A 144,179-nucleotide genomic window follows, 5' to 3' on the forward strand; every position below is an offset into this window, starting at 1 on the left:
GTGGGGCAGGTGTGGCCCATCCCTACACCTCCACCCTGGCAATTCTCAAAACAGTTTTCCTATTCTTGTGGGGGTCCATGTACGTGGTCAATCAATGGGGGCAAGGGTGTTACAAGCATGGCCATCATTGTGTGTGGCTGTGCATGGAACCAAAGTGCAAGGGCACCAAATGGCGCTATGTGCTGAGGTTCTACCTGGCTGAGGTGTTGCGAAAGATTGGTCTGGCCCTGGTGCCGCACAATGTCCCAGTCAGCAGGGCTTTGCCCCATCACCTTCCTGGGAATGGTTTCATAAACAAACACATTTGACCACAAAGCCATCAGCCAGTGGTCAGCAGAGAATTGCTGACACAGAGACTCTAGGCTTGATGGGATACTGTGGGGTGGTCCACGGAGCAGAGCATCCAGAGACATCCAGGAAGTGTTCCAGAGGGCCAAGGACTCACTGCCCAACACCACCCTTCTGGTACATGCCAGGCCAGAGACACCTACCACTCTCACAGTAGATGCTTCCAGCACAGCAGTAGGGGGCGCACTGGAGCAATTCATTGAAGGGCAATGGCAGCCTCTGGCCTTCTTGAGCAGACACCTCTGGCCACACGAACTCATCTACAGCACCTATGGCTGAGAGCAATCGGTGCTGTATCTGGCAGACTGATGCAGGTAACCTGACCTCAGCTTCACCGTGGGGAAAATGTTTCACGGAGATGTACGAAAAACTGTCACAAACACTGTGACACTGGGTTAACAGCAGTGAGAAGGTTTAACACTAATGTACGATAAACTGTGTAAGATATTGTGAAACCAGGTTCACAGTCGGGAGAAGGTTTAATGATAATGAGATAGATACTGAGACAATGGGTTCACAGCAGTGAAAAGGTTTAACTGTGATGTACGATAAACTTTGGCAGACGCAGTGACAAATGGTTCACATTGGGGAGAACGTTTAACTTAATGTACGGTAGATATGGCAGATATTGTGACAACAAGTTCACAGTAGTGAGAAGGTTTAACGGAGATGTACGGTGGACTGTGATGGATACTGTGAAACCAGGTGCACATTAGTGAGACGGTTTAATAGTGAGGTTCAATGAACTGTGGCAGGTACTGTAACACCGGGTTCACAGTATGGAGGAGGTGTAAAGGTGACACGTGATACATTGGTGCAGATACAGAGACACAGATTTAACAGTGGGGAGAAGGTTTAACGCTGATGTATGGTTGACTGAGATAAATACTGTGAAACTGGGTAAGGAGAGGATTTAGCGGTGATATATGGTAGACTGAGGTAGATATTGTGACACCGGGTTCACAGTCGGGAGAAGGTTTATCAGTGATGTAAGATAAACTGGGGCAGATCCTGTGACACCAGGTTCACAGTGGGAAAGAGGTTTAATGGTGATACATGATTCAATGTTGCAGATACAGTGATACCGGTTTCACAGTAGGTAGAAGGTTAATGTACAGTAGAATTAGGCAGATTCTGTGACAGTGGGTTCACATTAGGGAGAAGGTTTAACAGTGATTTTCAGTAGATTGAGGCTGATACTATGACACAGGGTTCACAGTAATGAGAAGGTTTAACAGTGATGTCCGGTAAATGTTGGCAGATACCATGAAAATGAGTTCACCGAAGTGAGGTTTAATATTGATGTACGATTAACTCTGGCTGATACTGTGACACCAGGTTATCAGTTGGGAGAAGGTTTAATGGTGATGTACAGCAGACTGAGGCAGACACAGTTACACCGAGTTCTCAGTGGGGAGAAGGTTTATCAGTGATGTATGATAAACTGTGGCAGAAAATCTGACAACAGGTTTCCAGTGGAGATAAGGTTTATCAGTGATGTATGATAAACTGTGGCAGAAAATCTGACAACAGGTTTCCAGTGGGGATAAGTTTTACGGTGATATAAGATAAACTGTGGCAAATACTGAGACACAAAGTTAACGGAGGTGAGAATGTTTAACAGCACTGTACAGCAGACTGAGGAAGATACTGCTACACTGGGTTCACAGTGGGGAGAAAGTTTAACGGTGATATACGGAGGAATGAGGAAGATACTGTGTGACCGAGTTCACAGCAGTAGTTAGGAGGTTTAACAGAGATGTACAATAAACTACAGCAGATGGTGTGGCATCAGGTCAACAGTGGGGAAAAGGTTTCATGATGATGTATGTTATAATGTGGAAAACACTGTGACAATGGATTCAGAGTTGAGAGATAGATCAATGGTGATGTACGGTAGACTGAGACAGATAATTTGACACCAGGTTCACAGTGGGAAGGAGGTTTAACAGTGATACACGATTCAATGTTGCAGATACAGTGATACCTGTTTCACAGTAGTGAGAATGTTCAATACTGATGTCCAATAAACTGTGTCAGATACTGTGACATCAGTTTCACACTGGGGAGAAGGTTTAATGTTGTTGTCCAGTGGGCTGAGACAGATACTGAAATGCATGTCCTTCAATCCAAAAAGCAGAGTGACAGGTAGATGAGCTTAGAGCCTGGATTGGCACTTGGAATTATGATGTGGGGGCTTATAGTGAGACCTGGTTACGGGAGGGACAGGACTGGCAACTCAATATTCCAGAATACAAATGTTTTAGATGTGATAGAACAGGGGGTAAAAAAGGGGGAGGAGTTGCTCTGCTTGTGAAGGAGGACATTACTGCCGTGAGGTAGCAGGATGGTTTGGAGGGATCGTCCAGTGAGGCAGTTTGGGTGGAATTGAGGGGTGGAGGAGGCATGAGGGCACTAATAGGAGTGTATTATAGACCACCAAATGGGCCAAGAAGATTGGAGGAACAAATTTGTAAGGAGATAGCATATATGTGTAATAAACATAAGGTAGTGATCATGGGAGATTTTAACTTCCCTCACATTGATTGGGATACCCATACAGTAAGAGGGCTGGAAGGGCTAGAGTTTGTCAAATGTGTACAAGATAGTTTTCTTAATCAATACGTAGAGGAACTGACTCAGGACGGTGTAATACTGGATCTCCTGTTAGAGTACGAGATAGGTCAGGTGTCTGAGGTTAATGTTGGAGAACAAATTGAGTCTAGTGATCACAACTCTATTAATTTTAGGGTAGTTTTAGGGAAGAGCAAAGAAGGGCCTAAAGTTGAGGTTCTGGATTGGAGAAAAGCAAATTTCGAAGGAATAAGAATGGATTTGGGGAGTATTGAGTGGGACATGATTTTTTCAGGAAAGGATGTAAATGAAAAATGGAGAATATTCAAAGAAGAAATGTTGAGAGTACAGAGTAGATGTGTCCCAGTGAGGATCAAAGGAAAGGCTGGAAGTCATAGGGAGCCCTTGGTTTTAGAGGAATATTAGAAATTTGGTAAGGAGAAAGAGGGAGGTGTACAAGAGGTATAAACAACAGGGTGATGAGAAATTGAAAGAGGACTACAAGGAGTGTAGAAAAAATCTTAAGAAAGAAATAGGAAAGGCCGAAAAGAGACACAAAGAGGCTTTGGCAGGCAGAGTAAAAATAAATCGAAAGGGTTTCTATAGGTACATTAAAATAGTGAGGGATAGAATTGGACCCCTTTAGATAGGGAGGGTAGGCTATGTGAGAAGTCAGAGGAGAAGGGGGAAATTTTAAATGATTTCTTTTCCTCAGTATTCACTAGGGAAAAAAATATTGTACCAGTTAAAGTAAAGAAAAATAGTGGAGAGGTCATGAATCATATAAGGATAACCGAGGAGGTAGTGATGGCAGTGTTAAAAAAGATAAAGGTGGAGAAATCTCTGGGTCCAGACAAAGTATTCCCAAGGACACTCAGGGAGGCAAGTGTACAGATAGTGGGGCCATTAACAGAGATATTTAGGATGTCACTGGTCATGGGGGTAATGCCAGAGGATTGGAGGGTGGGTGGCTCATGTTGTTCCGCTGTTTAAGAAAGAGTCTAAATGTAAACCTGGAAATTATAGACCCGTGAGTCTGACGTCTGTGTTGGGTAATTTAATGGTAAGTGTTCTGAGGGATGGCATTTACAAATATTTGGAAGAACATGGATTGATAGGGAGTAATCAGCATGGTTTTGTCAGGGGTAGATCATGCTTAACAAACCTTAAAGTGTTTTTCTAGGGGGGGGGTTACAAAAAAGATTGATGAAGGGAAGACTGTGGATGTTGTCTATTTAGACTTTAGTAAAGCTTTTGACAAAGTTTCCCATAGGAGGTTAGGTAAAAAGGTAGAGGCATTAGGTATAAATAAGGAGGTAGTGAAATGGATTCAGCAATGGTTAGATGGGAGGTGTCAGAGAGTAGTGGTAGAAAATTGTTTGTCAAATTGGGGGCCGGTGACTAGTGGAGTTCCTCAGGGATCGGTCCTGGGTCCACTATTGTTTGTTATACATATTAACGATCTGCAAGAAGGGGTGGTGAATTGGATAAGTAAGTTTGCAGATGATACAAAGATTGGTGGTATTGTGGACAGTGAGGAAGATTACCATAGCTTAAAAAGAGATATAGGAAAGCTAGAGGAGTGAGCTGAGAAATGGGTGATGGAATTTAATACCGATAAGTGTGAAGTGTTGCATTTTGGAAAGGCAAATCTAAATAGGTCATATACATTGAATGGTAGACAATTGAGGAGAGCAGAGCAACAAAGGGATTTGGGAGTTGTGGTAAATAGTACCCTCAAAGTTGATACTCGGGTAGATAGAGTGGTGAAGAATGCATTTGGAATGTTGGCCTTCATAAATCGGAGTATTGAATTCAAGAGTTGGGATGTTATGATGAAATTGTACAAAGCATTGGTGAGGCCAAGTTTGGAATACTGTGTGCAGTTTTGGTCACCAAATTATAGGAAGGATTTAAACAAAATAGAGAGAGTGCAGAGAAGGTTCACGAGAATGTTGACAGGATGTCAGGGTTTGAGTTACAGAGAAAGGTTGAGCAGCCTGGGCCTTTTTTCTCTGGAGTGTTGAAGATTGAGGGGGGATTTGATGGAGGTTTTCAAGATTTTAAAAGGGACAGAGTCAACGTGATTAGGCTTTTTCAATTAAGAGTGGGGGATATTCAAACCAGAGTCCATGGTTTGAGTTGAATGGGGAAAATTATATGGGGAATATGAGGGGGAAATTTCTTTACGCAAAGGGTGGTTGGGATGTGGAATAAGCTTTCAGCGGAGGTGGTTTTAAAATTTTTTTATTTATTTTTCATACTATAAACCACATTGATCAAGATACATACATTTTCCTTTTCAAATATATACAGTGTCATTTTCTCCCCCCCCTCCCTCTTCCCTTCCCACCCTCCCTACCTGCCCTCCCATTCATTCAAAGCTCAGAATCCAAGATACATCAAACCCGCCAAACAATGTTGTCACTCAACAAAAACAAACAAAAAATTCCACTGAGTCAGTTCTTTTCATTTTCTTCTCCTTCTGTCATTTTAGGTGGTAGATGTCCCCAGTAGGTTTTCTCTATTATGTTTCATGTATGGCTCCCATATTTGTTCAAATATTGTAATATTATTTCTTAAATTATATGTTATTTTTTCTAATGGAATACATTTATTCATTTCTATATACCATTGTTGTATTCTCAAGTTATCTTCTAATTTCCAGGCTGACATAATACATTTTTTTGCTACGGCTAGGGCTATCCTAACAAATCTTTTTTGTGCACCATCCAAATCAAGTCCAAATTCTTGTTTTTTATGTTACTTAGGAGGAAGATCTGTGGGTTTTTTGGTATATTGCTTTTTGTGATTTTATTTAATATCTGGTTTAGATCTTCCCAAAAATTTTTCACTTTTTCACATGTCCAGATTGCATGAATTGTTGTTCCCATTTCCTTTTTACAGCGAAAACATCTGTCAGATACTGTTGGATCCCATTTATTTAACTTTTGAGGTGTAATGTATAGCCTGTGTATCCAGTTATGTTGTATCACACGTAATCTCGTATTTATTGTATTTCTCATAGTTCCTGAGCATAACTTCAGCGGAGGTGGTTGAAGCAGGGACGTTATTTACATTTAAGGAAAGACTGGATGATGACATGGAGGGGAGAGGATTGGAGGGTATGGACCAGGTGCTGGTCAGTGGAACTAGGAGGGTGGGGATTTGTTCCGGCATGGACTAGTAGGGCCACACTGGCCTGTTCTGTGCTTTATATGGTTGTATAGCAATGAGAGTTTTAACAGTGTTGGATGATAAAATGTGTCAGAAAATGTTTCATGAGGTTCACAGTGGGGGGAAGCTTTATTGGTGATGTACAGTGCATGGAGACAGATGTTATGACACCCAGTTCACAGTGGGGAGGTTTATCAGTGATGTATAATAAACTCTGGCATAAACTGTTATAATGAATTCACAGAGGGGAGAAGTTTTAAGTGTGATGTTCGGGAGACTCAGACGGATACTGTGAAACCAGGTTCACATTAGTGAGAAGGTTTAACAGTCAGGTTCAATTAACTGTGGCAAGTATTGTGACACCAGGTTCACAGTGCGGAAGAGGTTTAAAGGTTGCAGATACAGAGACACAGAGTAAAAAGTGGGGAGAAATTTTAATGGTGATTTTCGAGAGACTGAGGCAGATATTATTTCACTGGGTTCACAGTAGGGAGAAGGTTTAATGGTGATGTATGGTTGGCTGAGGTAGATACTGTGACACCAGGTTCACACTGGAGTGGAGGTTCATCAGAGATGTACAATTAACTGTGGCAGATCATGTAACACCAGGTTCACAGCAATGAGAAAGTTTATCAGTGATGTACAATAAACTGTGGTGGATAATGTGACACCAGGTTCACAGTGGGGAGAATGTTTAACAGTAGATTGAGGCAGGATATCAGACACCAGATCACAGTACTGAGATGGTTTAACGGTGAGGTACAGCAGACTGAGGCAGATACTGTGACACCGGGTTCCCAGCAGCAGTGAGAGGTTTAACATTGATGAACAATATAGCAGATGCTGTGGCACTAGGTTAACAGTGGAGAGAAGTTTTAATGGTGATATACTGTAGACTGATGCAGATACGGTGACACTGGGTTTGTAGTGGGCAGAAGTTTTGTCAGTGATGTTCAATAGAGTAAGGCAGATTCTTTGATGCCAGATGAACAGTTTTGAGAATGTTTAACAGTGTACGATAAATTTTGTCAGATGCCGTGAAACCAGGTTCACAATGGGAAAAGAGTTAATTGAGATATACGGGAGATATACAATAGACTGAGGCAGATACTGTGACGCCGTGTTCACAGTGAGGAGAATGTTTAACGATGATGTATGGTAAATTGAGGTAGATACCATGACTCCAGGTGCACAGTAGGGATAAGTTTTAAAAGTGATGTACGGTAGACTGAGGCAGATACTATGAGATCATGTTCACAGTGGGGCAAGGTTTAACTGTGATGTACGATAAACACTGGCAGAAACTTTGACAAATGGTTCACATTGGGGAGAAGGTTTAATGGTGATGTATGGTAAATTGAGATAGATACTGTGACACCAGGTGCACAATGGGAAATAAGGTATAACAGTGATGTACGGTAGACTGAGGCAAATACTGTGACACTGTGTTCACAGTGGGGAGAAGATTTAATGATGATATACAGTAAATTGAGGTAGATACCATGACTCTAGGTGTACAGCACGGAGAAGGTTTAATGGTGATGTACGATAAACTGTGGTAGGTACAGTAAAACCGGCCTCACAGTGGGGGAAAAGTTTACTGGTGATGTACGAGAAACTGAGGCAAATGCTGTGACAGTGGGGAGAACATTTAACAGTTCTGTATGATAAACTGTGGCAGAGAAAGTGACACTGTTTTCACTGTTGGGAGAATGTTTCATGGTGACGTACGATAGACGTACGCAGATACTCTGACACCAGCTTCACAGGGGGGAGAATTTTTATCGGGGATGTACGGTGGACTGAGATAGATACTGAGACAATGGGTTCACGGGAGTGAAAATGTTTAACATTAATGTACGATAAACTGTGTCATATACTGTGTCACCAGGTTCACCGTGGGGAGAATCTTTAATGAGATGTACAATAAACTCTGGCAGATTCTGTGACGCTGAGTTCACAGTGTGGAGAACGTTTAATGGTGATGTACAGTAGACTGGGACAGAAACTGTGACACCAGGTTCAGGGCAGTGAGAATGTTTAACAGTGATGTATAAAAAAACTCTGGCATATACAGGATCACAGTGGAGAGTATGTTTAATGGTGATATATGGGAGTCTGAGGCAGATACTGTTACAACAGGTTCGCAGTGGAGGGAAAGTCTATGGGTGATGTAAGGTATATTGAGGCGGGTATTGTGACTCCAGGTTCACAGTGGGGAGAAGGTTTAAGTGTCCTGTACGGGAGACTGAGGCAGATACTGTGACACCGTGTTCAAAGTGGGGAGAATGTTTAACATTGATGTAGGATAAATTGTGGCAGATCGGGTGACACCAGTTTCTTAGTTGAGAGAAGGTTTAATGGTGATGTTCGGTAGACTGAGGCATATACTGTGACACTGTGTTCACAGTGGGGAGTTGTGTCAGTGATGTACGATAAACTGTGGTAGATACTGTGGACACCAGGTTCACAGTGGGTTGAAGCTTGAACGGTGATGTATGGAGGTGTGACAAGGATAATGTGACACCGTTTTACATTAGTGAGAAGGTTTAACAGTCAGGTTCAATGAACTGTGGCAGGTACTGTGACACCGGGTTCACAGTGCGAAGGAGGTTTCAAGGTGACACGTGATACATTGTTGCAGATACAGAGACACAGACTTAACAGTGGGGAGATATTTTAATGGTGATTTTCGGGAGATTGAGGCAGATATTATTTCACCGGGTTCACAGTAGGGAGAAGTTTTAACGTGGTGTCTGGTTGACTGAGGTAGATACTGTGACACCAGGTTCACAGTCGGGTGAAGGTTTAACGGTGATGTGCGGTAGAAAGAGGCAGATACTATTACACCAGGTTCACAGGGGGGAGAAAGTTTAACGTTGATGTCCGATAGACAGAGACAGAAACTATGAGACAGGATTCAGATTCGTGAGAAGGTTTAACAGTCAGGTTCAATGAACTGTGGCAGGTACTGTGACACCAGGTTTACAGAACTGAGAAGGTTTAAAAGTGAGGTACATTAAACTGTGGCAGATACTGTGAAACCGGGTTCAGTGTGGGAAGAATGCTGAAGGTGATGTACAGTTAACTTTGACAGATACTGCTGACACCGGAATCAGTGCAGTGAAAAAGTGATGTACAATAAATTCTGGCCTATACTGTGACATCAGGTTCATATTGGGGAGAAGGTTTAATGGTGATATATGGTAGAGGGAGGCAGATACTGTGACACCAGGCTCATTGTATTGTTCATTTATCTTAATTACAACATCTAATTTATATCTCCATTTTTTTGTGGCAACTTCCAAACATTGCATAAACTTCTATTCTAGACAGATTTTGTTCATTTAAATAGGTCACCACAAAAAGCCCAAATCGTTTGGTCTCTTAAGTACACTGCACAAAATTAAATTTTTACTTGGGTTTAGTTCAACGGCACTTCAGTCTGCTTCATTATTTTTTCAGTCCCTCGTTTTGTGTTTTCTGCTATGCCCAGCCGTTTCGCCAAATAGGCATCCAACCTCTGTCTTCTCAGCTTGACCCAACATCTCCTCTGTAAACTTAAGCAAACCAAGGAGATCAAAGATAAAATTTTCACATTTGCATTTTCAAAAACAAAAATGGTGCTGTGATTTGCAGTTTCACATCATAAGTCCACTTGCTAAACTTGCAAGCAACTGCATCGCATCCTACAGCTGGAAAATTGCAAGAGAACTACTTGGTTAAAGCAAAGATTCCACCCAGCCACCCCATTAAAGGTCTCCAAGTTAACAACAGAGAGCAACCTGAAAGTTAAATACAAAGATCTCTATCAGGAAGATTAATGGGCTTTTAAAAAAAAATCATTTCCACTATTGAAAGAAAACTCCTCAGGGAACACCAGGCTCTTGTTGAACAATTTCTGTTGTATTCCTCAAAATGGTTTGAATCTTGATTTCAAGCAGTGTCATTTGGTTAGATTGTTGGTCTAGAACAAACCCTGCCCACACACTCCCTTAAATACCTGCAAAGTCCTGGTTCAGCTCTGCTGCATGCTAAAGCTCTCAGAGCTTTTCTGAAGAGATAGCGGACTTCAGATGCTGGTACGTTGAGTCACAAAAACACTAATGCTTCCCTGAACAACACACCTCTCTCTGAAAACCAACAAAAACCTTCCCGAGTGGTAATCATTCACCTTTTGAGCACCAAAATCTGGTGAACTTGATATATGTTAAATTCTGTGCACAGTATAAGAATGGCCTGCAAACAGTGGACTTGGAGGAATTAGAAGTGAGATTGGACTGTGAACCAAAGAACTTTTCTGAACTTACACACACATTACACACACGTGCACTTTGAATTAGAAGGGGGGTAAGTTAGATAAAGTAAGTTAAAGTAGTAAAATAGTGATAAGTTAAAGTCTTATCTGTTTTCATGTTTAAAGATAATTAAAATCAGCTTTTGTTTAAGTAACCATTTGTCTTGGTGAATATTTATTGCTGCTGGGTTTTGGGATCCTCTGGTCTCGTAACACAGCACCAAGCTTCAGAACAACCCCCATTCTTTAGGTTATAATAATATTCCATTAATGGGTCCCGGCATCTTTTCAAAGTTATTAATTGACTCTTCAATAATTTTTGTAAATATCAACAAGACATAATATCATTTCTCTGTTGTGTCTGTATCGTAGGAGAATTCCCTTTCCGTTCGATCAGAATTAGAGTTTTGGGTGCTGTATTTGAGAAAAGATGTGCTGGTGTTGGAGAAGGTCCAACATTAGTGAGAAGGTTTAACAGTCAGGTTCAATGAACTGTGGCAGGTACTGTGACACCAGGTTTACAGTACTGAGAAGGTTTAAAAGTGATGTACGATAAACTGTGGCAGATACTGTGAAACTGGGTTCAGTGTGGGAAGAATGCTGAAGGTGATGTACAGTTAACTTTGAAAGATACTGCTGACACCGGAATCAGTGCAGTGAAAAAGTTTAACAGTGATGTACAATAAATTCTGGCCTATACTGTGGTGAGTGTATGAGGAACAATTGTCGACTCTTTGACTGTACTAGTTGGAGTACAGAAGGATAAGGGAGACCTCAGAGGCATTTCAAATGCTGGAAGGCTTGGACAGAGTACATATGGCAAAGATGTTTCCCATGGTAGGAGATTCTAGAACAAGGGACATAATTTCAGAATAAAAGGGTGTCAATTTAAAACGGATGTGGAAAAATTGATTTTGTCAGTGGGTCGTGAACCTGTGGAACTGAGGTCATTGGGTGTATTTAAAGCAGAGATTGACAGGTAGTTGATTAGTCAAGGAATCACGGGTAATGGGGAGAGAGCTGGGCAGTGGGGGTGAGTGGAAGAATGGTGGAACAGACTCAATATGCCTACTTTTCCCCTATATCTTGTAATCTATATCCTGCGAAAGACCTAGACAACCCTCCTCTTGTATTCCATTTTCAGAAAACAGTCTGCATCATGAGTTTACGTCACGTGAACCCATTTCTGATTGAATCCCATATTACATGTGACACAAAACAAATTCTGCATTCAGAGGATTGCAGCTTCCTCATTTTAAAAATTGTTATCCAGCAGCTCAAATGAGATTTCTTGCTTCTTTTTGTGAAAGGGGAAAAATTGCCTTTAAAAAGTATAAAATAGGAGAGAGAAAAGCAGAAGAATTTTTATACAAGTGGGAATTGAAATTAATGGTTGGTAATAAAGATACACCATTGTTGAAACATTTGATTAATATATGGAATAAAATAATTGATGAAATTGGTGGAAGTGGATGTACATCACCCAGAATGGCTTTGATTCGAAATCCTCGTCTCTTTTTCAAAGGATCATCAATTTCTGGATAGCTGGTTTCGTAAGAGGATTATAAATGTTGAAGATTGTTATGAAAGGGGTCAATTCATGTTATTTGAGCAACTGAGAAATAAATATCGTATAACTCATTGCAATCTTTTTTGCTATTTCCAACTAATAGCATATTTGAAGGATAAGTTAGAACCAACCATGTTGTACTGAAATAGAAATTCCTTATAAAGAGGAATTGTTAAAAAGTTTACTTCTGTGATGTCCTCTTGATTACAAGTAGGAACTTTTAAATGAGGAGTTCATAAGTCGAGACAAACGTGGGAAATGTATCTGAATATTGTAATTGATTGGCAAATATTGGCAGATCCATACAAGTTTCTCAATGTATGATACCAATTAGTTCAGCATAATTGTTTTTACATCAGTCATGTAGCAGATGTCAGCAAGGATTTTATCTGAAAGCTGCACCTGGAGTCAGGTGACTCAGGCAGTTGGATTTGAAAAGCTCGACAGGAAGCTGATTTGGCAACAGAGATCATTTGATCCAGGGGAGTTGTATTAATTCACTTCAACTCAGCAGTCTGGAACTATTGACCAGAGTTCCACACTGCAGCAGTGAGGAAGGAATTCACAACTCGTTTTTCTTCTACAGTTACTTCTTCCACCAGAGAAATTGAATAGAATAAAATCAGAATTATCAGATCGATGTTTGAAGTGTGGTGAAGATGTAGCAACTTTATTGCATTCAACTTAGCTTTGTCCTAATGTGAGATCTTTTTGGGGAGAATTACAAATTTTTTGGAACAAGTTACAGAGTTGTTTATCCGCAAAATCCAACTCTATTTTTATTAGGAAATATTGAAGGAATAAGGCCCAAATTAAAACTAGTAATATATCAATTGAAATTTGTTAAATTAGCATTAGCAGGGATGTGGAAATGTATTGAACTTACTCGGAAATCAGATAAATTTTTAGGGATGCCAAGATGACATGCAAAATTTCAAAATTGTCTTCCTTTAGAAAAAATTACATATAGCTTGAGAAATATATACTCTATCCTTTTGCAAATTTGGCACATGAATATTCAAATATTAGGCTTCAATTTGTAATAATGCCCTTTCCATCCCTCCAGACATGTGAGATTCTCCTCTAAGATGTAAAATTTTTAATTAGGTGTGTTAGATTTCCTCGCCACCGCGAACTCTGTGGAAATAGAGGACTAGCACAGGGCACAAGAAAACATCAACATCTGAGAAGCAGAGGATTCAATACAGTGACCATGGAAGCAGACCAGTGAGGGGTTCTGCAGCTGAAGGACCCACATAGGTGACAGGCTGTTGGTAAATTGAGGAAAGGAATCTACGCAGGCTGTGGGCTTCTGGACAAAGAAGTCAAGGAACTTACACCACGCTGTGGATTGCTAAATACTGGTTGGAAATTGGCTAAAAGGGTGTCAGGTATCAGACCTGGGATAAGAGTGGGTCCTAATGGGTTCCTAATCATGTCAGAGGTTCAAAAGTGGAGCTCACATTGCCAATGACTTGGATTGGTCTGTGAGCATTGAAAGACAATCCACAGACCATCAGTGACTTGGCCCAGGATTCAGGATGGTGGAGGGGGGGGAGCAGGAGAGTATGAATTTTTTTTGCTTCCTTCTCTGACCGCAAGAGGCATTTCAGGCAACTTCTGTCAATGGCGAATCTGTCTGTCTTACAGCAGGAAATCAAATCAATTTTGTATCATATGATACTTTTTAATTACATGACAGTAAATTGTCTCCTAAAATAGAGAGAGAGGTTCAAGTTTCAAACTATTACAAACTCCACTCACCAGAGCCAACTGGATTATACCTCTTCCCATGTTTTTTTTTGCAAGGACACCATTGATTTTATCACAACTCCTCTGCTGCATCTGTCCTGTGACAGATTATATATTTTATATTGTATGTAAATACGTTTTTGATGGACGGATTGTAGGAGTCATGTAGGTCACAAACAAACACTAACAATTCGCAAAACATCTCTTACTTAAAATGCAAGAGCTTTGCTGAGAGTGAGTCATTCAGGCGCCGAGAGCCTTTGCAAAAACAAAACAAGGAGACTGTTTTGCTAAATAATTTCAAAAGCAGGTGTAAATGGATTATTGTTTTTAAAGCAACAGATAAATGGACTCAGAAGTTTTCTGTTCTAAGAAGGTCATGTGCTTTTGCAAGCAGAGAAGAGTCACCAAATAGGCTTTTTTCTAAAAGATAAAGATGCAAACTGGCATCTTGTTGAAACCCGATTTTGAAGACGGGTTGTGAGTTCTCAGTTCAGCCTGTTGAAAAACCTTGTTCTACATACAAGAGGAAATGGCTGGCTAGAAATGGTGTTTCAACTGAAACAAAAGGAACTCAATGGTGTCCTGCAGAAGAGGTTATTATTTGGAAAACCCTGATAGTGAAAGTTTCTTTGGCAAGTCACCAAAGTGACTGATCAGAGGGAATCAGTTTTGTGTGTCCAATGAACAAGAAATCCCTCTCTGAAACCAACAAGGGCCTTCCTGGAGGGTAAACATTTACTTTTAAGCACCAGATCTTGGTGAAAAGTCATAAATGTTGAATTCTGTGCATAGCATAAGAATTGATAGACACCAGTGAATTTGTAGGAGTGTCAAAGCACTTTATACACTTTAAATACACCTGCATTTAGAATTAGGAGTTACATTAATAGTGATAAGTTTAAGGTTGATTGTTTTTTTGTTTAAAAAAAATAAAAATTTCATTTGTTTAAGTATCCATTTGTCTTGGTGATTTTCTATTGCTGCGAGGTTTTGGGGTCCTCTGGGCCTGTAACAGTCCCAAGATGAGGTCTTCTACTCCAGGACACCCAAAATGTCTTGTTTCTTCAATAAATGCAGATTCCCCCTTACTGAAAAAGCCTGCACCTATATCTCCAATTCTCTTTCTGCCCTTACCCCACCTCCTCTTCGGCACTACAAGGACAGAATCTCACAGGTTTCTCACTTACTACCCAACAGCTGCCACATCTGACACATTATCTTTTAACACTTCCAACTTCAGCACCATCCTCTAACCTGCAACATCTAACCTGCTCCACTCATATCCTCTTTTCACAGGTGCACGTCTTTCTGTGACTCCCTCGACGGCACTACCCTCTCCACCCACCACCACCTGATGCACTCCCCATTGGAACTACAGAAATTGCCAAACTTGTCCCTACATCTCCTCTCACCTCCATCCAAGGCCACAATCAGACCTTCCAGTTGAGGCAGAGTTTCACATGAACCCCATCCATCCTAATTTCCTACATTTGGATGACTCAGTTGACCTCGATATCTGCAAGATCAAATACAGACTGGGTGAACACTCTGCTAAACACCTGGGCTCTGTGGATCTGTGAACACAAATGTTTCTAATTTAAGTCGCCACTCACCTCTGTCTGATTTCACTGTTTCCATCTCTTGATCTATTGCCCATTTCAATATATTTACTCCTTGAAGGCAGAAGACTTGACAGTGGTGTTTTCTCCATATAGTTTACCTTTGAACAACTGGCAAAATTAAGTGGCAGTTGTTGCAGAATGAATGAGGTTATTGTTCAAAATCTGCCTGTGATCGAACGTATTCTTGGACTGAATAGACATCTGGGCCAAATGGCTATTTAAAGACAATCTGTACATGATTGTACATCCTAAAGTACAATGACTACTTCTATCCACTAAAGATTGTTAAAGAGCAAGAATAGTCAATACAATCACATAAAATTCTTATCCACACAGCACACGTATTACTACACCAAACAATCACTCCTCCTTATTGGTCAGGAAGGGCCTACACTTCCCAAGGAGGCTGAGGAGGTCAAGGCCAATGCCTCTCATCCTGAGATTTTACAGGAGCGCAGTTGAGTCTCCTGTCTGGCTACACCTTTGGATGGTCTAGTAGCTGTAAAGCATCAGTCAGGAATGATGCAAAGAGTTGTGAGGATCACTGGGGTGTCCCTTCCTTCTGTAGATGACATTTACTGGGAGTGTTGTTCAAATAGGGCTCAAGGAACAGTAAAAAGACCATTTCCGTGCAGTGTACAGCATCTTTAACCACGTCCATCATCAAAATCAGGACTGCCAGGCTGGGGAATAGCTTCTTCCCACAGGCTGTGAGATGGATGAAAAGTATCCTGTAAGTGCGATAATAACCCCAAATATTTATGTATTTAGCGGCTACTTCGATAGAGCTACTAAAGCAACACACACACACACACACACACACACACCACACACACACCAGGCTAGTCAACACAAGACTGCTTTATTCAGACTTTACAGGCTTCTTTAATTTACTGCATGTCCCGGGCTCCATGGGTCAAGGTGGAACATCATTATGAGTTTGCTGCCAATCCACAGGACCACAGGTTTAAATTAAGCCCTGAGAGTGTCCCACGCCTTTCAGCAGGAGAATCCATAGATCAATGTGCCATTCCTCAGCACACAGCACCACGCGTGGTCAGTCAATTAAATGAATGAGTTCCCAGCTGTCTGTCTTATGAATTCACGCACCTGCCAAAGAACCTTGCCCACTCGGCCCACAAGACAACTGCTACATCCCCCCCCCCCCAGAACCGTCACCAGAAACTAACCCGCTGTCTTGCTGACCATGGATCCGTTATTTTGCTGAAGGCAAAAACGAGTGGCTGGTGGTCTGTGAACACAGTGAAATGCCGACTCTCCAAAACAAATCAGAAGTACCGTGTGCCTTGATACAATGCACGATATTTCATCTCCAATGGCCATCAATGTCGGCTAAAGAATGTGAGATGTTGGCAATGGCCCTCGATGTACTGTTTTGGAGGTATTGAAATTCGGAGAGATAATACCGGGAAATTCATTGAGCAGGACAGCGTAGGCATCTTTGTGCAGGGTCTGGACCCCGAGATGGGAAACTCTCCCTTTGCTGCAGACTAGTGGGTATGTTTGAAAAGTGGTAGCATGAACCAATTTCCTCCAATTCACGTCTACTAGCAAGTCATGGGACTTTAAAAAATTTGCACCCATAATGGGTTGTGCAATGGAAGCCAATACGCAATTCCAATGGAATGTCACACCTCCTATCCCAAACATGACCCGTCATGTGCCAAAGCAGGGAATTATCATCCCATTTGCTGTTTGAAGAGCCAGGTATTGTTATTGATGTGGTTTATATTTCAAAATAGGTTGGGTGGGAGCAAACGGACCTCAGCACTTGTGTCTACAAGAAACGTGTCGTCTTGAAGATAAAATAGGCCCGTTCTTGTACCAGCTGCCGAGGCCAATAATAGAAGCTGGTTTTTCGTTTCCTGCCTTTCTTCTGTAATAGGTACGTGGCAGGACACATTTATGGGCATTTTTCCCACAATGGCGATGGTAAAAACACCATTTTTGCCGCCCGTCAGCGTCTTCATCCTTCTTTGACTGAACTGCTCTTCGAGGGAGGCAGTGTGGGTAAAACTAAAATATAAGAAGGGTGAGGTTATTATTATAAGGGTATATTATAGGCCGCCAAATGGGAAGAGGGAACTAGAAGAGCAAATGTGCAAGGAAGTAGCTGAGATGCCCAATAGGAATAGGCTTGGGGAAAAAGAGACCCCCATTCAAAGTTGTCTCATATCGACCAATTTATTTTTTAAATGTAGATTATAAGATAGTAGCTAATAGACTTGCAAAGTATTTGACACGTTTAATACGTTGATCTAGCAGGTTTCATTAAGAATATATTTTCTTCTGAAAATATTGCTTGACTGTTGACGTTGTTTGAATCAATCAGTGATAGTGGTATTAGATGCGGAAAAAGCCTTTGATCAAGTTGAAAGGTACTTTTTATTTAAAATATTTGAAAGGTTTAAGTTTGGACCTTTTTTACCTTTTTTGGGTTAAAGCCTTGTATAAAAATCCTTTGGCGAGTATGGTGACGAATGGACAAATTTCAGATATGTTTAATTTAACACGCTCCACAAGGCAATGTTGTCCTTTGTCGACATTGGTGATAGAACCGGTAGCCCAGGCTAAAAGATAAAATGATAAAATTAGTGGGATTAAAATAAATGAAGAGGAATGTAAGATTCATTTGTTTGCAGATGATGTACCAATATATTTAACAAATCCTCAGCAATCATTATGACATCTGCAAACCTGTTTGGTACAATATGGAAAAATGTCTGCTTATAAGGTTAATTGGGATAAGAGGTACATATTATCAATTACAGAGGAAGATTATACTGCTGGTAAACAGATTACACAGCTTAGATGGACTAAGAAAATTAAATATTTATGGCTATTGTTTGATGCGTCTTATCAATATTTGTGTACGTTGAACTATGTTTTACTAAAGACAAAAATTAAAGCTGATTTAATTAAATGAAAAGGTCTTCCTCTGACATAAATGACACATGTGAATTGTGTTAAAATGAATATTTTTCCTTGTATTCATATCTTTTTCAATCAATTCTATGTTCACTTCCAAACATATTTTTTTAAAGAGTTATGCAGCAATCAGAATATTTTTATAGAAAAGTATATTGACTAGAGTATTATTGCAAACATTGACAGGAAAATATGCTTTCGAGACTACAATGGTCTCATTTTCAGAATTATTTATTAAACTATTAGTTAATTATCAGTTAAAATTTATTAATATGATGTTAGATGTTAATCAATCTCCTCGCTGGGCTAAAGAGGCATTTGCACAGATTTCTCATTCTATTATACATCAATGTATATTTTGATGGACTCCTCATCCTTTGCATTATTATAATGTGCCAGTATTATGACACTTAAGTGATATTTGGAATAAAAGAAATCAGGAAATAGGAACTGGAGATAAGGTTTCATTATAAATTCCATTATATCAGGATAAATTCATATCCTTCTTGATGAATAATCTCAATATTTAAAGATTTGCCATTTGAAAGGTATTCAAGTGTTTGCAGATTGTTTTGAAGATGGGATATTTCTTTCTTTTGATAGGCTTGAGGAAAATTTGAGGTACCATTAAATTCTTTCTTTGCATATTTTAAAGTATGTGCTCCAGTAGTGAAGAATTTTTGGCAGGAATTGAAGATGCCTAAGTTAACTAAATTTAAAAATGTAATTGTAAATGGGGCAGAAAGGGATTTATTTCAGAAATGTATTCTTTGTTGCAAGAGAAAATGGCTAAACTGGATTTAGATAAATCAAAGATTTAACCTTAAAATTATCTGAGGAAGGATGGACTACTATGTGTGAAGATAGTGTGACTAAATTTGGTGGACTATAATTTTCAACATCAGCTGTATTAAAAGCCGGAAAAGTTAAATAGATATGGATTTAGTCATTCAGATTTGTGTATTCATTGTGGGACTCAAATTGGTACTTTTTTTTTCAATTCTGTCTGGTTGTGTGATAAAGTAAGTCTTTTTGGAGAAAAAAATTAAAGAGTTTAAGGCGGATTTATGAGAGACTACTTTAATGTTAGATCCACTGCTTTTTTTAAATAGTGTATATTACAACTTTAACAATGGGTTTAAGAATGGATAAATCTCAAATTGAATTTATTCGGTTCACATTAGTATTGGCTAGTGAATGTATTGTTATTACGTGGATAAATTATGTGGATTTAAATATGAATCGTTGGCATAAAGAAAGCTTGTATTTGTTTGGAAAAGATAACATAATTTTCATAATAATTTTTTTTATGTGAAGACATGGTCTAAAATTTACAGTCTTTTGCCTCTCTTCCTTCTTAAAGAGTGGAGTAACATTTACAATTTCCCAGTGCAGACTTGGCAGACAAGGATAGATGGACTTTAAACATGAACATGGTGAGTAATTAGTGAAGCTATTCATTCAGATATACTCCTCACAACAAGGTAATTCCAAAACACACAAGTTATAGGGTTCCACATGAGAGGCGAGGCCAATAGCCGCAGTGATCAAGACAAAGCAGAATCATACACACCATTACTACCAAGATTTACATTAGTAACATATCAGAGTCAATGCGATACTTTAAGATGAGTTACAGCACAGTAACAGACCCTTTAGGCCCACAAGCCTGTGCCTCCCAATTCACCTTCAACCACCCCCCCATACTTTTTGAACAGTGGGAAAAATCCAGAGCCCCCCCCACCCAACGATGGAAGTGCTCAAAAGGCTGTTAGCCTGAAATACTTAGCCGTAATTCATGTAGTGCCCAGAGGCTCTGTGAGAACTCAAACCAATGCTGACTCGAACTGAACCCCTCAATCTGTTGTAATAGTGCCCAGAACACCAAAAAATGGAATCCAATGATCCATGAAAGCCCAAACAATTGTCTCTGCAGAGATGCCGATGATAGGAATTCCATCCTGCCACCTGGTTGTCCTGTCCTCAAACGTGATCAGATAAGTACATTGCCGAGATGACGGAAGTGGACCTTCCAAGCCACAAGGTGCACATGCTGGACATGGGAATCCAAAACAACAAATTCCCCCAGCTTGAATTTCATGTGCCTGGAGACTTTCGGGCGTTGATCCAGCAAGTGAGTCCTTGCCCATAATCCAACATTCTGTTTAACATGAAGCCAGGTAAGATGTTCCTTAACCAGTTTGATTGATGCTCTTCTACCAGGAAGAGATAGATTGTGAAGAGAAATCTCCTGCCTCATAGCCGCCCACACAAATGGCATAGTCCTTTCTGTTGGGGAAAAAAAATCACAGACCAACTCTTCACCCAATTCATCCAGGGTCACATCTTGAAGAAGGAGACTAGAGTTGATCTGGTTTCACAGGATGAACCATGGCAGTGAAATCAATGGCAGTAGTTGAATGTAATGTCACACCTGGATAGGGCACCAGCCACAGCATTCGCCTTTACTCAGATGTGTTGTGTGTCCAATGAAAATTGTAGGATGAAGTCCAAGTGCTGAATCTCTCTGGGCAAGTGGAGATGTGTGCTTCTACTTGCAGTATGCAAAAGAGGCTGGTGGTCTGTACAAATGGTCAAAGGATGACCTTCCAATAAAAAGTTGAAATATTGATTTGGAGATTGGGATTCATGAGGGAATTACAAATAAACTTATTTCCAAATTGTATCTTCTACTTCAAGAGGTATCTCCAAATCCAGACTTGAATAAATAAAAAGATGGAAATTGGATTTGACAACTGAAATTGACCCATTTTGCTGGTCTGACATTTGTTGGGACAGTAATTAATGTTTTCAATAGATAAGTTAATTATAAACTTATTCATCGATTATACTTAATGCCACATCAATTAATTTATTCCAAATTTTTCAAATTTATGTTTTAGATGTGGCACAGAAATTGGTACGTTTATAGATTCTCTCTGGTTATGTCTCAAGGTGACATCATTTTGGAAAGATGTGAGCAATTTTTTGGAACAAATTATAATCATGTTTCCCATCAACACCTGAGCTTTTACTTTTGGGAAATGTAAATGATTTAGAAGCCTAATTCAAGTTCTCAAAATACCAATTAAGTATTTTTTAAAGTCACATTTGCAGTGGCCAGGAGTTGAAAAGCAAATCCATGGAAATCTGAATCCCATCTTAAAATTGATTGTGGGGAAATGCAAAATTGTATTCCCTTAGCAAAATTGATGTTTTATATTAGAAATGGTTATGATACATACATCAAAATATGCAAACCATATTTAGATATGTGTTTTGATATCTAATGTTTTCACTTCCCCACCCCACCACCACTTTTCTTTAATCTTAATGGTTGAACCTTATCATGTTGGTTTAATTCTACTATATCAAATTTCCGGCCTTTCCTTTTGGGAGGGAATAGTTATCACAGGAGCTTTGCACCTAGATCTGTATTTTTTTCTTTTATACTTTTTCTCTCTTCTCACTTTTATGTACAGTACAACCATTTATTTTTTATTCTATTTTGATCATTGAACGTATCATTTGGATATGATTCTATTATTATATTGAACTGTATACAAAACTATAAATATATATTTTTTAAAACAGAAACGTTTCACTGCGAGATAGATAGCTAAGAGTTCTTGCCCACATGTACTATACTTTGCCTGAGCCGGTGACCGCTTGGCTGGAAAAAAAGCATCTCCCAAAGATAATGTCTTTTTGAAGCAGACATCATATCCTTTGAGTTGTTCAGCAAGAGGTCATAGAGATGCTGCGACATTCACCAGGGAACAGTAATAAAAATTCCTCATACCTAAAACCATCACAACTGGCCAAATGTAATGGGGGAGGAAATTCTCAATTTCATGCACTTTCCATTCATCCGGCAAAATACCATGTGGCATAACTCGAGCTCCCAAAAATACAAGATCAGAAACACCAGAAACACTTTCCTGGGATTGATCACGATGCCACATTCCTCAAGCCTCGGAAACAATGAGATAAGGTGGCTCTTGTGCTCCTCTTCATCCACACTTACAACCAGAATCTCCTCGATCAACACAAGCACCAAAAAAACCCAAGGCCAGTGAGTTCATGGTCCATGAACCACTGGAATGTCTGAGCTGCATTCCATAGACCGAATGGTATTCTCAGAAATTCAAACATGCCGAACGGAACCATCACTGCTGTCTTCGTGACATCCGAAGACTCAAATGGAATCTAATAGTAAGCACTTTCTAGATCTATTTTGGCAAATGCACATTTGCCAAGGAGGTTTGCTGAGAAGACTTCTAAATTTGGAATATTGTTTCAGTCAGGCACGGTGGAATTGTTCAGGGGACGATCATCTCTGCAAGGCCGCCAATCCCTAGTATTTTTCAGAACCATATGCAACCGTGAAGCCCAGCAGCTGTCAGATCTGTGGGCTACGCCCAACTCTTGCCAATCCAATCTTGCAATTTTAAGATAATCTGGGGGTTTTACGAGCCTGCGTCTCAGACCCTGCCTTTATATGGTGGCTTATTGCATGTCCGTACACTATTACAATGGGATCACGAATCACTTGAGCAAGGCTCGGAAAGGGCAGGAGTCAGGTTGAAGGCTTGTCAGGCAGCAGATGGCATTGGAAGGACAACAAATGCAGCTCACTTGCATTCGAGAGCTGCAGTCCACACAACGTTTTTTCAAATACATCACTGAAAGATGTGACAAGAAATCCACTCCCAAAATGGAATTTGCCACATTTACAACTGAAAACACACCCAAAATGATTGCAAGACTGATATGAAATGTGAGTGACCTCTGGCCATGTATGATTAAGAGAATTATTTGTAGCTGAAAGAACACATGACATATTAGAAAGTCCATGTTCTTCAGGGGTTGGTGGGACCGGCACTGATCCAAAGTGACAGACAGGTTTGGAATTTTACAGAGATATGCCAAACTAATAACCTACTCTAACAACTGCCGAGTATTTTTCCATTTTCCCAGTTGCCTTCAATAATCTCTCTCAAATGAGAACAAGCTTCCAAGACAAAGGAACAGAACCAGGCCACCAAGCCCATTGAGTCTGCTCCGTAAACACTAAGCTACTCGACACTCCTTCCAATTTCTAGACTTTTCCATATATCCCTTCATGCTCTCACTACGAGATACTTGTCTATTTCTTGTTTAAATACTCCCAGTGAACTGTCTTCCACTGCTGTAACAGGCAGTGAGTTCCACAGATCCATGACCCTCTGGTTAAAGAAGTTACTCCCAATCTCTATTTTATATGGATAACCTCTCATTTTCTTGTCCTCGATTCACCTACCAAGGGAAACATCTTACCCGCATCCACCCTATCTAAACCTTTCAAAATACAAAATGCCTCCTTGAGATTTCTTCTTTAATTTCCTGTACTCCAATGAATACAACCCAAGAGCTGTCACACACTCCTCGTACGTTATCCTTTGCATTCTGGGAATCATCCTAGTCATTCTCCTCTGCACCCTCTCCAACAACATCACATCCTTTCTCAGATAGGGGGCCCAAAACTGCACCTGGTACTCAAAATGAGCTCTCACCAGTGCCCCATAGACCCTCATCAACACCTCTTTACTCTTGTACACTATTTCTCTTGATATGAATGCCAACATAGCATTCGCTTTCTTCATGACCAATTACACCAGGTCATTGACTTTTAGGTTTCCTTGCACAAGGACAGCCAGGTCCCTTTGCACATCCAAGATCTGAATTTTCATCCCATCCAAATAGTATGCTTCCTGTTTATTTCCACTGCCAAAATGTACAACTGTACATTTCTCGGTGTTAAATCTCATCTGCCATCATTTTGCCCAGTTTCCTAATCTGTTTATACCCTTCTGCATCTTTACGGTTTCTACACTTCCCACTCTGTCCCCTATCTTGGTGACCTCCGCAAATTTGGCCACAAAACCATTTAAACCACAATCTAAATCATTAATTTCTTTTTCCTTGGAATATATCTATCCTGCATTCCTTTTATTACGGCCACATGCCATTCCAGAATCGATCATTACTGAACCTGAACATGTTTATTGTGATGAACATCTTCTAATAAATGTTCTGGGTTTAATCTTTTAAAATCTTGTTGTGGTTCCTCTTCATCCCCTCTTTGGAAGCTGAATTCACAAAATTTTCCAAATATTTTTTCAGCAATAATTCTGTGGTACAGAGGATTACTCATCTTTCCTAGAGGTTAAAAGTTCCATTTTGATTTTCTTGTCTCAACTGAACATTGTACAAGGTGAAGGCTGATTAAAATGGATTCAGTGATGATGGCCTTCAAACTTTGCATTATTGCTGTGGCTACACATCTTGAATGATAAAATGGTGTTTCTACTGGGAATTAACTCATGGAAATGTTCTAAATACATTCATTGGAGTTAGGCTTCTGTGACAAGTTTACTGCCCATCGGCAACTATCCTTGAAAAGAGATGAATCATCACCCAACAGAGCAGCCCAGGAATAGGCCATTTGGTGAACAATATCTGTGGTGACCATGATGCTCATTTAAATTAATCCCATCTGTCAGCACATGGTCCAAACACATCACCCATTCCCTCTTGTTCATGTGCCCAACCAAATGCCTCTTAAATCGTGGTGATTTCACCATTATCTTGGCAGCGTGTGCCAAACCCCCAACGCACTGTGCAAAACCCTGTCTCACTTCTCTCCTTTTCCTCTCTCATGTTCAATATAGGTATTGTAGTATTTTTACATCTCCCACAGGGGTGGGGGAAGAAGAAATCTACCTTCTCCAGGACTAAAATAATTGGATAAATTTCAACCAGGTCATCTCTCAGCCTCAAATACTCCAAATTTGTCCAACCTCTCCTTAGACCCAATGCTCTAAACCAAGCAACCCCCTGATAAACTCCTTTTGTCATGCAGCAACTAGAAATGCAGAAAACACTCGAAATGTGGCCTAACCACATTTATACTTCATGCCCTGCTCAATGAAGAATACTTTCTTTAACACCCTCCACTTGTGTTGCCTCTTTCAAGGAGCTCGCGCTTGGACCCCAAGATCCCTCTTTGCAACAGTATGACAAGTTCTCTCAAAGTGCAAGACACTTGTCCAGATTAAACTTCATCTGCCATTTCTCTGCCCACATTTATAAGTCATCTGGTTTGGAAGAGAGAATACAAGGGGAACTGGGTGAATCAACAGGAGTGAGAGTGAAACCTGGGGAGGGGAAGGGTGGTGGGCAGGGGTGGTGGGAAGGGTGGTGACCTAGGACAGGGAGGAATGTGTGGAGAGAGATTAGCAAACCAGAATGACAGGATGAAAGCAGTCCCTGGTAAAAGCAGAAAGGGGGAGGGGAAGATGTGACTCCAGCGTGTCGTAGGTGGCAGAAATGATAAAGTGACTGGGGATTGCATGTGGTAATTAGGAGTCCGTAATTATTTGAAAGATATTACTGCAAAATATATCAACAATGAGTAGGAAAGTAGCTTCAGTCTATTCTCCCTCTCAGAAAGAATTAGTTATAAACAAAACAATCTTTCAGCACAGCCAGGGGCAAAAGGGCTCTTAATTTAGTCTTACAATCAACAGACTTTGAAGTTACCCACCGTAAATGACTCAAAATTCAATTCTCAATTCACTGGTGGAAGTATAAGAGCCAGTGGCTTGCCTAATCAGATTAGCCTTATTCTGAGCATCCATATCGACTTCCACGCCATCAAATGCAACCCCAGTTGTTGATCCCCAATATTTTCTATCCTTACCCACTTTGCGACCACACCTACCTGAAACTGGAACAAACAACAACTAATTTTTCCATGTATAAATCATATGCAAAATAATTTACCCACATTTTCACATCACTGTAGCCACTGAGAGATAACTTCTGCCCATCAGGAAACTGCACCAGCCACTACAGGGTGCTATTTACCTTGGTGTTACTGACTCTTTTCCAGTGTTACTTTCAATCATAATGACATACTCAACATGCACAATATTTCTTTTCTTACTGACCAGAACTATAAAGCATTGAGTAAAAATGAGAAAAGCTCAAGTCAACCAGGAGATACAAACTCCTGACCGCAATGTTGAGGTGCACATTTGCTACATTATTGAAGTCTCACACAGCTTACAACAGATATTCAAAGTCAAGCAATAACAGAAATAACAGAATATTACAGCACGGTACAAGCCCTTTGGCCCACGATGTTGTGTTGATCTAGATATTCCTAACAAAAGAATAATACACTGTAGCAGCTACTATGGTAGATGCTACTTCTTTTCTTTTGCTTGGCTTTGCGGACGAAGATTTATGGAGGGGGTAAAAAGTCCACGTCAGCTGCAGGCTCGTTTGTGGCTGACAAGTCCGATGCGGGACAGGCAGACACGGTTGCAGCGGCTGCAGGGGAAAATTGGTTGGTTGGGGTTGGGTGTTAGGTTTTTCCTCCTTTGCCTTTTGTCAGTGAGATGGGCTCTGCGGTCTTCTTCAAAGGAGGTTGCTGCCCGTCAAACTGTGAGGCGCCAAGATGCACGGTTTGAGGCGATATCAGCCCACTGGCGGTGGTCAATGTGGCAGGCACCAAGAGATTTCTTTAGGCAGTCCTTGTACCTTTTCTTTGGTGCTCCTCTGTCACGGTGGCCAGTGGAGAGCTCGCCATATAACACGATCTTGGGAAGGTCCCAAGAAGGTAGATGCTACTAAATAAAGGCAAACACATACAAAGGTAGTCAACTCAATACTGCTTTATTGCAGACATACACAGACCTTTTGTTCCCTGCCTGTAAATTAGCTCGTTAGTGAATACCTTCCGGTCCACAGGATCAGCAGGTTAAGGCTACGAGCCATGAGTGCCCCACGCCTTTAGGCAGGGGCCTTCATCTGATCCACTCACTGTACTTTGCCTCCCAGCACTGTTAGCCCACGATGTGTGAGATAAATCTGTGCACTGACGGTGGCAGTTCGTAATACCGTACTGTGCGCCCGCTTCAACCCTGTTTTTCTTTCACCCATGTATGCCTGTCGAAGAGTCTCTTAAATGCTCTTTATGTTATTGTAATGGATAAATATATTTGGAGAAGTTGGTAATATTTGGGATTTTGGTAAGATTGAGTGTAGGTTACATAAATACACACACACATTTTAAAACAGATCTTATTTGAAAGACTGAAGAAATATTGAAGATCTCTGGAGAATGTTATTCACATTCACAAGTAGGTGTTTATCGAACTGATGTCATAAAATGAATGACCATTGTTTGGAAATGGAGCCGGATGACTTAAAGTACCTTTCTGCGGGGTGCTTTGAGGAAAATCACTCCTGGGTTTTGTTTATATAGCAGCTTGAGCAGAAGAAATTAGTTCTGTTGTGAGCAATGAACTCTGTGGTAGCGAGAAGAAAGAAGTTACCATCTGGAAAACCCTGACGGGGCAAGTTTCATCAGCGAGACATTGAGGTGAATAATGGTGGTACCTCAGTTTTGGAAATCCTGGAACAACAAATCTCTCTCTAAAAACCCTACAAGAACCGTCCTGATTGGTAAACATTTACCTTTCAAGCACCAAAACCTGGTGAAGTTTGTACATGTTCAATTCTGTGCACAGCAGAAGATTTCCATGCATCCAGAGAACTTGGAAGAAGGAGAAGTGAGATTGAAATGTGAACCAAAGAACTTTTCTTAAATTTATACACATTACAAACATGTGCACTAAGAATTAGAAGGGGGTTAATTTGGGTTAGTTAAGTATAGAGTTAAATTAAAATTTCATTCTATTTTCATGTTTAAATTTGATTAAAAATAACTTGTTTTAAAAACCACTTGTCTGGGTGAATGTCTATTGCTACTGGTTTTGGGATCCTTTGGGCTCGAAACAATATCTGCTTGGGTAATGACATTGGGCCTGTTTAAAATAGGAAATGGCTTCTACCAGCAGGAGTTTCTATTTGAGGGAAATATTGATAGGTGGCTGGTCACATACGTTTCCCAAAAATTAATACCCTCTCCCTCCCTAAACCACATTCAGCCCCATGACATCTTTCTACGTTGCATTACTGGGACCACCAAGGACCTGATCCATTTCCCATCTCTCCTTGCAATGCCAATATGGCAGCTGCCATTAAGAACTGACAAATCACATTTTAATTCAGCAAGCAAGATGAAAATCATCCTGACGTCCTGCTTAAAAACAAGGGTCAACAAACCTTCCTAATTTTGTCACTTCATTTTTATTTGGATTCCCATGGGGCATTAGTAAAAAATGTCCCATCCATTGGCTCACCAAATTATGAGTAAAATCATGATCCCTGTTCATGAAAACCCATAACATTCAATGTTACACAGATAATCTAGGAAGAATTCTGTAATAAAGTTGAATGAAACATTGAAAGAATTTCCCCCTTATAAACGCTGAGATTATGGTGCGCCAAGAGACCAGGTGAGCAAAAAGAGGTCAAATCACTGCCACACTCGGATAGTCCAAGATGGCACGGACTCCCCTTCACTGATGAGAAGGAGCCCACTCCTAGCACCATGTATGGGCTGAGGAGCCCTACACTTCCACGTAGCGGCAGCCAGCTGGAGAGTGACAACACGACACAATGACATAAAGCTGGAAGTCGGGAAGTACGTCACCAGAAGTGGGTGGGCCAGCGAGCACACATGGGGAGTTTAAAACAGTATGTGGTAGCACTTCCACAGCGGATGCTACAAGGTGATAACTTCTTACTTGCTGCAACCAAACAGGTCTGCAAGATACACCAACCTAAATAGAAAACATGACCAGAAATTCAAGAGATCATAAATTCAAAAGGATTGGTGAAATATAACCATATAACTATTTACAGAGCGGAAACAGGCCATGTTGGCCTTTCGAGTCCGCACTTGTTCACTGATTTTGTGCACCCTCTTCAGGCATTGGTCCTGGTAGATCTTCATTCAATAACGATGGACGAATTCCTTCTTCAGCTCCCTGAGCAGCGCTCTCTCTTACTCTGTATTGTTAACACCAAAGTCCCTATATTTTTCAAGGCATTCGGACGTAACTGAGAAACATGACATTTTAGACACATGGTACGTCAGGATCAGAAGGGTTGGAGCATTATTGTTCAGGTGACACAACTTTAAAAAATAACATCTAACTTTATGAAGAATGTGATGCTACAACAGGAAAAAGGAATGGAATCAGACACATTCTATGAGCATTGGGAAGCAAAGAACATTGGATTGGTTTTCCATCCCTTCCTAAGCGACTCAATGACCCCGACAGGTCCTCCCCGACCTGCGACCGTAGTACCACATCGGGGGAGGGTGGGTCCACGATGGTCGCAAGTCAAGGTTTTGACCGCGTGCGAGGAGATCTGAAGTCTTAGAGCCTATTTTTAAAATCAAATGATTTGACAAATGAGAACAGAGACACAGGACACGTCAAACCCAAAATGTGTGGATTGACTTTGTGACTCAGTGTCTGGGGGTCCATGGGCTGGGGGCAGCCATCTTAATTTCAGTGCACATGCGCGAGTCCTCGGTTGGTCCTTGCGCAAAAGGTTCACTCATTGGCCGTCCGTTGGCACATGCGTATCAGCCGCACATGGTCGAACTGAACACCAAGTCGCGAACCCACCACGCATGCGCCAATCTCCTTCTTACCCCCTTGCCCACCCCCTCCCTCTGGGCAGCTCCCAGACTCGCCCTGTCGGCACCATCAGGCCCTGCACCGACGCCTCGGCTCTGGGGCCTGGCGGGCTGCAGGACCGTGTGGCTGAGGAAGGTCCCGACGCCGCCACTAACTTCTTCCATTTTGCGCTCGCGGCGACGCGACAGACTCCGATCAGGCGATGCTGCCGCCAACGTCCCGCCTCCTCACAGCAAGAGCCAATCAACCCGCGAACCCGCCCATCAATCCAACCTGACTCAGCGTCCAATCCAATAGCAGCCTCACTGAATCAACCCATTGGCTCGCACAATTGATGCAACCAATCAGCGAGCGAGCGAACACACAGACGCACCCAATCAGCATCGCAAGACAGAAAGCAGAGCCAGAGGAAGGAGCAGCAAACCATTTGGCCCATCAACTTACAACTACCCCAACAACTCAATCAAATCCTTGGGAAACACGGGATCACTTTGTCCTGGCTCCAAGATTCCTCTGATCTCAAGGAATACATTGTACCCCAACTGCAAGGGAGACTATTTATTATCAATCTTTTCCTTCATATTTATTACCACTTACAATTTAATGCCTGTTACTTTTTTCAAAGTATCTGCATCTAAGTTTGATTCATATTATCCCGCTACGAATGGATATGGCAATAAACTCATCACAAGTCCATGGATCCCAATTTCAAATGAACCTTCAACAGGGAAGAGAATTCCAATGATATTACATTTTCATTGAAGACATTTCTTCAAGTCCAAGCAGCCGATCGGTTATTGGGAAATTGTGACACTTGGTGTTCGGCTTCTTTGCATTATCCTCTCTCGATCCAAGCTACCGTGTCCTCTCATAATGTTGTCAGGTCATCTCCCTCGTTCCCAACGACAAAGAGATCCATATTCAAACTTTCCTCCTATCACCCGCTTAAAACAAACCAGAAACAAGTCTGACGATCTTTGCTGCACTTCTCACGCTTTAGGTAAGGAAACCATACATGTGACTCCCGATGTAAATGAGGAAGACCATTTGATGTTTAATTGGAGCATGCGCGCTACTGTGAAGGGTGGAAAGAAGGACACACACTCAAGAAATCAAAGTCAAAGACTCCTTTATTACACTGGCAGCTCTACTTCTATTCTCTCCCCGCTACTGTCAACTAGAGTGTTGTCACATCCGTGTCGGCCTCCAATTGGTCAGTGTTCCCATCCTTGTTGATTCCTGCTGTGTGGGTTCGCCCCTGGGACGAACGTTGTTGGTCCCCATTGACTCTGCGTGGTCACCACATTCATCGGCCATCTTGTGTACAGGGTGGCATCCCAGTTAACATGATCCCCCACCACCCCAGAACCAGTGATTGGAGCACTGTTCGCTGCTTTTGGTCACCTATATCTGCATTGTTGGGGCTGAGTGGAGACCAGTTTGCTAATGTCCAGATGTGGTGGCTTGAGGTGTTCAATGGTGAAAGTCTTCACAGTTACCGTGAAGTGTGGAATGAACGATACACACCCAAGAAGTCAAAGTCGAAGAATGGTTTGTTGAACAGGAATCTCTTGTATACCCTCCCGCTGCTGACGACAGGACTTAAGAGACGGCAGCACTGGCCTAGGATTGGTGGGTGTTCCCGCCATTGCTCATTGCTTCCCGCTGTGCAGGATGTCACCTGGGATGAAGTTTGTTGGTTCCCGCGTGATCTTCGCAGTCACCGGGTTCGTCAGGCATCTTGTGTATTGGGTTGCGTCCCGGTTAGCGGGAGGCAACAACCATATATTATGGAAGAATGTGGAGCCCATATTTACAAAGGGTGGGTGTGAATATTCCCTTTCTCCTTTAGGCCTCAGTTTATGAAAAGGGACAATAAAGTAATCAATGCTCCCGTTGGTGGTCCCTTGTACTCATTTTTCTTCTTTTCCTTTTAGCAAGGGGATGGAGGGGGCAATGGGGGTGGTCTATGGGGAGATTTCTTTCTTCTTTCTTTTAACTATGCCACATGTATTTGTATTTGATTTGTTTCATTATTAAGTATGTGAATTCTTTGGAACCAGACTGTTGGAACACCTTTTCCAATTTCCAAATTTGTTTCCAGCTCTTCTATTTCTGACATGTATTTCTTCTTCATCCCTTTTGTATGTGATATTGTTTGTCCCCATAATATACAAAACTAGTGGGCGAGGAGGCACAGTTTGACTTCCAGAATAACTTTATCTGGTCACTAATATCCTTGCCAAAATCTGGTTTTTGAAGATGGGTGGGGTTCAAAGGCCATCTCTGTGAATTAGTTGTTTTTTTTCTGGCATCAAGATAGACAGGGTCAAAGGTTCAAGATAAGTATTCGCACGAATGTTCTCCGAATTTGCTGTGTTGATAACAAAGAAAGGCCAATCCGAGTCGAGGAATAATGGGGGGATTGGCCTCCACACATCTATATCAAATTTCAATCTTTCAGAAAAGCCAAGGTAGTTTTGGCTGCTTTTATTTGGGATATTGTCGAGGTTGACTTGTCCAGAACAGGATCCAGCAAAAACTAAAGTCACCCCTCCAAGTATATTTTGTCGTTCCCCCGATACCCTGAGAAAAATATCCTGAATAAAGAATCATCACTGTTAGGTGGAGGGAAATTTAAAAGTATCCAGGATTCTGAGTAAATCTGACCATCAACTAATACATCTCAGCCTTGTGGATCAATCATCGTCTCTCAAAGTGTTGTTATTGATCGCCCTAGCCTTGGAGTGAAAGAATGACGATGATGCCTGTCCTACCGATTCTTTCCTCAGTTTCTTATGCTCCTGTGTGGGAAGATGGATTTCTTATAGAAAGGCAATATCAATTTGCAGGTTTTTTTTCTGTAGGGTGAACTGGCCACTGACTTCACCAGCAGGCCTCGAAGTGACCCCGCCATTTTCATCACCATGAGACACCTCGATCTATTCTGGAGGTTTCCATTTCTATTCCTTACCGTGTTTGCTTTCAGATTTACTTTTTATGTCATTCTGCTGATCCAAGTTCTTTCCTTCTTTATTTGTAAGTATTTGGACTCCTTTTTCTTGGCAGCCAGCCCCAAGAATAGTTTTCTCCACAGATGTTGGAATTTGCTCAATAGCTGAATCTAGTTGCTTCGACTTTGGTCTGTGGTCCATACTGCAGCTGTCTGACCATAAGTGGGGTTGAGGGTGTTTAAAAGATGTAAAATGTATGTGTTTGGAGAGCCCCTGGGCCAGCGTCCGTCTCACTTCACTACATCATGTGACCCTCACGAGGAGATTTTGATGAAGGTTTGCTTGGATGGGAATTTGTGGAGGTACACCACCGGCCTACTGCAGGGGGAATCTTCTGTACCTGTAAGGGGACTGGACAACACCTGGCCGGCTGTCAATCAGTCGGCCTGAATGGATCAAGCCCCACCCAATCGGGTGTCAATTACCCTATGGGATATAAGCCTGCGCCAGCTTCCCAAAGCTCACTCAGAGTTACTACAGCTACAGCCAGCCTGGCTCTGTGGAAGTCTTTGTGATTTAAAGCTTGTTGTGCAGTCTTGTGTGTGTCTGATTCTGGCTAACAGCGCACCACAATTTAATCCACAAAATTTTCCCATGGCTGCCATGGAAAAACTCCTGAGTGCAGGGAGCCTTGAAGTCGTCCCAGAAGCCCAGACATGCTTCGAGATCTGGCAGCACGCGGTCAAGGCAATCATGGAGGCACACACAGGCGGCATCCTGGACTCAGATCGGAAGAGGCTGGACCTACTCCGGTCAAAGCTGGGTCCCCATGACTTCCAGGCACCAAAGGCTGCTCCACGTACAAGAGCACAATGGACACTCTCAAGAACTTGTACAAGCCCCCCATGAATGCGGTCTGTGCAAGATACCTCCTCAGCTCCCAAGCCCAGCAACCCAGGGAGATGGCTGAGTCTTACCTGGGACACATGCGAGAATTTGCCTGACCGTGTCTGATTGAACCCAGGGAAGGCTGATCCGGGACCCCTTCGTCTGAGGGCTACACTCAAGGGCCATCCAGCAGAAGCCGCTGGAAGATAATATCTACACCCTAACTAAGACAGTGGAAGTGGTCCGAACCCTGGAAACCTCAGCCCTGCACCTCGAAGCCTTTGATTCCAGGTTCCCCCAGGCTCCCTCATGGCCTTCTCACACTACAGCTGCAGCCCTAAACCGAGCTGGGGAGGAGAATGTCGCTGCGGCAGGTGCTCTTAAAACCAGCCGGCAGCTCAGCGGCCCTCTATGACCTCCCTGCTACAACTTCTGCCTTCCCTGACTACAAAGGTGCAGCATCCGGCTACGCCAGCGACGATTGCCATGTGTGCCCTGAGCACCTGGACCAGACCCCGCCCCTGACAGTGCCGCTCGGCGACAACTACAGCGACGTCATTTCCAGCTCATGGTGTGACGTCACTTCTGGCTGATGTAATGGCGTCGATGCCACCATCTGCAATGACGTCACTTCTCCCGGCACAATGAACATGAGTGGGGAAGGAGGACAGCCACACAGCGGGCCCCCACGTGCTGACACCAGATTGGGTCAGGCAGTGGATGACACGGAGGGCTCCCGACAATGATGAGAATGACGTAGTCAACACAGGTGATTACCAGGCCGCTCTGCCGATGCTCTCCATGCCTGTGTCCACCATCGGCTGTCGCACGCTGCATCCTTCAGCCCAGGACGACGCCATCTGGGCGTACATCCCCATCTCCAGGCAGCTATGGGGTGCGCAGGACCTCCTTGACCACCAGGGGCCGCTTCAGCCCTGGGGGACGAACATATTTATTTATGAATATTTTCAAAAATATACTTAATAAATGTTTCAATATCATAATATATGAAACTTTTTCTTACAAACAATAAACAAAAGCCAAATGGTCCCTCCCTCCCTCCCTCCTTCCAAACAAATGAATCCGCTCACCATCAAAGTTTATATATCTTTAAAATATATAGTATCCAATTGGGGAAACCATGCTTAAATAAATTTAATAGTTGCATTTATTGTCCTTTTTCTTTTTTGGGCCCCAATGTGGTCCAGGTCTGGCTGCCAGATCTTTACAAAAGTGTCATATTTGTTCTTTACGTTAGATGTGATGTTTCCATGTGTTTCCAGCTGTCCATTTCTGCCGTCCATTCTGCGATAAGTAGAGGGGAGTCCGACATCCAAGTGATCGCACCACTTTTTTTTGCTCCAGCCAATGCTATTTTTATCAATGAGATTGTATATTTGTTCAATTTGTTGCTGACATCCATAACATTACCTAGTAGATAGCACTCTGGGCTGCCTGTGAAAGCCACTCCTGTTATCCCGATTAATTTTTCGGTGATGTCTTGCCAAAATGGCCTCACCTTCACCCACGTCCATGTGGCCCGTCAAAAGGTTCCTGTCTCAGTCCCACATCTTTTTTTGTTTATCATTTACATCAATTCAAGCGTTAACTCAATAAAGAGAATATCATATAACAACAGAATACAAAATGATCCAAAACCTTTGGTCTATTTTCTCCCCACACCCTCCCTCCTCCTCCCCAAAGAATAATACAGTAGGTATTATTCCCAGAGTTATTTGATTTTCTAGCTAATAATTCTTAACCATGAACTAAAAAGAGTGGGTGATGTGGAGGATGTGGATGGACTTTTATTCTCCATATCCATGTACCGTTCCCGATCTGATTCCTTCAACCAGAAGTCTTTTTTTTAACGTGACACCGTTTTGCATTTCATTGTCCCATCCCTCGTTACAAAACTCTCTGCTCTCCACGTTAGTGCTGCACATTGCTTCACTGCTATGTTTGATGTTTATCTAACTTCAGTTTTGTATCTGCTTCATATATATGACCAAGCACAAATATTCTCACGTCCTTTTGTATTTTAATCTTCATAATTTGTCCTTATAATTTACTGAAATCCTTCCAAAATTCTTCCACTTTTACACAGCTCCAAACCGAATGGAAAAAAAAGTCTCGATCACCTGATTACATTGAAAACATTTCTCGGAATAATTGGAGATAAGTCCATTTAATTTATATGGAGTATAGCAGAATTGATGTGGAGATTTTTATTTTTATATCTGGCATTAATCATATTTGTAACTCCCTTGACACAATCTTGACCCTATTCTTGAATTTGTATATTTCAATCTGCTTTCTACCTTTGTTTCAATTTATATAAATCCTTTTCCCCATATTATATTTGATGTCTAGAAAAACTCCTTCCCACATCTGAAACACATTTCTGATGTTTAGGTCATTTCTCTGGGGTAAGATAAAATTGGTGTAAAATATTAGACTGAACCAGTCCATATCCTGCTTTTCTAATTGATGTCGTGCTGTCCTTACTCCAATCTGACCAGCTTCTTTCTGAAATCGTCAAATCCAAGTCCGACTCCCATCTTTTTCCTGTGAACTCTGCTATCCTGGTTTTAAATTTTCTCTCTGGAGAGCATCGTACATTTCATTGATAAATTTGGGTGTATTCCCTATCCAGACTCTTTGTTCCATTTAACTAATTTTAGGTGGGGTCAATGTTGGTCCCCATCTTTCTCTTAAGAACAATCTAAGCGGGAGAAAATAGAAGAAGGTCCCATTGGCCACTCCAAATTTGTGTTTAATTGTTTGAAGAATTTCTTCCGTGTTGCAATCTTCAAAATATCTTATACCTCTGTCATAACACAAATTTAATATTCTATTGCCTTTGTTCATATTTTGACACATTGGTACTTTTCTTGAGATCCCTACCTTTTTTCCCTACATTAATTTCTTGCCATATTCTGAACGGATATATCTGTCTTTTTTTCTCGTGATTTGATTCTCCATTTATTGATAAAATACTTTGCTTCCCTCCTCCATTGTTGTCAGGTTCATGTGGGTCCCACAGGTTGAGAACCAGACCAAAGCAAAGGTACAAAGCACACATTTATTTCCGGGATGGAAGCAGGACAAACCTCAACACACACAGTACGCAGGGGGTAAATATACACTTCCAATAACAAGGGAAAAACTGACAGAGACTGGGGGAAATTACATGAACGTACACATTCAACAGTCAGGATCAAGGTTATACTACGAACCCCCACTCCTTGACTGGTACAGACACGGCTCTTGCTACCTGACCTCGAGTCTCACCCCAACCCAGTGTGGAAGGTGCTACTTATGAGCGACGAGGACTCGAAAGAGGCCGACCAAAGGGGCACATGGTCCTTATAAATTCTGGGGGCAGTACTGGGAGGGCCAGTCACTCAGGGCAGGCTGGGCCCCATTGGCTGCTGTGGTCAATGGCTCAAAGCTAAGTGCAGGGGCTCAGCAGGGGCCAGTCGAGGTGATACACCTGGGCCATTTGGGTGAAGGTCAAGGCTGAGTCTGAGTCTGGCCGGGCTGCCTGCATTGCAGCTCCTGGTGATTTAGGTGGGCCAATTGGGTGAAGGTGAGGCGTGAGTCTGGCCGGGCTGCCTGCACTGAAGCTCCTGGTGATTTAGGTGGGCCAATTGGGTAAAGGTCAGGGTTAAGTCTGGCTGGACTGCCTGCACTGCAGCTCCTGGTGATTTAGGTAGGCCAAATGCAAGGGTCACCTGGGTGACCTTGATTGGCAGGTAGTGTGTCCTCTGAACATGAGTGCAGCAGCGCCACCTGGTGATGGACACTGCCTCTCCATAACACACACACATGTGAAGGCATAAATGCGCACACACAAACACACACACAATCATACAGATGTATACATGCATACACGCATACACACTCACCCACTCCTGCACACACTCACACACAGGCATGCAGATTGATGTACACACACACACGAGTGCATGCACACATATACCTTCATACAAACATGCACACACACATTCATGTGCACACACAAATGAACAGATACACACACAGGCGTGCAGTCACACACACATGCACCTACGCCTCCATCCTCATGAACTCGTGCACAAACACATGTACACATGCACATGCACTCACACATGGTCTCACAGACTCTCACACACAATTGCATAAATCAAGATGAAAGTGGGAAAATGTTTTAGGCAGAAAAATAGATCAAAATGATTGGAAAATGTTACGTAAAGATAATCCCACGACTGCGGAGATCGGGCCGGCACAACGTGCAGAAATAAACAGTGGCATAGAATCATAGAAGATAGGAGCAGGAGTAGGTCATTCGGCCCTTCGAGCCTGCTCCGCCATTCAACGAGATCATGGCTGATCTTAAAGTTCAGTACCCCGTCCCCGCCTTCTCTCCGTAACCTTTAATACCCTTATACTGAAGAAATAGATCTAACTCCCTCTTAAATATATTTAATGAACCTGCCTCTACTGCCCTCTGTGGCAATGAATTCCACAGATTCACCACCCTCTGGGTAAAGAAATTCCTCCTCATCTCGGTCCTAAATGGTTTGCCTATTATCCTCAAACCATGGCCCCGGGTTCTGGACTCCACCACCATTGGAAACATCCCATCTGCATCCATTCTGTCCAGTCCTGCCAGAATTTTATATGTCTCTATGAGATCCCCTCTCAATCTTCTAAACTCCAGCGAGTACAATCCCAATTTGCGCAATCTTTCCTCACAAGTCATTCCTGCCATTCCAGGTATCAGCCTGGTGAATCGCCTCTGCACTCCCTCTATTGCAAGAACATCCTTCCTTAGATAAGGTGACCAAAACTGCACACAATACTCCAGGTGTGGTCTCACCAAGGCCCTGTACAGCTGCAGTAAGGTATCCTTGTTCCTGTACTCAAACCCTCTTGATATGAAGGCCAACATACCATTTGCCTTTTTAACCGCCTGCTGTATCTGCATGCTCGCCTTCAAAGACTGGTGTACAAGTACCCCTAGGTCTCTCTGCACTTCCCCATCTCTTAATCTATTGCAATTCAAATAGTAATCTGCCCTCCGGTTTGTATTACCAAAGTAGATAACCTCACATTTATCCACATTGTCGTGCATTTGCCATGTATCTGCCCAGTCCCTCAATTTATCAAAATCACACTGGAGCTTCCTGACCCCCTCTTCCATCCACACAACCCCTCCTAGCTTAGTTTCATCTGCAAATTTGGAGATATTACATCCAATCCCCTCATCCAGATCATTAATGTAAATTGTGAACAGCTGGGGTCCCAGTACAGATCCCTGTGGCACCCCACTGGTCACCGCCTGCCACTCAGAAAACTCACTAACATGATCCCCAGGATCGCAAACCAGCGTGGTTGGAGGCTCGGGCAGTACAAGACACGCAGCCCTAGAATGGGGCTGGCCAGACTGCCCATTACCAAAGCAAGATCAGGTTGGGGAAGAAGGCAAGAATGCAAGAATATTCCCATGGGCGGGAATCCCATTTACGTTAATCATGCGGCTGATTTCAGCCAATCAAACCAACGGCGAGAATTCCAACTGTATAAAAGGAGCCTTTCCAGCCACAGTAAAGTCAGAGTGTGTGGGTTTGTTCATAGTAGACTCTACAATCACCTTCGTGAGTTGGGCCTTACAATCAACCTGGCCAAATGCCAGTTCAGACTGAGCAAGATTGACTTCCTGGGTCACAGGATTACCAAAGACGGGGCCACACCACTACCTAGCAAGGTGGAGGCCATCCGCAAATTCCCGAGCCCCAGAACGACCAGAGGACTACAGGAGTTTGTGGGGATGGTCAAGTTTTCTCACAGGTTAATCGCTGCAGCTGTTCGAGTGATGTGCCCAATTTTCACCCTGGCAAAGGACTTGACCTGGGATGACTCCACACGAGTATTTGTGGAAACTGCGCTCCAGTCTACCCAGGCCAAACGCACCCACAGCCCTCACAGTCGATGCCTCAGGAACAGCGATTGGTGAAGTTCTGGAGCAGCAGAAAGGAGAAACTTGGCTTCCGCTAGCTTTCTTCAGCAAGCATCTGCAGCCCTCAGGATTTCGACAGAGAGCTACTGGCGCTGTACTTAGCCATCTGCCACTTCCGGTACTTTCTCAAGGGAAGGGCTTTCACGGACCTCAAGCCACTGACATTCACCCTGGCTAAGATCTCCGATCCCTGGTCGGTACCCCGATGGAGACACTTGTTTTACATCTCGGAGTACACCACTGATGTGACACATCTCAGGAAAAGACAACATGGTCACGGACGCCTTGTCAAAGCAGAGTATCTACTGTCTGGCTAATGGACTGGACTTCGTGACACTGGAGAAGGCACAGGAGCAAGACGACGAGATCCCTCAGTACGGTCCGCCGTCACGGGGCTCCAGCTTCAGGACATCCCAGAAGATACAGGTAACACTGACCTCCTGTGTGATGTGGCCGCCAGACAGGTTTGACCCATCGTCCCAAAGGCATGGAGGTGACAAGTTGTCAACTCCATCCACGGGCTGGTGCAGCTATCAATCAGGACTACGGTCTTGCTAAAGACCAGGAAGTCAGTGTGGCATGGATTGTGGAAACAAGCCAGTGGGTGGGCCAAGATGTGCACGCAGTCCCAAACAGACAAGATACAGCAACACACCAAGGTCCTCCCACAGACTTTCAAGTCAATGGAAGGAAGGTTTGACCACATCCACGTGGACATAGTGGTGCCTTCACCAATCTCACAGGCTTTCCACTGCCTGTTCATGGTGGTTGACCGTTTCACCCGGTGGCCAGAAACAATCCCCTGGCTGACACATCCACTAGGTCCTACTCCAAAGCACTCCTCTAGTCCTGGGTACCAAGGTTTGAACTACCACACCACATAACCTCTGACATAGGAGCACAATTCACCCCCAGCCTGTGGAGTGATGATGCCAACCAGTGGGGCATTCAGCTACACCACATGATAGCATACCACTCGCTGTCCAACGGGATGGTGGAGCACTTCCACAGGCACCTCAAGGTTTCCCTTAGGACCAGACTCAAGGACTCCAACTGAGTGGACAAACTTCTGTGGGGTCTGCTAAGCATTCATACAGCACTGCAGAAGAAGACCTCCATACACCCTCCACCGAGCTCGTCAACGGAGCACCACTCATGGTCCCTGGGTATTTTGTCCCACTGTCCAGAAGACAACAGGAGGATACAATCACCTTCCTGGATAGCCTGTGTGCACAGGTCAGTTACCTGGCTCCGATCCCACCCTCCAGACACAGGCAAGCCAACTTCAACATCTCCAAAGTCCGTAAAGACTGTGAGTCCATGTTCGTGCACAGAGGGCCAATACAGAAGCCTTATGAAGACCCCTTCCAAATCATCCCAAACAACAGAGCCATCTTCGAATTAGACATTGGTGGCAAACCATAGGTTTCCACCACAGACAGGCTCAAGCTGACACACGCGAACCCGACACAACCTGTGGAGATGCCAGCACCTCGTCACAGAGGCAGATCTCCAAAGGCATTGAGGACTGCATCCACGGACACTAGAAACTGTAGCAATGTTTCTTAGGGGGCGGGGTGGGTCATGAACCGCCACCACGGAAATCAGGCTGGCACAACGCACAGTAACAAACAGCGGCATAACTCATTAACTTGACACCCGTATCACGAACCAGCGTGGTTGGAAGCTGGGGCAGTACAAGTCAGGCAGCCCTAAAATGGGGCTGGCCAGGCTGCCCAGCTAACAGAGCAACACCAGGCTGGGGAAGAAGGGGATTCGTATGGAAGAATTTTCCCGTGGGCATGAATCCTGCTTATGTTATTCATGCGGCTGATGTCAGCCAATCAATCTAACGGCGGGAACTCCAACTGTATAAAATGCACCTTTCCAGCCTCTAAAAAGGCAGAGCTTCAACTCCCAGGGCTACAACGCAAATTATTAATGTTACCTACAGATTTGTACAAAATCATTGTTTGCATCAACTCTCTTTAATGCCTCAAAAATTAAAAAGATTTAATATCTTCAGAATTATGTCTCAGATGTGATAAAGAGATAGGTTCTTTTTGTCATTTGACTTGTCTGTGTCTTAAGGTTCAACCATTTGGGATATAAATTAAAGTATTTTTGGAGGAAATATATTAAGGTTAAACTTCCATTGGATCCAATGTTAATTTTGATGGGAAATATAGAGATGAAAATGAAGGTTTACAATGTCTCAAACTGAATTTTAACGATCAACTTCAGGTGTTTGAAGGAAATGTGCAGCCATGATTCGGAGATGGGGGATGGATTTGGGGATTCAGAGCTGGGATCTCGAAATGAGATCTTGTATTCCTCTGGAAAAATAACATAATTTACATGATAAATATCACTTTGGTTTGGAAAATATGGAGCCATATATACAAGAGGTTGGTTGGAAAACTGAAGCTCTCAATGGCTCATCCTGGTGGAGATTCGCGGTTTCATGACAATTGGTTCGAATTTATATTTCTCTTTGATAAGCTCCTTTTCCTTTTTTTTCTTTTTGGTCGACTTGTGAGGGAAGAGGTGATGGGTAGGAAGGAGTTGTGGGGTAATGGAGAGGGAGGGGGTAATGGGTAGGGAGGTGTTGGTGGGCAGGGAGGGGGTGGTGCGTAGGGAGGGTTGTTGGGGAGGGAGGGGTGATGGGGAGGGAGGTGGTGATGGGTAGGGAGGGGTGATGGGGAGGCAGAGTTGGTGGGTCAGAAAGGGTGATGTGAGGGAGGGGTGATGTTGACCCCCAAGTCCGAGGTGCTTTGGTGCTCTTCGAGCAGTGGATGAACTGCTTCAGTAACTTCCTCGATGCTGCTGCTGAGGTGGTCAACGTCGACAAGAAGAAGTTAAAAATCCTCAGGCACGAGTCGGCCAGTGGGCCTTCCTGACAATCCAAGGCAGTGCGACTCACAACGAGGCAATGTCTGAGCTACAGCTGCTGTACAAGACTAAAGTGAACGTGGCATACCCCCGTTACGTGCTGACGTCCAGAAAGCAACAGCCTGGTGAATCCACTGGAGTTTGTCTGGTCCCTGGTCACACAAGGAAAAGACTGGGGAAACTCATGACCACTATATCCCTGACCCAATGCGTGGAAGAACTGATTTGAGACACCTACGTGTGGGATTTGAGGTCAGATTATATCTGGCAACGACTCCTCGAGGAGGACTGGCTCCCACTCAAAAGGCTCAATCAGAACCTTAGACTCAGCCCAGCGCCATACGGTGTCGATCGCGGGCAGAAAGGAACCATCTCCGTATGTTCCACCACAAGGGCCTTCCGCATGGGACTATGCATCAGGCGCTACCGACCTGACTACGGCTGCAATCACGCTGTCAGCATCGTTGAGATGCAACTTCTGTGAGCAGTCCAAGCATTTGTGATGCCTCTGCCCCACAAGGGTGAGCTACATGTTCAGTCTATGGGAAGAGGGGCCATTACCAGAAAGTCTGCAGGTCTCAACTACAGTCCGGGAGCAGTGCGGCGTGCATTCCTGAGGAACTTCTGGCGCTGACCGCATGCGCGATAAGGGGAGCGCCATGTTGTTGGCCATCACTCCCAACCTCGGCACCTCCGCCTACCACCCTGACAACATCACTTCCGACCAGCACTACTCCATTTCCGTCTTCTTCTTCATCGAACATTGCGTGGTCAACATGGGGGTCACCATCTTGGGAAGGCCTCCCTGCTGATGACATCGATGAAGGGATGTCTATCCTGCATCAGTCACCCTGAATCAAGCCAGTCCTCACGCGATCTCAAACTCCATGATGTGGATCAAGTTGAATGGGCACAAAACAAATGGTCTTTTCAATAGCGGCAGCACGGAAAGCTTCGTGTACCCTGACATGGTCCAGAGACTTTCCCTACCAGTCCGACCCATGACCAGGATGGTTTCAATGGTTGCAAGGGACCAACAGACCAGTATCTGGGGGTATTGTGTAGCATCACTTATGGTGGTGGTGTGGGGGGGGGGGGGGGAGTGTTATAACAATTTCATATTGTTAATTTGGCCTCGCCTCAGCGCACGGATCCTTCTGGGCCTTGACTTTCAGAATCAGTTCTGGAGTGTGATGATGGCATTCAGGAGACCCTAAGTATCGCTGACCATCCACAGCCATCAGTGCCCGACACTGCCTTGTGGTCCTAGCACGCAGCCACCGGCACCGTCCTGCGGACTCAGTACCCAGTCTCCGGCACCATACTACAACCACACCATGCTACGGGTGCTGCCCTCCATCACAGTTCGTGAACCTCACCCTGGATTGTAAAACAATGGCCACCTAGAGTAGATGCTATAGCTTGGAAGACATGTAGTTCATCCGGGCTGAGGTTAAATGACTCCTGGCAGAGAGGATCATAGCCCCTAGCACCAGTTCCTGGAGGACACAGGTCCTCGTGGTCAGAGGTGCGGTCAAGCCCTGGATGGTAATTGATTATATTCAGACCATCAACCATTTCACCCAGTTGCATGCGTTCCCGCTTCCCCGTATCATCGACTTGGTCAATTAAGTTGTTTAGTACAGCATTTTTTCGACAGTGACCTCAAGTTAGCCTACCATCAACTCCCCCTCTGTCCAGCTGATCAAATATATACAGGCTTTAAGCAGACGGAAAGCTCTTTCACTTCCTGCGGGTGTGTCTCGGGGTTACTAACGGTGCTTCTACCTTTCAGAGAGTGATGGAATAGATGGTGGAGGACAGACAGCGACGTTCCCCTACCTTGACAATGTCACCATCTGCAGCCATGACCAGCAGGACCACGACGCGAATCTCGCAAAGTTCATGCATATGGCCAAGTCCTTCAAATGCGTGTTCAACACGCAGCGCCTGGCCCTTCTTGGATGTATCATGGTACATAGTGTCATTGCCCCCAACCCAGACCGCATACAACCCCTCATGGAGTTCCCTGTCTCAAACTCCCTGAAGTCGTTTAAGGGGTGCCCAGAGCTATTTTCATATTATGCTCAATAAGCTTCGCCGATAAGGCCCACCCCCTAATTCATACAAACACCTTCCCATTGTCGGCGGATGCCCAGGCTACTTTTGACCAAATTAAGGGAGACATCACAAATGCCACGATGCATGCCGTGGATGAATCTGTCCCCTTTCAAGTGGAGAGCGATGCCTCCGATGTCGCACTGGCTGTCATGTTAAACCAAACAGGCAGTCCGATTATCTCGCACCCTGCACAGTCCCGAACTCCCGAACTCTGGTACTCCTCTGTCAAGAAGGAGTCTCAAGCGATCGTTGAAGTGGTGGCCACTGGTGACACTAACTGGCCGGTAAAAGATTTACTTGTTGACTGACCAGAGGGCAGTGGCCTTCATTTTCAGTGCCAAACAACAGGGTAAAATCAAGATTGACAAGATTCTGAGGTGAAGGATAGAATTGTCCACCTACATCTATGACATCTTGTACCAGCCGGGTAAGCTCAATGTCCCCTCGGATGCCCTAGCCCGAGAGACGTGCGCCAGCATGCATCTCGACCATCTCCAGATCCTCCATGACCACCTATGTCACCCCGGAGTCATGAGGTTGTATCATTTCATTAAAACGTGAAACCTCCTGTACTCCGTTGAGGATGACTGGTCCATGACCAGACACTGACAAATGTGCGCCATGTGTAAACCTCAGTTCTACCGACCAGAAAAGGCACACCTCATCAAGACCGCCCGCCCTTTCAAATGACTCAGTATCGATTTCAAGGGCCCCCTCCTGACCACAAATAGGAACGCCTATATCCTGACGGTGGCGGACAATTTCTCCAGGTTCCACTTTGCAACCCCCTGCCCAGATACGACCTCAGCTATGGTCATCAAGGCCCTGAGCAGTACCTTCTCTCTTTTTGGGTGCCCTGACTACATCCATAGTGACCGAGGGACCTCGTTCATGAGTGAGGAAATGCAACAGTACTTTTTTGGCCTGAGGCACAGCCACCAGCAGGATCACCAGCTTTAACCCCAGAGGTAATGGCCAGGTGGAAAGGGAGAACAGCACCGTCTGGATGGCAATGGCCCTGGCCCTCAGATCTAAAGATTTGCCAGTATCCCGCTTGGTAGGACGTCTTGCCCAAAGCCCTCCATGCCATCTGGTCTTTACTATGCACCGCTAATATGACAACCCTGCATTAACACCTCTTTGCTTTTCCTAGATCACCGAATGGTTCCTCCATCCCTCCCTGGCTGACCACCCCAGAGCCGGTTCTGCTTCGGAAGCACGTCAGGGGACATAAGACGGACCCACTGGTTGAAGCGGTGCACCTCATCCATGCAAACCCTCAATACGTCTTGTGGGGGGGAGAGACCAGCAGCGTGAGTCGGGTAGGGGGGGGTGCGTGGGAGGATACCGGCAGTGTGAATCAGGTGGGGGGGGAGAGACAGCAGCATGAGTGCCAGGCAAGGAGGGAGGGGAGAAGACTGGCAGCGAGTCGCATATTAAAAGTAAAAGAGCCACATGTGGCTCACGAGCCGCTGATCGGCCACCTCTGCTCTAGCTGTTGGTGGTGGGAGGGGAGTGCTTTTCCCGCCCCTGGTTTGCTGGGTTTTGTCCTGCTGCTGTTGTGTTATAGCTGTTACTATGGTTGTGGTGTCACCCCCGCTTGTGGATTATGTTCTGGTGGGTTCCATTTTTATTAAAGGTGGGTGAATGTAGTGATATGATTGTATGTGCTGGCTGCCCCTCTCTACGGGTGTCCTTCTAACTTGGCTCCTCCCTTAGTCCTGCCCATGTGACCCCAGCCATAAAGGTCGAGTCCCCTCTCCTTCCCGCTCCTTCCTAGCCTTGGACCCGGGCCAGCAGTCTCTAGTACAATAAAGCCTATCATTCCCCTCAGTCTTTGTCCGAGTCATATTGGGGATAATGAGAGCGCCCAACAATGATCTATTTAAAAGACTGGAAAGAATGGGAACTTGTGACAAAGCATCTGACCAAATAAGGATAAGACTAAATAAAGAGTTTGGGGTCACAAAATCAGGGAATGGGAGAAGTAAACAAGGGCGGGCTTTAAGACAAGGAGAGGAACAGCATTTGAGAGGTTAAATGAACAGTTCCTCAGTTAAATGACCAATTCAATTAAGAAAGGAGTGGTTTATGAACACAAAGAAATGCATAAAAATGAAAGTAAATATATCAGTGAATGTGCCTTGTCTGAAGGACACCCGCTCTTGCAAGAACGTTGAATAAAAGGTTCTATCACTTCACCCACTGACTCTGTGAAATGATTTCTTCACTTAGCTGGGTTTCTCACAGGAATCAGTTACAATTTAATTCTGTTTTCTTCTTCAAATATAATTAACAACTACTTTTCTTGAAGTAACCCTGTGCTGTGGTGCCTATCTATTGCTGCTGGGTTTTGGGGTCCTCTGGACTCCGTAACAATATGTACTGGAATGGAGTAATTCATGTTCTATTCTGTGATTTTAGATGAAATATTAAGAAAGAGAGAAAGTGTTGGGCCTGGACGAGAAGGGCCAGGCTGCCTGTTGCAGAGCTGGAATTGTGAGATGGTTCTAGGAATCATCTTTGAATATCTGTACCATGTCCAAAGTCTGGTAACTCGTCATGTAGAACTGTAAAGTCAGGCAGCTTTTACACCTTAAAAGGAGATTTTCTTTGTGGGGGGGGGGCGTTTCCTCAACTTATAATCATATAAATTATAACAGATCAACATCAGGCAGCTTTTACACCTGAAAAGGAGATTTTCTTTGGGGGGGGGGGTTTCCTCAACTTATAATCATATAAATTATAATAGATCAACATCAGGCAGCTTTTACACCTTAAAAGGAGATTTTCTTTGGGGGGGGATGTTTCCTCAACTTATAATCATATAAATTATAATAGATCAACATCAGGCAACTTTTACACCTTAAAAGGAGATTTTCTTTGGGTTTTAATTGGCTGGTTTCAGTGACATCACAATCGCCATTTACTCTATAAACATCGTGCAGTGGGCAAGTTGTCAGACTACTTCACGACTCTTGGATATCCTGACGACTTAGCTGAACACATATCACGATGCCGCAAAGAATTACACCGATTTACTTCCCATCACATTGGACCATTCATCGAATGAGTACGATCTCAGAGGAACAAGATTTCACCATCTTCCTACAAGATGAGGGAAGTTCAGGTCACTGTCACCCCAGAGAACATCCCATTCGAATTGCGTGGGAGGAGGATCTGCCTCGAAGACCATGGCAGATCCTCCTTAGAAAGATCCTGAACCGGGTGGCAGTGGCCTGCAGAATGTGCTGCGGTCACTCATAGACCATTCCCTGACCGAAAAACATCCTCGTGCACCAGTCAGTTGCTTAACTGACAACATCAACATTACGCTGCCCATCATCTCTGCATCGAAAGTGGATAATAGGTCTAAAATGTTAATAAATTATGGAAGGTTCACTTTCAAAAAACCGAGAGTGCAAGTGTCCTATCTGCTTTTACCTTGAGGTCTGGCAGTTCATGCCCTCTGCATATGAAGTGAATGTGCTGGGTAGAAGAGTTAAGATGTTATTATAACTGTATTCTGAAAGATAGAGCAGACTTTTAAATGATTGCTGTGAATGACTAAGAAATGGGTATTGGGACACTCACACAGACAGGTCAGCTACAACTCACAACATTCCAGACAACTCTCCATTCTCACCTCTTCCCTAAAGCCAGCTCCTGGTCCTCTGCACAATAACACGAGGACCTGCTGTTACACAAACCAGCTGTCAGACGCAGCCCATTCATAAACGGCTTCCCGCCCACAAACAGCTGACGGTGCGACAAGCTTGTCAAAGAGAATGTGGAAACATCATAAGCCTGCAGACCGAGCAAGGGCCCTGATGGCTTGGCTTTAGTGTCTGGAATTCAACTAACCCCGTTCCAAATCATGAAGACTCTCCTCCCCTCCCCGACTCGCGCTGCCAGTCTCCCCCGTTGGAACCAAGGGGTTAAGTAATCATGGAAAATATGCCTATGTACTATTCATTATATATTCATTATCCATTACTATGTAACAATTTACTATTTACTTCAATTATACTGTTTAAGGGAAATATTAATGCAATTAAGTAACAGCCACAGTATGTAGAAAAGTTGGCTGATTATTCTTCTTTTCTTTGGCTTGGCTTCGCGGACGAAGATTTATGGAGGGGGTAAAAAGTCCACGTCAGCTGCAGGCTCGTTTGTGGCTGACAAGTCCGATGCGGGACAGGCAGACACGATTGCAGCGGTTGCAGGGGAAAATTGGTTGGTTGGGGTTGGGTGTTGGGTTTTTCCTCCTTTGCCTTTTGTCAGTGAGGTGGGCTCTGCGGTCTTCTTCAAAGGAGGTTGCTGCCCGCCAAACTGTGAGGCGCCAAGATGCACGGTTTGAGGCGTTATCAGCCCACTGGCTGATTATAGTATGTGTAGAATTTGCTGCCTCCAAATACAAAGAGAGAAAATACTTTCATCCCCAAAGTTACACTGCTCATTGTAAAGCACACATGGGAGTAAGAGGATAGCAGATAGGAGAAGTTAGACAGGATGAGGTTGGAGGAACCATAGGGACAGTGATTTATTCTGAAACAGGCCAGTGACAGGAAGATAAGTGTATTGCAAGGATAAGCGATAAGACTACCATGACTGAGAATGTCAGAGACAAATAAAATGGATAAACCAATTTAGTAGGAATGATGTCATAAGGGTACACGGGAGGTGTTGATTAGAACAGAAGACTATGGCCAGCCGAGAACAAAGAAATAATTAGAAATATCTGGGGTATGAATTGACTTCTGATCAAAACAACAGGATGTTCTGGCCTTGGGGATTAAGATAGGAGGTCCACATCATCGATAATTGCAGAGCAGGAAATTGCTTGAGATAAATCTTATGCAAGGAGTCTATCAAAGAAAGCCAACTCTTGGTCAATGTAACAATGTTGATGTATATAAACAGAAGAGACTGGACAGTAGGTGTGAGTCTTGGGGAATAGCTCACCGAGAAGGTGATTTAAGAAACAAATGACTGAATCAGAGCTCTGTTAAGTTTTATTCTTGTACTATGTAATAAACTGATTGTGAAACCGAATACCTTCTCCTATCACTTCATTCAACGAGCACGCTGGACTCAGACGACACAGACCAAATTGAGGGTAGGGTAAGGCCAGAGTCCGACACAAACTAAACCATCCTGTCCCTCAATAGCTACCCGAGTGTTACCCTGGGCAGGTGTCACTATTTCCCCTTTTACAGGAGGGCCACTACCTGGTGATGCCACCCATGCCTTTTGTCCGACATTCTCTAGCTCGGGAATGGGATCAATGACTGTTTTTCCACTGGAATAGGCTGTATATTTTTAACCTACTCTAATTTTACCAGATTCTCCCAAATATATATTCCATGACAATGGGGTTAAGGGCGTAACCAATGTGGCCTTCATCGTGTGAGGTTGCATCAGACTGAGCATGGAAACTAAGTACAAGGGCACCGAGTGCCGCTATGAACCAAGGATCTACCTGTCTCAGGTGTTCTGAAAGATTGGTGCAATGTTCCAGTCAGCTAGACTTTGCCACATCATCTTCGTGGAAATGTTTTCATAGACAAACATTTATGACCACAAAGCCATCAGGTAGTCGTCAGCACGGAATTCCTGCTGACACAGAGAGACCAGGACTTGATGGATAATGTGGGGTGGTCCTCTGAGCAGAGAATCCAGAGACAGACATCCAGACCTCCCTCTGGTTAAGGAGAGTGAGGCCATCATGGACAAGGAGTGTGGCCTGAAGGACCAGGTCAAGGAACTTGAGCTGCAGCTCGATGATCTTACTCTGGTTAGGGAGAATGAGGCTATTGTAGACAATAGCTACAGGCAGATGGTCGCACAGGGGCTCACGGGATGAGGGTCAGTGGGTTACCGTTAGGAGGAGGAAAGGGAGGGGTCAGATTCATGTGCAAGCACCCAAGTCTGTAATCTTCAGAAATCAGTACTCCACCTTGAATACTGAGGAAGGGGATAGTCAGACTATGGTGGGCAGAGGTGTGGTGTCAAACTCTGTAGGGAAAAAAGGAAATGGGCGATAGTGATACGGTGAGGGTTGGTAGGATAAGGAAAGAGACAAGTTTAAATAATTTGAGGGAGGAAAAGCAGGAAGTGTTAAACAGATGTTGCAGTGAAAATTGTTAGAATGGTAGAGAGGAGGATATGCAGAAGGTAGGATATAGGAGATACCTGAGTTATATTTATTTTAATGCGAGGTGCGTAGTAAGGAAGCTGGATGAGCTAAAGGAGTGGATTGACATGTGGCATTATGATATTGTGGCCATTAGCGAGATATGGTTGAAAGAAGGTTGTGACTGGCAGTTGAATGTTCCAGGATTTTGCTGCTTTAGGTGTGACAGAGTTGGTGGATTAAGAGGGGGAGGTGTGGCATTACATGTCAGGGAGGATATTACAGCAGTGCTGAGGCAAGACAGACTGGAGGGCTCGTCAAGAGAGGCAGTGTGGGTAGAGCTGAAAAATAAGAAGGGTGAAGTTACTATTATGGGGTATATTATAGGCCTCCAAATGGGGAAAGGGAACGAGGAGAGCAAATGTGCAAATAGGTGAGATATGCAAGTGAAATAGGGTGGTGTTGGTTTGGGATTTCAATTTTCCAGACATCGATTGGGAAATGTAGTCAGTAAAAGGGCAGGATGGCTTAGTATTTATGCATTGTGTTCAGGATTGCTTTTTGCAGCAATATGTTGTGACGCCAACTAGAGTGGAAGCAGTGTTCGATCTGTTGTTTGGGAATGCAATGGGGCAGGTGACAGAGGTGAGCGTTAGGGCGAACCAGATCCAATGATCATGGGTCCATTAGTTTTAGCTTAATGATGGAAAGGAATAGGTCGGGTCCGAGGTTGAAGGTCTTCGAGTGGGGGAAGGCCAGCTTTGGAGAAATGAGAAGGGATTTGCAGAGAGTTGTGTGGGCTGAACTTTTTCCTGGAAAGGATGTAGAGAAAATTTGGGGGACATTTAGTGGTGAGATTTTGAGAGTACAGGATCTTTATGTTCCAGTCAGGCCAAAGGGGAAGAGTAAAGGTTCGAGGGAGCCATGGTTTCCTGGTGAAATTAAGAGGTTGGTTCGGGACAAGAGGGAGACCTACACCAAATATAAAAAACAAGGGATTGAGGAGATAGGTAAAAAGGGATGAGGTGTCCATAGCCAATCAGGCAAAGGTGAATCCTCAGGGTTTTTTCAGATATGTGAACAGTAAAAGGAGGGTTAAACATAGAATAGGTCGACTGGATGATGGGACCAGTGAACTATGTCAGGAACCGTATGAGATGGAGAAATATTGAACAATTTGTTCTCATCTGTATTCACGAGGGAAGCAGACATTGGGCTCTACAAGATAAGAGAGGCAAAGGGGTTAGTTATGGAAAGAATATGGATTAGTAAAGTGAGAGTTTTGGAGCTTCTTGGGTCAGTTAAGGTGGATAAGTCTCCTGGTGCTGATGGGATTTTTCGCAGGACTTTAAGGGAGGTGAGGGAACAAATAGTGGGGGCATTGACAGTGATTTTTCAAAGATCACTGGAGGAGGGTGTGGTGCCACGGGATTGGAGGGTTGCAAATGTAGTTCTGTTGTTCAAAAAAGGCAGTAGGTGTAGGCCAAGTAATTATCGGCCAGTAATTTTGACTTCGGTGGTGGGGAAGGTTATGGAGGGTATTCTTCAAGATAGGATGTACAAATATCTGGATAGGCAGAGATTTATTGGGGCACCCAGCATGGGTTAGTGAAGGGAGAATCATGTTTGATGAATCTTGTTGAGTTTTTTGAAGAGGTGAGGAGAAAAGTAGATGAAGGTAGGACGGTTGACGAGATCTATTTAAATTTTAGTAAAGGCTTTTGATAAGGTACTGCATGTAACGTTAGTTAGGAAGGTTCATCACTAGGGATTAATAGATAGTAAGATGGGTTCAGAGGTTGCTGGGAGATAGACAGCAGACAGTCATGGTGGACAACTGTCTGTTAGGATGGAAGCCTGTGACAAGTGGTGTGCCTCAGGGATCGGTGTTGGATACCCTGTTCTTTATCATTTATATTCATGATTTGGTTCAGGGGGTGGTTAACAGGGTAAGCAAATATGCAGACGATACAAAAATTGGGGAAGTGGTGGATGGTGAGGAAGGTTTTCTTGGATTACAGGATTTGGTTTGTTTAGAAAAGTGGACTGATGGAATTTAATGTTGACAAGTGTGAGGTGCTGCATTCCGGAAAAAATAATCAAAATATGACCTATGCAGTTAAGGGGAGGGTGACGAGGAATGAGGAGGAACAGAGGGATCTTGGAGTTATGGTACAGAGTTCACTGAAGGTGGATTCCCATGTAGACAGGGTGGTTAAGAAGGCATATGGTCTGCTGGCCTTCATAAATCATAGCATAGAGTGTAGGAGCTGGAAGGTGATGCTGCAGCTCTTTAAGGCATTGGTGAGGCCAGGTTTTGAGTTTTGTGCTCAGTTCTAGTTTCCAAATTATACGAAGGATATAGATAAGGTGGAGATGGTGCAGAGAAGATTTACAAGAATGTTGCCTGGCTTACAGCATCTGGATGAGAGGGAGAGATTAAGGAGACTGGGACTTTATTCATTGGAATGTCGATGACTGAGAGGGGACTTGATGGAGGTATTTAAAATTATGAAAGGAATAGATAGACTAGACATAAACAAAATCATTCCTCCGAGGGCAGGGAAGTTTGGAACAAGAGGCCATGAGTTAAGGGTAAGAGGGCAAAACGTTAGGAGAAATATTAGAGGATGCTTCTTCATTCAGGGAGTGGTGGCAGAATGAAATGTTCTTCCGAATGAGATAGTTGCAGCAGGGTCCCTTCTGTCATTTAAGAGATGGTTGGATGTGTGCATGGAGGTGAGGGGGTTGGAGGAATATTGGCGGAGAGTGGGAGGATTGAGCTAGTGGATTTGTTCTCGTGAACCGGTGATAACTCGAAAGGCTGACATGGCCTGTTTCCGCTCTGTAAATGGTTATGTGGTTACATGGTGACACAGTTTTGCATTTCAATGTCCCGTCCCTTGTTACAAAACTCTCTGCTCTCCACGTTAGTGCTGCACATTTCTTCACTGCTGCTATGGCTGTTTGAAATTTTTCCAAATTCATTTTTGTATCTGCTTCATAAATATGATTCGTATTTTTATCTTCAGAATTTGTCCTAATAATATACTGAAATCCTTCCCAAATTCTTCCACTTTTACACAGGTCCAAACCGAATGGAAAAAAAAAGTTCCGATCACCTGATTACATTGAAAACATTTCTCGGAATAATTGGAGATAAGTCCATTTAATTTATATGGAGTATAACAGAATTGATGTAGACAATTGTAATTTTATAACTGACATAAATCATATTTGTAACATTCTTGACACAATCTTGACCCTATTTCTTCTTGAATTTGTATATTTCAATCTTCTTTCCACCTTTGTTTTGATTTATATAAATTCTTTTCCCCATATTATACTTGTTGTCTATAAAATCTCCTTCCCAAAAATTGAATATTCTATTCCCTCTGTTCATAGGCAATAACACATATTTACACACTGGTGCTTTTCTTGAGATCCCTACCTTTTTTCCCTAAACATACATTAATTTCTTGCCACATTCTGATCAGATCTATCTGTTTTTTTTCTAGTAATTTGACTCTCCATTTACTGATAAAATACTTTGCTTCCCCTCCTCCATTGTTGTCGGGTTCGTGTGGGTCACAAAGGTTAAGAATCAGACAAAAGCGAAGGTACAAAGCACACTTTTATTTTGGGGATGGAAACAGGACAACAGGGTCGATGTGTCAAGAAAACCTCCACACACAGAATACGCAGGGAGTAAATGTACACTTCTAATTAGGAGGGAGAAACCATCAGAGCCTGGGGGAAATTACATGAACGCACACATTCAACATTCAGGATCAAGGTGATACTGTGAGCTCCCACCCCTTGACCGGTATGGACATGGCTCTTCCTAGCTGACCTCGAGACTCACCCCAACCCAGTGTGAAAGGTGCTACTTACTAGCCATGAGGGAGTCGAAAGAGAAAGAAGAAAGGGGGACATGGTCCTTTAAAGTTCTGCGGGCCGTGCTGGGAGGGCCAATCTCTCGGGGCAGGCTGGGCCCCGTTGACTGCTGTGGCCAATGCTCGAAGCCAAGTGCAAGGGCTCAGCAGGGGTCAGTTGAGATAATTCACCTGGGCCAATTGGGTGAAGGTCAGGCGTGAGTCTGGCCAGGATGCCTGGACAGCAGTTCCTGGTGATTTACGTGGGCCAATCGCAAGGGTCACCTTGATGGCTTGGAGTGAGTCTTTGGCCTTGATTGGCAGGTAATGTGTCCACTGAACTGGAGCACAGCAGCGCCTCCAGGTGGTGGATACTGCCTCTCCATTGACAATCCACCCCTTCGGAAGACATGCTGATTGCCAATAAAGTGCGACAGGTAATAAGAAGATTTAATGGGGCAATGCAAGGGTGCATATAAATTGACAATCACATCATGGAATAACTATAGCAATGATAACAAAAATAAGTGCAATCCCCCAGTGAATGATAGTCACCCAAATGCCCCTCATGGAGCCAAATGGCCCCCAGGATCCCCATGAGGTGGTGATGCTGGTCCCTGGATTTTTGAATTTTGGCCATTGAGTCCCGAATGTGGTCAGTCAGGTGGGTGATGTTAAAGGATTCCTTGGGAATGTAGGTGCAGCACTCCTGGCCAATGACAGCACAGCCGCCAGCAGGTAGTCCAGGGCTATCTGATTTGGCATTTCCACCATAACTCTCTCCTTCAGCTCCACAACTGTCCAGGTCAGGGTGTCCTGTGTATGGTGCAGGGACACTGCTGTCTCGTTGGCCAACATCTCTAGGAGGGTGGTCATCTGGGTCACTTCGTTGGAGAGCCATGCGGTGCCATATCTGAGGAAGGCGATCATCCAGAATAATTCGCCTGCAGTAAGGGCACGTTGCAGTGGTCGCTAAAAGGCTGGGTGCTCCCATAGGTCATCAAGAGAGTGGATGTAGGGCACCTTGAATGTGGGGAAATGGCAGCCCTACCAGGTGGCAGTAAGCTAGGAGTAGATATGGTGGCCACCTACCCAGTGGGTCCCATTTATGGTCCAGGGGCCCCCCACCTTGCTGACACCAACAGAGGTGGTGATGCGGAGGCCGGTTACATTGTGTGCTAGCCGTCACAGCTGCCGTCTGGGAGGGTGGAGGTGTGTCTTTGGGGGAGTCTTAACCAACACTTCTTTGGTCTATGGAGGAGCTGTGGGATGATGCAGAGTGTCGGGACTTGAGTGGTGGTCCAATTTTAGGCAGGCAAATACTGGTTCCTGAAGCATCCACCCCATCGGGAGTCAGTGGAAGGAATAGTGTTGAGTTAACCCAAACCCACTGAAGCAAAGAGTCTCGGTAGGCAGTTCATCTGAGAGTCGTCTAGTTGGTTGGGGTTGAGTGGTAATGCTTGATTGGTGTGTGCTGGAGTTTGGACACAGACCCTGCAGTCTGAACTATTCGTGGTGGTGATGAAATCATAGGTAATGCAGAGGAACGTGATCACCGATCTGACATTGCCAATGGTTGCCGCTAGCAGCAAGGGTAGAAGCAGTGCTTGCATGTCCTGTGGGGTTGAAAAAAAATTCATTGTCCCTTTGTGAGATGGTGGGTGTGGAGACAGGAGAGTTTGCTTTAGCCCAGAATTGCGAACTACTGGGAATATCCTGGACTGAACGTGACAATCTCCCCCAACTCTCCCCAATACCTCACTCTCAGGGGTTTTTGGGGGCTCTGGTTCCATGGATGGGAGTGTTGAATGTGGTGAGATATGGGGTTGTCTCCTTGGCTGGTGGGGCGTGGGTTAAAGTGATCCACAGCCTGTTGCAGCACCGTCAGCTCCACCCCCCACCGACCCACCTTGATGTGTGCGAGTGGGTCAGAGTGCAGATGCTCTCTGTGAACTGGCCTTTCATCCTTTCAACCAACCAGGATGCCTGGGGGTGATAGGGGATGTGGAGCAGCCAGGATATCCCCACCTCAGCAGCCCAGTCTTGGGCTTTAGACCCCGAAAAGTGTGAGCCAGGATTGAATCGCTCCTCCAACAGGATTCCGTAAATGGAGGACAGGGGCTGTAATCCTTTAATGGTGTTATTCTGGTCGGCTTTCTCACAGGAAGTCGAGCACGTCGATTTTGGACTGATTCAGGGTGAGGGCGACCCTGAACTGTTCTGTCCATCATCATGTGCTGTAAACCCCTAGATGGCTGCTTTTGCGGTGAGCCCAGGCAGCCAGTGCCCCATTGTCAGTGTCTGGTGGGGAGGTGGAGTCAGTGCATCTTTGAGCAACTTTGGCCAAGGCCACATTGTGCGCAGCCTCCTCTATGGTGTTGCAGGTCTGGATGTCTACGTGGTGAACTGTGATCTCTCTGTGGGGGCTTGGTCCCAGAGCAACTGCCCGTGGTGCTGTCCCCAAAGGGGGCATCGTGGATTTCTCACCCTGTCTCATGCCATTGGGCCATACAGACCACCATGCCATTGGCCACTGCCCATGAATCGGGGTGGATGTTAATGGGCCCAGTGGTGTCCTGAAGTGTGAATGCCATTGCTGCCAGTTCAGCAAGTTGGCTGGAGCCCCCCTCTCCCTCTTTGATGATGACGTTCCCCATGGTAGAGTAGAGAGCCGCTGCCTTCCGGTATTGATTACCCCCTTTCCAGCGGCTCGAGCTGCCTGTGATCCAGGCTTGTATCTGGCTGTGTGGGCTCACTGCAAAATCAGCCACCGATGGGCTGACAGCACATGACAATGGGCAGAACAGTTCAGGGTCGCCCTCACCCGGAATCAGTTCAAAACCAACGTGCTTGACTTCCCCATCTGTCAGCAGGTAAAGTCAAGAGGAAGGCCAACAGGGCCTCCGGGACAAATTTGCTGTGGCATGGGAGCTGGTCGTGTATGGCAGATCAATGATATTGGACTCCTCCCTCACCAAGATTAAAAAAATACCTAGTATATCCTGACCATGGTGAATACGTATTCTGCTGCACTGGTGGCAGTGTCCTGTGAGAAAGCCAACCACAATAACACCATTAAAGGATTACAGCCCCTGTCCTCCATTTACGGAATCCTGTCGGAGGTGCCGATCCAATCCGGGCTCACACTTTTCGGGGTCTAAAGCCCAAGAATGGGCTGCTGAGGTGGAGATATCCTGGCTGCTCCACATCCCCTATCTCCCCCAGGCATCCGGGTCAGTTGAAAGGATGAAAGGCCAGTTCACGGAGAGCATCTGCACTCTGACCCCCTTGCACACATCAAAGTGAGGGGGGGTGGCTGACGGAGCTGCAACAGGCTGTGAATCACTTTAACACACGCCCCACCGGCCAAGGAGACATCCGCATATCTCACCACCTTTAACACTCACATCCCCGGAAACAGATCCCCCCAAATCCCCCGAGACTGAAGACTTGGGGAGAGTATGGGTACAACAGCCATGAAGTCCACCCCAAAAGGGGGGAGATTGTTGCTTTCAGTGCTGGAGATTCCCAGTGGTTCGCAATTCTGGGCCTAACCAACCTCTCCTGTCTCCACACCCACCATCTCACAAAGGGACAATGAGTTTTTTTTTCCACCCCACAGGAACATGCAATGCCTGCTTCTACCCTTGCTGCTAGCGGCAACCATTTGCAATGTCAGATTGCTGATCACGTTCCTCTCCATAACCTATGATTTCACCACCACCACGAACAGATCGGACTGCTGGATCTGTGTCCAAACTCCAGCACACACCAAACAAGCATTACCACTCACCCCCAACCAACTGGACGACTCTCAGATGAACTGCCTACCGAGACTCTTTGCTCCAGTGGGTTTGGGTTAACTGTATGGGGTGGACCTAATGGCAGCTCACCACCCCTGGTATCTCTGCTTAACACTATCCCTTCCACCGACTCCCAATGGGGTGGATGCTTCAGGAACTGGTATTTTTCTGCCTAAAAGTGGACCACCACTCGAGTCCCGACACTCTGCATCATCCCACAACTCATCCATAGACCAAAGAAGTGTTGGTGCAGACTCCCCCACAGACACACCTCCACCCTCCCAGTCGGCAACAGTGACGACCGGCACAGAGGGTACCCGGGCTCCGCACTCCATTGGTGTCACCAAGCTGGGGGGCCCCTGGACCTTGAATGGCACCCACTGGGAAGGTGGCCACCGTGCCTACTCCTGGCTTCCTGTCACCTGGTAGGGCTGCCATTTCTCCACATTCGTGGTGGCCTACATCTACTCTTTTGATGACATAGGGGAGCACCCAGCCTTTGGTGACCACTGCAACAAGAGAGCTTTTACTGCAGGCGAATGGTTCTGGATGATCGCCTTCCCCAGATATGGCACTGCATGGCTCTCCAATGAAGTGACCCAGATGACCACCCTCCTGGAGATGTTGGCCAATGAGACAGCAGTGTTCCTGCACCATACAAAGGACACCCTGACCTGGACAGTTGTGGAGCTGGAGAAGAGACCTATGGTGACAATGCCAAATCGGATGGCCCTGGACTACCTGCTGGTGGCTGTACTGTCATTGGCCAGGAGGGCTGCACCTACATTCCCAAGGAATCCTCTAACATCACCCATCGGGCTGACCACATTCGGGACTCATTGGCCAAAATTCAAAAATCCAGGGACCAGATCCACAAGCATCACCACCTCATGGGGACCCTGGGGGCCATATGGCTCCACGGGTGGCATTTGGGTGACTATCATTCACTTGGGGACTGCAATTATTTTTGTTATCATTGCTATAGTTATTCCATGATGAGATGGACAATTTACATGCACATCGGCATATAATAAGACCTTCTTATTACCTGTCGCACTTTATTGGCAAGCAGTGTGTCTTCCGAAGGGGTGGATTGTCATGGAGTGGCAGTGTCCACCACCTGGTGGCGCTGCTTTGCTCCAGTTTGGTGGATACATTACCTGCCAATCAAGGTCAAAGACTCACTCCAAGCCATCAAGGTGACCCTTGCGATTGGTCCACCTAAATCACCAGGAGCTGCAGTCCAGGCAGCCCGGCTAGACTCAACCATGACCTTCACCCAACTGGCCAAACTCAATCACCAGGAGCTGCAGTCCAGACATCCATGCCAGACTCACACCTGACCTTCACCCAATTGGCCCATGTGAATCACCTCGACTGACCCCTGCCAAGCCCCTGCACTTGGCTTCGAGCATTGGCCACAGCATTCAATGGGGCCCAGCCTTCCCTGAGTGATTTGCCCTCCCAGCATGGCCCGCAGAACTATAAAGGACCATGTCCCCCTTTGTTCTGCCTCTTTTAACTCCTCGTGGCTAGTAGGTAGCACCTTCCACACTGGGTTGGGGTGAGTCTCGAGGTTAAGTAGGGGAGGGAACTCACAATATCACCTTGATCCTGAATGTTGAATGTGTACATTCATGTAATTTCCCCCAGGCTCCCTGCGTACTCTGTGTGTAGAAGTTTGCCTAACATATCGACCCTGTTGTCCTGTTTCCATCCCCAAAATAAAAGTGTGCTTTGTACCTCCGCTTTGGTCTGGTTCTTAAACTGTGGGACCCACATGGACCCGACAACAATGGAGGAGGGGAAGCAAAGTATTTTGTCAATAAATGGAGAGTCAAATCACAAGAAAAAAAGACAGATAGATCTGATCAGAACGTGGCAAGAAATTAATGTATGTTTAGGGAAAATTGTAGGGATCTCAAGAAAAGTACCAGTGTGTCAAAATATGAACAGAGGCAATAGAATATTAAATTTGTGTTATGACAGAGTATAAGATATTTTGAAGACTGCTACATGGAAGAAATTCTTCAAACAATTAAGCACAAATACGGAGTGGCTAGTGGGACCTTCTTCTATTTTCTCCCACTTAGATCATTCTTAAGAGAAAGATAGGGACCAACGTTGACCCCACCTAAAATTAGTGAAATGGAACAAAGAGTCTGGATGGGGAAAACACCTAAATTTATCAATGAAAATTCAAAACCAGGATAGCAGAGGTCAGGAGAAAGATGGGAGTCGGACTTGGATGTGACAATTTCAGAAAGAAGCTGGTCAGATTGGTGTAAGGACAGCACAACATCAATTAGAAAAGCAGGATATGGACTGGTTCAGTCTAATATTTTACACCAATTCTATCTTACCCCAGAAAAATCACCTAAGTATCAGAAATGTGTTTCAGATGTGGGAAGGAGATTTTATAAACATCAAATATAATATGGGGGAAAGGATTAATATAAATCGAAACAAAGGTGGAAGGAAGATTGAAATATAAAAATTCAAGAAGAAATAGGGTCAAGATTGTGTCAAGAGTGTTACAAATATGATTAATGCCAGATATAAAATACAATTCTCCACATCAATTCTGCTATACTTCATATAAATTAAATGGACTTATCTCCAATTATTCCGAGAAATGTTTTCAATGTAATCAGGTGATCGGGACTTTTTTTTCCATTTTGGTTTGGACCTGTGTAAAAGTGGAAGATGTTTGGAAGGATTACAATATATTATTAGGACAAATTATGAAGATAAAAATACAAAAGGACGCGAGAATATATGTGCTTGGTCATATTTATGAAGCAGATACAAAACTGAAGTTGGAAAAATATCAAATAAACTTTCTGAGTCCAGCCATAGCAGCAGTGAAGAAATGTGCAACACTAACGTGGAGAGCAGAGAGTTTTGTAACGAGGGATGGGACATTGAAATGCAAAACTGTGTCACCATATAACCATTGACAGAGCGGAAACAGGCCATGTCAGCTTTTCGAGTCCACACCGGTTCACCAGAACAAATCCACTAGCTCAATCCTCCCACTCTCCGCCAATATCCCTCCAACCCCCTCACCTCCATGTACACATCCAACCTTCTCTTAAATGACAGAAGGGACCCTGCTGCAACTATCTCATTCGGAAGAACATTCCATTCAGCAACCAGAATCTGAGTGAAGAAGCATCCTCTAATACTTCTCCTAAAGTTTTGCCTTCTTACCCTTAACTCATGGCCTCTTGTTCCAACCTTCCCTTTTTCTCAGGGGAATGATTTTGTTTATGTCTATTCTATCTATTCCTTTCATAATTTTAAATAGCTCCATCAAGTCGCCTCTCAGTCGTCGACATTCCAATGAATAAAGTCCCAGTCTCCTTAATCTCTCCCTGTAATCCAGATGCTGTAAGCTAGGCAACATCCTTGTAAATCTTCTCTGCACCCTCTCCAGCTTATCTATATCCTTCCTATAGTTTGGAGACTAGAATTGAGCACAGTACTCCAAACCTGGCCTCACCAATGCCTTAAACAGCTGCAGAATGTCCTCCCAGCTCCTACACTCTTCACTATGGTTTATGAAGGACAGCTGACCATATGCCTTCTTAACCACCCTGTCTACATGGGAATCCACCTTCAGTGAACTCGGTACCATAACTCCAAGATCCCTCTGTTCCTCTCCATTCCTCGACACCCTCCCCTTAACTGTATTTGTCCTATTTTGAATATTTTTTTCTGGAATGCAGCACCTCACACTTGTCAACGTTAAATTCCATCTGTCAACTTTTCCAAACAAACCAAATCCTATAATCCAAGAGAACCTTCCTCACCATCCACCACTCCCCCTATTTTCGTATCATCTGCATATTTGCTTTCCCAATGAAGCACCTCCTCAACAAAATCATGAATATAAATGATAAACAGGGAACCCAACACTGATCCCTGAGCCACCCCGCTAGTCACAGGCTTCCATCCTAACAGATAGTTGTCCACCATGACTCGCTGCTTTCCATCTCCCAGCCACCTCTGAACCTATCTCACTATCTATTAATCCCTAGCGACTGAACCTTCCTAACTAACCTTACATGCAGTACCTTATCAAAAGCTTTACTAAAATTTAAATAGATCTCGTCAACCGCCCTACCTTCATCCACTTTTCTTATCACCTCTTTAAAACATCAACAAGATTCATCAAACATGATTTTCCCTTCACTAACCCATGCTGGGTGTCCCCAATCAATCCCTGCCTATCCAGATATTTGTACATACTATCTCGAAGTATACCATCTATAATCTTCCCCACTCGGAAGTCAAACTTACTGGCCGATAATTACTTGGCCTACACCTACTGCCTTTTTTGAACAACAGAACTACATTTGCAACCCTCCAATCCCGCGGCACCACACCCTCCTCCAGTGATCTTTGATAAATCATGTCAGTGGCCCAACTATTTGTTCCCTGACCTCCCTTAAAGTCCTGCGAAAAGTCCCATCAGGACCATGAGACATCCACCTTAATTGACCCTAGAAGCTCCAAAACTCTCGCTTTACTAATCCTTATCCTTTCCATAATTAAGCCCTTTGCCTCTCTGATCTTGTATAGCCCAATGTCCGTTTCCCTCGTGAATACAGACGAGAAAAATTTGTTCAATATTTCTCCCATCTCATACGGTTCCTGAAATAGTTCACTAGTCCCATCATCCAGTGGACCTATTCTATGTTTAACCCTCCTTTTACTGTTCCCATATCTGAAAAACCCTGAGGATTCACCTTCACCTTATTAGCTATGGACACCTCATCCCTTCTTTTTGCCTTTCTAATTTCCATCTGAAGGTTCTTCCTGCAATCTAAGTAATGACCAGACATCTCCTTAATCCCTTGTTTTTTTATATTTGGTAATAGGCTTCCCTCTTTTCCCAAACCAACTTCTTAATTTCATCAAAAAACAATGGCTCCCTCGAACCTTTAGTCTTCCCCTTTGGCCTGACTGGAACATAAAGATCCTGTACTCTCAAAATCTCACCACTAAATGCCCCCCAAATTTTCTCTACATCCTCTCCAGGAAAAAGTTCAGCCCACACAACTCTCTGCAAATCCCTCCACATTTCTCCAAATCTGGCCTTCCTCCACTCGAAGAACTTCAACCTCGGACCCGACCTATTCCTTTCCATCATTAAGATAAAACTAATGGACCCATGATCACTGGATCCGAAGTTCTCGCTAATGCTCACCTCTGTCACCTGCCCCATTGCATTCCCAAACAACAGATCGAACACTGCTCCCCCTCTAGTTGGCGTCTCAACATATTGCTGCAAAAAGCAATCCTGAACACAATGCATAAATACTAAGCTATCCTGCCCTTTTACTGACTGCGTTTCCCAATTGATGTTTGGAAAATTGAAATCCCCAACCAACACCACCCTATTTCACTTGCATATCTCACCTATTTCCTTGCACATTTACTCTCCTTGTTCACTTTCCCCATTTGGAGACCTATAATATACCAAAATAGTAACCTCAACCTTCTTGTTTTTCAGCTCTACCCACACTGCTTCTCTTGACGAGCCCTCCAGTCTATCTTGCCTCAGCACTGCTGTAATATCCTCCCTGACATGTAATGCCACACCTCCCCCTCTTGAACCACCAACTCTTGTCACATCTCAAGCAGCGAAATCGTGGAACATTCAACTGCCAGTCACAACCATCTTTCAACCACGTCTCGCTAATGGCCACAACATCATAATGCCACATGTCAATCCACTCCTTTAGCTCATCCAGCTTCTTTACTACACTCCTCACATTAAAATAAATACAACTCAGGGATCTCCTACATCCTACCTTCTGCAAATCCTCCTCTCTACCATTCTCACAATTTTCACTGCAACATCTGTTTACGACTTCCTGTTTTTCCGCCCTCAAATTATTTAAACTTGTCTCTTTCCTTATCCTACTAACCCTCACCGTATCACTATCGCCCTTTTCCTTTTATCCCTACAGAGTTTGACACCACACCTCTGCCCATCATAGTCTGACTATCCCCCTCCGCAGTATTCAAGGTGGAGTACTGATTTCTGAAGATTACAGACTCGGGTGCTTGGACATGAACCTGATGCCTCCCTTTCCTCCTCCTAACGGTAACCCACTGCACCTCGTCCCATGGGCCCATGTGCGACTATCTGCCTGTAGCTCTCGTCTATGATAGCCTCTTTCTACCTAACCAGAGTAAGGTCATCGAGCTGCAGCTCAAGTTCCTTGAGCTGGTCCTTCAGGCCACACTCCTTGTCCGTGATGGCCTCACTCTCGCTAACCAGAGGGAGGACTAGATATCTGTCTCTGGATTCTCTGCTCAGGGGACCACCCTGCAGTATTCATCAAGTCCTGGCCTCTCTGTGTCAGCAGGAATTCTGTGCTGACCACTATCTGATGGCTTTGTTGTCAAAAATTTTGTCTATGAAAACTTTTCCACAAAGGTAATGTGCCAAAGTCCAGCTGACTGGGACATTGCGCCAATCCTTCAGAACACCTGAGACAGGGAGATCCTTGGTTCATAGAGGCACTTTGTGCCCTTGTACTTAGTTTCCATACTCAGCCTGATGCAGCCTCACACGATGAGGGCCACATTGGTTACACCCTTAACCCCATTGTAATGGAATATATATTTGGGAGAATCTGGTAAAATTAGAGTAGGTTAAATACATACACACATTTTAAAACAGATCTTATTTGAAATACTGAAGAATTCATATTCAGTTACATCACAGAAACGATGGAGAATGCTATGCACATTTCACAAGTAGCTGCTAATTGAAATGAGGTCATGAAATAACTAGACCATTGTTTTGGTTTGGAGACAGGCTGGCTGGTTGAATATCTACAAAATGCCGACAGAAAGGTCACCCCAGGGTTTTGTTTAGCTAAGACAACAGCTTGACCAAGAAGGATAACTTCTGTTGTTTGCTGAAGAGGTGGGTGGGGGGGGGGGGTTTGCAAGTGAGAGAGTCACAAGGGCTTTCTAGTAGTCTCAATTGGAGTGAGAGAGAGAGAGAGAAAGGGCTGAAACAAGCTTTCTCATCCAGAGTGTGTGTGGCACTGAAAGCAGCTAAACAGTGCAAGCCAGGAGAAGATTGTATGAACCAGAGTGGCAGATGGCTGGAAGCGCTATCTGTCTGATGTTTCTCTCAGAATAAGTGGAACAGGAAGGAACACAGTGCTAGCATGAAAGAAAGAGGTTATTATCTGGAGAACCCTGATGGGCCAAGTTTTATCAGCGACACATTGAGCTGACTAATGGTGGTAGCTCAGTTGTGGAAATCCTGGAACAACAAATCTCTCTCTGCAAAGCCTACAGAACTTTCCTGAGTGGCAAAGCCTGATGAACTTTATACATGTTCAATTCCTTACACAGTATCAGAATTGCCTACAACTAGTGAACTTGGAAGAATGAGAAGTGAGATTGAACTGTGAACCAAATAACTTTTCTTAAATGTACACACACATCATACACATGCGCTTAGATTAGAAGGCGATTAAGGTTAGTTAAGTTAATAGAGATAAGTTAAAGTTTGATTCTGTTTTAATATTAAAAGATAAATAAAACAACTTATTTTTAAATAACGACTTGTCTTGGTGAATGTCTATTGCTGCTGGGTTTTGGGGTCCTTTGGGCTCATAACACCATAGTCTGGTGACGTACATGGACCTCCTTCCCACTCCATCCATTTTGGACCCCCACATGAAGAGGGAAACTGCTCTGGTAATAGCCAGGGCAGAGGTGTGTGGGATGGGCCACGCCTGCATCACACGCAGCAGTACCGAGAGCACCTTGCACCTGATGACCAGGTTCTTCCCCATTACTGCTAAGGAATGTCATTCCCACAGACCCAATTTCTGGTGAACCTTTACAATCGGCTCTGACCAATTCTTGTTGCATGCCTCGGCCTCTCCAAGCCAGTTCCCCGACACCTTCAGGTAGTCAGATCTGACTGTGAAGAGGACAGCGGACTGATTTACCAAAGTGCATTCCTCGCTTTTGTTCCAGTTTACCCTGGAACATAGCATTGTATACTTCTGGGCCCAGCCACTTCCAGACTTGTGTACAACTCAGCCGGTCTTCCAGAACTGGGGGTCTCTGTGCTGGTCCCTGTCTCCTGGAGCTGGGGGACTCTACACTGCTCCCTGTCTCCTGATATTGGTGCTTTGTTCTCTACCAGTCCCACAACACAACCCTGACCCCTTTACGGAATGTAGAGGTACAGAAGGATCAGTGAAAATATGGGTAGTTTTGCCAGGGTGGGGTCCATCCAGGAGCCTGATAACAGCAGGGAACCCGTGGAAGGGGATGGAGGGCATTCGATGGTGCACCAGCAGGACACTGCTGAGGGTGCGGATTCCCTCGGGCTCTCGAGGGTAGAAGGCGCAGGTTATTCCAATGGTTTAGGTGAGGTCGACCGTTTACATCCTGTACCACACGGATTGCAGGCTCTTCAATCTGAGGCACCTGCAAGCTCACTCCAAGACACAAGAGGAATTTGTCCGTGAACTACTCTTTGCAGATGATGCCCCTTTTGTTTCCCATTCAGAGCCAGCTCTCCAGTGCATGATGTCCTGTTTTGCGGAAACTGCCAAAATGTTTGGCCTGGAAGTCCAGCCTGAAGAAAACTGAGGTCCTCCATCAGCCAGCTCCCCACCATGACTACCAGCCCCACCACATCTCCATCGGGCACACAAAACTCAAAACGGTCAACCAGTTTACCTATCTCGGCTGCACCATTTCATCTGATGCAAGGATCGACAAAGAGACAGACAACAGACTCGCCAAGGCAAATAGCGCCTTTGGAAGACAACACAAAAGAGTCTGGAAAAACAACCACTTGAAGAAACACACAAAGATCGGTGAGTACAGAGCCGTTGTCATTACCACGCTCCTGTTCGGCTCCGAATCATGGGTCCTCTACCGGCATCACCTACGGCTCCTAGAATGCTTCCATCAGCGCTGTCTCCGCATCATCCTCAACATTCATTGGAATGACTTCATTACCAACATCGAAGTACTCGAGCTGGCAGAGTCCGCAAGCATTGAATCCATGCTGCCGAAGACCCAACTGTGCTGGAATGGACACATCTCCAGAATGGAGGACCATCGTCTTCCCAAGATCGTGTTCTATGGTGAGCTCTCCACTGGTCACCGAGACAGAGGTGCACCAAAGAAGAGGTACAAGGACTGCCTAAAGAAATCTCTTGGTGCCTGACACATTGACCACCACCAGTGAGCTGATAGCGCCTCCAACCGTGCATCTTCGCACGTCACAGTTCGGCGGGCAGCAACCTCCTTTGAAGAAGACCGCAGAGCCCACCTCACTGACAAAAGACAAAGGAGGAAAAACCCAACACCCAACCCCAACCCCAACCAACCAATTTTCCCTTGCAACCGCTGCAACCGTGCCTGCCTGTCCCGCATCAGACTTGTCAGTCACCAATGAGCCTGCAGCAGACGTGGACATATCCCTCCATAAATCTTCGTCCACGAAGCCAAGCCAAAGAGAGAGGTGAGGCCAGGGTCCAAATTAGAGCAGGCGCAGGTCATCAAAGGTGAACATAACAGGTGCCTGGAACTGTGATGAGGATACTAAGGGCTGGTAGAGGTAGGTAAGGAGGGGGTAGTTGTGTTCCGATGAGGGATTGATGAGGGAGAGGCCACATGGATGGGACTTCGAGACAAGGAGCCTCTGATTGTCCAGGGATGGGGCCTGTAAATATACCCGCAGACATCCAGCACATAGCATCTTTGACCCAGTACCATCAGGAAGGAGATATGGAGGAACAAAATCAGGCTGACAGGCAGGGAAATAACTTCTTCCCACAGGACGTGAGATTGACAATGTAATGTGAGTTGAATGGGTCTGTGGAATGAAAAGGTTGAGAGGGATGTGGACTGTTTCCAAGCAGCTTGGCCAGCAGAAAAGAAGGGCCGAAAGGACTGTTTCGGAGTTGTCTATCTGGATCACACTTTTGAGTTGAATCCTTAATAAAATTCATGACAGGCTGGACTATCATTTTAGATGGAGATTTTAGATTGACACATGCAGCACGGGAACAGGCCCTTTCAGCCTATGAGCCACAACCACTCAATTACACCAATGACCTACAACCCCCAGTACATTTTAAATGGTGGAAGGACCAGGAGCACCTGGTGGAAACCCACGCAGACACAGGAATAATGTACAACTCCCCAGTGACAGTGTCAAATTCAAACTCGGCTTGCTGGCCTCTTGACAGCATTGTTCTAACCGTGGCACTAACCTCACCACTCTCAATGATTCCCAGGATTCTTCCTCCTACTTTCCATGAGTTGTGATTGCTTCCAATACCAGTGCCCTTGTTTCCCTAATGCTCTGACCCCTGCCCAGTGACTCTGTCCCCAATGCCTCTCCCTGGCCGGATGATCACCACTCTCTTTCCCAGGTCTCACCCAAATTTTAATACCCCAATTCCACTCACCCACAGGGCCAAGGGTAACGAGGAGGGGGAAGCTCCTGGCTGTGGTCACAAAGCTCGTTGAAGGACAATGGAAGCAGGAGTCCTGGAGCAAGAGGTGAAGGGCAGAGTTTACTGTAGCAACCAGCTGAACTGGGCTACATTCTCCAGGGTCGGGGGAGAGAGAGGACTGGCTCAGATGGGACAGATATCCCTGTGCCAAGGGTCAGGGGATTCCCCAGCTTGGTGAAGGTATGGGACGCTGCCACCGGGAAGGAGATGGAACACTGCCCTCCCCACATCTCCACTGTCTGGGGGTCCCAGGAGCAGCTCAGATTCCAAGGCCTATAGGTGGGGAAGGGGGATGGGTGATCGATTGGAGAGGATCCCAGTGAGAGAAAGGGTTTGGTGGGAGGACAGACCTGATGGAGGATGGGCTAATTGGGGTGGGGTTTGGGGATGGGGACTTTGGGCTGCGCATGTTGGGGGACAGGGGCTTGTTAAAGGCCCTGGTGGGAGGCAGGAGCTCTGGGGATGGTCCAAGAAATGGGCAGAGCATTGGGGAAGGGCCCAGAGGGGGACAGAGGCTTTGGGGATGGGATCGGTGGGGGAGAGGGTCTTTGTTGACAGGCCCGCTGGTGAACAGGGTTTTGGAGATGATCTCAACAGGGGAGGGGGTTGGGGACAGGCCTGGTGGGAAATGGGGGCTTTGGGGATGGTCCTGGTGGGTGACAGGGGATAGTATTGGGGATGGACCCAGAGGACGGAGACCACCCTTGGAGCTCTGCTTCACCATCGGGTCACTTACATTGGCCCACGGACGTGCTTTGATCTGTGGGAACTTGAATTCGGTGCACTTGGGGTTCATCTCCCGGATCTGCACCCTGGTTGAGGTCCCCAACACCTGTTGGAACAGAAACCACCTTTACTACTGGCTCGAGGTGAGGGGAGCAGGAGGGTGACAATGGGAGGGGATGCAGTGTATGTGTACCAGGTCAGGGACATGGGACGAGCCCTAGAACTGGGGTGGTGGTGAAGGCTGAAACCTTAGGAGCATTTAAGAGGCTCTGAGTCACGTGGATGAAAGAAGAACGGAGGGTTATAAGGGAGGGAGGGGTTAGTTATTTTTATTTTGGTAGGAATACATCGGTCGGCACAACATCGAGGGCTGAAGTGCTTGTACTGTGCTCTCGTGTTCTATGTTAAACCTGTTGGTCTTTCAGCAAGTGGAGATGTCAGGGCGGCAACGCTGTCGACTGGCACATTCCAGGCTGCAGGAGTCATGCGGAGGGATGGACAGTGGGTTGGCGCAGCCAACACGAAGGCACTATGGGGATGGATCATAATCCTCCCATTACCAGGCACTGAGAGGCTGAGACCAAGGGGAACTCCTCTAACAGCAGAGGGGGACAGTAACCACACGGTATCAAAGTGGTGGCAATGAAGGTAAACAGAGACGTATACAGCAATGTGCAGTGAAGGGAATATCTGGATACAACAGGAGGAGGAGAAAAGACTTGCAATGGTCTTCCTCTTTGTAAATAATTTGTAAATAAAGTCAATTTTGTGGGGGGGTGGGGCGGGCAAGAGAAAAGCCTTACTCAGTCAACTTTGCTTCATGAGATACATTCTCCGATCCAGGACATCTCTTCTGCACCCACTCCAAAGTACAAGGTCAAATTTATTACCATTGGATAGCACAAGTACGACCTGAGAAATAGGGTTTCTGGGGTAAACACATGCCAACACACAACCAAGCCCTCACACCAACAGACAAATGATACATGTGCAGCACGTCCAGAAAAATTACTTGATATTGTTGAATAAGTAGCAGAGTCGAGGAGTATTTGTATGAGCAGCTCATCAACTATTGTTCCACATTTTCCCTGCCCAGAGGGAGAAGTTGTTCTTGGGCCTGGAGGTACTGGCTCTGAAATTCCCAGATCTCTTTCCCGACGGGAATAGCTGGATGATGCTGTTGGCCGGGTGAAGGGGTCCTCGATGATTTAGTCAATGATCGTAGTGGATCACATTGATATTTGGGGTGGTGGGGGGCAGGAGTGTATCCCCAGTGTTGCTCTTGGCCACTTTAGGTCCTGTGGATTGACCTCTGATATTTTTTTTAAATATAATTTATAAATTAAATCCACAAACATTTCACAATTAATAATAACACAAATCAAACGCAAATACGTGTCATAGTTAAAAGAAAGAATAAAGAAATCCCCCCATAAACCACCCCATTCCCCTCCATCACTTTGCTAAAAGAAAAAGAAAAATGAGGACAAGGGACCCCCAAACAGGAGCACCGATTACTTCAACATGTCTTTTCATAAACTGAGGCCTTAAGGAGAAAGGGAATGTCAGAGCCTCATTTAAATATTTAAACACACCCTTTGTAAATATGGGGTCCATCTGCTTCTAGAATATATGGTTATAGTGGCCTGCGACCGGGACGAAACCCATTACACAAGATGGCTTATGAACGCGGTGACTGAACAGACCCTGTGAGAACCAACAAACTTCATCCCAGGTGACATCCTGCACGGCGGGAAGCAATGAGCAATGGCAGGAACACCCACTACTTTGAGGCCGGTGCTGCAGTCTCGAAAGACCTGTCGTCAGCAGCGGGAGAGTATATAAGCAGAGCTGCCAGTTCAACAAACCCATCTTCGACTTCTTGGGTGTGTATCGTTCATTCCACACTTCACGGTTAAATATGCTGGATATTGGTGCGAAGCAAGAGACTTTCAACATCGACCACCTCAAGCCAGCACATCTGGACATTATCAAACTGGTCTCAAGTCAGCCCCCACGACGCAGATATAGACAACCGAAAGCAGCGAACAGCGCTCCAATCACTACTTCTGGGGAGGTGGGGGTTCATGCTAACTGGGATGCCACCCTGTACACAAGATGGTTGACGAACTTGGTGACCGCACAGAGTCCACGGGGACCAACAACTTTTGTCGCAGAGGAAAAACCGCACTGCAGGAATCAACAAAGGTGGGAGCACTGACCAATTGGAGGCCGGCACGACTGTGACATCACTCCAGCAACAGCAGTGGGGAGAGAATTGAAGTAGAGCTGCCAGTGTAATAAAGCAATCTTTAACTTTGATTTCTTGAGTTTGTGTCCTTCTTTCCACCCTTCACAGTAGCGCGCAAGCTCCAATTTCACATCGAATGGTCTTGTTCATCTTACATCAGGAGTCATGTGTACAGTTTCCTTATCTGAAGCGTGAGAAGTGCACAAAGATCGTCAGACTTGTTTCTGGGGTGTTTTAAGCAGGTGATAGGAGGAAAGTTTGAATATGGATCTCTTGGTCGTTGGAAAAAAGGAAAATGACCTTACAACATTATGAGAGGACACAGCAGCACGGATCGAGAGAGGATTGTTATATAGAGAATTTAGGTTAAAATGACTTAAGTTAAAATGTGATGATTAATCATAAAAAGGGAAGCCAGAACGGACAGGGAGCTTACTAGCAGCCAAGGACACAAGGTTCAGCTGGATATGTTTTTTTAAACATATCTTTTCATGGTCATAGTGAGAGACATGCTGGAGACAAAAGATTGATAAGAAGGGTGAGAAACAGAATTTAGTGTATGTAGAGTTCGCAGCGTACGTAACGAACGTGATAATTAAAAATGCAGTTATACTTAGAATGCTTTTGCAATACTAACCAATTAAAACAGTATTAATAAGAAGGGGAAGGGCAAACAATAAGGGCATAAAAATCAATGCACTGTATGTATCGGGGCTTAACTGGTGAGAAGCCAGTTGAGTCCAACTCTGCAGACTTGTAAATAATGCTTGTCGTGTCATCAGTTTTAAAGAGACTCATGTGTGAGAAGTTTTATTTCTGACAAATGGGCTTCGTCCGGGATCTACACTCCGGCCGTGAGGGGAGGCGAGAAGAGGGACATCGGAGGCGGTGCACCCCGCTGAGTTCAGCGGCTCCTAGTCCCTTGCTCGTCGCTTCGGGCGGCTTGAGCGAGTGGTATCCGGACAAGGTGACACGACAAGATGGAGAGGAGAAGGGTGACGGTTCAATCCCCGGGAAGACACCGGTAAGTGACGACTTACGATTGTGGTGTGGGGATTGGGTAACAGGTGTAACGGGATACACCTGTTTGGAAAAAAAACCTAACGTAATAGATCAGGTATAGAGCTTTTGTCGTGGCGTGAGGACCCTGTTGTGGGACTCTAGGATAGACCCCAGGGAAACCTCGGCGGTAACCGAAGGAGGGTCAGCACCTCCGACGAAGTGCCGAGAAGAGAGGGGTCAACCCCAGGGAAACCTCAGCGGTAACCGAAGGAGGGACAGTACCTCCGACGAGGCGTCTGAGAAGAAGGGAGTAGGGTCCAGAACGAGAGGGTCCTCAGCAACGATAAACAGATCTAGGTGGGAAAATGGGAGGATCAAAATCTAAGGGCTCGTCTGAAAATTCAGGACAATTCCTGGGAGTTCCCCTTGACAGCCCTTTGGGGAGAATGTTTGAAAATTGGGATAGTAAAAGATATCGAGACAAAAACAAGAAAAAGATGGTCCAATATTGTCTCCTTTGGTCGAAACAACCTATTAAAGGTTCCTCGATCTGGTGGCCGAAATTTGGATCTGATGAGGATTGGGTTAGACGAGCATTAAACATATATGTAAATTCGAGACCAAAGGTGAATCAAGAAGAGTCAGCGTATGCATTTTGTTGGGTTCCCTGGCCAGGATCCTTAACAAAATGTTTTAAATTGAGGGTAGCGGGAGAAAAAAAGTGGGAACCTCTGGACAACCTTCCCCCTCCTTACATTCCCCCGGTGCCTACTGCGCCCGAGGAAAGCTCATTACCGGAGGGGAAAGGTGATGAATCTGATTGCCCAGAAAGGGGCCGGGAAAAAAAGGATGAATTAAGGGAGTCGGACCCTAAACTTCCACTGGTAAACCGACCCTGGACAAGATCCCAGACTGGTCCAGGACCATCAAAGTTTTCAATAAGCCTAAATCCCCTGAGGGAAGTTCCTATGGGAGGACCGGGAGGGGGAACGGGATATGTGAATGTTCCCCTAACTAGTACAGAGGTGCGGGGATTTAAGAAAGAAATGAAAAAGTTATTGGAAGATCCTATAGGACTGGCTGAACAGCTCGACCAATTCCTGGGACCAAACACATACACGTGGGAAGAGATGCAGGCAATAATGGGAACATTATTCTCACCCCAGGAGAGGCAGATGATTCGACGGGCTGCCCTCCTCATGTGGGAATATGAACAACCTGGGGACCCCAGACCCCATGAACAAAAATATCCCTTAAATGAACCCAGGTGGGACAAACGAACACCCGAGTGATTGGCAAGTATGAGACAATATAGAGAGTGGACAATTAAAGGGATACGGGAGGCTGTGCCAAAGGGTCACAATTTCACCAAGGCATTTGGGAACCACCAGGGGAAAGATGAGTCCCCTACTGATTTTTTGGAGAGGGTGAGAAAGAATGTCCAACAGTATGCGGGCTTGGACCCTAGTACACCAATGGGTGAACAGCTTATTCGAATTGAATTTGTTTCCAAATCATGGCAGGACATTAGAAAGAAACTAGAAAAGGAGGAGGACTGGAGCGAAAAACCCCTAAGTGACCTGTTAAAAAAGGCGCAAAAAGTATATGTGCAGAGAGAAGAAGATCAAAAGAGGGCGACAAAGGTTATGGTACAGACTATCCGACAGATGAATGCCGAATCCAGAGGGGAAAGAAAACAAAACCTTCCTCTAAACAATCCAAGATATCCAAGAGAGGGAAGACCCCGGAGGTTCGTTAAGTGCTATTACTGCAATGAGGAAGGACACTTTAAGAGGGAATGCCCCCGATACAAGAGGGAATTGCGTGCCCTCGAACTTATGGAAGAAGATTAGGGGGGGTCAGGGGTTCCAAATGTTAGGGACCAAGTATAAGAGGGAACCCCTGGTAAAACTAAAAATTGGTCCCAAGGGAGAAGAGGTGGTCTTTATGGTGGACACAGGAGCGGAACGAAGTAGTGTAATAACTGTGCCAATCGGAACTGAGCCTGTAAAAAGTAATTTGACAATTTCTGGGATAGAAGGGGCTCCCAGAATGGTATCAATAATTCCCCAAGTAACAGTGAAACTGGAAGAAAGAGAAGGGGTACAAGACCTCTTGTTGTTACCGTCGGCTGGATTTAACCTCCTAGGAAGGGACTTACAGGCTCTCCTAGGTTTGGGTGCTCTCCCTGTGGATGGAGAAGTGCGAGTCCACCTCTGTGCTCTAAAGGAAGAGGATGAACGGCAGATTGACGAGAGAGTCTGGTATAAGGAGGGAAATCGAGGAGGTCTGGACATCCCACCTTTACATGTCACATTAATACCAGGTCATCAGCTGGTAAGGAAACGTCAGTATCCTATTTCTTTGGAAGGGAGAAAAGGGCTACAGCCGGTAATTGAGACTCTAATACGAGACGGACTATTAGAAGAATGCATGTCACCTTATAACACCCCTATACTCCCAGTGAAAAGTCAGATGGATCCTATCGCCTAGTTCAGGATCTAAGAAGTTTGAATGCTATTGTTCAGACCCGCCACCCAGTGGTGCCTAATCCCTATACTATTATGAGTCGGATTCCCCCAGACCATGAGTGGTTTAGTGTTATCGACTTGAAGGATGCCTTCTGGACGTGTCCATTAGAAGAGGAAAGTAGAGATATGTTTGCGTTTGAATGGGAAAATCCATGGACAGGCAGACGGAGACAGCTTCGGTGGACTGTATTGCCCCAAGGGTTCACTGAATCTCCAAACCTGTTTGGACAAATGCTAGAACAAATCCTGGTGGACTATCCACAATCTGATGATTCCCAACTAATGCAGTATGTGGACGATTTACTATTATCAGGACCCAAGGAACAAGAAATGAGGGGAGATACAATTAGACTCTTGAATTATCTGGGGAAAAAGGGTCTACGGGTGTCCAGGAACAAGTTACAGTTCGTTGAGAGAACTGTGGTATATCTGGGACACCAGATAAGTAAAGGACAGAAACGGATTACCCCTGAACAGATTGCGGGAATCACTAGAATGCCGTTACCCCGTAATAAGAAGGAAATAAGACAATTCCTGGGACTCTTAGGTTACTGTAGGTTATGGATAGAGGACTACTCAGCTTTGGTGAAGTTTATGTATGAAAAATTGACAAATGAAAATGAATATCCATTGAAATGGACCCAGGAGGAGGAGGGATGGTTCGAGGACTTGAAGCATCGCCTGACATGAGCCCCAGTACTCACTCTGCCCTCTTTAAAACAGCCCTTCCAGCTATTTGTCACTCATAACCAAGGAACAGCTGTGGGAGTTTTAACACAGGAAAAAGGCGGTCAGCGACACCCAGTGGCTTTCCTTTCCAAAATGATGGACCCAGTGTCTCGCGGATGGCCGACGTGTATCCAGGGAGTAGCGGCTGCTGCTCTGTTGGTAGAGGAAGTACGTAAACATACTTTTGGAGGAAAGATGACTGTGTACACCTCCCATTCTGTGAGTGTTTTATTAACACAAACTGCCCATCGATGGCTGACTGATTCTCGCATATTAAAGTATGAAACCATTTTAATGGTCGGAGAAGATCTACAGTTTGCAAAGATTAATAGCTGCAACCCAGCTCAGTTTTTATACGGCAGTGAAACAGAGAGAGAGGTGGAGCACGACTGTGTCGAGTTGACAGATCTTCAGACCAAGACCCGAGAAGACCTTTGCGATACTCCGCTGGGAGAAGGATATGAATTCTACATTGACGGCTCCGCTAGATGTGTTGACGGAATGAGAAGAAGTGGGTATGCTATAATAGAAGGAAATACTTGGAAAGTAGTAGGATCCACGAGACTACCTGGAAGCTGGTCAGCACAATCCTGTGAACTATATGCCTTGCAGAGAGCCCTCAGAATACTGGAAAAGAAAATTGGAACGATTTACACTGATTCCAAATACGCATACGGGGTAGTGCATACCTTTGGTAAGATCTGGAAGGAGCGTGGTCTAATTACATCAAGAGGAAAGGAATTGGCACACGAACAGATGATTACTCTGACTTTAGAAGCCTTGACATTACCCCAGGAAATAGCAGTGGTCTACATACCAAGCCATCAAAGGGGAGATACCCCGACAGCAATTGGAAACAGACTGGCTAATGAAGAAGCCAAAAGGGCAGCCATGCAACAAGAAGTCCGTTTGCTGACCTTAATCCCAATAAGACAAGGCATAAAGAAGGCTCCCATTTTCACTGCTAAGGAAGAAAAGGACATGGCTCAGCTGGGCGCAAGCCAGCTGCCTGATGGAACATGGAAGACACCAGATGGAAGAATGGTTCTAAATAAAGAAATAACTCGCAATATTTTAAAACACCTGCATCATCAGAGCCACTGGGGCACCCAAGCCTTATGTGACACAGTGCTTCGAGAATATGTGTGTAAGGGAATCTACACCTTGGCCCAACAGGAGGTGCAGAATTGTCACCTATGCACAAAAATTAATAAGAAGGTAATGAGGACAGGGACCATGGGAGGTCAACCATTAGCCATACGCCCTTTTCAACGTATCCAGATCGACTTCACAGAGTTACCTCAAGTCCAAAGATGGAAGTATCTGTTGGTGATAATAGATCACTTTACCCGATGGGTGGAAGCCTTCCCAACAATAAATGCTACAGCCTCTACAATAGCTCGCCTCCTCCTAGAACAGATAATCCCCAGATATGGTATAATGGATTCTATAGACTCAGACAGGGGTCCACATTTTTCTTCAAAAATCCAGCAATTGATTTGTAATGCATTACAGGTCTCTTGGAAATTGCATACCCCTTGGCATCCACAAAGCTCAGGGAGGGTTGAACGTATGAATGGAACCCTAAAAATGCAATTGACAAAATTAATGGTGGAAACTAAAATGCCTTGGATAAAGTGTCTGCCCCTGGCTTTATTGAGAATTCGTACTGCCCCACGAAAAGATGTAGGATTGTCCCCTTATGAAATGATGTTTGGGCTTCCCTTCTGGAGTACAGTTGAGGGGTGTCCCACCTTGGGGGAAGGGGATATATTTGTTAGGAACTATTTACAGGCACTGTCACGCTCTCTTACAGATTTACGAAAGAGAGGACTATTGGCACAAACACCGCCTCTAGACTTTTCTTTACACAAAGTGGAACCAGGAGATTGGATCCTCATCAAGACCTGGAAAACTGAAAAATTCCAGCCCCAGTGGGAAGGTCCATACCAAGTTCTCTTAACTACAGAGGCTGCAGCACGAACAAGAGAGAAGGGGTGGACGCACGCATCCAGATTTAAGGGACCTGTAGAGGCGCCTCAGGACCCTGATACGAACTCAGATTGGACTTGTGTTCCTGGAGAAAAACCTCTTACCTTGCGATTTCGCAGAAAGACTTGATTCACAATGTTATTGTTATGTTCTTTGATTTTTCTTAGTTTGCCTATGTCTTTATCAGGTGTGAAATGTAAGAAATGCAGAGACACAGTGGTCCTGTTTCAGGACCACATTTGGGGAAGAAAGGAGGGTAATTTTATTTCCCATACCTCAGTTCCTGAGAAATGCTGGGCAGAATATACCACCCAACATCCATATACCCCTTGTGTGGAAAAAGAAGGAAATAATATGGGTCATTATATACAGATTCCTAATACCACTCCTTTCCCTCTTAACAGTTGGAAGGGTGACTCAGGCCCACCATGCCCTGATGGACTCTGGTTTTGCATACACCAGCGTACTATTCCAATGAAAAGTTCCACTCCACACTCGAAAGTGCCTGCCCCTTTAAGACAGCCGGACTTAGTTCGAGTCCATCCAAATAACCATGAAAGTTTCGGTCATGCAGTTGGGGGAGATAACCTTTTTGTAGATCTTGCAACTAAAATTGCAGGAACTTTTAATGTAACCAATTGTTGGGTCTGCGGGGGTCCACGGATGTCAGAGCAATGGCCTTGGTGGGTGGAGTCCCTCAATTCATTGACCATGATTTCCCGAATATGGACAACTAACCGAACGAGATCAAGAGAAACTTGGTCTCTCTCTAACGTCCCCTCTGGTTTTTATTGTCTCTCACGAACCGGCAAATACCCAGTAGGAAAAAGTCCCTGCAAGGCTGTATGGATTCGCATTTCGCCTGGTATTTTCACTTGGTTTCCTAAACCCCTGACTTGGTTCTTATCCACTGTTTTTAAAACTAATTGCCTACCCCTGTCTAATAGCAGTATTCAGTTTTGGAATTGTACCAGTTCCACCATCACAGGACCATACCAGTCAAACCCTGTTCTTAAAAGAGTTTGGGAAAGGGGGTATGGAGTATCCCCAAATGGATTATTCTGGGTATGTGGTAATAAAGCTTATACTCGTCTTCCCTCACAGTGGAGTGGAACTTGTTTCCTAGGAATAATCCTCCCAGAATTTTTCCTCCTACCCCACGATCACGGTCATAAATTAGGAGTGAAGGTTTTTGATACATTACACCGTCAGCCCCGCTCTAGCACGGTACATTTGGGACAATGGGGAGATGATTGGCCTCCAGAACGCATAATTCAATATTATGGTCCCGCTACATGGGCTCAAGATGGATCCTGGGGTTATCGTACTCCTATTTATATGTTAAATCGCATTATTCGCTTGCAAGCAGTCCTTGAAATTGTTACAAATCAAACAGCTCTAGCCCTGCAATTACTTGCATCCCAGCAAGGTCAAATGCGCTCTGCTATGTATCAGAACCGTCTGGCCCTAGACTATCTCCTAGCCACAGAAGGAGGTGTATGTGGAAAGCTTAATTTGACTAACTGCTGCTTACAGATTGATGATAATGGCCAAGCCATTCGAAAAATCGCTGATAATATTCGTACTTTGTCCCATGTACCGGTTCAAACCTCACATCCTTTTGCAAAATTAAATTAGATAGACAAATGGTTTGGAGGAACCTGGTGGCGTACCTTATTGTGGGTCATCGGAGGTATTTTATTCCTCCTACTTGTTTTGCCCTGTATTATTCCCTGTCTACGCAGCCTGGTGATTTCCATGGTCCAACAGGCTATGCAACCAGGGGGACTGGGAGACCCCGTTAGAATTTTACTTCAACACGAGATTAATTTATCATGAAACGTTTCTCTTCCCCGAGTTAAAATCCCCATTCATATATATATAATACACACATTTTAAAGAGAGAAAGGGGTGGATTGTTATATATAGAGAATTTAGGTTAAAATGGCTTAAGTTAAAATGTGATGATTAATCATAAAAAGGGAAGCCAGAACGGACAGGGAGCTTACTAGCGGCCAAGGACAAAAGGTTCAGCTGGATATGTTTTTTTTACACATATCTTTTCATGGTCATAGTGAGAGACATGCAGGAGACAAAAGATTGATAAGAAGGGTGAGAAACAGAATTTAGTGTATGTAGAGTTCGCAGCGTACGTAACGAACGTGATAATTAAAAATGCAGTTATACTTAGAATGCTTTTGCAATACTAACCAATTAAAACAGTATTAATAAGAAGGGGAAGGGCAAACAATAAGGGTATAAAAATCAATGCACTGTATGTATCGGGGCTTAACTGGTGAGAAGCCAGTTGAGTCCAACTCTGCAGACTTGTAAATAAAGCTTGTCGTGTCATCAGTTTTAAAGAGACTCATGTGTGAGAAGTTTTATTTCTGACAGTACGTTGAGTTAAAAACACCGTAATACTTCCCTGAACAACACACCTCTCTCCGAAAACCAACAAGAACCTTCCTGAGTGGTAATCATTTACCTTTCGAGCACCAAAGCCTGGTGAACTTTATATATGTTCAATTATGTGCACAGTATATGAATGGACTGCAACAAGTGGACTTGGAGGAATGAGAAGTGAGATTGGACTGTGAACCAAAGAACTTTTCTGAACTTACACACACATTACACACATGTGCACTTAGAATTAGAAGGGGGGTAAGTTAAGTAAATTAAGTTAAAGTATTAAAATAGTGATAAGTTAAAGTGTAAATCGTGTTCATGTTTAAAGATAATTAATATCAGCTTTTGTTTTAGTCACCATTTGTCTTGGTGAATATCTATTGCTGCTGTGTTTTGGGATCCTCTGGTCTCGTAACACAGCAACTTCAGGTTATGATAATAGTCCAAAAAAGGGACCCGGCATCTTTTGAAAATTATTAATTGACTCTTCAATAATTTTTTGTAAATATCAACAAAACATAATATAATTTAACTGTTGTGTTTGTGTCGTTGGAGAAGTGCCTTTCCATTCAATCAGAATTAGAGTTTTGGGTGCCGCATTTGAGAAAAGATGTGCTGGTGTTGGAGAAGGCCAGAGATGATTTACTGGAATGATATCAGGAATGAAAGGGTTAGTGTATGAGGAACAATTGTCGACTCTTCGACTGTACTAGTTGGAGTACAGAAGGATAAGGGGGACCTCAGAGGCATTTCAAATGCTGGAAGGCCTGGACAATTAAAAACAACATTTGTTAAAGTATCCCTTTGTCTTGGTGATTTCCTATTGCTGCTAGGATTTGGGGTCCTCTGGGCCTGTAACAGTCCCAAGATGAGGTCTTCTACTCCAGGACACCCAAAATGTCTTATTTCTTCAATAAATGCAGTTTTCTCCATACTGTCTTTGATAAAGTCTGCACCCGTATCTCCAATTCTCTTTCTGCCCTTACCCCACCTCCTCTCCAGCCGAACAAGGACAGAATCCCTCAGGTTTCTCACTTACCACCCATCAGCTGCCACATCTGACTCGTTAACCTTGAACACTTCCAACTTCAGCACCATCCTCTAACCTGCTCCACTCAGATCCTCTTTTCACAGGGGCACATCTTTCTGTGACTCCCTCGACGGCACTTTCCTCTCCACCCACCACCACCTGATGCACTTCCCATTGAAACCGCAGAAATTGCCAAACTTGTCCCTTCCTATCCTCTCACCTCCATCCAAGGCCACAATCAGACCTTCCAGTTGAGGCAGTGTTTCACATGCACCCCATCCAACTTAATCTCCTACATATGGTTGACTCAGTTGACCTCGATATCAGCAAGTCCAAATAGAGACTGGGTGGCCATTTTGCTGAACACATGCGCTCTGTGGATCTAAACTTGAGCCTCCTGTGGCCTACCATATCAATTCTCGAACCCTTCCAACAACATTTCTGTTGGCCCCATCCTTCACCAAGGTGAGGGTAAACAATCTTAAAGAAAACACATTATATTCCTCCTGGGCAGCCTTAAACTCTATAGCATGAACACGAATGTTTCTAATTTAAGCAGCCACTCACCTCTGTCTGATTTCACTGTCTCCATCTCTTGATCTACTGTCCATTTGAATATAATTACTCCTTTAAGGTAGAAGAGTCGACATGGTGTTTTTCCTATATAGCTTGCCATTGAACAACTGGCAAAATTAAGCGGCAGTTGTTGCAGAATGAATGGTGTTATTGTTCAAAATCTGCCTGTGATCGAAAGTATTCTTGGACTGAATAGACATCTGGGCCAAATGGCTATTTAATGATAATCTGTACATGATTGTACATCCTAAAGTACAATGACTACTTCTATCCACTAAAGATTGTTAAAGAGCAAGAATAGACAATACAATCACGTAAAATTCCCATCCATACAGCACACGTATTAATACACAAAACAATCACACTTCCTTATTGGTCAGGAAGTGCCTACACTTCCAAAGGAGACTGAGGAGGTCAAGGCCAACGGCTCTCATCCTGAAATTTCACAGGAGCGCAGTTGATTCTCCTGTCTGGCTGCATCATTGGATGGTCTAGTAGCTGTAAAACATCAGACAGGAATGATGCAAAGAGTTGTGAGGATCACTGGGGTCTCCTTTTCTTCTGACGATGACATTACTGGGAGTGTTGTTCAAATAGGGCTCAAGGAATTGTACAAAGACCATTTCCATGCAGTGCTCAGCATCTTTAACCACGTCCATCATCAAAATCAGGACTGCCAGGCTGGGGAATAGTTTCTTCCCACAGGGTGTGAGATGGATGAAAAGTATCTTGTAAGTGGGATAATCATCCAAAATATTTATATATGTAGCGGCTACTTTGATAGAGCTACTAAAGGAACACACATACACCAGGTTAGTCAACAAAAGACTGCTTTATACAAACTATACAGGCTTATTTTATTTACAGCTTGTCCCGGGCTCCATGGGTCAAGGTGGAACATTATTATGAGTTTGCTGCCGATCCACGGGACCACAGGTTTAAATTAAGCCCTGTGAATGTTCCGCACCTTCCGGCAAGAGAATCCACAGATCAGCGTTCCATTCTTTGGCACGCAGCACCACGCGAGGGTTGTCAATTAAATGGATGAGTACCCAGCTCTTTGCCTTATGATTTCACGCACCCGCCAAAGAACCTTGCCCACTCAGCCCACTAGACAGCTGCTACACCAACCCCCCCCACCCCCACCCAGAACCCGTCGCCAGAAACTGAAACACCAGCTGCATGCACCTGAGGTGGACCCCCTCGCCGTCTGGGCTTGGGGCACTGAAGAGGTGAAGCGGGATCCACATGGGCAGGCTTGAGTCTGTCCACATTAAACAGCTGTGAATGCCCACCAATGTCCAAAGTATAAAGAACCCCATCTATCTTCACCACGTGGAAAGGACCCTCATACAGTCATTGTAACGGAACTCCTGGGATAAAAACAAAATCAATATCCAGGAGTGGTGGGGGAACATTTTGCTTAGAGGATCCAAGCCAGTGGTTAGGAAAAGGTTTGCTGATCGCGACACCATGTCGAAGCTGCTGAAGGATGTTCAGATCAGAGTTGGTTGTGAAATGAAAGTCCCATGAAACTGTAAGGACCGTACCATAAACCATCTCTTCGGACAATGCAGACCTATCTTCCTTTGGAGCCGTGCACACTCCCAATAGAACCCAGGGCAACTCATCAACCTAATTGAGACCGGTGAGTTGGGCCTTAAGTGCGGACTTCAGTTGCCGGTGGAAACATCCACAAAGCCGTTGGACCGTGGGTGAATTCTGTTCCGCGGTCTGAAGAAATGTGGGTCGGGAAACCAAATCTAGCCATCCAATTGAAGATGAATGCTCTGGCGTTTGTCTCAGTGTCACTGGATGGCAAAGGGACGGCCACTGGCCAGCGTGTGAAACATTCTACGTCTGTTAGAATGTATCTCATGTTTTGAGATACTGGCAATGGTCCAAGCAGGTCCACATGCATGTGTTCCAACTGCCTGCGTACCGATGGGAAAGGTTGAAGAGGTGCCTTAATGTGGCACTGAATTTTGGCAGTCTGGCAGGAGGTACATGTTCAAACCCATTGAGCGACACATTTTTTCAGTCCATGTCATACATATTTATTTGACATGAGCTTGACAGATGTTCTGATGCATGGATGAGACAAGCTGTGTATCTGGTCAAAAAGACGTTGCCTCCAAGATGGTGGAATCACTGGTCGAGTGTAGCCCAAAAACATGTCACGAAGTAAGGTTGGCCACCCAGTTGTGCTGCCCCCTGCTGTATGTCCAGGTTAGTAATGGCCGTACTGTATGCCTGAACATCGGGGTCCATTGTCTAGACACTGGCTAATTCCAGAATATCAATGTCACCCTGAATATGATATACAGTCAATCTGGACAGAATATTCGGGATCCCATTGTTTTTACCAGAAATATAGCGCACGTCCGTGGTAAATTCTGAAATATATGATAGTGACCCTGCTGTTTTGCCGGCCATGGATCCGTTATTTTGCTGAAGGCAAAAACGAGCGTCTGGTGGTCTATGAACACAGTGAAATGCCGACCCTCCAAAACAAATCAGAAGTGCCATGTGGCTTGATACAATGCACGATATTTCATCTCCAATGGCCAAAGATGTCAGGAAAAGAACATGAGGAGTTGGCAATGGCCATCGACGTACTACTCAAGAACCACACCCAGGGCCGTACTCGAGGCATCAGGACTAAATGTCAAGGAAGTGTCGGGGTTAGGATGGGGGAGCATTGCTGCGTTGATTAAAGCATCTTTGGCATTGCAAACTCAACCTCTGCCTCTGTTCTCCAGGGATCATCCCTGTGCTTTGTGGTGAGGATCGGAAACCATGGTCGAAGAATGTCAGTAGCTGCTGGAATGAATCGGTGAAGAAGTTTTTCATGCCCAAGAATTTCTGCAGGCCCTGAACCGTGGTAGGTGTTGGAAAAGCACAGACTGCCTCTACCTTGATGGTTAAGGGAAATACACCATTGACCATGATCTTGTGTCCCAGGAAGTCGATGGTGGACTTGCCAAATTGTTATTTGCTATGGTTGATGGAATTCCTGCAGCCATTGGAACAGACAGCCTAAATGCAGTTGGTTATATCCTGTTCAGTTTGACTGGCTTTGAGGACGTCATCCAAGTAGATGGAAGTGAACTCTGCCCAAAGCATCTATAAGATGCTAGAAAGTTTGAGTGGCATTCTTCAGCCCAAATGGTATCTTTAAGAAATTCAAAAAGCCCAAAAGGGGTAACAATGTCATCCTTATAGACCAGGATCTGACTGTATCCCTTGACAAGATCAACTTTGGAGAAAACATGGAAAATGTGCAGATGGGCAGAAAAATGTTGCATATGAGGGAGAGGGTATCTGTTGGGTGTAGTTAATGAGCCTACAGTAATTGCCGCAGGGTCTCAATCCATCTGTTTTTTTGGGTACCGTGTGGAACGGTGATGCCCAAGGACTGTTGAAGCACTGAATGATGCCTAATATCTCCCTTGCAGTAAACTCTGCCCTTGCCTGCCGCAGTGAATCAGTTGGAAGATGATGAGCCCTGGCGTAAATCGGCAGGTCTGAAGTGTCTATGTAATGGGACACACCTTGGTCTGTTTTGGAGGTGTTGAAATTAGGAGATAATGGTGGGAAATTCATTGAGCAGGACAGCATACGCATCTTTGTGCGGGGTATGCATCCCGAGGTAGGAAATTCTCCCTTTGCTGCATACCAGTGGGTATGTTTTCAAAGTGGTGGAATGACCAATTTCCTCCACTTCACGTCTACTGGCAAATCATGGGACCTTAAAAAATTTGCACCCAAAATGACCTGTGCAACGGAAGACAATACACAATTCCGACGGAATGTCACACCTCCTTTCCCAATCGTGACCCGTCCTTTGCTAAAGCAGGGAATTGTAGCCCCATTTGCTGCTTGAAGAGCCAAGTGTTGTTATTTATGTTTTTTTTTCAAAATAGGTTGGTTGGATATTTGCACTTACTAGCGTCGTCTTGAAGATACAATAGGCCAGTCGGTACTTGTGCCAGATGCCGAGGCCCCAACTGGCAGCCGTTCTTTTCATTTCCTGCCTTTTTTCTAATAGATAAATGGCGGGACACATCTATGTGCTTTTTTCCCCATTGGCGATGGTAAAAACACCATTCTCACCGCCTGTCAGTGCATTCATCCTTTTTTAACTGAACTGCAGATATAGGAGGCTTGTAGGACACAGGAGATGGATCTACTGATCAAAGCGGCTGTTTGTGAGCAGATGATTGCATTGCAGTATGATCGAGCCTGTCAGCCTCCCACGCTACATCATGGGGATGGCAGAAATCCATGTTAACGATTGGTATTGCGACACGACCTGGGAGTTTGGACAGGAATAGAGTCTCAAAAAGTAAACAATGAGAATGGCCATCTGCTAATACGAGCATCTCATTCATTAGATCAGATGCATCCCTGTCACCCAGGCCCTCCATATTTAAAAGCTCATGTCTAGTCAATTCCAGGAGAAATAGGCAGAACCTGGTTTAACTGCAGCCGTGGTGGCAGCTGCTGCAGTCGTTGTGTCCATGATCACTGGAGATTCAAGCTTCGGCTGAATTTTGCATTCGGGGCTCACCATTTCTGGCGGCAACTTCGGTACAGCTACTAAAGTCATATACATACCCATGTTAGTCAACACAAGACTGCTTTATTCAAACTTTACAGACTTCTTTTATATACCACATTACTTGTCAGGGAAGATATTACAGCGGTGCTCAGGCAAGAGACTGGAGGTCTCATCGAGGGAGGCAGTGTGGGTAAAACTAAAAAATAAGAAGGGTGAGGTTACTATTATAGGGGTACATTATAGTCTGGGAAATGGGAAGGGAGAATTAGAAGAGCAAATGTGCAAGGAATTAGCTGAGATCTGCAGTAGGAATAGGGTGGTGTTGTTTGGGGATTTCAATTTTCCTAACATCGATTGGGAAACACAGTCAGTGAGAGGGCAGGATGGCTTAGAGTTTATACAATGTGTTCAGGACTGCTTTTTGCAGCAGTATGTGGAGATGCCCACTACAGGGGGTGCAATGTTCGATCTGTGGTTAGGGAATGAAATGGGATGGTTAACTGGGTAAGCAAATATGCAGATGATATGAAAATAGGGGGAGTGGTGGTGGTGAGGAAGGTTTTCTTAGATTACAGGATTTGGTTTGTTTGGAAAAGTGGACTGAAAGATGGCAGAAGGAATTTAATGTCGACAAGTGTGAGGTGCTGCATTCCAGAAAAAATAACCAAACTAAGACATATGCAGTTAAGGGGAGGGCATCGAGGAATGCAGAGGAACAGAGGGATCTTGGAGTTACGGTACAGAGTTCCTTGAAGGTGGATTGCCAGGTAGACAGGGTGGTTATGGCATATATCATAGCATAAAGTACAGCTGGAAAATGATGCTGCGACTGTTGAAGGCATTGGTGAGGCCAGGTTTGGAGTATTGTGTTCAGTTCTGGACTCATTTGTCAAAGGAAGGATATAGATAGATGGAGAGAGTGCAGAGAAGATTTACAAAAATGTTTCTTGGCTTACAACAGCTAGAATCCAGAGAAAGATAAAGGAGGGCTCATCGAGGGAGGCAGTGTGGGTAAAATGAAAAAATAAGAAGGATGAGGGTATATTATAGGCTGCCAAATGAGACATGGTGAGACATTATTAAGAGTTTGCTATCGATCCATGGAACCAGCAGGTTTAAATTAAGCCCTGTGAATGTCCTGTACCTACCCGTAGAAGACACCACAGATCAACGTGCTGTTCCTCGGCATGCAGCACCGTGCACGTGTGGTCCATTAAATGGGTGAGTGCCCAGTGGTCTGTTTTATGGTATTGCGCGACGTCGGAGAACTGCGTCACCAACGGTTCACAACGTGGGCTGTGTGCCCGCTTGGCCCTCTACATATATTTATTTAGTTGATTCATTTGGTCATTACGTGCTGCATATTGTGTGCTTTTGTGCAGGCACCATGGTAGTTTTGTCGGGTTGTAGATGTACGACCCAGTGCATCACTCCATGGATTCACAGAATATAACAGCACCGATACAGGCCCTTCAGCTTTTCTAGTCTGTGCCAAACTCTTATTCTGCCTTGTCCCACTGACCAGCAACCAGTCCATCACCCTCCATCTCCCTCGTATCCCTGAACTTGTCCAAACTCTTCATTGCTAACATTGAGCTCACATTTCCTCATGCAGCTGGCAGCTTGTTCCACTTTCCCACCACCTTGTGTGGAGAAGCTCCCCCTCATGTTTCCACTAAACTTTTCCCCTTTCATCCTTCGCCCATGTATTAAGGACTTTTCCAAGAGGCAGTCTCAAGAAAACAACCTCTATCCTCAAGGACCCTCACCACCCAGACCAGGCGTACTTCACACTGTGATCACCAGGGAAACAGGTCCAGGAGCATGAAGACGAACACCCAATGGTACAAACACAGCTTCTCCCCCTCTGCCATCAGATTTTTGAATGGACAAGGAACCACAGTCACTCCCTCACTTACTCTTCATTTTGCACAAATGGATTTCTTTTTTTAAAATGTAATTTAGATCAATATTTGCACCTGTATTATTGCCACAATATGACAAATTTTCTGACATGTTCATCACAATAAATTTTTAATTCTGAACACTGCACGTACATCAGAAAACAATCATAGCTCAAAAAACATTTCAAAAGATGAATTAACTATTTCCATGCACCCTCCCCTTTTATGTCTATTTTTCTAAATCCACTCCATGATCTAGACTTCTCCACTTAAACCCAACCCACATTTCTTCTCCCATTCAAAGTACTCAGTAATACACCAAGAAAGTAAAATAAAATCTCAATGCTGGAAATACTCAGCAGGTCATCTACTGGAAAAATAATCGGAGTTAAAACCTTCAGGTCGATAACCTTTCACTGGGATTCAGAAAGATGATCAAACAAACCTGATTCTCTTTGCTGAGAAAAAGAAGAGGGGAAATAACAAACTGAATACGTGGGATGAAAAGCCCAAGCTGCAGAAATGGCAGTGGTGCTGGATGAGTGGAGTCGACTCATTGATCACCACATCTGTCTGGATGGAGGGGTAAAGGATAAACAAGACAAACATGATGCCGTCACTGTGAGGAACAATACCACAGCTGCAGAGAATCTGAAATGAAGGAATGGTGAAAATACTTGTTTTTGGATCAATGTGACAAAATTTGACCTGACAAAAGAAAACAAAATTGTTTTGCCCTGCCATTACTCTCTAGATCAGGGGTGTCAAACTCAAATTCACAGAAGGCCAAAATTAAAAACTTGGACTAAGTCGAGGGCCGAACTAAATATTTATTGAAAATTTTCAACAACATCTGTATGTTTTCTCTTCTTTCAACATATGTAATGCTGTGTCCATTTTGGCCTGCATCAGGACTCAGCATTTCCTGCTCACTCCTCAGGCTCGAGGCCTCTATTCACCCTCGACCCATCATCTCTCTATCTGACCAGTCCTTTACCCGACCTCTACTCACCCCTCACTCCACTCGCTCTGCCTCTACCTACCCCATCCTATACACGCCCCTCTACTGCCTCTCCCCTCAACCTGTTCCTCCCTCTACCCGTCTCTCACCCTCTAATCACCCCTCCCCTACTCGCCCTGCCCCTTCCCTTTTACCTCTTCCCTATCCACCCCTCCTTCTACTCATCCCTCCCTCTAACTGCCCCTCGCACCACCATAACTTCCCCTGCCCATTACTCCTCACCTACACCCTCTGCCTACCCCTGCTTACCCACCCACTCAGGCCCAGTGCGCTGCCGATCAGCTTTTGCGGACAGCCACCATCTCTCTCTTCATGTGCAGGGCCAAACCAGCTGTCCCTGGGGTCCGCGCGGGTGCAAGCGCTGAAGGCCGTGGCGACTGGGAGAAGTGCGCTTGTGCTGTGGAAGTGTTGTCCGGTGCCAGTCGCGCGGGGCTCGCGCTTCCCAGGGGCCATACGCAGCCTGCCATGCCCGTCGCGCCGACAGGAAATCACAGGCGCTCGCCAATCCGCCGCACCGCTCGACAGGTGGGAGAAGTGACTGGTTGTGCGGGGAGCGTTCCAACCGGCTTGCCGGCTGATGACATCGACAGACTTCTCGTGTTACAATTTCTCGTGTTACAATGGGGAAGGATGTGCAATGAAGGGGGAGGATGGTGGGGGTGACATTACCAAAAAACAGCATCGGTGGGCCACCTCTAATACATTTTTGAAATGATCTTGCGGACCAAATATAATTATATCGCGGGCCACATTTGGCCCGCTTGCCAGAGTTTGACATGTGTGCTCTAGATCAAGGGCACAATAAAATAGTCCAGAAGCCAACATTATGAAATTGAACAGAGAAGTTATACCAATCGGCAGCAAGAGATAAAACACAGTTACATGATTCCATGAAAGTGGTGTCACAGGACGACAGGGTTCTAAAGACAGCTTTTGTCATCTTGGCCTTCATTAATTAACATATTGAAAATAGGAATTGGGAAGTTATGGTGAGGTTGGATAAGTAGATGGTCAGGCCAAATTTGGAGTATTGTGTGGAGTTCTGGTCACCTAGCTACAGGGAGAGTATTAGTAAGATTGAAAGAGTGCAGAGAACATTTACTAGGATGCTGCCAGGTCTTCAGGAGTTGAGCTACAGGGAAAGGTTGAACAGGTTGGGACTTTATTCCTTGGAGTGTTGAAAAATGAGTAAGAGATTGCTTAAAGTGGAATATGAATGGGAATAAAGGCTGAGAAAGACTGCAGTGGACCCAATTGTGAAGGAAATATTTTGCCTGAGAAAAATTGTCACTGGCCCATTTCCTCTGGAGTTATGAAACCACGCACAGAACAAGTCAATGAGGTACACTTAAAACAGTGGTTTTCAAACTTTCTTTCCACTCACCTCCCACTTTAAGTAATCCCTTACTAACAGAGCACTTCTGGCATAAGGATTAAGTAGAATATGATCCGGGGGGTGGGGGTGGGGTGGAGGAGGAGTTTGAAAATCACTGCTCTAGATGAAAAGGTTTCTGCATCTCAGTTTTAAACAGACATCCTTTTATTCTGAGGTTGTTCCCACTGATCCTAAACTCTCCCACGACTGGCAACATCCTCTCTATCCAGCCCTTTCACTATTCATCAGATTTCAATGAGGTCCTGTCTCATTGTTCTAAACTCGGGCGAGTCCAGGCCCAGAACCATCAAATGCTCCTCAAACATTATTCCTCTCATCACCAGGATCATTCTTGTAAACCACCTGTGGGCCATCACATCCTCTCTTAGAAATGGGGCCTAAAATTGCTCACAACACTTATTAGATCAGGACAACCAGAAGGTGGTTACGGGAGGGGAAGCCAGCTGCAGGACTGCCTCGAGTCCCTGGATTGGATCGTGTTCAAGAACTCACCTGAGAAACTGAATCACTGTACCAGGAACATAGCGAACTTTATCAAATCAGCTGTGGACAAGGGTGTCCCCACCAAATTGTTCAGGGAGTTTTCTCAACCAGAAATCCTGGATGAACAACAATATCCAGAAATTGCTGAGAGCCAAATCACAGTTTGGAGATACAGATACACAAGGAGCCAATACGAACCATGGAAAGCCATCTCGCAGGTAGTGGAGATTCAGCATGAGAATGGAAACAACAAAGGATACCCATCAGCTGTGACAGGGGCGTAAATGTCATAAAGTGCTGCAAAAACAAATCTGGTGCAGTGGGAGATGGCAAAGCCTCACTCCACATGAACTCAATGCCTTCTACACCTGATATGACCACTAGTACAGGGAAGAACCATCGCAAATGCCCCCTCCCCCCCTACATCCCTTGATGATCTGCTGCTATCAGTAACCGAAATGACAACATGGGCTGCCTTCAGGAGAGTGAATCAAAGGAAAGGATCAAGCCTGGATGGAGAACCCAGCAGAGGACTGATAACCTGTGTTGACCAACTGGCCATGGATATCTTCAACATCTCACTCCGACAGGGAGTGGCACCCACCTGTTTCAAATAGGCATCAAACATACCAGTTCCAAAGAGTGGGGTAATCTGCCTAAATGATGATTGACGAGTGACACTCACATCCAGTGATAGGGTGGATTGAGGGGCTGGTGTTGAAGTACATCATCTCCTGTCCAAAGGGCGACATGGATCAATTCCAATTTGGTTAATGCAGTACCAGACCTATGGCAGATGCCATCTTCACTGGCTCTGCCAAAACCCTGAAACACCCAGATGACAAAGGTGAATCCATCAGAATGCTCTTTATTGACTAGAGTCTGGCATTCCATACCATCCTCCCATCAAAGCTGATGAGGAAACTCCAAAGTCCTGGGACTCCATAACATACTGTGCAATTGGATCCAGAATTTCTTCACCTCCAGTCCCCAATTAGTGTGGATTTGCCCTCCTCCCCCCCCTGCACTCCTCCCCCCCGCCCTCCTCCCCCCCTGCCCACCTCCCCCCCCCTGCCCTCCCCTCCCCCTCCCCTTCCCTCCCCTCCCCTCCTTGCCCAGCCTCCCCCTCACCCTACAACTCCCCCTTCACCCTCCCCCTTACCCCTGCCTGGCCCCGCCCCTGCCCCTCCCCTCCTTGACTTGCCCCGCCCCTCCCCTCCTTGACTTGCCCCGCCCCTCCCCTCCTTGACTTGCCCCGCCCCCTCCGGGCTCCCGCCCCTCCCCTCCCCCTCCCTCTCCCTCATTCCCCTCCCCTCCCCGCCCCCTGCACCAACGCCTCGACTCCACCCAAACACTCCGCCGGTACCGGCCACTCCCGAGTGGGTCCCGGCGGGCTGCGGGTCGCCCGCTTTCCCTGGACCGCGTGGCTGAGGAAGGTCCCGGCGCTGCCGCCAACTTCTTCCCTTTAGGCCCGCGGCGACGCGACGGACCCCGAGCAGACGACGCCGCCGCCAATGTCCCGCCTCCTCACAGCAAGAGCCAATCAGCTCGCGAAACAGCCCATCAATCCAACCCGACTTCAGCATCCAATCCAATAGCGGCCTCACTGAATCAACCCATTGGCTCGCGCAACTGAAGCAACCAATCAGCGAGCGGGCGAGCGAACACACAGGAGAACCCAATCAGCATCGCAAGACAGAAAACAAAGGCAGTGGAAGGAGCAGGAGACCTTTCGGCCCTTCCACTTACAACTACCCCAACAACTCAATCAAATCCTTGGGAAACACAGGATCACTTTGTCTTGGCTCCAGGATTCCTCTGATCTCAAGAAATACATTGTACCCCAACTGCAAGGGAGACCATTTATTATCAAACTTTCCTTTATATTTATTACCGCTTCCAATTTAATGGAGGACACAAGTGGTTGTGTCAGCCAGCTGGACCGCCTCGGGGAACCTCATGGAGCAGGCAATCATGGTGAGAAGGTAACTCATCCCGCGGGAGGCCAGTAGTGACCCTACAATGTCATTGTAGATGTGGCTGAACCTATGTGGTGCTGGCTCGAATGTCTGGCATGGTGCCTTCACGTATGTCTGTATTTTGATCATCTGGCAGAGTGTGCAGGCCTTGGCCCACTGACAACCTGTTTCTGGAGGCTCAGCAAGACCAACCGATTGACCACCATTTTGACAGTACTGATGGCCGGGTGCGTCAGATTGTGCACCTCATCATAAAACTGCCACCTCAATGCTGTCGGCACGATGAGGTGGGGTTTGCCATTGAAATGTCGCAGAGGACCGTCTACTTACCAGGATCGATGTTAACATCGTCTAGCCTGAGCCTGGACATTGCTGTCTTGCTTGCAAGGATCTCAGGGTCATCCTGCTGTCCCCTGCCGAGGGCTAAGTAGTCTATTCACTGGGACAGGGCCTGGACAGACTTGATTGCGGGGATGGGGCAATGCGTCACCCACGATGTGTTGAATGTCTGTAGTGAACTCAGACTCATATGAGAGGAGTCGCTGCTGCTTGGCCGACCACAGGTCTAACACTTTATGGAAGGCAAAAAATAATGGCTTCTGGTCCATGAAGACACTGAATTGTCTACCTTCCAAAAATACCTTAAGTGCCTGACTGCCAGGTACAGCACCAATTGTTCTCAGTCAAAGACGCTGTATTTGAGTTCAGGTGGCCAGAGGTGTCTGCTAAAGAAGGACAGGGGCTGCCATTCCCCTTTGATGAATTACTCCAGTGCATCCCCTACTGCTGTGCAGGAAGCATCTACTGTGAGAGTGGTGGGTGTCTCTGGCCTGGCGTGTACCACAAGGGTTGTGTTGGCCAGTGCGTCCTTGGCCTTCTGGACGCCTCCAAATCCTATTGTCCCAGGTAATGTCTTTACCTTTCTCCGCATGATGAGGGCCACGGGGAGGCGTGGCAAGATGGCGTAAGGATCAGACGTGCCTTCCAGTCCTCTCCTGACTCTATCTTAATGTTTTGTCTAGAAATGCCCGTTAAAATTCTTTAAAAGTTTAGATAACTTCAGTGCTGTTAATTTAACTTATGATGGTAAAATTGGTGGAAAAGAGCAAAAAAAAAACGACAACAGATTATCAAAAAACTACATTTTCCAAAAGTTCAAGTTTTGGAGCCTACCTACAGGAAAGACATCGAGACTCAGCCTGAAATGGATCCCAGGAGAAAGGTACAGCTTTCGGATGTTGAGTTCAATATTACATCGGTAGAGCCCTCTAAAGAGGATGCCAAACAGCCTTTAGAACAAAGAGTTACTCAGGTTCGCACATGTGCAGTAGCATCTGACGGCAATGTTATGAATGAACCACTTGTAGTAACATCAGTTGAAGTACCGGCTGGGGAAAGGCATTTGTCAACTGTAGCGGTGGCACTGCAAACTGCACCTTTTGAGATAAAAGAACCTATACAACTTGATGGACTGGAGAAAACCCCGGCCAGCGTCCTCCAGTCATTGCTGGAGAGGCTGTGGCAGGGGTTTCCACACGCAGCTATACTACAAGGAAGACAACCAGAATGAAGGAAGCAAAAGAAGACCCTTTGGTTATGCAGAAGAAGCAGGAATCTGTTGAGCCAGAATCTCTTCCAATTGAAAAGATTCTTGTGAATCTTGAATCTAAATTATCTTATACAATGCAGGGATTATCCAAGATTATGACTGAACTTGGTACTAGGTTTAATACTCTGTGGTGAAAATACATTCTCAACAGATGGCTGAGTTTGGAGCTTTTAAGCTTGAAGTGAGAGATAAATTTAATTCGTGTGAAGAAGATATATACGAAATACGAGATCATGTTTCAGATGTGACCAAAATGGTCAAAGACTTACAAACTCAAAATAAAGATTTGGTGAAAAAGATTGATTATTTGGAAAACCAATCCAGACGGAACAATATAAAGATTATTGGTTTGCCGGAAGGAATGGAGGGACCAGACCCAAGAAAATGTTTTACTGAATGGATTCCGCAGGTGCTGGGTCAAGACATTTCCCGGAAGATATAATACTGGAACGTGCTCACAGAGCCTTGCGTAGAAGACCTATTTCATGTCAAAGTCCAAGACCTGTTTTGGTTCGTTGGTTGAATTATTACGACAGAGAAATAATTTTACGAGTGGCTATTAGAAATGCACAAGAGAAAATCACCCTTGATGATTCAAAATAATCGAGTTTTCTTCTATGCAGATTTGAGTCAAGAAGTTATGTTCCAATGACGGGAATTCAATTCTGCTAAAGAGTTGTTGTGGAAGAAAGGTTATAAGGCAACCTTTAGATATCCAGCTGTTTTGAAGGTTTTTCAAGATGGTTGCCAACCAAAGTTCTTTGATTCTCCAAAGGAAGCTACAGCATTTGCTCAAGAGCTGCCAATTACTCGGTTTCAACAGAGACGTAGTCGCCGCGATCTCTAAGGAGACGAGAGATGGAAGAAAAGAGCCGTGCTCCAAGAAGGAATGGTTGTAATGGTGACTCGGCAGTTGGAGCTGATTAAAAGAAGAGTTGTTCTTTTTTTTTAATTTTTTTTTAAAAAAGGAATATTAAATAATGATGATGTTAGTTTAAGATGAAGTGAGAGTTGGGGGAGAGAACTGGATGGGCACTATTTCCTGAAAGTCATCTGCTACGTGTGAGTTATCTCACACCCATTTTTTTTGGGAGTTACCGAATTGCGTGGTTTAGACGGGAGGGGGTATTTTTAACCTCCTACCTGTTATTTTTCCTTTTTTTGTATTATTAGATTAAAGAGTTAAGGGTTTTCTTTTGTGTTTATAAAAAAAAGCATAAGAAAGTATTTGATTGTTTAAAAAACTAAAAATTCATGTGGTTTTTTTTGTAAAGTTTATTCAGTAGATCAGGAATATTTGAAATTTAAATGTGAATGGGATGGATAAGTTTTTTTTAAATATTTTTTCTTTAACTTTAAGGTGAAAGGAGTGGTAATTCTGGTGCATATTATTTTGCTATTTTAGTTATAGAACGAAGGGAATAATGGTGAAAGTTATAAATTGAATTGTACAATTCTTAATGAGGCTTGAATTTTGTTTGTGGCTTATGCTCTATTTGTTGAAGATATAGATTTCGTTGTAGATGTATTTTTATTATTTGGATATCTGAATTTTAACGTAATGTTTGGGGATATTTAAATGTGGTATTGGAGCTTTTATTGGGTAATTATTCAAGGTTAAAAGGGAAAAATGGTGGAAGAGTACCAAATTTGAATTGTACAATGTTTAATGAGGTTGGAATTTTGTTTTAAGATGGCAGTTTATGTGACTAATATGATGTTAGATGTGAAGTTAGTTGATATTTGGTGAAGGTTTATCTCTATACAGAAAGTTTTATTTTTCATCTTTTTTTTTCTCATGCTACAATTTTTTTTAAAGAATTGATTATTGTTTAAGAATTTTTGATAGACAATGTTACTAATTTTACTAATTTTTTATATTAAGTTTGTTAATTATATGTTTCATCTTAACTCTGTTAAATATATGCATTTAAGTTTGATTTAAATATGTTTTTTAAGTCTGATATCTTAGTATTAATTACTTTTCTTTTTGTTAGTATTTTAATCGGTTATGTTTTTGGTTTTTTTTGTAAGTGGGTTTTTTTCTCACATATATTATTAACTTTATTAATTCTTCACTCTTTATATTGGGGGGAAGGGGGGGTTGGACTAATTTGAGTTGGGTTATTAATGTGTAATAATTATTGGGGAGGGTATACTTTATTTAGATTACTGATACTGTATTGTAATTTTATTATTTTGTTCTTAATTTTTTAAATGTAATTCTATATGTTATTCATGTTATAAAATCTTAAATAAAGTTTAAAAACAAAAAAATGATGTCGGCCACTACCGGTATGAATCGGTGATAAAAATTAATCGTACCAGTGAATTCTTGCAGCCCCTTCATTATGTGGGGTTTGAGGAAGCACTTAACAAACTCTACCTTTTCAAGCAGGGTTTAGTTCCGTGCCTGTTGATTTGACCCCCAAGGAAGTCGAACGTTTCCAACCTGAACTAGCACTTAGCAAGGTCTATATAGTAAGTCCAAATTCCCGCAGCCAGGCGCACAGTCACATTAGATGGTCTCTGTTTAGCTTCATTGCCACCACTTTGACATATTGTGGTTACTGCCACCCTCTGCTGTTGGAGAATATCCTCCTTGGTCTCAGCCCCTCAATGTAACTAAGAACCCCTAAAATGCCCCTAATGTTTTGGCCTTCATCACTACTCCTGGCAAGGCATTCTTGACACCCACAACTCTGGGTAAAAGAAAATACCCCTGATATCTCCCCTAAATCTTCCTCCCTTTGCTTTAGACAGATGTCTTCTAGTGTTTGCTACTCCCATCTGGGTTTCAGGCAAACTGAAGGGCATCTTTCACTGAGTTTCTGGTTTTCCAGCAGTTCTGGATGTCTGTCTCTGGATGCTCTGCTTCGTGGACCACCCCGCAGTATCCCATCTAGTCCTAGAGTCTCTGTGTCAGACATTCTCTGCTGACCACTGCCTGATGGCTTTGTGGTCAAATGTGTTTGTCTATGAAACCGTTCCCAGGAAGGTAAAGGGGCAAAGTCTTGCTGACTGGAACATTGTGCAGCACCAGGGCCAGGCCAATCTTTCGCAACACCTAAGCCAGGTAGAACCTCAGCACATAGCAGCATTTGGTGCCCTTGCACTTTGGTTGCAAGCACAGCCACACACAATTATGGCCATGCTGGTTACACCCTTGTCCCCATTGATTGACGATGTACACTGTCCTTCTCCAGACTCTATCCATTTTGGACCCCCACATGAATAGGAAATTTGTTTTGGGAATTGACAGGGTGGTGGTGTGGGGATGGGCTAAACCTGGCCCACGTGCAGCAGGACCGAAAGTTCCTTGCACATTGCACCTGATAATCAGGTTTTACCCGAATGACAGAGATGGGTATCTCTGTGGTTCTCCCTGTCTCCTGGACCTGGGGGTCTTTGTACTGCTCCCCATCTCCTTAAGTTGGTGCTTTGTTCTCCACCACCCCCACAAGAAATCCAAGACCCCTGGATGGAGGGCAGAGGCGCAGAGAGATCAGTGAGAACATGGGTAGTTTCAACAGGGTGGGGTCCATCCAGGCGCCTGATAACAGGAGGAACCAAGTGGGAAGGAGGATGCAGGGCATTCGATAGCAGGACATTGCGAGAGAGTGGATTCCTCGAACTCTTGAGGGGAGAAGGCGCTGGTCGATCCAGCGGTTTAGGTGGGGCACGGTATAGACATGGCAGCTGACTGGAATTGTCAGCGGGTTACTGAGACCTGGGAAAGGAAAGGAAGGAGGGTGCAGTAGTGTTCTGAGAGTGCTGAGGGAGAGGCAACATGGGTGCCACCTCAAAGCTCTGTAAATAGACACATAGATATTGACATAGACATAGACACATAGACATTGACTTCAGACATGACCTATCCCTTTCCATAAGCAGGATGTCAGGATAACCTTCATGTTACTTGCTGAATTAAAATGTGATTTGTCAGTTCTTAATGGCAGCTGCCATATTGGCATTGCAAGGAGAGATGGGAAATGGGTCAGGTCCTTGGTGTTCCCAGTAATGCAACGTAGAAAGATGTCACAGGGCTGAATGTGGTTTAGGGAGGGAGAGGGTATTAATTTTTAGGAAACGTATGTGGCCAGCCACCTATCAATATTTTTTTTATCAAATAGAAATTCCTGCTGGTAGAAGCCATTTCCTACTTTGAACAGGCCCAATATCATTATCCAAACAGATATTGTTAAGAGCCCAAAGGATCCCAAAACCCAGCAGCAAGAGACATTCACCAAGACAAGTGGTTTTTTTAAACAGAAGTTATTTTTAATCAAATTTAATCATGAAAATAGAATCAAACTTTAACTTAACTCTATACTTAACAAATCCCAATTAACCCCCTTTTAATTCTAAGTGCACATGTTTGTAATGTGTTTAAATTTAAGAAAAGTTCTTTGGTTCACAGTTCAATCTCACTTCTCCTTCTTCCAAGTTCTCTGGATGCAGGCAATTCTGCTGTGCACAGAATGGAATGTGTATACATTTCACCAGGATTTGGTGCTCAAAAGGTAAATGTTTACCGCTCAGGATAGTTCTTGTAGGGTTTTTCGAGAGAGATTTGTTGTTCCAGGATTTCCACAACTGAGGTACCACCATTAGTCACCTCAGTGTCTCACTGATGAACCTTGCCCCGTTAGGGTTTTCCAGATGGTAACGTCTTTCTGCAAGCTACTACAGAGTTCCATTACTCTTATTCCAAACAACAGGAATTCTTTCTTCTGCTTAACCTAGTGGTAGATAAACAAAACCGAGAAGTGACTTTCCTGGAAGCAGCCTGAAGAAAGGTACTTGAAGCCATCCTGGCTCCATTTCCAGACAATGGTCATTCATTTTATGACATCAGTTCGATTAACACCTACTTATGAATGTGCATAACATTCTCCAGAGATCTTCAATATTTCTTCAGTCTTTCAAATAAGATGTTTTAAAATGTATGTGTGTGTATGTATGCAACCTACTCTAAATCTTACCAAAATCCCTAATATTACCAAATTCTTCAAATATATTTATCTATTACAATATCATGTAAGGACCATTTAAGAGACTCTTAGACAGGCATACATAGGTGAAATAAAAACAGGGTTGTAGCGGAAGCACAGCGCGATATTACAAACTACCACCATCAGTTCACAGACTTACCTGACACGTCGCGGGCTAACAGTGCTGGGCACCAAAGTACAGTGAGTGGATCAGATGAAGCCCCTGCCTAAAGGCACGGGGCACTAATGGCTCCTAGCTTTAACCTGCTGGTCCTGTGGACCGGAAGGTGTTCACTAATATTCTTATTGACAGGCAGGGAATAAAAGGTCTGTGTATGTCTGCAATAAACCAGTCTTGAGTTGACGACCTTTGTATGTGTTTGCCTTTATTTAGTAGCATCTACCGCAGTAGCCGCTACAGGGTATTATTTTTTTGTTAGAAATATCAAGATCAACACAACATCGTGGGCCAAAGAGCTTGTACCGTGCTGTAATATTCTGTTATTGCTTGATTTTGAATATCTGTTGTAAGTATCACATTTGTGGCCCAAAATGTGAAGTTAATAAAACATCAAAAACAAGTTTTATCAGGTAAACTTCTCAGTGTCTTTATCTTCCTGTTTCATTTGTTCTCCTGTTTGTGCTCTTATCTCCCTCTCATACCACGTGACGTCCGGTACATCTCATACATATTCATTATCATGACATCCCTCCTTTAATCAGAAATAAACTTTACCTTCACTTACCAATATCCCTCGGAAACATACAAACATCGTAACTAATGGTAATACTATAACTCAACTACATAAAATTTACTTCCTACAGCACTCATACATGCACTTTATGATATAAGATTAAAATACTGTCCCAAAGTTCTAATTAAAACTATGGCACAAAGTCTTCGTATCGTTTGGGCACTTTCCGGTTTCGTTTCGGCCTGCCTGCGATATTGTCGTCGCTTCTCGGTTGTTCACTCTCAGCGTCGGAAATACTGCTCGCCACGGCTTCGGGTGTTTCTGGTGCTCTAGTCACTTCATCAGGAGTGCTGGTAACTGCCTCTGGAACATCATCAGGTCTCTCAGTTTCAGCATCTCGTATTGGCCTTTCAACCTCTTCGCTCGATGTATCTTTGGACTGGTACATTTTTACACCTGATACATTTCTCTTATACTGGACTCCAGTCGGAGAATTGACTATCACCATACTGCCACTTCTGGATACGACAGTATTGGGTTGATGGTAATAAGGTGTGTCTAGTTTACCACCAGTTTCATGCCTCACTAGAACATTATCTCCTGGCATGATGTCTGAGTACTTGGCTCCACGTTTCGAATCTGTGTACAGCTTTGCTGCACCGTTCTTTTCAGCATCGTGGTCCCTCATCTCCTGGTCATCTCGGATTTCCTTTATTTCTGGCAATTTTGTGCGGATTTTTCTCCCAAAAAATGCTTCTGCAGGACTTTTTCCAGTGGTTGCATGAGGCGTTGCTCGATAGACAGCCACATAAGATAGCAATGCTTCTCGCCAATTTTGTCCTTCTGCGTGTGCAATCCTCAATCGTTTTTCAATCGACTGATTTTGTCTCTCTACTTCTCCGTTGGCTTGTGGCCATTTCGGAGTTACTTTATGATGGTGGATACCTGTGGTCCTCATGTATTCCGCAAATGTCTCTGAAATGAATTGTGGACTATTGTCTGAGTATAATGTAACAGGTAATTCTTTGTGCTGTGCACACGTGGGTTCGGATCCCATCCTCGTCGCCAATGTCACATTTGTGGCCCGAAATGTGAAGTTAATAAAACATCAAACACAAGTTTTATCAGGTAAACTGACAGTAAGCTCTGTGAGACTTCAGTAATGTAGCAAATTTGCACAACAACATTGCAGTCAGAAGTTTATATCTCCTGGTTGACTTGATATTTTCACATTTTTACACAATGCTTTCTAGGTCTGGTCAGTAAGAAAAGAAATATTGTTTATGTCTGAAAGTAACACTGTAACAGAGTCATTAATACCAAGGTAAATATCACCCTTTAGTGGCTGGTGAAGTTTCCTGATGGGCACAAGTTATCCCTCAGTGGCTACAGTGATGTGAAAATGTGGGTAAATTATTTTGTATATGATTTATACATGTTAAAATTAGCTGTTTTTTGTTCCAATTTCAGGTAGGTGTGGTTGCAAAGTGGGTAAGGATAGAAAATACTTGGGGATCAAAAACTGGGGCTTGTATTTGATGGTGTGAAAGTCAAAATGGAAACTCAGAATAAGGCTAATCTGATTAAGCAAGCCACTGGCTCTCATACATCCACCAGAAGTGAATCTAGAATTGAATTATGAGTCTTTTATGGTGGGTATCTTCAAAGTCTGTTGATTGCAAGACTAAATTAAGAGCCCTTTTGCCCCTGGCTGTGCTGAAAGATTGTTTTTTTTATCAACTAAATCTTTCTGAGAGGGAGAATAGAGTGAAGCTGCTTTCCTACTCATTGGTGATGAATCTTACAGTAAGATCTTTCAAATAATTACAGATTCCTAATTCCTCCCAGTCCTCGGGCATTTTCTCCTGCAATCTACATCAGTTACCACCATCCAGGGATTCTCATGCAGGGTAATGTTTCACAATCACCTCCTCCAACCATGTCCTTGCACTCTGTGGCAGGAAACCAATGCAGAGTAAATGACAGATTGGCTGAGTGCCTCCACTTGGATCACAATGGCCATCTTGGCTCATGGTCGCAAGCTGTTTTAAGTTCCATTCCATTCCCACTCTGACCTTTGTCTTCTGCCTCCTCCATTGTCTGGGTGAGGTCAATTCCAGAGGAACCATCTCTTATTGCATTTTTGAATCGATGGTATGAATATGGAATTTTCCAAGTTCATGTAACCTGCCCACACCCCCCCCCCATATTTTTATCTCTCTCCTGTTAATTCATGTATAGGCTGAGGAGCCCTACACTTCCGCGTAGCGGCAGCCGGCTGGAGAGTGACTCCACGACACAATGACGTAAAGCTGGAAGTCGGGGAGTACGTCACCAGAAGTGGGTGGGCCAGCGAGCACACATGGGGAATTTAAAACAGTATGTGGTAGCGCTGCCACAGCGGATGCTACAAGGCGATAACTTCTTACTTGCTGCAACTAAACAGGTCTGCAAGATACACCAACCTACATAGAAAACATGACCAGAATCCCAGAGATCATAAATTCAAAAGGATTAGTGAAATCTTTACTCTGTATTATTAACACCAAAGTCCCTACATTTTTAAGGCATTCGGACAAGTAACTGAGAAACATTGCATTTTAAACACATGGTACGTCAGGATCAGAAGAATTGGAGCATTATTGTTCAAGTGACACTACTTTAAAAAATAACATCTAACTTGATGAAGAATGTGATACAACAACAGGAAAAACAGATAGAATCAGACTCATTCTATGAGCATTGGGAAGCAAAGAAAAATGGATTTGTGAGAAGTGGCTTCATGTTCACAAAATATGCTCGAGACAAAAGTTGAGAACAAAGAACATTTATTTACATTTACAACATTGCAAGGTTGGATACTCTCCCCCTACCTCGGGAAAGTACACCGAGGGCGGGAAGCTTCTTTGTTTTTATACATTTTTCAATTCACCTCCCCTTACATTGTGCCTACATTTATCCTTCTTGGATTGGTTTGGCACTTTTCCCTATTTGCCTGACTCTTGACTGAGTCCGACTTTCTCCTATCCCGTACTCACACCTCCTTTCCCCACCCCCTATTAAACAAGCTCTTTGTGTGTGTATGTGCATATTTCTTAAATTCCTCTGTTATCTTGTTTACTCTGTTCTGCTGTTTTTAATTAAAATAATAACTATTTCTAAACTCCTTCAGATTTGTTTTCCATCCCTTCCTAAGCGACCCAATGACCGCCGACAGGTCCTCCCCGACTTGCGACCGGAGTGGAGTCCAAAGGTCCCACAAAGTCGCGTCGGGGGAAGGTGTCCACGATGGACGCAAGTCGGGATTTTGACCGCGTGCGAGGAGCCCTGAAGCCTTAGAGCCTATTTTTAAAATCAAATGATTTGACAAACGAGAACAGAGACACAGGACACGAAAGACCCAAAATGTGCGGATTGACTTTGTGACTCAGGGTCCATTGGATGGGGGCAGCCATCTTAATTTCTGTGCGCATGCGCCAATCGGCGCTTGCGCAAAAGGTTCGATTCGTGGCCCTCAATCGGCACATCCGTATCTGCAACATATGCGCGAACTCACCACGCATGCACCAAACAGACTTGCCAATCTCCTGCCCCCGCCCCCTCCCGCTGCAAGTAACCCCGCGGCCTCCAGCCTCGCCCTGTCGGCGGCATCAGACCTCGTACCGACGACTCGGCTCCACCCAAACACCTCGCCGGTACCGGCTACTCCCGGGTGGGGCCCGGCGGGCTGCGGGTCGCCCGCTTTCCCTGGACCGCGCGGCTGAGGAAGGTCCCGGCGCCGCCGCCAACTTCTTCCCTTTAGGCCCGTGGCGACGGACCCTGAGCAGACTACGCCGCCGCCAACGTCCCGCCTCCCCACAGCACGAGCCAATCAGCCCGCGAATCCGCCTATCAATCCAACCCGACTTCAGCGTCCAATCAAATAGCGGCCTCACCGAATCAGCCCATTGGCTCGCGCAACTGAAGCAACCAATCAGCGAGCGAGCGAACACTCAGGCGCACCCAATCAGCATCGCAAGACAGAAGACAGGCAGTCGAAGGAGCAGGAGACCCTTCGGCCCTTCCATTACCAACTACCCCAACAACTCAATCAAATCCTTAGATTTCATCTGATCACTTTGTCCTGGCTCCAGGATTCCTCTGATCTCAAGAAATACATTGTACCCCAACTACTAGGGAGACTATTTATTCTAATCTTTCCTTCAAATTTATTACTGCTTCCAATTTAATGTCTGTTACTTTTTTCAAAGTATCTGCATCTAAGTTAAATGCATATTCTTCTTTGGTTTGGGTTCGCGGACGAAGATTTATGGAGGGGTAATGTCCACCTCAGCTGCAGGCTCGTTTGTGGCTGACAAGTCCGATGCGGGACAGGCATATGATCCCTCTACAAATGTGTACGGCAATAAACTCATCACGAATCCATGGATCCCAATTTCAAATTAACCTTCAATACGGGGAGAATTCCAAGGATATTTCATTTTCATTGAAGACATTTCTTTTTTTTTTAAACTTTATTTAAAATTTTATGACATGAATAAAATAAAAATTCTTGTTCTTTCTTTGACTTGGCTTCGCGGACGAAGATTTATGGAGGGGGTAAATGTCCACATCAGCTGCAGGCTCATTTGTGGCAGACAAGTCCGATGCAGGACAGGCAGACACGGTTAAAGAAATAATAAAAAATAAGAGAATAAAAATTAGAATACTACATCATTAAACTACACAAATTAACCCCCCCCCCAATAATTATAACACAACATTAATCTTCTCATTTAAAATTAGTCCAACCCTCCCCCCAAAATAAAGAGTGAAGAATTAATTAACAATGTTGTAAATAAAATAGAAAAAATCCCACTTACAAAAAAAGGATAAAACTTAACAACAAAAAAAATTGCTAACAAAAAAATATCAATACTGAAATAATACCCTTAAACATATATTTAAATCAAACATAATATATGTATTTAACAAATGAAATCCACTTTTAAACTTAGTTCAAATATTAAAATCATATATCAACCACATATCTGTTATACAAAAAAAATCATAATTAATAATACATAAATACAGAATTTCCATTAATACCAAGTTTCCTTTAAAATTCAACGAGAGAACAAAAACATCCCTTAGAAAAACAATCAGATAAACTTTTTATTCCCTTCCCCTCCCCTTATATAAAAAAAGAAAAAAGAGAAAAAAGTTCAAACTCTTATAAAATTCTCCATATTCTTCATTTATAACATCTTCAAAATTCTCTATCGAAATTAACTTAATTTTATTAAACTCTTCTCCCTCAATGTATTTGTACTTGGTTTTCTTCTTTTTCTTCTTATCACCTTTCCCCTCATCTTCCTCTTCATCTAATTCAACATCCTCAATTTTTGACTTATTATCTTCTGTGACATTATCCTCTTAAAAAAGAGAGAAAAAAGAAAAAAAAAACCCAAAAAAAAGAGAAAAAAAAGGAGAGGAAAAAAAACCTCCTAATTCCCTCTCAATTACAATCAGAAAACAAAAAGAGTTTAAAAAAAAATAAAAAAAACCTTCACTTCTTAACCCAAAAATGAAAAAGAAAAAAAAAAAACAGGTCGGAGGTCACGACTACCTCCTCCTGTTTAAACCGCCCAAAGCGGTAACTCCCCCAAAATATTGGGTGTGAGATAACTCACAGGTAGCTGATGACTTCTGGAAACTAGTGCCCACCCAGTTCCCTCTCCCAACTCCCATTTCATTAAACTATCATCATTATTTAAACTATTTAAACTCTTCTAAAAAAAAAAGATAAAAGATTTATTTTTTTAAATCAACGTTACCACTTCGGTCACCATTGCTTCCATTTCTTTTAAAAATCTGGATCCCACCTTACATCTCTACTCTCTTTGGAGACCTTGAAGGACTACATCGTTCCTGAAACTGCATGATTGGTAGAGACTGAGCAAAGTCCATAACCTCTTTAGGATTGTCAAAGAACTTTGGCTAATTTCCATCCTAAAAAATCTTACAAATATTCTTGTGTCCTTTTGTATTTTTATCTTCATAATTTGTCCTAATAATATACTGAAATCTTTCCAAAATTCTTCCACTTTCACACAGGTCCAAACCGAATGGAAAAAAGTCCCAATCACCTGATTACATTGAAAACATTTCTCGGAATAATTGGAGATAAGTCCATTTAATTTACATGGAGTATAGCAAAATTGATGTAGACAATTGTACTTTTATAACTGGCATAAATCATATTTGTAACACTCTTGAAACAATCTTTACCCTATTTCTTCCTGAATTTGTATATTTCAATCTTTTTTCCAACTTTGTTTCGATTTATATAAATCCTTTTCCCCATATTAGATTTGATGTCTATAAAATCTCCTTCCCACAAATTTAATATTCCTTTGCCTCTGTTCATAGGAAATAACACATTTTTACACACCGGTGCTTTTCTTGAGATTCCTACGTTTTTTCCCCTAAACATACATTAATTTCTTGCCAACTTCTGATTGGAATTAACTGCCTTTTTTTCTTGTGATTTGACTCTCCATTTATTGATAAAATACTTAGCTTTCCCTCCTCCATTGTTGTCGGGTTCGTGTGGGTCCCACAGGTTAAGAACCAGACCAAAGCGGAGGTACAAAGCATACTTTTAGTTTGGGGATGGAAACAGGACAATAGGGTCGATATGTTTGGCAAACCTCTACACACAGAGTACGCAGGGAGTAAATATACACTTCTAATTAGGAGAGAGAAACAGACAGAGACTGGGGGAAATTACATGAACGTATACATTCAACATTCAGGATCCAGGTGATACTGTGAGCTCCCACCCCTTGACCAGTATGGACAAGGCTCTTCCTAGCTGACCTCGAGACTCTCCCCAACCCAGTGTGGAAGATGCTCCTTACCAGCCACGATGAGTCGAAAGAGGCAGAACAAAGGGGGACATGGTCCTTTATAGTTCTGGGGGCCATGCTGGGAGGGCCTATTACTCGGGGAAGCTGGGCCCCATTGACTGCTGTGGCCAATGCTCGAAGCTAAGTGCAGGGGCTCAGCAGGGATCAGTCAGGGTGATCACCTGGGCCAATTGGGTGAAGGTCAGGGCTGAGTGTGGCCGGGCTGCCTGGACTGCAGTTCCTGGGGATTTAGGTGGGCCAATCGCAAGGTTCACCTTGATGGCTTGGAGTGAGTCTTTGACCTTGATTGGCAGGTAGTATGTCCACCGAACAGGAGCACAGCAGCGCCACCAGGTGGTGGACAATGCCTCTCCATGACAATCCACCCCTTCGGAAGACATGCTGCTTGCCAATAAAGTGCGACAGGTAATAAGAAGGTCTAACGGGGTTGAATTTTGGCCACTGAGTCAATGTGGTCAGTCAGGTGGGTGATGTTAGAGGATTCCTTGGGAATGTAGCTGCAGCCCTCCTGGCCAATGACAGCACAGCCACCAGCAGGTAGTCCAGGGCCATCCAATTTGGCATTGCCACTATACATCTCTCCTTCAGCTCCACAGCTGTCCAGGTCAGGGTGTCCTTTGTATGGTGCAGGGACACTGCCGTCTCGTAGGGTGGTCATCTTCCTTGAAGAGGCTTATCTGGGGAAGGCGTTCATCCAGAACCATTCACCTGAAGTAAAGGCCCTCTTGTTGTGGTGGTCACCAAAGTCTGCGTGCTCCCCTAGGTCATCAAGAGAGTGGATGTAGGGCACCTCGAATGTGGGGAAATGGCAGCCCTACCAGGTGGCAGGAAGCCAGGGGTAGGCACTGTGACCGCCTACCCAGTGGGTGCCATTCAAAGTCCAGTGGCCCCCCCCCCCCAGCTTAGTGACACCAATGGAGGTGGTGAGTGCGGTGCCCGGGTACCCTCTGTGCCGGCTGTCACTGTTGCCGACTGGGAGGGTGGAGTTGTGTCTGTGGGGGAGTCTGCACCAACACTTCTTAGGTCTATGATGAGTTGTGGGATGATGCGGAGTGTCAGGACTCGAGTGGTGGTCCAATTTTAGCCAGAGAAATACCAGTTCCTGAAGCATCCACACCATTGGGAGTCAGTGGAAGGGATAGTGTTCAGCAGAGATGCCAGGGGTGGTGGCTGCCATTAGGCCCACCCCATACAGTTAACCCAAACCCACTGGAGCAAAGAGTCTCGGTAGGCAGTTCATCTGAGAGTCGTCCAGTTGGATGGGGGTGAGTGGTAATGCTTGATTGGTGTGTGCTGGAGTTTGGACACAGATCCAGCAGTCCGATCTGTTCGTGGTGGTGGCGAAATCATAGGTAATGCAGAGGAACGTGATCACCGATCTGACATTGCCAATGGTTGCCGCTAGCAGCAAGGGTAGAAGCAGGGCTTGCATGTTCCTGTGGGGTTGGAAAAAAAAACTAATTGTCCCTTTGTGAGATGGTGGGTGTGGAGACAGAAGAGTTTGGTTTGGCCCAGAATTGCGAACCATTCGGTATCTCCTGGACTGAACGCGATAATCTCCCACTTTTGTGCTGGACTTCGTGGCTGTTGTACCCATACTCTCCCCAAGTCCTCAGTCTCGGGGGTTTTGGGAGGGCTCTCAATCCGGGGATGGGGAGTGTTAGAAGTGGTGAGATATGGGGGTGTCTCCTTGGCCGGTGAGGCGCGAGTTAAAGTGATCCACAGCCTGTTGCAGCACGGTCAGCACCCCCCCCCCCACCCCACCTTGATGTCAGAGTGCTGTGTGTAGAGCAGCCAGGAGATCCCCACCTCAGCAGTCCAGTCTTGGGCTTTAGACCCTGGAAAGTGTGAGCCCTGATTGGATCGCACCTCCCAGGGGATTCCATAAATGGAGGAGAGGGGCAGTAATCCAATAATGGAGGGGCTGTAATCCAATAATGGTGTTATTCTGATCTGCTTTCTCACAGGACACTGCCACCAGTGCACCAGAATATGTATTTACCATGGTCAGGATATACTGATTTTTTTAATCGGCGTGGGAGCGGTCCGATATCATGAATCAGCCATACAGGACCTGCTACCATGCCACAGCCAATGTGTCCCGGAGGCACCGTTGGCCATCCCCTTGACTTTACCTGCGACAGATGGGGCAGTTGAGCACGTCGGTTTTGGACTGATCCTGGGTGAGGGCAATCCTGAACTGTTCTGTCAATTGTCATGTGCTGTCAGCCCCAGGTGGCTACTTTTGCAGTATGCCCAGGTGGCCAGAGCCCCATTGTCAGTGTCTGGTGGGGAGGTGGAGGTAGTGCATCTTTGGGCAACTTGATCCACGGCCGCGTTGTCCGCTGCCTCCTCTGTGGTGTTGCGGGTGTGGGTGTCTACGTGGTGAACTGTGATCTCCTTGTGGGGGTTTGGTCCCAGAGCAACTGCCCATGGTGCTGTCCCCAAAGGGGGCATCCGTGGATTTCTCACCCCGTCTCATGCCATTGGGCCATACAGACCACCATGCCATTGGCCACTGTCCATGAATCGGGGTGGATGTTAATGGGCCCAGTCGTGTCCTGAAGTGTGAATGCCACTACTGCCAGCTCAGCAAGCTGGCTGGAGCCCCCCTCTCCCTCTTTGGTGATGACGTTCCCCATGGTAGAGTAGAGAGCCGCTGCCTTCCAGTATTGTTTACCCCCTTTCCAGCAGCTCGAGCCGCCTGTGACCCAGGCTTGTGTCCATTGTTGGGGGTCGAGGGAATCAAAGGGGCATGGGGAGGGTGGGATTTCGGCTAGTTCTGGAGCCGGCTCCTGGGTTTGTTGGAAGGACATGACCTGTTCATGGAGGTGGCTGACCCCTTCTGGGCTGGGCTCAGTGCAGTCCACAATGTGGGTGAAGGTCAGGCCTGAGTCTGGCCAGGCTGCCTGGACTGTAGTTCCTGGTGATTTAGGTAGGCCAATTGGGTGAAAGTCAGGGCTGAGTCTGGCTAGCTCCTGGTGATTTAGGTGGGCCAATCGCAAGGTTCAACTTGATGGCTTGGGGTGACCTGGATTGGCAGGTAGTGAGTGGGTCCTCCTAACATGAGTGTTGGATGCTACCTCTTCATTACACACACACACACGTGAATGCATAAACGTGCACATATAAACACTCACAGAATCACACAGATGTACACACGCATACACACTCACCCACTCCTGCACACAAGCAGATTTATGCACCCACATACACGCATTCATGTGCACACACAAATGAATAGATGCACACACACGCGTGCAGACACACAAACACACACACACACACACAGACAAACACACACAAGTACACATGCACACTCATATGCATGTCCGCCTGCCACCTCATGAACTCGTGCACAGACACGTACGCATGCACATGCGTACACATGGTGTGACACATGGTCTCACAGACTCTCACACACAATTGCATAAATCAAGATGAAAGTGGGAAAATGTTTTGGGCAGAAAAATAGATCAAAATGATTGGAAAATGCTACATAAAGATAATCACACAACAGTGGAGATCAGGCCAACACAACGCGCGGTAATAAACTTTTGAGATTTCACCAGACTTGCCAATTTCTACCAGTTGCATCACCTTCTGGTACGGAGCTGCCAATATACAGGACAGGAAAAGGCGACATAGAGTTGTGAACTCAGCCAGCACCAGCATGGGCATTTGTCCCCTGTCCATCGAGGACATCTACAAGAGGCGGTGTCTCAAGAAACAAGCCACTATCCTCAAGGACCCCCACCCCAGCCCATGCCATCTTCTCACTGCTACCATTGGGATGGAGGTACAGAAGCCTGATGAACACCCAACAGCACAAGGACAGCTTCTTCCCCTCTGCCCACAAGAGCCCGATAGCTGTTTCATGAACACTGTTCTTGAAGCTTGGGGTGGGGGGAGAGGGTGTCAGGCAGAAGGTTTGTGCACTAAGACCATCGGCAACCTTGAGGCATGGCCTTGAGACCCTCGCTCTGCCAGTGCTGTCAGGCGTGGGGTCGGCCTTGGTTGGAGCATGCTGGGAGCAGCAACGTGCATGCTGGGAGCAGTGCCAGGCATTCTAAGAGCAACAAAGTGCCGACTGTGATGGCTATTTTTGTGAGAACAGCCTTCTACTCAAAACAGAGATGCTGCATGAGGGAGAGTTGACTGTTGAAGAGGTTTGTCAGTTGTCACCTCAGTGGCTGGCATATTCAAAGTGTTTTATTCTGTGTAACAAGGCAATAAACTGATAACATCTATGAAGAAGGCGACAGTATTGTGAGCCTGCATCATTTCAAAGCCTCTGGTTCCTGCTGGCTGCCTTGCCGACTCCTGATACATATTTTTACAGGATGCAACTTCATCCACATCAATTCCCGATCCCTCGAGGTTGCCCTTGCAGGTTGATAGGGTTGTTCAGAAGGCTTATGGTATTCTGGCCTTCATTAGTTGGGGATTGAGCTCAAGAGCTGAGAGGTCACGTTACAGCTCGAGGAAACTCTGGTTAGACCACAATTAGAATATTGTCTTTAGTTCTGGTTTCTCATTACTGGAAGCTTTGGAGAGGGTAAATGTAAATGTTCCACTATCATCATGTAACATTACATTTAGAATATAACATACATGAAATTCTTTAACTTTTTTTCTACCGGAAGGCAGACAGAGTGTTTCCCCTTTCTCCAGTGCCCCTCAGAATCCTACAGCACCGGGTGTCCCTAGGCGGTCTCCCCTCCAAGTCCTGACCAGTCCTGAGCCTGCTTTGCTTCCAAGATCAGGCAATCTCAGGCGTATTCAGGCTATTAGGGTGCAGAAAAGATTTATGAGGAGGTTGCCTGAAATGAAAAATGAGGCAAGCTTAACAGAGCTAGGGCTTTTCTCTTTGGAGTGAAGAAGGAAAGGAGGTGACAATAAAGACTTACAAGATTATGAGGGCATTGGTAGGACGGACAGGCGGCAACATTTTCCTGCAGTGAGAGGAGCAAATACCAGAAGACAGAGAGTTGTTAATGAGACTCTTTCTCAGAAAGGATGTGATGTTGTTGGAGATGGTGCAGAGATTTACTACTATGATTCCTGGAATGCAGGGGCTGGCGTATGGGGAACATTTGGCTCCTCATGGGTTGTATTCATTGGGGTATAGGAGAATCTCATAGAGATATTTTGAATTTTAAATGATTTTGACAGAGTGAATGCAGATTAGATGTTTCCCTTGATAGATGAATCGAGGACAAAGGTCATAGTCTTAAAATTAGAAATTATTCAATCAGAGAGGAGGAAGAACTTCTTTAGTCAGAGGGTCATGGATCTGTGGAACTCACAGTCGCACAAGGCAGTGGAGGCCAGATCACGAGGAGAATTTAAAAAGGAAATAGATAAGTATCTCATTAGTAAGGGTATCAAGGGACCTGGGGAAAAGGCTGGAAATTTGAATAAGGTGTGAGCATTGTTCAGCTGAGTGTAGAGTCATGGAACAGACTCAATGGGCCTAGTGACCTGCTTCTGTCCCTTTACCTTGTGATCAGATTTCCGAAAGTTCGATGAACCTTAGACACGACCTCGTATTCTCTTCTTTTGAAAATGTAATTTATAGCAATATTTGCACCTGTGATACTGCTGCGGAACAAAAAATTCTGTGAAATTTTCCTGATAATAAATTTGGATCCAGATTCTGCATTGTTCCAAAACAAGGTCTAATTAATAGAGTAGAGATATATCCTCCATTTGTGTCTCCTGACCTAGTGTTAATGTGAGGGGTGGTGGGGGGATATCAGTCACTTTGGACTAATTTAGGAAGATTTATTTTCGAGATTTGCAGTATAGAGATGATTACTAAGTTACAAGTGATGAAGCTCCTCCTGTCAGGGAAGGGATACAGAAGGATTTCAGCCAGATCCCACCAGCTGAGGAGCTGCTTCTTCCCACAGTCAGTGAGAAGAGCTGCTGAACAACGGATGAATTGTTGAAACAACTCCCCATGACTCGACGATTTGAGAAGAATATTTATTTTTAATAAATGTATTTCAGACATGCATTAAGGTGTAACGGGTTTGCATAGAGTGTAGAAAAAGACGTCTAAAAGAATTGTTTTCCAGGATTTTGCTACGTAGGTTCTATGTCGATGTGTCGTTGTTTTGTATGTGTCTTGTGTCTGATGTGTGTCTGCATGTTTCTGCATCAAGAACCAGAGGACACTGTTTCATCAGGTTGTACTTGTGCAATCAGATGATAAATAAACTAATTTTCTTCGCTGAGTGTTGTGAATTTATATTGAAGGGCAGTGGATATCCTTTCCTGAGGATGTTTCACCCGGTCACCTCATTCTAGGAATGAGGTGGAAGCTATGGAGAGGGTGCAGAGGAGATTCACCAGGATGTGGCCTGAATTGGAAAATAAGTCTTATAAGGCAAGGTTAGCAGAGGTAGGGCTTTTCTCTGGACACCAAAGGAGGATGAGAGGTGACTTAATAGAGGTCCACTAGATGATGAGAGGGACAGATAGAGTGGACAGCCAGCATATTTTTCCTGGGGCGAGAATACCAGAGGACTTCTAAACAAGGTGAGAGGAGGAAGGTTTTGGCATAGAAGGGTGAGTGGAGACTTAATAGCAGACTACAAGATTATGAGAGGCATAGATAAGGTGGAGAGCCAGCACCTGTTTCCAAAGGCAGGAATAGCAAGGACCAGAGGACATGTGTACAAAGTGAAGGGAAGGAAGTTTATGGGAGACATCAGGGGTAGGTTATTTTTACACAGAGATTTGTGGGTTCCTGGAATGATTTGCTAGGGATAGTGGTGGAGGGTGAAACATTAGGGGCATTTAAGAGGCTCTTAGACAGGCACAGGGATGGAAGAAAAATAGAGGGTTATTGGATAAGGGGAATTTAGGTTTTTTTAAAAAAAAAATGGGTCGGCACAACATTCAGGGCTCCCTGTGTTGAACAAGCAGTTTGTAAATGCAGCCGTTTACCTCAATATTCATGGTGGACTTTGCTTATTGGTGTATGCTACGCTGATCTAGAATGATGGATGCCAGTGTAAGTTTGTTGTCTGTCTCAGTTGTTATTCTATGTGTATGTCGGCAACTTCCAAAATGGGAATGGAGGGGGCGATGGGGGTGGTCTATGGGGGGATTTTTTTCTTCTTTCTTTTAACGATGCCAGATGTATTTGTATTTGATTTGTTTCATTATTAAGTGTGTGAATTCTATGGAACCAAACTGTGGAACACCTTTTCCAATTTCCAAATTTGTTTCCAGCTCTTCTATTTCTGACATGTATTTCTTCTTCATCCCTTTTGTATGTGATATTGTTTGTCCCCATAATATACAAAACAAGTGGGCGAGGAGGCACAGTTTGACTCGCAGAATAACTTTATCTGGTCACTAATATCCTTCCCAAAATCTGGTTTTTGAAGATGGGTGGGGTTCAAAGGCCATCTGTGTGAATTAGTTGTTTTTTTTTCTGGCATCAAGATAGACAGGGTCAAAGGTTCAAGATAAGTATTCGGACGAATGTTCTCCGAATTTGCTGTGTTGATAACAAAGAAAGGCCAATCCGAGTCGAGGAATAATGGGGGGATTGGCCTCCACACATCTATCAAATTTCAATCTTTCAGAAAATCCAAGGTAGTTTTGGCTGCTTTTATTCGGGATATTGTCGAGGTTGACTTGTCCAGAACAGGATCCAGCAAAAACTAAAGTCACCCCTCCAAGTATATTTTGTCGTTCCCCCGATACCCTGAGAAAAATATCCTGAATAAAGAATCATCACTGTTAGGGTGGAGGGAAATTTAAAAGTATCCAGGATTCTGAGTAAATCTGACCATCAACTAATACATCTCAGCCTTGTGGATCAATCATCGTCTCTCAAAGTGTTGTTATTGATCGCCCTGGCCTTGGAGTGAAAGAATGACGATGATGCCTGACCTACCGATTCTTTCCTCAGTTTCTTATGCTCCTGTGTGGGAAGATGGATTTCTTATAGAAAGGCAATATCAATTTGCAGGTTTTTTTCCTGTCAGATGGACTGGCCACTGACTTCACCAGCAGGCCTCGAAGTGACCCCGCCATTTTCATCACCGTGAGACACCTCGATCTGTTCTGGAGGTTTCCATTTCTATTCCTTACCGTGTTTGCTTGCAGATTTACTTTTTATGTCATTCTGCTGATCCAAGTTCTTTCCCTCATTATTTTAAAGTATTTGGACTCCTTTTTCTTGGCAGCCAGCCCCGGGAATAGTTTTCTCCACATATGTTGGAATTTGCTCAATAGCTGAATCTAGTTGCTTCGACTTTGGTCTCTGGTCCATACTGCAGCTGTCTGACCAAAAGTGGGGTGGAGGGTGTTTAAAAGATGTAAAATGTATGTATTTGGAGAGCCCCTGGGCCAGTGTCCGTCTCACTTCACTACATCATGTGACCCTCATGAGGAGATTTTGATGAAGGTTTGCTTGGATGGTACATCACCGGCCTACTGCAGGGGGAAACCTCTGTACCTGCAGGAGGGTAAGGGGACTGGATAACACCTGGCTGGCTGTCAATCAGTCGGCCTGAATGGATCAAGCCCCACCCAATCGGGTGTCAATCACCCTATGGGATATAAGCCTGCGCCAGCCTCCCAAAGCTCACTCAGAGTTACTACAGCTACAGCCAGCCTGGCTCTGTGGAAGTCTTTGTGACTTAAAGCTTGTTGTACAGTCTTGTGTGTGTCTGATTCTGGCTAACAGCGCACCACAATTTCATCCACAAAATTTTCCCATGGCTGCCGTGGAAAAACTCCTGAGTGCAGGGAGCCTTGAAGTCGTCCCAGAAGCCCAGACATGCTTCGAGATCTGGCAGCACGCGGTCGAGGCAATCATCGAGGCACACGCAGGCGGCATCCTGGACTCAAATCGGAAGAGGCTGGACCTACTCCGGTCAAAGCTGGGTCCCCATGACTTCCAGGCACCAAAGGCTGCCCCACGTACAAGAGCACAATGGACACTCTCAAGAAATTGTACAAGCACCCCACGAATGTGGTCTGTGCAAGATACCTCCTCAGCTCCCAAGCCCAGCAACCCAGGGAGATGGCTGAGTCTTACCTGGGACACATGCGAGAGTTGGCCTGACTGTGTCTGGCTGAACCCGGGGAAGGCTGATCCGGGACCCATTTATCTGAGGGCTACACTCGAGGGCCATCCAGCAGAAGCTGCTGGAAGATAATATCTACACCCTAACTAAGACAGTGGAAGTGGTCCGAACCCTGGAAACCTCAGCCCTGCACATCGAAGCATTCGATTCCAGGTTCCCCCAGGCTCCCTCATGGCCTTCTCACACTGCAGCTGCAGCCCTAGACCGAGCTGGGGAGGAGAATGTCGCTGCGGCAGGTGTCTCTCAAAACCAGCCAACAGCTCAGCGGCCCTCTATGACCTCCCTGCTACAACTTCTGCCTTCCCTGACTACAAAGGTGCAGCATCCGGCTCCGCCAGCGACGATTGCCGTGTGTGCCCTGAGCACCTGGACCAGCCCCCGCCCCAGACAGTGACGCTTGGCGACAACTACAGCGATGTCATTTCAAGCTCATGGTGTGACGTCACTTCTGGCTGATGTAATGACGTCGATGCCACCATCTGCAATGACGTCACTTCTCCCGGCACAATGAACATGAGTGGGGAAGGAGGACAGCCACACAGTGGGCCCCCACGTGCTGATGCCAGATTGGGTCAGGCAGTGGACGACACGGAGGGCTCCTGACAATGATGAGAATGACGTAGTCAACACAGGTGATTACCAGGCCGCTCTGCCGATGCTCTCCATGCCTCTGTCTGCCATCGGCTGCCGCACGCTGCATCCTTCAGCCAAGGACAACGCCATCTGGGCGTACATCCCCATCTCCAGGCAGCTATGGGGCGCGCAGGACCTCCTTGACCACCAGGAGCCGCTTCAGCCCTGGGGAACAAACATATTTATTTATGAATATTTTCAAAAATATACTTATTAAATGTTTCAATATCATAATATATGAAACTTTTTCTTACAAACAATAAACAAAAGCCAAAAGATCCCTCCCTCCCTCCCTTCTTCCAAACAAATGAATCCGCTCACCATCAAAGTTTATATATCTTTAAAATATATAGTATCCAATTGGGGAAACCATGCTTAAATAAATATAATAGTTACATTTATTGTCCTTTTTCTTTTTTATGTCTATATCTGGGCCCCAATGTGGTCCAGGTCTGGCTGCCAGATCTTTACAAAAGTGTCATATTTGTTCTTTACGTTAGATGTGACTTTTTCCATGGGTTTACAGCTGTCCATTTCTGCCATCCGTTCTGCGATAAGTTGAGGGGAGTCCGACGTCCAAGTGATCGCACCACTTTTTTTTGCTCCAGCCAATGCTATTTTTATCAATGAGATTGTATATTTGTTAAATTTTTTGCTGACGTCCATAACATTACCTAGTAGATAGCACTCTGGGCTGCCCGTGAAAGCCATTCCTATTATTCTGGTTAATTATTCGGTGATGTCTTGCCAAAATGGCCTCACCTTCACCCATGACCACGTGACCCATCAAAAGGTTCCTGTCTCAGTCCCAAATCTTTTTTTGTTTATCATTTACATCAATACAAGCATTAACTCAATTAAGAGAATATCTTATAACAACAGAATACAAAATGATCCAAAACCTTTGGTCTATTTTCTCCCCACCCCCTCCCTCTTCCTCCCTAAAGAAAGAGAAAGAGAAAACACCTCAATCTATACAGTAGGTATTATTCCCAGAGTTATTTGATTTTCTAGCTAATAATTATTAACCATGAACTAAGAAGAGTGGGTGATGTGGAGGATGTGGATGGAGTTTTATTCTCCATATCCATGTACCGTTCCCGATCTGATTCCTTCAACCAGAAGTCATTTTTTTTCTAATGTGACACCGTTTTCCATTTCAATGTCCCATCCCTCGTTACAAAACTCTCTGCTCTCCACGTTAGTGCACATTTCTTCACTGCTGCTATTGCTAGACTCAGAAAGTTTGTTTGATATTTATCTAACTTCAGTTTTGTATCTGCTTCATATATGTGACCAAGCACAAATATTCTCACGTCCTTTTGTATTTTAATCTTCATAATTTGTCCTTATAATTTACTGAAATCCTTCCAAAATTCTTCCACTTTTACAAAGGTCCAAACCGAATGGAAAAAAAAAGTCCCGATCACCTGATTACATTGAAAACATTTCTCGGAATAATTGGAGATAAGTCCATTTAATTTATATGGACTATAGCAGAATTGATGTGGAGATTTTTATTTTTATATCTGGCATTAATCATATTTGTAACTCTCTTGACACAATCTTGACCCTATTCTTGAATTTGTATGTTTCAATCTTCTTTCCACCTTTGTTTTAATTTATATAAATCATTTTCCTCATATTATATTTGATGTCTAGAAAACATCCTTCCCACATCTGAAACACATTTCTGATATTTAGGTCATTTCTCTAGGGTAAGATAAAATTGGTGTAAAATATTAGACTGAACCAGTCCATATCCTGCTTTTCTAATTGATGTCGTGCTGTCCTTACACCAATCTGACCAGCTTCTTTCTGAAATCGTCAAATCCAAGTCCGACTCCCATCTTTTTCCTGTGAACTCTGCTATCCTGGTTTTGAATTTTCTCTCAGGAGAGCATCGTACATTTCATTGATAAATTTGGGTGTATTCCCTATCCAGACTCTTTGTTCCATTTCACTAATTTTAGGTGGGGTCAATGTTGGTCCCCATCTTTCTATTAAGAACAATCTAAGCGAGAGGAAATAGAAGGTCCCATTGGCCACTCCAAATTTGTGTTTAATTGTTTGAAGAATTTCTTCCGTGTAGCAATCTTCAAAATATCTTATACCTCTGTCATAACCCAAATTTAATATTCTATTGCATTTGGTCATATTTTGACACACTGGTACTTTTCTTGAGATCCCTACCTTTTTTCACTACATTAATTTCTTGCCATGTTCTGATTGGATATATCTGTCTTTTTTTTTCTCATGATTTGATTCTCCATTTATTGATAAAATACTTTGCTTCCCTCCTCCATTGTTGTCAGGTTCGTGTGAGTCCCACAGGTTAAGAACCAGACCAAAGCAAAGGTACAAAGCACACATTTATTTCGGGGATGGAAACGGGACAAACCTCAACACGCACAGTACGCAGGGGGTAAATATACACTTCCAATAACAAGGGAGAAACCAACAGAGACTGGGGGAAATTACATGAACGTAAACATTCAACAGTTAGGATCAAGGTTATACTACAATCCCCCACCCCTTGACCAGTACAGACACGGCTCCAGCTACCTGACCTTGAGACTCACCCCAACCCAGTGAGGAAGGTGCTACTTTTGAGCGACGAGGAGTCGAAAGAGGCCGACCAAAGGGGCACATGGTCCTTATTAATTCTCGGGGCAGTACTGGGAGGGCCAGTCACTCAGGGCAGGCTGGGCCCCGTTGGCTGCTGTGGCCAATGGCTCAAAGCTAAGTGCAGGGGCTCAGCAGGGGTCAGTCGAAGTGATTCACCTGGGCCATTTGGGTGAATGTCAGGGCTGAGTCTGAGTCTGGGCGGGCTGCCTGGACTGCAGCTCCTGGTGATTTAGGTGGGCCAATTGGGTGAAGGTCAGGCGTGAGTCTGGCCGGGCTGCCTGGACTGCAGCTCCTGGTGATTTAGTTGGGCCAGTTGGGTGAAGGTCAGGGCTGAGTGGCTGGGCTGCCTGCACTGCAGCTCCTGCTGATTTAGGTGGGCCAATTGGGTGAAGGTGAGGTGTGAGTCTGGCCGGGCTGCCTGGACTGCAGCTCCTGGTGATTTAGTTGGGCCAGTTGGGTGAAGGTCAGGGCTGAGTGGCTGGGCTGCCTGCACTGCAGCTCCTGCTGATTTAGGTGGGCCAATTGGGTGAAGGTGAGGCGTGAGTCTGGCTGGGCTGCCTGGACTGCAGCTCCTGGTGATTTAGTTGGGCCAATTGGGTGAAGGTGAGGCGTGAGTCTGGCCGAGTTGCATGGACTGCAGCTCCTGGTGATTTTGGTGGGCCAATTGGGTGAAGGTGAGGCGTGAGTCTGGCCGGGCTGCCTGCATTGCAGCTCCTAGTGATTTAGGTGGGCCAATTGGGTGAAGGTCAGGGCTGCGTCTGGCTGGGCTGGCTGGAGTGCAGCTCCTGGTGATTTAGGTAGGCCAATTGCAAGGGTCACCTTGATGGCTTTGGGGTGACCTTGATTGGCAGGTAGTGTGTCCTCTGAATATGAGTGCAGCAGCGCCACCTGGTGTTGGACGCTGCCTCTCCATAACACACACACATGTGAATGCATAAATGCGCACACACAAACACACACACAATCATACAGATGTACACATGCATACATGCATACACACTCACCCACTCCTGCACACACTCACACACAGGCATGCAGACTTATGTACACACACACGAGTGCATGCACACATATACCCGCATACAAACATGCAGACACACATTCATGTGCACATACAAATGAACAGATACACACACACAAGCGTGCAGACACACACACATGCACCTACGCCTCCATCCTCATGAACTCATGCACAAAAACATGTACGCATGTGTCTTGGGTAAACTTATACCTCTCATTTTGTTCATTTTAGATTGGTCACAGTGTTTGAGCTACCGAAAGAAAATAGACACACACACCGAGAGCAGTTCAATTTATACAAATGTTTATTACTAATTCAAAAGCTGATTTCACACTACAATATGCAAGCCCTTCCCAACTATACTTATCAACGCTTGGACTGGTCCCAACTGCCGAAGCAAGGCAACGACTGCACACTTGTAGTAGGTTGTCAGGGCGCTGGTAGCAGCTTCTCCACCTCCACCGACCGGGATGTTGCACGGACTCTGGCTGTTCTTCCTTCTTGACAAGGGGTGTTCCCACCCCTCGGAGAGTCCAAACTTCAGCAGCAGGACCACAGGCTTATATACCCCAAAAACAATTAATCATGCGCCTACTCCTTCTAATATTTGTCAGTCAAAATCAAAACTGAACATTACATTCTACAATTTAGAAGATTAATTATTATGGAACCAGGATGTTATGATTTCCTGGTTTATCTCGTAGATACAAAGACTTATTAAAACTTCTCGAGCAAGACAGGTTGTGACCAATTCGTCAATTTCAGAGTGTTGCATTTGACAACTGCTTTCCCTGGGCCTCACAGTGGAATTCCATTTCAAAGTGTATCTTCAGATAAGTCCCCATGGCTGAGTTTAATTACATCTGCTAGTTCTGAAAGTAAGGTGACCTGCGTGTGGACCCAGTGTCGTCAGTTCCACATAAGCAAAAAGCATCTGGGTACAAGGTTTTAATCACCAGTTTACCTATCTCGGCTGCACCATTTCATCAGATGCAAGGATCGACAATGAGATAGACAACAGACTCGCCAAGGCAAATAGCGCCTTTGGAAGACTACACAAAAGAGTCTGGAAAAACAACCAACTGAAAAACCTCACAAAGATAAGCGTATACAGAGCCGTTGTCATACCCACACTCCTGTTCGGCTCCGAATCATGGGTCCTCTACCGGCACCACCTACGGCTCCTAGAACGCTTCCACCAGCGTTGTCTCCGCTCCATCCTCAACATCCATTGGAGCGCTTACATCCCTAACGTCGAAGTACTCGAGATGGCAGAGGTCGACAGCATCGAGTCCACGCTGCTGAAGATCCAGCTGCGCTGGATGGGTCACGTCTCCAGAATGGAGGACCATCGCCTTCCCAAGATCGTGTTATATGGCGAGCTCTCCACTGGCCACCGTGACAGAGGTGCACCTTAGAAAAGGTACAAGGACTGCCTAAAGAAATCTCTTGGTGCCTGCCACATTGACCACCGCCAGTGGGCTGATAATGCCTCAAACCGTGCATCTTGGCGCCTCACAGTTTGGCGGGCAGCAACCTCCTTTGAAGAAGACCGCAGAGCCCACCTCACTGACAAAAGGCAAAGGAGGAAAAACCCAACACCCAACCCCAACCAACCAATTTTCCCTTGCAACCGCTGCAATCGTGTCTGCCTGTCCCGCATCGGACTGGTCAGCCACAAACGAGCCTGCAGCTGACGTGGACTTTTTACCCCCTCCATAAATCTTCGTCCGCGAAGCCAAGCCAAAGAAAAAACAGCATGCACATGCACTCACACATGGTCTCACAGACTCTCACACACAATTGCATAAATCAAGATGAAAGTGGGAAAATGTTTTAGGCAGAAAAATAGATCAAAATGATTGGAAAATGTTACGTAAAGATAATCCCACAACTGCGGAGATCGGGCCGGCACAACGTGCGGAAATAAACAGTGGCATAGAATCATAGAAGATAGGAGCAGGAGGAGGTCATTCGACCCTTCGAGCCTGCTCCGCCATTCAATGAGATCATGGCTGATCTGAAGTTCAGTACCCCGTCCCCGCCTTCTCTCCGTAACCTTTAATACCCTTATACTGAAGAAATAGATCTAATTCCCTCTTAGATATATTTAATGAACCTGTCTCTACTGCCCTCTGTGGCAATGAATTCCACAGATTCACCACCCTCTGGATAAAGAAATTCCTCCTCATCTCGGTCCTAAATGGTTTGCCTATTATCCTCAAACCATGGCCCCGGGTTCTGGATTTTCCCACCATTGGAAACATCCCATCTGCATCCATTCTGTCCGGTCCTGCCAGAATTTTATATGTCTCTATGAGATCCCCTCTCAATCTTCTAAACTCCAGCGAGTACAATCCCAATTTGCGCAATCTTTCCTCCTAAATCATTCCTGCCATTCCAGGTATCAGCCTGGTGAATCGCCTCTGCACTCCCTCCATTGCAAGAACATCCTTCCTTAGATAAGGTGACCAAAACTGCACACAATACTCCATGAGGGGTCTCACCAAGGCCTGTACAGCTGCAGTAAGGTATCCTTGTTCCTCTACTCAAACCTTCTTGATATGAAGGCCAACATACCATTTGCCTTTTTAACCACCTGCTGTACCTGCATGCTCGCCTTCAGAGACTGGTGTACAAGTACCCCTAGGTCTCTCTGCACTTCCCCATCTCTTAATATATTGCCATTCAAATAGTAATCTGCCCTCCGGTTTGTATTACCAAAGTGGAAAACCTCACATTTATCCACATTGTAGTGCATTTGCCATGTATCTGCCCAGTCCCTCAATTTATGCAAATCACACTGGAGCTTCCTGACCCCCTCTTCCGTGCACACAACCCCTCCTAGCTTAGTATCATCTGCAAATTTGGAGATATTACATCTAATCCCCTCATCCAGATCATTAATGTAAATTGTGAACAGCTGGGGTCCCAGTACAGATCCCTGTGGCACCCCACTGGTCACCGCCTGCCACTCAGAAAACTCACTAACATGATCCCCAGGATCGCAAACCAGTGCGGTTGGAAGCTCGGGCAGAACAAGACACGCAGCCCTAAAATGGGGCTGGCCAGGCTGCCCATTACCAAAGCAAGATCAGGCTGAGGAAGAAGGCAAGAATGCAAGAATATTCCCATGGGCGGGAATCCCATTTACGTTAATCATGCGGCTGATTTCAGCCAATCAAGCCAATGGCGGGAACTCCCACTGTATGAAAGTAGCCTATCCAGCCACAGTAAAGTCAGAGTGTGTGGGTTTGTTCATAGTAGACTCTACAATCACCTTCGTGAGTTGGGCCTTACAATCAACCTGGCCAAATGCCAGTTTGGACTGAGCACGATTGACTTCCTGGGTCACAGGATTACCAAAGACGGGGCCACACCACTACCTAGCAAGGTGGAGGCCATCCGCAAATTCCCGAGCCCCAGAACGACCAGAGGACTACAGGAGTTTGTGGGGATGGTCAAGTTTTCTCACAGGTTAATCGCTGCAGCTGTTCGAGTGATGTGCCCAATTTTCACCCTGGCAAAGGACTTGACCTGGGATGACTCCGCACGAGTATTTGTGGAAACTGCGCTCCAGTCTACCCAGGCCAAACGCACCCACAGCTCTCACAGACGATGCCTCAGGAACAGCAATTGGTGAAGTTCTGGAGCAGCAGAAAGGAGAAAGTTGGCTTCCGCTAGCTTTCTTCAGCAAGCATCTGCAGCCCTCGGGATTTCGACAGAGAGCTACTGGCGCTGTACTTAGCCATCTGCCACTTCTGGTACTTTCTCAAGGGAAGGGCTTTCACGGACCTCAAGCCACTGACATTCACCCTGGCTAAGATTTCCGATCCCTGGTCGGTACCCCGATGGAGACACTTGATTTACATCTCGGAGTACACCACTGATGTGACACATCTCAGGAAAAGACAACATGGTCACGGACGCCTTGTCAAAGCAGAGTATCTACTGTCTGGCTAATGGACTGGACTTCGTGACACTGGAGAAGGCACAGGAGCAAGACGACGAGATCCCTCAGTATGGTCCGCCGTCACGGGGCTGCAGCTTCAGGACATCCCAGAAGATACAGGTAACACTGACCTCCTGTGTGATGTGGCCGCCAGACAGGTTTGACCCATCGTCCCAAAGGCATGGTGGCGACGAGTTGTCAACTCCATCCACGGGCTGGTGCAGCCATCAATCAGGACTACGGTCCTGCTAAAGACCAGGAAGTCAGTGTGGCATGGATTGTGGAAACAAGCCAGTGGGTGGGCCAAGACGTGCATGCAGTCCCAAACAGACAAGATACAGCAACACACCAAGGTCCTCCCGCAGACTTTCAAGTCAATGGAAGGAAGGTTTGACCACATCCACGTGGACATAGTGGTGCCCTCACCAATCTCACAGGCTTTCCACTGCCTGTTCATGGTGGTTGACCGTTTCACCCGGTGGCCAGAAGCAATCCCCTGGCTGACACATCCACCAGGTCCTACTCCAAAGCACTCCTCTAGTCCTGGGTACCAAGGTTTGAACTACCACACCACATAACCTCTGACATAGGAGCCCAATTCATCCCCAGCCTGTGGACTGATGATGCCAACCAGTGGGGCATTCAGCTACACCACATGATAGCATACCACCCGCAGTCCAACGGGATGGTGGAGCACTTCCACAGGCACCTCAAGGTTTCCCTTAGGACCAGACTCAAGGGCCCCAACTGAGTGGATGAACTTCTGTGGGGTCTGCTCAGCAGTCATACAGCACCGCAGAAGAAGAAGACCTCCACACACCCTCCACCGAGCTCGTCAACGGAGCACCACTCATGGTCCCTGGGTATTTTGTCCCACTGTCCAGAAGACAACAGGAGGATACAATCACCTTCCTGGACAGTCTGTGTGTACAGGTCGGTAACCTGGCTCCGATCCCACCCTCCAGACACAGGCAAGCCAAATTGAACATCTCCAAAGTCCGCAAAGACTGTGAGTCCATGTTCATGCACAGAGGGCCAATACCGTCCACCGCTACAGAAGCCTTATGAAGGCCCCTTCCAAATCATCCCAAACAACGGAGCCATCTTCGAATTAGACATTGGTGGCAAACCATAGGTTTCCACCACAGACAGGCTCAAGCTGACACACGCGAACCCGACAAACCTGTGGAGATGCCAGCACCTCGTCGCAGAGGCAGATCTCCAAAGGCATTAGGGACTGCATCCAAGGACACTAGGAACTGTAGCAATGTTTCTTAGGGGACGGGGTGGGTCATGAACCGCCACCATGGAAATCAGACTGGCACAACGCACAGTAACAAACAGCGGCATAACTCATTAACTTGACACCCGTATCACGAACCAGCATGTTTGGAAGCTAGGACAGTACAAGTCAGGCAGCCCTAAAATGGGGCTGGCCAGGCTGCCCAGCTAACAGAGCAACACCAGGCTGGGGAAGAAGGGGATTCATATGGAAGAATTTTCCCGTAGGCATGAATCCTGCTTATGTTATTCATGCGGCTGATGTCAGCCAATCAATCTAACGGCGGGAACTCCAACTGTATAAAATGCACCTTTCCAGCCTCTATAAAGGCAGAGCTTCAACTCCCAGAGCTACAACGCAAATTATTAATGTTACCTACAGATTTGTACAAAATCATTGTTTGCATCAACTCTATTTCCTGCCTCAAAAATGAAAAAAGATTTGATATCTTCAGAATTATGTCTCAGATGTGATAAAGAGATAGGTTCTTTTTGTCATTTGACTTGTCTGTGTCTTAAGGTTCAACCATTTGGGATATAAATTAAAGTATTTTTGGAGAAAAAATATTAAGGTTAAACTTCCATTGGATCCAATGTTAATTTTGAGGGGAAATATAGAGATGAAAATGAAGGTTTACAATGTCTCAAACTGAATTTTAACGATCAACTTCAGGTGTTTGAAGGAAATGTTCAGCCATGATTTGGAGATGGTGGATGGATTTGGGGATTCAGAGCTGGGATCTCAAAATGAGATCTTGTATTCCTCTGGAAAAATAACATCATTTACATGATAAATATCACTTTGGTTTGGAAAATATGGAGCCATATTTACAAGAGGTTGGTTGGAAAACTGAAGCTCTCAATGGCTCATCCTGGTGGAGATTTGCAGTTTCACGGCAGTTGGTTCGAATTTATATTTCTCTTTGATAATCTCCTTTTCCTAATTTTTCTTTTGGGTCGAAGGGGATGCTGGGTAGGAAGGAGTTGGTGGGGACGGTGGGGTAATGGAGAGGGAGGAGGTGATGGGTAGGGAGGGAGTGGTGATGGGGAGGGAGGTGGTGAGGGGTAGGGAGGGGTGATGGGGTGGGAGGTGGTGATGGGTAGGGAGGGGTGATGGGGAGGGAGAGTTGGTGGGTAGGCAGGAGTGATGGGAGAGAGGGGTGATGAGTTGACCCCCAAGTCCCAAATGCTTTGGTGCTCTTCAAGCAGTGGATGAACTGCTTCAATAACTTCCTCGATGCTGCTGCTGAGGTGGTCGACATCGACAAGAAGAAGTTAAAAATCCTCAGGCACGAGTCGGCCAGTGGGCCTTCCTGACAATCCAAGGCAGTGCGACTCACAACGAGGCAATGGCTGCTGTACAAGACTAAAGTGAACGTGGTATACCTCCATTACCTGCTGACGTCCAGAAAGCAACAGCCTGGTGAGTCCACTGAAGAGTTTGTCTGGTCCCTGGTCACACAAGGAAAAGACTAGGGAAACCCATGTCCACTATATTCCTGACCCAATGCGTGGAAGAACTGATTTGAGACACCTGCGTGTGGGATTTGAGGTCAGATTATATCTGGCAACGACTCCTCGAGGAGGACTCGCTCTCACTCAAAAGGCTCTTCCCATCTTGGGAAGGCCTCCCTGCAGATGACAACAATGAAGGGATGCCTATCCTGCATCAGTCACCCTCAATCAAGCCAGTCCTCACGCGATCTCAAACTCCATGATGTGGATCAAGGTGAATGGGCACAAAACAAACGGTCTTTTCAATAGCGGCAGCACGGAAAGCTTCTTGTACCCCGACATGATCCAGAGACTCTCCCTACCGGTCCGACCCATAACCAGGATGGTTTCAATGGCTGCAAGGGACCAACAGACCAGAATCTGGGGGTATCTGTGTAGCATCGCTTATGGTGGTGGGGGGTGGGGGGAGTGTTATAACAATTTCGTATTGTTAATTTGGCCTCACCTCAGCGCACCAATCCTCCTGGGCCTCGACTTTCAGAATCAGTTCAGGAGCGTGATGATGGCATTCAGGAGACCCTAAGTACCGCTGACCATCCACAGCCAACAGTGCCCGACACTGCCTTGTGGTCCCAGCACACAGCCACCGGCACCGTCCTGCGGACTCAGTACCCAGTCTCCGGCACCATACTGCAACCACACCACGCTACGGGTGCTGCCCTCCATCGCAGTTCGTAATCCTCACCCTGGATTGTAAAACAATGGCCACCTAGAGTACATGCTATAGCTTGGAAGACATGCAGTTCATCCGGGCTGAGGTTCAATGACTCCTGGCAGAGGGAATCATAGCCCCTAGCACCAGTTCCTGGAGGACGCAGGTCCTCGTGGTCAGAGGTGCGGTCAAGCCCTGGATGGTAATTGATTATATTCAGACCATCAACCATTTCACCCAGTTGGATGTGTTCCCGCTTCCCCGTATTGTCGACTTGGTCAATTAAGTTGCTTAGTACAGCATTTTTTCGACTGTGACCTCAAGTTAGCCTACCATCAACTCCCCCTTCGTCCAGCTGATCAAATATATACAGGCTTTGAGGCAGACGGAAACCTCTTTCATTTCCTGTGGGTGTGTCTCGGGGTTACTAACGGTGTTTCTACCTTTCAGAGAGTGATGGAATGGATGGTGGAGGAACACGGGCTGACAGCGACGTTCCCCTACCTTGACAATGTCACCATCTGCAGCCATGACCAGCAGGACCACGACGTGAATCTCGCAAAGTTCATGCATATGGCCAAGTCCTTCAAGTGCGTGTTCAACACGCAGCGCCTGGCCCTTCTTGGATGTACCATGGTTCATAGTGTCATTGCCCCCAACCCAGACCGCATACAACGCTTCATGGAGTTCCCTGTCTCAAACTCCCAGAAGGCGTTTAAGAGGTGCCCAGGGCTATTTTCATATTATGCTCAATAAGCTTCGCCGATAAGCCCAACCCCCTAATTCGTACAAACACCTTCCCATTATCGGCGGAGGCCCAGGCTGCTTTTGACCAAATTAAAGGAGACATCACAAATGCCATGATGCATGCCGTGGATGAATCTGTCCCCTTTCAAGTGGAGAGCGATGCCTCCGATGTCGCACTGACTGTCACGTTAAACCAAACAGGCAGCCCGATTATCTTGCACCCTGCACAGTCCCGAACTTCCGAACTCTGGTACTCCTCTGTCAAGAAGGAGTCTCAAGCGATCGTTGAAGTGGTGGCCACTGGCGACACTAACTGGCCGGTAAAAGATTTACCTGTCGACTGACCAGAGGGCAGTGGCCTTCATTTTCAGTGTCAAACAACAGGGTAAAATCAAGATTGACAAGATTCTGAGGTGAAGGATAGAATTGTCCACCTACATCTATGACATCTTGTACCAGCCGGATAAGCTCAATGTCCCCTCGGATGCCCTAGCCCGAGAGACGTGCGCCAGCATGCATCTCGACCATCTCCACATCCTCCATGACCACCTATGTCACCCCGGAGTCATGAGGTTGTATCATTTCGTTAAAACGTGAAACCTCCAGTACTCTGTAGAGGATGACTGGTCCACGACCAGACACTGACAAATGTGCGCCAAGTGTAAACCTCAGTTCTACCGACCAGAAAAGGCACACCTCATCAAGACTGCCCGCCCTTTCGAATGACTCAGTATCGATTTCAAGGGCCCCCTCCTGACCACAAATAGGAACGCCTATATCCTGATGGTGGCGGACAATTTCTCCAGGTTCCGCTTTGCAACCCCCTGCCCAGATACGACCTCAGCTATGGTCACCAAGGCCCTGAGCAGTATCTTCTCTCCTTTTGGGTGCCCTGACTACATCCATAGTGACCGGGGGACCTCGTTCATGAGTGAAGAAATGCAACAGTACTTTTTTGGCCTGAGGCACAGCCACCAGCAGGACCACCAGCTTTAACCCCAGAGGTAATGGCCAGGTGGAAAGGGAGAACAGCACCATCTAGAAGGCAATGGCCCTGGCCCTCAGATCTAAAGATTTGCCAGTATCCCGCTTGGTAGGACGTCTTGCCCAAAGCCCTCCACGCCATCTGGTCTTTACTATGCACCGCTAATATGACCACCCCACGTTAACACCTCTTTGCTTTTCTTAGATCACCGAATGGTTCCTCCATCCCTCCCTGGCTGACCACCCCAGAGACGGTTCTGCTTCGGAAGCACGTCAGGGGCCATAAGACGGACCCACTGGTTGACTCAGTGCATCTCATCCATGCAAACCCACAATACACCTTATGGGGGGGAGAGATCAGCAGCGTGAGTCGGGGGGGGGGCGTGGGAGGATACCGGCAGTGTGAGTCAGGTGGGGGTGGGGAGAGACCAGCAGCACGAGTGCCAGGCAAAGAGGGAGGGGAGAAGACTGGCAGCGAGTCGCATATTAAAGGTAAAAGAGCCACGTGTGGCTCACGAGCCGCTGATCGGCCACCTCTGCTCTAGCTGTTGGTGGTGGTGGGGGGGGGGGGGGGTGGGGGTGCTTTTCCCACCCCTGGTTTGCTGGGTTTTGTCCTGCTGCTGTTGTGTTACTATATGTAGCTGTTAGTATGGTTGTGGTGTCACCCCCGCTTGTTGATTGTGTTCTGGTGGGTTCCATTTTTATTAAAGGGGGTGACTGTAGAGATATGATTGTATGTGCTGGCTGCCCCTCTCTCCGGGTGTCCTTCTACCTTGGCTCCTCCCTTAGTCCTGCGCATGTGACCCCAGCCATAAAGGTCGAGGCCCCTCTCCTTCCCGCTCCTTCCTAGCCTTGGACCCGGGCCAGCAGTCTCTAGTACAATAAAGCCTATCATTCCCCTCAGTCTTTGTCCGAGTCATATTGGGGCTAATGAGAGCGCCCAAGAATGATCTATTTAAAAGACTGAAAGGAACATGTGACAAAGCATCTGACCAAATAAGGATAAGACTAAATAAAGAGTTTGGGGTCGCAAAATCAGGGGAATGGGAGAAGTAAACAAGGACGGGCTTTAAGACGAGGAGAGGAACAGCTTTTGAGAGGTTAAATGAACAGTTCCTCAGTTAAATGACCAATTCAATTAACCAAGGAGTGGTTTATGAACACAAAGAAATGCATAAAAATGAAAGTAAATATATCAGTGAATGTCCCTTCTCTGAAGGACACCCGCTCTTGCAAGAACGTTGAATAAAAGGTTCTATCACTTCACCCACTGACTCTGTGAAATTATTTCTTCACTTAGCTGGGTTTCTCACAGGAATCAGTTACAATTTAATTCTGTTTTCTTCTTCAAATATAATTAACAACTACTTTTCTTGAAGTAACCCTGTGCTGTGGTGCCTTTCTATTGCTGCTGGGTTTTGGGGTCCTCTGGACTCCGTAACAATATGTACTGGAATGGAGTAATTCATGTTCTGTTCTGTGATTTTAGATGAAATATTAAGAAAGAGAGAAAGTGTTGGGCCTGGACAAGAAGGGCCAGGCTGCCTGTTTCAGAGCTGGAATTGTGAGATGGTTCTAGGAATCATCTTTGAATATCTGTACCATGTCCAAAGTCTGGTAATTCGTCGTGTAGAACTGTAAGGTCAGGCAGATTTTACACCTTAAAAGGAGATTTTCTTTGGGGGGGGTGTTTCCTCAACTTATAATCATATAAATTATAATAGATCAACATCAGGCAGCTTTTACACCTTAAAAGGAGATTTTCTTTGGGGGGGGGGGGGTTTACTCAACTTATAATCATATAAATTATAATAGATCAACATCAGGCAGCTTTTACACCTTAAAAGGAGATTTTCTTTGGGGGGGGGTTTACTCAACTTATAATCATATAAATTATAATAGATCAACATCAGGCAACTTTTACACCTTAAAAGGAGATTTTCTTTGGGTTTTAATTGGCTGGTTTCAGTGACATCACAATCGCCATTTACTCTATAAACATCGTGCAGTGGGCAAGTTGTCAGACTACTTCACGACTCTTGGATATCCTGACGACTTAGCTGAACACATATCACGATGCCGCAAAGAATTACACCGATTTACTTCCCATCACATTGGACCATTCATCGAATGAGTACGATCTCAGAGGAACAAGATTTCACCATCTTCCTACAAGATGAGGGAAGTTCAGGTCACTGTCACCCCAGAGAACATCCCATTCGAATTGCGTGGGAGGAGGATCTGCCTCGAAGACCATGGCAGATCCTCCTTAGAAAGATCCTGAACCGGGTGGCAGTGGCCTGCAGAATGTGCTGCGGTCACTCATAGACCATTCCCTGACCGAAAAACATCCTCGTGCACCAGTCAGTTGCTTAACTGACAACATCAACATTACGCTGCCCATCATCTCTGCATCGAAAGTGGATAATAGGTCTAAAATGTTAATAAATTATGGAAGGTTCACTTTCAAAAAACCGAGAGTGCAAGTGTCCTATCTGCTTTTACCTTGAGGTCTGGCAGTTCATGCCCTCTGCATATGAAGTGAATGTGCTGGGTAGAAGAGTTAAGATGTTATTATAACTGTATTCTGAAAGATAGAGCAGACTTTTAAATGATTGCTGTGAATGACTAAGAAATGGGTATTGGGACACTCACACAGACAGGTCAGCTACAACTCACAACATTCCAGACAACTCTCCATTCTCACCTCTTCCCTAAAGCCAGCTCCTGGTCCTCTGCACAATAACACGAGGACCTGCTGTTACACAAACCAGCTGTCAGACGCAGCCCATTCATAAACGGCTTCCCGCCCACAAACAGCTGACGGTGCGACAAGCTTGTCAAAGAGAATGTGGAAACATCATAAGCCTGCAGACCGAGCAAGGGCCCTGATGGCTTGGCTTTAGTGTCTGGAATTCAACTAACCCCGTTCCAAATCATGAAGACTCTCCTCCCCTCCCCGACTCGCGCTGCCAGTCTCCCCCGTTGGAACCAAGGGGTTAAGTAATCATGGAAAATATGCCTATGTACTATTCATTATATATTCATTATCCATTACTATGTAACAATTTACTATTTACTTCAATTATACTGTTTAAGGGAAATATTAATGCAATTAAGTAACAGCCACAGTATGTAGAAAAGTTGGCTGATTATTCTTCTTTTCTTTGGCTTGGCTTCGCGGACGAAGATTTATGGAGGGGGTAAAAAGTCCACGTCAGCTGCAGGCTCGTTTGTGGCTGACAAGTCCGATGCGGGACAGGCAGACACGATTGCAGCGGTTGCAGGGGAAAATTGGTTGGTTGGGGTTGGGTGTTGGGTTTTTCCTCCTTTGCCTTTTGTCAGTGAGGTGGGCTCTGCGGTCTTCTTCAAAGGAGGTTGCTGCCCGCCAAACTGTGAGGCGCCAAGATGCACGGTTTGAGGCGTTATCAGCCCACTGGCTGATTATAGTATGTGTAGAATTTGCTGCCTCCAAATACAAAGAGAGAAAATACTTTCATCCCCAAAGTTACACTGCTCATTGTAAAGCACACATGGGAGTAAGAGGATAGCAGATAGGAGAAGTTAGACAGGATGAGGTTGGAGGAACCATAGGGACAGTGATTTATTCTGAAACAGGCCAGTGACAGGAAGATAAGTGTATTGCAAGGATAAGCGATAAGACTACCATGACTGAGAATGTCAGAGACAAATAAAATGGATAAACCAATTTAGTAGGAATGATGTCATAAGGGTACACGGGAGGTGTTGATTAGAACAGAAGACTATGGCCAGCCGAGAACAAAGAAATAATTAGAAATATCTGGGGTATGAATTGACTTCTGATCAAAACAACAGGATGTTCTGGCCTTGGGGATTAAGATAGGAGGTCCACATCATCGATAATTGCAGAGCAGGAAATTGCTTGAGATAAATCTTATGCAAGGAGTCTATCAAAGAAAGCCAACTCTTGGTCAATGTAACAATGTTGATGTATATAAACAGAAGAGACTGGACAGTAGGTGTGAGTCTTGGGGAATAGCTCACCGAGAAGGTGATTTAAGAAACAAATGACTGAATCAGAGCTCTGTTAAGTTTTATTCTTGTACTATGTAATAAACTGATTGTGAAACCGAATACCTTCTCCTATCACTTCATTCAACGAGCACGCTGGACTCAGACGACACAGACCAAATTGAGGGTAGGGTAAGGCCAGAGTCCGACACAAACTAAACCATCCTGTCCCTCAATAGCTACCCGAGTGTTACCCTGGGCAGGTGTCACTATTTCCCCTTTTACAGGAGGGCCACTACCTGGTGATGCCACCCATGCCTTTTGTCCGACATTCTCTAGCTCGGGAATGGGATCAATGACTGTTTTTCCACTGGAATAGGCTGTATATTTTTAACCTACTCTAATTTTACCAGATTCTCCCAAATATATATTCCATGACAATGGGGTTAAGGGCGTAACCAATGTGGCCTTCATCGTGTGAGGTTGCATCAGACTGAGCATGGAAACTAAGTACAAGGGCACCGAGTGCCGCTATGAACCAAGGATCTACCTGTCTCAGGTGTTCTGAAAGATTGGTGCAATGTTCCAGTCAGCTAGACTTTGCCACATCATCTTCGTGGAAATGTTTTCATAGACAAACATTTATGACCACAAAGCCATCAGGTAGTCGTCAGCACGGAATTCCTGCTGACACAGAGAGACCAGGACTTGATGGATAATGTGGGGTGGTCCTCTGAGCAGAGAATCCAGAGACAGACATCCAGACCTCCCTCTGGTTAAGGAGAGTGAGGCCATCATGGACAAGGAGTGTGGCCTGAAGGACCAGGTCAAGGAACTTGAGCTGCAGCTCGATGATCTTACTCTGGTTAGGGAGAATGAGGCTATTGTAGACAATAGCTACAGGCAGATGGTCGCACAGGGGCTCACGGGATGAGGGTCAGTGGGTTACCGTTAGGAGGAGGAAAGGGAGGGGTCAGATTCATGTGCAAGCACCCAAGTCTGTAATCTTCAGAAATCAGTACTCCACCTTGAATACTGAGGAAGGGGATAGTCAGACTATGGTGGGCAGAGGTGTGGTGTCAAACTCTGTAGGGAAAAAAGGAAATGGGCGATAGTGATACGGTGAGGGTTGGTAGGATAAGGAAAGAGACAAGTTTAAATAATTTGAGGGAGGAAAAGCAGGAAGTGTTAAACAGATGTTGCAGTGAAAATTGTTAGAATGGTAGAGAGGAGGATATGCAGAAGGTAGGATATAGGAGATACCTGAGTTATATTTATTTTAATGCGAGGTGCGTAGTAAGGAAGCTGGATGAGCTAAAGGAGTGGATTGACATGTGGCATTATGATATTGTGGCCATTAGCGAGATATGGTTGAAAGAAGGTTGTGACTGGCAGTTGAATGTTCCAGGATTTTGCTGCTTTAGGTGTGACAGAGTTGGTGGATTAAGAGGGGGAGGTGTGGCATTACATGTCAGGGAGGATATTACAGCAGTGCTGAGGCAAGACAGACTGGAGGGCTCGTCAAGAGAGGCAGTGTGGGTAGAGCTGAAAAATAAGAAGGGTGAAGTTACTATTATGGGGTATATTATAGGCCTCCAAATGGGGAAAGGGAACGAGGAGAGCAAATGTGCAAATAGGTGAGATATGCAAGTGAAATAGGGTGGTGTTGGTTTGGGATTTCAATTTTCCAGACATCGATTGGGAAATGTAGTCAGTAAAAGGGCAGGATGGCTTAGTATTTATGCATTGTGTTCAGGATTGCTTTTTGCAGCAATATGTTGTGACGCCAACTAGAGTGGAAGCAGTGTTCGATCTGTTGTTTGGGAATGCAATGGGGCAGGTGACAGAGGTGAGCGTTAGGGCGAACCAGATCCAATGATCATGGGTCCATTAGTTTTAGCTTAATGATGGAAAGGAATAGGTCGGGTCCGAGGTTGAAGGTCTTCGAGTGGGGGAAGGCCAGCTTTGGAGAAATGAGAAGGGATTTGCAGAGAGTTGTGTGGGCTGAACTTTTTCCTGGAAAGGATGTAGAGAAAATTTGGGGGACATTTAGTGGTGAGATTTTGAGAGTACAGGATCTTTATGTTCCAGTCAGGCCAAAGGGGAAGAGTAAAGGTTCGAGGGAGCCATGGTTTCCTGGTGAAATTAAGAGGTTGGTTCGGGACAAGAGGGAGACCTACACCAAATATAAAAAACAAGGGATTGAGGAGATAGGTAAAAAGGGATGAGGTGTCCATAGCCAATCAGGCAAAGGTGAATCCTCAGGGTTTTTTCAGATATGTGAACAGTAAAAGGAGGGTTAAACATAGAATAGGTCGACTGGATGATGGGACCAGTGAACTATGTCAGGAACCGTATGAGATGGAGAAATATTGAACAATTTGTTCTCATCTGTATTCACGAGGGAAGCAGACATTGGGCTCTACAAGATAAGAGAGGCAAAGGGGTTAGTTATGGAAAGAATATGGATTAGTAAAGTGAGAGTTTTGGAGCTTCTTGGGTCAGTTAAGGTGGATAAGTCTCCTGGTGCTGATGGGATTTTTCGCAGGACTTTAAGGGAGGTGAGGGAACAAATAGTGGGGGCATTGACAGTGATTTTTCAAAGATCACTGGAGGAGGGTGTGGTGCCACGGGATTGGAGGGTTGCAAATGTAGTTCTGTTGTTCAAAAAAGGCAGTAGGTGTAGGCCAAGTAATTATCGGCCAGTAATTTTGACTTCGGTGGTGGGGAAGGTTATGGAGGGTATTCTTCAAGATAGGATGTACAAATATCTGGATAGGCAGAGATTTATTGGGGCACCCAGCATGGGTTAGTGAAGGGAGAATCATGTTTGATGAATCTTGTTGAGTTTTTTGAAGAGGTGAGGAGAAAAGTAGATGAAGGTAGGACGGTTGACGAGATCTATTTAAATTTTAGTAAAGGCTTTTGATAAGGTACTGCATGTAACGTTAGTTAGGAAGGTTCATCACTAGGGATTAATAGATAGTAAGATGGGTTCAGAGGTTGCTGGGAGATAGACAGCAGACAGTCATGGTGGACAACTGTCTGTTAGGATGGAAGCCTGTGACAAGTGGTGTGCCTCAGGGATCGGTGTTGGATACCCTGTTCTTTATCATTTATATTCATGATTTGGTTCAGGGGGTGGTTAACAGGGTAAGCAAATATGCAGACGATACAAAAATTGGGGAAGTGGTGGATGGTGAGGAAGGTTTTCTTGGATTACAGGATTTGGTTTGTTTAGAAAAGTGGACTGATGGAATTTAATGTTGACAAGTGTGAGGTGCTGCATTCCGGAAAAAATAATCAAAATATGACCTATGCAGTTAAGGGGAGGGTGACGAGGAATGAGGAGGAACAGAGGGATCTTGGAGTTATGGTACAGAGTTCACTGAAGGTGGATTCCCATGTAGACAGGGTGGTTAAGAAGGCATATGGTCTGCTGGCCTTCATAAATCATAGCATAGAGTGTAGGAGCTGGAAGGTGATGCTGCAGCTCTTTAAGGCATTGGTGAGGCCAGGTTTTGAGTTTTGTGCTCAGTTCTAGTTTCCAAATTATACGAAGGATATAGATAAGGTGGAGATGGTGCAGAGAAGATTTACAAGAATGTTGCCTGGCTTACAGCATCTGGATGAGAGGGAGAGATTAAGGAGACTGGGACTTTATTCATTGGAATGTCGATGACTGAGAGGGGACTTGATGGAGGTATTTAAAATTATGAAAGGAATAGATAGACTAGACATAAACAAAATCATTCCTCCGAGGGCAGGGAAGTTTGGAACAAGAGGCCATGAGTTAAGGGTAAGAGGGCAAAACGTTAGGAGAAATATTAGAGGATGCTTCTTCATTCAGGGAGTGGTGGCAGAATGAAATGTTCTTCCGAATGAGATAGTTGCAGCAGGGTCCCTTCTGTCATTTAAGAGATGGTTGGATGTGTGCATGGAGGTGAGGGGGTTGGAGGAATATTGGCGGAGAGTGGGAGGATTGAGCTAGTGGATTTGTTCTCGTGAACCGGTGATAACTCGAAAGGCTGACATGGCCTGTTTCCGCTCTGTAAATGGTTATGTGGTTACATGGTGACACAGTTTTGCATTTCAATGTCCCGTCCCTTGTTACAAAACTCTCTGCTCTCCACGTTAGTGCTGCACATTTCTTCACTGCTGCTATGGCTGTTTGAAATTTTTCCAAATTCATTTTTGTATCTGCTTCATAAATATGATTCGTATTTTTATCTTCAGAATTTGTCCTAATAATATACTGAAATCCTTCCCAAATTCTTCCACTTTTACACAGGTCCAAACCGAATGGAAAAAAAAAGTTCCGATCACCTGATTACATTGAAAACATTTCTCGGAATAATTGGAGATAAGTCCATTTAATTTATATGGAGTATAACAGAATTGATGTAGACAATTGTAATTTTATAACTGACATAAATCATATTTGTAACATTCTTGACACAATCTTGACCCTATTTCTTCTTGAATTTGTATATTTCAATCTTCTTTCCACCTTTGTTTTGATTTATATAAATTCTTTTCCCCATATTATACTTGTTGTCTATAAAATCTCCTTCCCAAAAATTGAATATTCTATTCCCTCTGTTCATAGGCAATAACACATATTTACACACTGGTGCTTTTCTTGAGATCCCTACCTTTTTTCCCTAAACATACATTAATTTCTTGCCACATTCTGATCAGATCTATCTGTTTTTTTTCTAGTAATTTGACTCTCCATTTACTGATAAAATACTTTGCTTCCCCTCCTCCATTGTTGTCGGGTTCGTGTGGGTCACAAAGGTTAAGAATCAGACAAAAGCGAAGGTACAAAGCACACTTTTATTTTGGGGATGGAAACAGGACAACAGGGTCGATGTGTCAAGAAAACCTCCACACACAGAATACGCAGGGAGTAAATGTACACTTCTAATTAGGAGGGAGAAACCATCAGAGCCTGGGGGAAATTACATGAACGCACACATTCAACATTCAGGATCAAGGTGATACTGTGAGCTCCCACCCCTTGACCGGTATGGACATGGCTCTTCCTAGCTGACCTCGAGACTCACCCCAACCCAGTGTGAAAGGTGCTACTTACTAGCCATGAGGGAGTCGAAAGAGAAAGAAGAAAGGGGGACATGGTCCTTTAAAGTTCTGCGGGCCGTGCTGGGAGGGCCAATCTCTCGGGGCAGGCTGGGCCCCGTTGACTGCTGTGGCCAATGCTCGAAGCCAAGTGCAAGGGCTCAGCAGGGGTCAGTTGAGATAATTCACCTGGGCCAATTGGGTGAAGGTCAGGCGTGAGTCTGGCCAGGATGCCTGGACAGCAGTTCCTGGTGATTTACGTGGGCCAATCGCAAGGGTCACCTTGATGGCTTGGAGTGAGTCTTTGGCCTTGATTGGCAGGTAATGTGTCCACTGAACTGGAGCACAGCAGCGCCTCCAGGTGGTGGATACTGCCTCTCCATTGACAATCCACCCCTTCGGAAGACATGCTGATTGCCAATAAAGTGCGACAGGTAATAAGAAGATTTAATGGGGCAATGCAAGGGTGCATATAAATTGACAATCACATCATGGAATAACTATAGCAATGATAACAAAAATAAGTGCAATCCCCCAGTGAATGATAGTCACCCAAATGCCCCTCATGGAGCCAAATGGCCCCCAGGATCCCCATGAGGTGGTGATGCTGGTCCCTGGATTTTTGAATTTTGGCCATTGAGTCCCGAATGTGGTCAGTCAGGTGGGTGATGTTAAAGGATTCCTTGGGAATGTAGGTGCAGCACTCCTGGCCAATGACAGCACAGCCGCCAGCAGGTAGTCCAGGGCTATCTGATTTGGCATTTCCACCATAACTCTCTCCTTCAGCTCCACAACTGTCCAGGTCAGGGTGTCCTGTGTATGGTGCAGGGACACTGCTGTCTCGTTGGCCAACATCTCTAGGAGGGTGGTCATCTGGGTCACTTCGTTGGAGAGCCATGCGGTGCCATATCTGAGGAAGGCGATCATCCAGAATAATTCGCCTGCAGTAAGGGCACGTTGCAGTGGTCGCTAAAAGGCTGGGTGCTCCCATAGGTCATCAAGAGAGTGGATGTAGGGCACCTTGAATGTGGGGAAATGGCAGCCCTACCAGGTGGCAGTAAGCTAGGAGTAGATATGGTGGCCACCTACCCAGTGGGTCCCATTTATGGTCCAGGGGCCCCCCACCTTGCTGACACCAACAGAGGTGGTGATGCGGAGGCCGGTTACATTGTGTGCTAGCCGTCACAGCTGCCGTCTGGGAGGGTGGAGGTGTGTCTTTGGGGGAGTCTTAACCAACACTTCTTTGGTCTATGGAGGAGCTGTGGGATGATGCAGAGTGTCGGGACTTGAGTGGTGGTCCAATTTTAGGCAGGCAAATACTGGTTCCTGAAGCATCCACCCCATCGGGAGTCAGTGGAAGGAATAGTGTTGAGTTAACCCAAACCCACTGAAGCAAAGAGTCTCGGTAGGCAGTTCATCTGAGAGTCGTCTAGTTGGTTGGGGTTGAGTGGTAATGCTTGATTGGTGTGTGCTGGAGTTTGGACACAGACCCTGCAGTCTGAACTATTCGTGGTGGTGATGAAATCATAGGTAATGCAGAGGAACGTGATCACCGATCTGACATTGCCAATGGTTGCCGCTAGCAGCAAGGGTAGAAGCAGTGCTTGCATGTCCTGTGGGGTTGAAAAAAAATTCATTGTCCCTTTGTGAGATGGTGGGTGTGGAGACAGGAGAGTTTGCTTTAGCCCAGAATTGCGAACTACTGGGAATATCCTGGACTGAACGTGACAATCTCCCCCAACTCTCCCCAATACCTCACTCTCAGGGGTTTTTGGGGGCTCTGGTTCCATGGATGGGAGTGTTGAATGTGGTGAGATATGGGGTTGTCTCCTTGGCTGGTGGGGCGTGGGTTAAAGTGATCCACAGCCTGTTGCAGCACCGTCAGCTCCACCCCCCACCGACCCACCTTGATGTGTGCGAGTGGGTCAGAGTGCAGATGCTCTCTGTGAACTGGCCTTTCATCCTTTCAACCAACCAGGATGCCTGGGGGTGATAGGGGATGTGGAGCAGCCAGGATATCCCCACCTCAGCAGCCCAGTCTTGGGCTTTAGACCCCGAAAAGTGTGAGCCAGGATTGAATCGCTCCTCCAACAGGATTCCGTAAATGGAGGACAGGGGCTGTAATCCTTTAATGGTGTTATTCTGGTCGGCTTTCTCACAGGAAGTCGAGCACGTCGATTTTGGACTGATTCAGGGTGAGGGCGACCCTGAACTGTTCTGTCCATCATCATGTGCTGTAAACCCCTAGATGGCTGCTTTTGCGGTGAGCCCAGGCAGCCAGTGCCCCATTGTCAGTGTCTGGTGGGGAGGTGGAGTCAGTGCATCTTTGAGCAACTTTGGCCAAGGCCACATTGTGCGCAGCCTCCTCTATGGTGTTGCAGGTCTGGATGTCTACGTGGTGAACTGTGATCTCTCTGTGGGGGCTTGGTCCCAGAGCAACTGCCCGTGGTGCTGTCCCCAAAGGGGGCATCGTGGATTTCTCACCCTGTCTCATGCCATTGGGCCATACAGACCACCATGCCATTGGCCACTGCCCATGAATCGGGGTGGATGTTAATGGGCCCAGTGGTGTCCTGAAGTGTGAATGCCATTGCTGCCAGTTCAGCAAGTTGGCTGGAGCCCCCCTCTCCCTCTTTGATGATGACGTTCCCCATGGTAGAGTAGAGAGCCGCTGCCTTCCGGTATTGATTACCCCCTTTCCAGCGGCTCGAGCTGCCTGTGATCCAGGCTTGTATCTGGCTGTGTGGGCTCACTGCAAAATCAGCCACCGATGGGCTGACAGCACATGACAATGGGCAGAACAGTTCAGGGTCGCCCTCACCCGGAATCAGTTCAAAACCAACGTGCTTGACTTCCCCATCTGTCAGCAGGTAAAGTCAAGAGGAAGGCCAACAGGGCCTCCGGGACAAATTTGCTGTGGCATGGGAGCTGGTCGTGTATGGCAGATCAATGATATTGGACTCCTCCCTCACCAAGATTAAAAAAATACCTAGTATATCCTGACCATGGTGAATACGTATTCTGCTGCACTGGTGGCAGTGTCCTGTGAGAAAGCCAACCACAATAACACCATTAAAGGATTACAGCCCCTGTCCTCCATTTACGGAATCCTGTCGGAGGTGCCGATCCAATCCGGGCTCACACTTTTCGGGGTCTAAAGCCCAAGAATGGGCTGCTGAGGTGGAGATATCCTGGCTGCTCCACATCCCCTATCTCCCCCAGGCATCCGGGTCAGTTGAAAGGATGAAAGGCCAGTTCACGGAGAGCATCTGCACTCTGACCCCCTTGCACACATCAAAGTGAGGGGGGGTGGCTGACGGAGCTGCAACAGGCTGTGAATCACTTTAACACACGCCCCACCGGCCAAGGAGACATCCGCATATCTCACCACCTTTAACACTCACATCCCCGGAAACAGATCCCCCCAAATCCCCCGAGACTGAAGACTTGGGGAGAGTATGGGTACAACAGCCATGAAGTCCACCCCAAAAGGGGGGAGATTGTTGCTTTCAGTGCTGGAGATTCCCAGTGGTTCGCAATTCTGGGCCTAACCAACCTCTCCTGTCTCCACACCCACCATCTCACAAAGGGACAATGAGTTTTTTTTTCCACCCCACAGGAACATGCAATGCCTGCTTCTACCCTTGCTGCTAGCGGCAACCATTTGCAATGTCAGATTGCTGATCACGTTCCTCTCCATAACCTATGATTTCACCACCACCACGAACAGATCGGACTGCTGGATCTGTGTCCAAACTCCAGCACACACCAAACAAGCATTACCACTCACCCCCAACCAACTGGACGACTCTCAGATGAACTGCCTACCGAGACTCTTTGCTCCAGTGGGTTTGGGTTAACTGTATGGGGTGGACCTAATGGCAGCTCACCACCCCTGGTATCTCTGCTTAACACTATCCCTTCCACCGACTCCCAATGGGGTGGATGCTTCAGGAACTGGTATTTTTCTGCCTAAAAGTGGACCACCACTCGAGTCCCGACACTCTGCATCATCCCACAACTCATCCATAGACCAAAGAAGTGTTGGTGCAGACTCCCCCACAGACACACCTCCACCCTCCCAGTCGGCAACAGTGACGACCGGCACAGAGGGTACCCGGGCTCCGCACTCCATTGGTGTCACCAAGCTGGGGGGCCCCTGGACCTTGAATGGCACCCACTGGGAAGGTGGCCACCGTGCCTACTCCTGGCTTCCTGTCACCTGGTAGGGCTGCCATTTCTCCACATTCGTGGTGGCCTACATCTACTCTTTTGATGACATAGGGGAGCACCCAGCCTTTGGTGACCACTGCAACAAGAGAGCTTTTACTGCAGGCGAATGGTTCTGGATGATCGCCTTCCCCAGATATGGCACTGCATGGCTCTCCAATGAAGTGACCCAGATGACCACCCTCCTGGAGATGTTGGCCAATGAGACAGCAGTGTTCCTGCACCATACAAAGGACACCCTGACCTGGACAGTTGTGGAGCTGGAGAAGAGACCTATGGTGACAATGCCAAATCGGATGGCCCTGGACTACCTGCTGGTGGCTGTACTGTCATTGGCCAGGAGGGCTGCACCTACATTCCCAAGGAATCCTCTAACATCACCCATCGGGCTGACCACATTCGGGACTCATTGGCCAAAATTCAAAAATCCAGGGACCAGA

General features: G+C 45.3%; 2 protein-coding genes across 15 annotated transcripts; one reads left to right on the forward strand and one right to left on the reverse strand.

Annotated features, from left to right (window-relative positions):
* Window positions 1-8,970: 8,970 nt before the first annotated feature.
* Window positions 8,971-93,238, reverse strand: LOC138745758 (glycogen synthase kinase-3-like). Of its 14 annotated transcripts, none has more exons than XM_069903039.1 (6): window positions 93,084-93,238; window positions 92,403-92,542; window positions 69,840-69,935; window positions 34,521-34,678; window positions 17,793-17,934; window positions 8,971-9,659 (listed from the first exon to the last, which is right to left on the reverse strand). In XM_069903039.1, coding segments are annotated over exons 3-6 (438 nt in total). In that variant the 5' UTR covers window positions 69,842-69,935; window positions 92,403-92,542; window positions 93,084-93,238; the 3' UTR covers window positions 8,971-9,523. The 14 variants fall into 14 exon arrangements, with proteins under 14 accessions (XP_069759140.1, XP_069759144.1, XP_069759139.1 ...); XM_069903047.1 differs by lacking the exon at window positions 8,971-9,659 and adding an exon at window positions 27,821-27,899 and having other exon boundaries at window positions 17,726-17,934; XM_069903044.1 differs by lacking the exons at window positions 8,971-9,659; window positions 17,793-17,934 and adding exons at window positions 26,392-26,970; window positions 27,821-27,899.
* LOC138745757 (protein NYNRIN-like) lies at window positions 72,185-80,701 on the forward strand. The gene is made up of 2 exons (XM_069903037.1): window positions 72,185-73,104; window positions 75,246-80,701. The coding sequence occupies exon 2, from the start codon at window positions 76,436-76,438 to the stop codon at window positions 78,461-78,463; it is 2,028 nt and encodes a 675-aa protein (XP_069759138.1). The 5' UTR covers window positions 72,185-73,104; window positions 75,246-76,435; the 3' UTR covers window positions 78,464-80,701.
* Window positions 93,239-144,179: the final 50,941 nt, after the last annotated feature.

This window comes from Narcine bancroftii, chromosome 11 (assembly GCF_036971445.1).
Source record: "Narcine bancroftii isolate sNarBan1 chromosome 11, sNarBan1.hap1, whole genome shotgun sequence".
Taxonomy (NCBI): Eukaryota; Metazoa; Chordata; class Chondrichthyes; order Torpediniformes; family Narcinidae; genus Narcine; species Narcine bancroftii.

Bases quoted from the DNA above. Each gene is read 5' to 3' on its own strand.
- LOC138745757 (XM_069903037.1), top strand. From the start codon at position 76,436: ATGATGGACCCAGTGTCTCGCGGATGGCCGACGTGTATCCAGGGAGTA.
- LOC138745758 (XM_069903038.1), bottom strand. From the start codon at position 92,469: ATGTCGCCCTTTGGACAGGAGATGATGTACTTCAACACCAGCCCCTCA. The intron at 17,935-69,839 runs GTAAGTGACCCG...TTTATCTTTTAG, and splicing joins AAGCACGTCCGTGGGCCAAT to CCTGGGCTACCGGTTCTATC. The intron at 9,660-17,792 runs GTAAAAAAGGTC...GGTTTGCTTAAG, and splicing joins AAGGCTTTAACCCAAAAAAG to TTTACAGAGGAGATGTTGGG.